Source organism: Lingula anatina, chromosome 4, assembly GCF_051362555.1.
Source record: "Lingula anatina isolate TDL-2025a chromosome 4, LinAna3.0, whole genome shotgun sequence".
Classification (NCBI taxonomy): Eukaryota; Metazoa; Brachiopoda; class Lingulata; order Lingulida; family Lingulidae; genus Lingula; species Lingula anatina.
The window spans coordinates 9,106,628-9,249,936 of NC_141770.1; the positions used below are offsets into that span (position 1 = coordinate 9,106,628).

Here is a 143,309-nt window from a genome sequence, read left to right on the forward strand (position 1 = left end):
CTGACAAAACCTCAATTCTTACTGGCTGTTGTCTTATTGGCCTACCAGAGCTGATCATGCATGTTTTTTTTTTGTTTTTTTTTTTTTTGCTGTGCTGCTGGATGATTTTGCAGAGAAGATCTGGAGCTATTTCAAAGCAAAGTCCATTTGCTTGTCTTTCACGGGCATTTTCGCATCAATACAACTATCCAAGTTCCATAGTAATATAAGACGACACATTTTTCACCCTTCAAATCTTCTGGACTATATTTAACATGCAAATGCAAGCCCCAGTGACTGGGACATAAATGTACATGTGGCTTTTTGGTTCACATTGACCAGTAAAAGATTAATAATATAATACCACTATGTATATATATTTATTGCTTACCTTTAAATTATTCAGTATCTTTTAATGGATGGTCACTTAAGATAAATCTAAATTATATATTTGAGCATGTGGTTCGGGTTCCACATTTTTGTTACAGACTCACCGAAACTCATCTTTGAATTTATTTTACAACCTTATATTACGGTACCTTTTTATTATCTTCTGTCCCCAAATTAGCACCGGAAAATTACTTTTGAGCCCCCAGAATAGTACCATTTTACCTAATACAAGCCCACAGTTCAAAGGTTATAAATTACACCAAATTATTAAAATAGCGGCATGCAACCAACACTTGGTTTTGATCAAAATAATGGCTAACAATTATCCTCATGCGGTCAAATATGTATTATTTTGCTTTAATGCAGCCATTTTGTTTGCTGACACTTGTTTTATAGATCGGGCAAAAGCAGTTTTGCACTAATTGGATTACTAATTGTACATATAAACTGCAGGCCCATGTGGCGACTGAATCCTATATTTATTTGGAGGCTTATAAAAGTTTCTATTTACATTTTATGAAACCGAAAATGCATTCTGCACCAGGAAATAATCAAAAATGACGTATGGCACGCTTATGAAGGTGTGATAGTTTCAAAATGGTGAATAACGCTCAATTTGAAAATGGCGTATGAGGGTCATCTTGGATTTGAGGCACAAATTTTATTAAACAAATAATGTATAAAACGAAAATAATATAAAACGACGTATTACTCATTTACAAAGATGTAATACATATAGTTTCAAAATAGCGAATTATGCCCAATTTCAAAATGGTTTTGGTGGCCATCTTGGATTTGAGGGATAAAACGGCCACCAATGGCCTCCATAATGGTAAAAATGTGTTTTTTTGCTCATAATATAGTCCAATACCGATGGTTTATAACAAAAAATTGCATTGAGAAATATTTGAATGCGGGTTATCAATATCCATGGTTTTGCAGCGTTCACACATATCTTGGTAGGCACTTAAAACACCCTCTTTGTTCCTTCAAATCACCTACTATCACCATAACAATATCAAATATGACTTTTGCACCCCCAAAATAGTAAGAATCAATATATATATATCAAGTATAGCATAAAATAGCAAAATTATGTCCACTTTCAAAATGGCAGGTGGCGGCCATCTTGGATTTGAGGCACAAAATGGCCACCAATTGCTTCTAAATGATCAAAAATGGGTTCCTTGTCCCTAATTTAGTCAGGTTTGATAATCTATACATGTTTCTAGGCCAAAAATTAATGGAAATATGAAATATTATATATTTTGGCACATAATTTGCATAATTTATGCTAATTAATGTATCGATAGAGGGCGTCTCTTTCGATAAAAAATTTTCTTTTGGCCCAAGGAACATTTATGCCAAGTTAGACATTTGTACTATAAAATGCAGCGTTTGACCTCTTAACAAGCCTACTATAGCTTACCTGTAGCTTTGCATTATACATTCCCGAACATGTATTTTAATCACTTGGATAATCATGCAAACAAGATGAACTTGTATCTTAGCAAAGTTTATTGAGAAAAAATTATTTTGACTGTGAGAAAAACAAGCATTAGCAATTTTATATTTATTTGAATGGTTCGTTAGACGTTAAGGAAACAGCTACTCTGATTTATCATTGATTAAGTTTACCTTCTATTTTAATGCACACGTGTGTGGACGATTTTTTTTTCGGTGCAGTTTCGAAAGATCTCTTGTTTGTTTCATTTATGTTATGTCGTGTCACTTTTGACAATAAAAATGTGCTAACTGATTAAGTAGAACTTTGAATATTCTATACACATAGAAAATCAATCGAGGCGACATGGGAGTTGATAATTTAAGGAAACTCGATCAGGACAAAGTTAAACGTGTTCAGCGAAAAGTCGATTTATAATACAGACTTGACATTTAATATGGAATATTTTTTCTAAACCATATTTTCCTACTTCGCTGACTGATAAATGAAAATAAAGATTGAAATAGTGTTTTAATAACTTTTTAATAATATCTTTGATGTCATGGTGACATCACCTAATTAATTGAATTCATACTTAATGAAAATAAAGAAAAAAGAATCTCAGCGGTGCGAGTTTTGTAATATTGCCAAAGAGACAATATATCATGTATTTTGGGAATGTCCATACGTACAAAATATCTGGACTTGCCTTATTAATGCTATAAGGGAAAGTATGAAGATGAATATAAGGGAAAGTATGAAGATGAATATAGAGAGGCATCCCAAAGTGTTCTTATTTGGTCTTGTACAACAATTCAAGATAGAAGGCCTGTATTTCCTTACATTGATAACTAAGAAATACATAAGCATATGCAGGTCCAGATCCGACCCCCCCACTTGGGTAGGGTTAATACAATATGTCAGATGCTATGGAAATATTACCAGGTTCTCATTATACATGTATCCTCAAGCGAAACGAACTAACGTACAACAGATTTGGCTAAATATTGATAAGATATTAGCGGAATAACAAAACAAAACTGTTTATAATATGTATTTTTATTTCTTGCTCAAAATAAGATCAGTATTTCAGTGACTGAGCATCTGTATTATAAGTATTTGTGTGCACTACAGTGTGCGTGCGCCTTCGGATGTGTGAGGCTGTATGTGAAAAATGTGTGTACGAATGTGCATATACACTATATTATATTAAGTCACACAATTTATAATATCTCTAGTTCTTATAGTGGTGCACAGTATCACCTTGCTTTGTTCACGTATTGTTCAGTTTGTAATGTACTCTGTAATGTACTGAAGAATTTTGTATATTGTATTGTACGTTCTACAATATTAAAATAATATTTCAGTGACTGTGCACCCATAAAAGTGTATGTATTGTATTAAGTTATAAAACTGTACTGATGTAGTGTATCGTTTTTGTATTTGTACTGAAATGTGATTTCAGATTCTGTGATGTATTGCATGTTCTTGTATGTTTGTCTTCTTTGTAATGTGCTGTATTGTGTTTATATATGTTTAATAAAAAAAAACATGAAATTAAAAAAAAAATTAATTGAATTCGCCAGTGAAGCAACCAAAAATACATTGCCTATTCTAAGTCATACGACAGCCATTGAAAGCGACATTTTGGATCTCCATATTTTAGCGTCTTTAAAAGAGTTACACGCCACACAAAGGACCTTCGTGTCAGTGTTTTGTCACAGCAACGGTCGCTGTTACGCCTGACCTCATCTGGCTGCTACCAGAGCTTTCAAGCGGCGAGGCATTCCTTGGGATAGGTCTTTAGAGTTTAATGTGGAATAAAATTCCAGGCAAAACTTGTCCAATTTGGTTCAGTTTTGTTGCAGGCCGTTGATTTGGCCAGTAATGACCTACCCAAATATTGCCTCTGTGGTTCAGAAATGGCGATTTTGATGAACAAGGTAGCTGCTCATTCCCTTTGTTACAATGTACGTAAGTTCTCTGTGTCTAAAAGTACTCTGTAAAAACTGGCAATCTCATCTCCAAATTGTTCCTAAGGTGCCCCCTATCAAATGTAACCAAGTAATTCCCAGATTATTCCTTTATTTGATCTGGTTCAGGTTTTTATCGATGACTACCATTGGTGTTTTGGCACCAACGTGGTACCCACTCCAAACACTGACGCTATTAATGACCCTTGTCACTTAAGAAGCGGCAGACGCTTCTTCGTGGGCCTATTCAGGATGCCTGTAAACTCTGTTTTGACTAGTTGAGCGGTACAGGTGAAAGCTGACATCAATAAAGAAAACCACGCGGTTTCAGTTAATTCATTAGAGAAATGTTTTGCTGTATATAGAAGCTTCGTCAGAGGCCGTCTGGAATCCTAACCTGCTATAACCAGTTTGGTGTTTGCTGAGAGCCTTGAAAACGCGTTTTGGAGGAAATTTGCCCTTTATTCTGAACGGACTGGGTGATTTTGTTAAGTTGCAGCAGCATATTCCGAAGAACAGTGAGTCCTGTACCCTGGTGGTAAGATTTCGATACATTGGGCGTGGCTTCTGTGTAGGTACATCAGTCTGGGCATAACTGTATAAAGCTGTGTGGACCGTTCCGTGTGACACAGCAATCTGTCTGGCAATGCCTGTCTTTTTTGCGCCATTCTGTACAGCTTAACAATTTTGTAAAACGCTTCTTAACTCATTTTACTCACTGCAAAACCGACCACTTGCATGCAAAATTTCAAATTCTTTGATGCAGTAGTTGTCGACAAATGGATACTTTTTTGACAGAACCGTGCTTCGCCAAAGTCAAGCTTTGGCCAGCCAAAAAAAGAGCACTACCTAATACCCAATGCAGAAGTGCAACAGACATGGGAGTTAGTTAATTGGCAGCGACACACCTGACTTCACATCTCTCTAGTCATATACCCTATATGAGATCTGAATGAAAAAAGAATGCATTTTTACCAAGGTATATATTTGAAACTGAAATATTCCATATTAAATGTCAAGTCTGTATTTACCGTCAGCGATCGAGTACATTCTGCAAATGTTTAGTGCGTCCAGATTTCCTCCCTCCCACGCGTTCTAAAATGTAATTTGTACATTTGCATCTCCTAACCCGTTGACTTGTCGCTTTTAACCCCTCCTCTTATGGCCAACAATTTATTTCATAAGAATTGCTACACAAAAGCAAATAAATATTCTTACGTTTATGACCTTCAAGACCTACAACCTTCCACGTCAGCAGCAAAAGTTAAAACCTGGCACCATAAATTATGTTACCGAGATTGATAACTGTTCATATATTCATCAGTTCTCTCTCCCTCTTAAACACACACACACACACACACACACACGCACACCCGCGCACACACAAACACTGAAACACCTCGCACTTCAAGAGCGTGTGTACGGCGCAATATGTCATATGTAAGGGTTATCTGTCAAACATTCGGTTACACTTGGACAATACGGAATGATGTGGGGGCCCATGTAAATGTCTATTGGGTGAAGAGCCATCCAAGGATATAGTTCAATAATCCACATTATTTTTCATCATATAGGACACATTTACCTATTTACCAAGTGATGTGGTTTTAAACATGTGGTCATATATGCACTAAGTTTGGAAATATTTAAGTTTTTACTGTTACCTTTCCTATTATTGGAAGATTTCTCAGGGACCAGACTTCGAAAATATTTTTCACTTTTTCAATATTTTATAAAAAGTTCTCTCATAATGTTTTTTCTTTCAACTCGTATTTTATAACAAGTTATGCAAGACTGACATTTGCACGACTTTTGGCCCCGATTTTGTCGTGGCAAGTCGTGTCATTTTGGGGCACGAAGTGGGAGGCTCCGCACGTATATTTCACGTATAGTTCACGACGACACTGTAGATTCTATACACAAGAAAATAACTTAGACTCTACCCCATTCATGTAGCAGTCGGCAATTGTATTATTGATCCCTGCTTGAAGTTATACAGAATCTTTCACTGTAGTAAAAGATTGTAAACGAGCTGTAAGGCTTCAATAGATCTAGTTAACTGCTGGATAGTTTTCATCAAAGTAAAAGCCGATGGAATTTTTTAACTGAAGATTTAAGATGAAGGTTGGAGATAACTTGTAGATAGTGAGACCCCATGATATAAATAGCAACATGTGCCTCAATGGAGACTATTCCTCTAGGGTAAAATTGAACATGCGCAGAATGCGTATGTACGTAAATAAGCCGTGGGGAAAGTTGTCGCCACAAAATGTCGTTTGACTACACCTTACTTTTCTTTATTTCCGTCACGCAAACCCAAACCTTAGGTATTGTACAGAGAAATCGACTGTCCTGATAACACGTAAAGGTGTCCCTAGGATTTCATAGAACTTTAAAAAAAAGCCGCAAACGGATCACGGATGCATAGTGGACATGTCCAAGGACATGGATTCAAACGTCCTCATGCTCGGACGAATTTTCTGCGAAATGTTTTTTCCTGATACAAAAAAAAAAAAGATCACAAAGTGTCACTCAAGAGGCATTTTATTTTCCTAAATTATCTTTGAATACAAAAGTTTATTAAACACGGTTTTGGTGACATGATTTTGATGTTATTTGTATCTGTTTGAACGGATGTTTTATTTGTAAAATGTGAATTAAAGCACATTGAAATTCAAATATATTTCGATTGCTTTCTGAAAGAAAACATTGTACATTTTCCACAAAAATGCTTCTCTACAAATCATTTAAAAAGTAAATTTCTAAATTATCATAAATAAAAAGCAGTATCCTTTCACTCAAAGACAACTCTTGAAGCTACAACATGTACCTTTTTAATTTAAGTTTCTTCCAGGGAAAGGTGTTAGATGTTAATTCCGTTTGTGAATTAACCATTGCGCGATGAAATTTGGACAATGTGTTTAGAGAGAGAGACAAGAACATTATATTCACCTAATTCTACGACCAGCCCTTCTTTAATGTGTCATTATTCCTATCCTTTCCTTAATCGTGGACGCATCGGTGTGTTTTCCATGCAGTAAGAGTTATAAAGCCATTAAAACGAAAATGCACTTCTTTATGGTGTGTGCTATTTCAAAATTTATACATAATTGTTTCGGCGAACCTCGCTGAATATGAAGAAGGCTTGTCATTACGCGGTTTTCCTTTTAAACGTATGAGGAAATTTATCTTCTCGGTCAAGTGAAATGATTGGTTAAGCCTTGACAGAAAGAGTATATAAAGACAGTCGCGAGTCAACAGCACACGATAACCAAAATATAAAGAAGAAATAACCAAGATAGAAATAGAGATGCAGACAATGAATGTGTTCGTGATTTTTGTTGCCGTATTCGCGATTGAGCAAGGTAAGACAATATGAATCTTAAAAAATAAGTTAGCCTGTCTTAACTCAATTGTTTTTATTGCAGTGATAAATACAGTTCACAGTGTTTATTTTGGACTTTTGGTAGATATATGCACTTACGCATGATTTTTATAGCAACTGACATATACTCTCTCCCATTCTCTTTCTCTCTCTCTCTCTCTCTCTCACTAAAAACAGCGATAAATCATAGATACTGTATCTAATCCAACACGCTAGCTGTAAAATGGAATAGGCCTATGCTTTCTTTCACAGCATCGGCGGCAGTAGATACAAATGAGCTTGCCAAAGCATTACACAATAAGCTATCCAGTATTCTGGAGCCCGAGCTTATGCTTGCCCCGGCACCGCCTGGGAGTAAAGTTCAACCCCAACCTGTGTCGACCAAGCTTGACTTTCTTCTTGTACTCGACAGCAGCGGGAGCATTACTGCCAAGTATTTTGAAGAGGCAAAGGATGTGTGCGAGGTATTTTTGTACACATGTACACATGTACACACAGGCGCGCGCGCACACACACATGCATACGCACATACACGTGTACACACACTCACGCACATGCACACACACACGCGTGTACACACACACACAAACATACGCATACACACACGTTAACAGGTATTTAATATTTTACTAAGAAATACCACACAGAGAAAAAAAAAATTGCCATGATATGAATTTTTAATATAATTAACGTAGATACTTAGACCAGCACTAAAAACACGTCTTTTACATTGTACCTTTAACTCGAGGTGGCTACATTTTCATGAAACAATTCCCCTCTTCTTTCTTCATCATCATTATTAATAGTAATATGTACTACGACAAATGTACTTATCATTCAGATTCTAGTAGACTACATTGATGGTAAGTCACCGATTGGCAAGTATGGATCACGTGCCGGACTCATCGAGTACTCTACCAAAAGCAAAACCCACGTTGAATTTTCTTTCGGCGACTACAACACTGTCAGTACTATAAAAATCAGGATCAATCAAACGGATTTTGATAACGGTAGGGCAGGTTTTAATTCTCTATAAATTAAGGTTTTAAATTGGAATTAATGTTCGAAATCATGGGACTATTTTTGCTGGCCTTGCAATAGTACTTGAAGAGTTTTCATAATTGCAGGCATTGCAGACCGTGTGTTGCGCTTTGGATAATCGTAACACGATTACTTTGGTTCCTAACTGATGCCACCATTTTTAAAGGTTAGAAATTCTGTATCACAACGGAATCTATTTCAGGCGGTGCCACAGCAACGGGCCCTGCACTACAGTTGGCTAAAAAGGAACTGGATGCCAAAAGTCGCCCAGGCAACGCGAGAGTGGTGTGGGTAATTACAGACGGCAAATCGAACTCTGGAGTGAAACCTAAAATACCCGCTGATGACCTTAAAGCAAATGGTAAAGAAACTAGCTTCATTTTGCTTAGATCGCATTCAGATCAACGGAATAACAAATCTGATAAATAGTGCAAATAACACATGGAAACGCTAATTTGGTAACTGCTAACTCATTTGTAGGCAAATGCACTACAGAAGAAGATTCCACGAAACACTAATACTGTAGCTAAAACAGCGACTTCTAAACTATCCTACTACCTAAGAGCACATTCAAAACAGCGGACTAACAGATCCGCGGATCAAATATGGCCGACCCACTTGAATGCTTGTTGCGTAATACTCGCGGGGAACCTATTTAGTTTCTTATTGGGAATTAAGCGGCAAGATTTTAAATGAGTCGCCACATTTGATCCGTGTCCCGTTTACTACGAGCTATAAGGAGGTTATTAACTTTCGTGTCTGCTCGGCTGGCAGCTATTTAGCGTGAACCCTCGGGGAGTTCACTCTAAATAGATCGATCTAATCTCTGGGAATGGTGTCTATGATGTATCTGGGAAAATAAATTTATATTACGTCAAGGCGTAAATGTCGGAGTCTGGAGTCACAATGTGTAAAAATAACTTCCACAATTTTGTTACAGGTGTTATGGTTTGTGTTGTTGGCGTTGGCAATTCCGTTAACAACGTGGAGCTCGATACGATCGGGGACAACGGGTGTGTATTCCGAGCAGACTCGTTCACGCAGTTGAAGACGGCAGCCAGAATGGCTTACAACCTGAGCCGACCCCGACTGAATTCGGGTTTCTTCAACAATCTTTCGTTCAAGCGTGTTTAATGAAAATGATTTGCAATTTCGATGCACTAATTAGCAAAGTCAATCGAAAAACACGTAGCTTAGCTTTGTGCTGTACATTCCCAAACATGTATTTTAACCACTTGGATAATCATTCAAGCAAGATAGATTTATCTTAGCAAAGTCTATTGAGAAAATATTATTTTGACTGTGAGAAAAACATAAGCATTAGTAATTTTATATTTATTTGGATGGTTCGTTAGACGTTTAGGAAACAATACTCTGATTTATCATTGATTAAGTTCATTTTTTTATTAATGCACACGTGTGTGTACGATTTTTTTTTTTCGATGTGGTTTCGAAAGTTCTCTTGTTTGTTTCATTCATCTTATGTCGTGTCTCTTTTGACAATAAAAATGTGCAAACTGATTTAGTAGAACTTTGAGTATTCTATACACATAGAAAATCAATCGAGGCGACATTGGTGTTGATAATTTAAGGAAACTCAGGACAAAGTTAAACGTGTTAAGCGAAAGGTCAATTTAGTATATTAACCGTCACGATTAAGTAAACTCCGCAAATGTTTAGTAGATCTAGATTTTCTCCCGTCTACGCATTCCAAAATATAATTTGTAAATTTCTATCTCCTAACCCGTTCACTTGTCCTTTTAACCCCCCCCCTTTTGTGGCGGACACGTTTAACCCAGTATGGTAATAACTTATTTCATAAGAGTTCACTACACAAAACCCTCAAAGCTGCTAACAAATATTTTTACGTTTATGACCCTTACGACCTATAGTCTCTCAAGTCTGCAGCAAAAGGTACAACCTAGCACCATAAAGTATGTGACCGAGATGAACAACTGTTCATATCTTCATCAGCTTTCTCACTCTCTGTCTCTCCCTCTCTCTCTTCAACACACACACACACACACGCACACCCGCGCACACACAAAAATTGATATATTCCTCATACATGTATCAAGCATATGCATACGAACACGTTCTCTCCCGTATTCATGAATGCTGACACGCGCATGCATATATATTCGAATTAGAGTACACACATTTGCACAAACTGACACGTGTTTCACACGCGTGCGCTCACACACAGTTTTTGTCCCTATCCTCTTTTTCATACAAATGGCATTGAAGTGCATCTAGTTCCTTTTATAACAAATCTACTTACAATTATCTATGAGGTAAAACCCGTCTATTCCCTGCAAGTAGATGGTGATTAAGAGGAAGCTGATCAAGTACATGTTGTCAGTACCGCTATGGACACAGTCAAATCCTTTGTTTAAATCCGTTCAGGAAAAGATATCTTCTGAATCAATGTGGTGAGACACTACTCTCCACCAAGAGGCACAACGGGAGATAATGCTGTCAATGTATATATGAAAAATTTCCAGTATTCCCTGAAAATCGCAAGGTTGAAGCCAAACAGACACGCCGCCCTGCCCGGTGAAGATCAACTTTCTGCTGTCCATTAAGGAAATGAGTACACCCTCAATGTATTAGCAATTTTACTTGATCGAAAGCCTTGCCTGTGACAAGTTAGAAATGGTCCCAAATCCAGCCAAACTGGCGTCAAAGACACGCTTAGGAAAATGATTAATCCCTGTTTTGCTCTACAAGTGACTTGAAAGTGAGTAAGAATGGATGGCACAGTCTGCTGCGTCTTACCTTCTCTTGTTTTCTGCAGCATTGGGTGCGGTCAGGAATTATTAGAAGTAAATAACTTCGCACCATATGGCGGGAGAAGATCGTATAAATGTCAGACTTGCGAGTAGCAGCTTGCAAGCACCTCAGTAACACGACCGATTATAATGTATTTAATACATTTCTGAGAACCTATAGCTACGAGCGTGCGTACATGAATTTTAATACCGCATTAACCTTTCTGTAGCTTATGTCAACTTAATCTTTCTTAAGCGAATCTCTCTCTGATTAACAAAGTTAATGGAAAACCAGTTCATCTTGTACTGATTTTTAAAATGCCCTTTTAACCGGCTAAAAACAATTGACGAAATCTCAGAATTTTCTTTTATTTTAATGAATGTGTTTTTCAAGTGTGAAGATCTGGATACTCGTGTCTCTGAAACGTAAGCAATTAAGACACAAGTAGCCGCAAATTATTATCTTACTACTTCTGCTTTTTTTTCTACAAAAAGAAAGAAAATGGACATTAATGTAAAAATATTTTGAAGGAAAGCTAAAAGAAGTATATCGTCGACAAATCCAGGATTTTAAAGCGACTCCCTGCGGAGACACAAACAAGTGTGAGTGCGCTCTTCATCAGAAATTGAATGGATTGAGCACATCAGTAAATTGAGTCATAATTATTACTTTACTGGGATTTGTACTAGCAGATAAGCTTGTGTGTGACTATTTTTAAAGTTTGTTTGAGACAATTGTCTTGTTAATTCTTTTAATAAATCTGGATTGCAGGTGTGACAGGAATGGTAGTCCTAGGAATGGGAGTCTGGGGGTCCCGTATGGTTATTACAGGTTAGGGTTAGTTGGAGTACATGTATATGGGACGAATGTCATCTGTACAAAGTATAGGGGAACGGACTATGGTGCCTAGCGGACTACCATTCCTGCCACACAGGCATGGTGAAAAGGAGGGGTTGGTCTGTCTGAAATAATGTTCGCTCAAATATTGATTAAATATAGACCCAAGTAAAAAAAAAGATATTCAATTTCCACATCCCTGTCGCACACCACGCATAATCTATTCTAAAAATGTTTTCTCCTTGGTAGAGGTAATAATAAGATATGCTATGATAAAGATGAGACGAATTTGTGTCGGATAATCCTAAGCGCCCTATATGTTACAGCTTGGGTTGCACATGTATTTTCCTAAGGGTTGTGAGAAAGAATTAGAATTGAAAAACGATCCATAATAACCAGGCATATATTACATAATGTGTTTGATGATTCATGGTATTTTTCTGTGTATATATTTAATATATAACATACATTGCGATGAAAGAAAGATATAAACCTTATATAATATTAGATCGGTGGGTGAATCAACTATTTTAGCTAGGAAAAGCAGGGTGGGGTCCACTACACTATGGATCCCGCACGAGGTTAACAATGTACAGTACAGTACAGAAGTAATAGGCAGCAGTTTGGTTGATCATTTACTGTACCTACACTTATGAACGTCACTGTATCAATTCACACTTGCGAGCACATCTACATCAATACCAGCAGATCAGATTATACTTGGAATCTTCACTGTATATGAACTTTCCTTGAAATGTATCCATATTTATGAGCATTACTGTATAACAGTAAGTCAGTTAATATATGTAAATGAACACCGGTATATTTTAACAATTCAATCTCATCCGAATATTTCCCAATTAGTGCTGATGCAGCTATGATCCGGTATTTCATTAATATCGATAAGAGTCTCAAATGCAGGTTGATCCACTTTGGACATTTTTACCTGTAAGGAAAAAAAATTAACACGTATATACGTAATTTTGGGAATTAAATAGGTCGGAAAACACACCATTGGCGGGAATGACGGAGCGAAGTTAGCTTTCAGCTGAAAATCGATTCTGATCAAAGTTTAAGCTCAGCATTAGGTCAGGTTAAAAAAAACAATTTAAGTTGAAAAATTGTTGAGAAAAGTTTTTTTCAACTGATTCCAGTCAGCCGCGCCGAAGACCAAATGGAGCACAAAATGGCAGGCGTACCTAGGTCGGCGGTGAGACTTTGCCCTAATTTTTTTATAGAGATTGCCTCTGAGTAGATGTATAATGAACTTTTTGGTCCAAAATAGGCAACACCAGAACAAACATCTCAAGGATAGTTACACAACCCCGCTGTAAGACATGGGGAGGTGCCCAAGTGGACGGTACCCAAGGGAAAACATCGTTGCTGCTCGTGACTCATTAATATTCATGTGATTAAGACGGCCTGACAGCCGTGGACATATTGGTTTGGACGAGTTTTACTTCTAACATAAACTTTTACTGCTTTTCATAGCAGTATGGAATAGTATGCATACTTTTCACTGCTTGCCACATACATGTACGTCATTTTCCGAAAAAAAAACAACCTCACATGCATTCTTGCTGTTGACAACCTTTAACTGTACCCTGTAGAACTCGTTGAAAAAAACAATAAGGTGCTTCTCTATTTAAACATAGAAACCCAGTCATTCTCACCTCCTCAACCTTTCTGAACACCCTAAGGAAGTTTTTCCCGGCCAGTTTTTCCAGCTCTTCCTCACTCCAACCACGTGACATCAACTCGTAGAGAATGTTGGGGAATTTCGAGACGTCTTCTAGACCAACAGGATACCTGTGAACACAATACGTATTATGAAACGGTACGTTTGCATTTGTATTATAAGTGTTGTTCAGACAAAATAAAAAATAGAAATACATGTACATGTACTGTGATTTTTCTGAGGGCGGGAATAAATTACGGGACTGATATTTTCTTATTTAAATCAAGGAATATTTATGAAAATAAAATATTTCTCTTTAACCTTCTTGTTTAAATACACATAATTCTAATGGTAAAGAAAATATTTCTTATTCAAATGATACATTAAACAAAGTTAGCCCATAGCGCGTTAATTGGTTTCGGTATTTTCCTCGTGCGTACAATTTCTATTGGTACACTTTGTATTAGCATATTTTCTCACCTGTCTATTCCATCAAAGTCGCTGCCTAGTCCAACGTGATCAACGCCGGTTATATTGCGTATGTGCTCTATGTGATCTGAAGTATACAATAGTATACAATAAGGAAAACGCTCACTGAATTTGACAGAAGTGGTTAATGATATACAGCAGTGTTTTTTCTTACAATTTCGTCTAATTTGGATAATAATAATAATAATAATAATTCTGAATTGCGGTTTCAGGTTACAAAGCGGGACTGAAACTTAATTTAATTGAAATAATTGAAGCATTTACAATTTGGTAGTAATGATCATAGTTTGACATTACAACATAAATATTTTGTATTTGTCTCCTGTCGAGCGACCAAAGCCGTATCTTAATTGTGACACTAGGTCATTTTAAGATATATAGCACTTACCTATGACTTGGTTGATATCCGCGGGTCTCCAGTCCTGTTCCCCTGTGTATGTGTTTTCAGCAGAACAGTTTATAAAATCATTGTAGAAGTTAACCATGACTATGCCGCCGTTTTCTTTCTGTAGAACAAAAAGAACAATACTGCTACCCTCTGTAGGTTGTTAAAACTACAAGACTCCGATATTTAATCTAAATTGTGTACAAATACATGTAAACTGATCAAAACCATAAATGGAGTACGGACGCTACTTTAAGCACAAGAAAATGCCTCTACTCAGATTAACCAAGTATATTTATGTTCAAAGAGCAATATGACATTGAAGAATAAGCACTTTATTCAAGGTCTGTCTCAAATGTTTCCTTCTCGCTTCCTTTTAGATAAATCCGAGTCTTTTAATTAAGAAATTATCAATTATGAAACTATTAAAAACGTGTGATGAATACCTATCTACATGCATATATTCATAAGTTTACTAAATCAAAGCTGCTGGTTTTTCAAAGAGACCTATAGTTTTACATACCACTCGTACGAGCACGTCATCCGGGACATTTCTGACATGAGGACAAAGCGCGAAAGCAGATGAGTGGCTGAAGATGACCGGTGCTTCAGACACGTTCAGGGCCGCATGCATAGTGTCCACGGCCACGTGCGACAGGTCTACCATCATTCCTAAGCGATTCATCTCCTTCACGACGATCTAGAAAAAAAGAAAACAAGAATCACATACTTTTTAAAATAAATATTGTTCATTTTGAGTGATACAGCGCCGCTTATAACCTCCGAGATCAAAATCGCCAAGGGCAAAATTATCCGTTATAAAGAGGTTCCCATTGGGGGGGGGGGGGGGGGTAGTGGGGGGGGGGGGTAGTGATCACAGTTCACGGGAAATAAAATCATCAATTCACAAATCACACTAAATTTAACTTTCTTTCAGATTTCACTGATAATGTGGGTCAAAAATTATGAAATTTACGAATACATCCGAATACACTGACTTCGTTTCACAAAGGGCAAAGAATAAAAAACCGTATTCACGAGACACGGGAATAAGGTGCTTCACAGATCACACTAAATAATATGAACGTTCGTGCATCTCGGTAATAAAAAGTGGCCTTCGCGGGTCACGAAATACGCAATGGGACCTTCTATAAAGAATAGACAGGTCTTTATTCTGTTATTTTAAATTTAAAAAGAGAGGGCATTCGAATGACGATTTCCTACCCCTCTGTATCAGCCACTGCCTTACCTTGCCGAAGTCCGTCAGACCGTGGTGGACAGGCTTTCGTTGCCTGGTAGCGACGTTGCAGTCAGCCCTGAAAATGACGTCACAATAAACGGCATTCTGTTTTTGAATTCTAAATAAAAATTTGAGTTGTACACTGTCGTGTTATGTTCTGAAATTCATATACATATAGGCCTATATATACTCAGTTTCAGCAAATATAGCTCACGGGCTGTGACAGCAAGTGACCACATCTCACACCTCTACCAGGGTCACAGATTGACTTTGCACAAATTATTCACAAATAATGTCTTCAGATAAATCAGTTGAATCTCTGTGGAAAATGTGCAGAGGGTATCACACTAGTCTGAAATAGGCCTACGTCCAGGTTGACTGTAAGCTAAAATTGTGAAAGATTTTCAGCTTGTGCTAGACAATTTTCATTATTTTTATAATAATAATAATAATAATAATAATAAGAAGAAGAATAATAATAATAACAGCTCACCACGGTGTATTACAGTTCCAGGTGAGGGTCATATAACGCTGTAATATTATTATTTTTATTATTATTATTATTACTCACCACGGTGTATTACAGTTCCAGGTGAGGGTCATATAACGCTGTAATATTATTATTTTTATTATTATTATTATTACTCACCACGGTGTATTACAGTTCCAGGTGAGGGTCATATAACGCTGTAATATTATTATTTTTATTATTACTCACCACGGTGTATTACAGTTCCAGGTGAGGGTCATATAACGCTGTATTAATATTATTATTATTATTATTATTATTACTCACCACGGTGTATTACAGTTCCAGGTGAGGGTCATATAACGCTGTAATATTATTATTTTTATTATTATTATTTTTATTATTACTCACCACGGTGTATTACAGTTCCAGGTGAGGGTCATATAACGCTGTAATATTATTATTATTATTATTATTATTACTCACCACGGTGTATTACAGTTCCAGGTGAGGGTCATATAACGCTGTAATATTATTATTATTATTATTATTATTACTCACCACGGTGTATTACAGTTCCAGGTGAGGGTCATATAACGCTGTATTAATATTATTATTATTATTATTATTATTACTCACCACGGTGTATTACAGTTCCAGGTGAGGGTCATATAACGCTGTAATATTATTATTTTTATTATTACTCACCACGGTGTATTACAGTTCCAGGTGAGGGTCATATAACGCTGTAATATTATTATTTTTATTATTATTATTATTATTATTACTCACCACGGTGTATTACAGTTCCAGGTGAGGGTCATATAACGCTGTAATATTATTATTATTATTATTATTATTACTCACCACGGTGTATTACAGTTCCAGGTGAGGGTCATATAACGCTGTAATATTATTATTTTTATTATTATTATTTTTATTATTACTCACCACGGTGTATTACAGTTCCAGGTGAGGGTCATATAACGCTGTAATATTATTATTATTATTATTATTATTACTCACCACGGTGTATTACAGTTCCAGGTGAGGGTCATATAACGCTGTAATATTATTATTATTATTATTATTATTACTCACCACGGTGTATTACAGTTCCAGGTGAGGGTCATATAACGCTGTATTAATATTATTATTATTATTATTATTATTACTCACCACGGTGTATTACAGTTCCAGGTGAGGGTCATATAACGCTGTAATATTATTATTTTTATTATTATTATTATTATTATTACTCACCACGGTGTATTACAGTTCCAGGTGAGGGTCATATAACGCTGTAATATTATTATTTTTATTATTATTATTATTATTACTCACCACGGTGCATTACAGTTCCAGGTGAGGGTCATATAACGCTGTAATATTATTATTTTTATTATTATTATTATTATTATTATTACTCACCACGGTGTATTACAGTTCCAGGTGAGGGTCATATAACGCTGTAATATTATTATTTTTATTATTATTATTATTATTACTCACCACGGTGCATTACAGTTCCAGGTGAGGGTCATATAACGCTGTAATATTATTATTTTTATTATTATTATTATTATTATTACTCACCACGGTGTATTACAGTTCCAGGTGAGGGTCATATAACGCTGTAATATTATTATTTTTATTATTATTATTACTCACCACGGTGCATTACAGTTCCAGGTGAGGGTCATATAACGCTGTAATATTATTATTTTTATTATTATTATTATTATTATTACTCACCACGGTGTATTACAGTTCCAGGTGAGGGTCATATAACGCTGTAATATTATTATTTTTATTATTATTATTATTATTACTCACCACGGTGCATTACAGTTCCAGGTGAGGGTCATATAACGCTGTAATATTATTATTTTTATTATTATTATTATTATTATTACTCACCACGGTGTATTACAGTTCCAGGTGAGGGTCATATAACGCTGTAATATTATTATTATTATTATTATTATTATTACTCACCACGGTGTATTACAGTTCCAGGTGAGGGTCATATAACGCTGTAATATTATTATTTTTATTATTATTATTATTATTATTACTCACCACGGTGTATTACAGTTCCAGGTGAGGGTCATATAACGCTGTATTAATATTATTATTATTATTATTATTATTACTCACCACGGTGTATTACAGTTCCAGGTGAGGGTCATATAACGCTGTAATATTATTATTTTTATTATTATTATTATTATTATTACTCACCACGGTGTATTACAGTTCCAGGTGAGGGTCATATAACGCTGTATTATTATTATTATTATTATTATTATTATTATTATTACTCACCACGGTGCATTACAGTTCCAGGTGAGGGTCATATAACGCTGTATTAATATTATTATTATTATTATTATTATTACTCACCACGGTGTATTACAGTTCCAGGTGAGGGTCATATAACGCTGTAATATTATTATTTTTATTATTATTATTATTATTATTACTCACCACGGTGTATTACAGTTCCAGGTGAGGGTCATATAACGCTGTATTAATATTATTATTATTATTATTATTATTACTCACCACGGTGTATTACAGTTCCAGGTGAGGGTCATATAACGCTGTATTAATATTATTATTATTATTATTATTATTACTCACCACGGTGTATTACAGTTCCAGGTAAGGGTCATATAACGCACTCCCAGTTCATAGAACATCCTCAGTACCCCCAGACTACTCCTGATGTGATGGCCGCCCTCCACAGCCAGGAGACTGGCCACTTTACCGCCCCTATGGGCAGATTCAATACCTGAAATTATATTTACCATTTTAGTTAAAGGGATAACAACTGTTCGTATGATATTTCAAAATAAATACGCTGTAAACAACTCATGGAAATATTATGAATTCTGTTTTACCTCCAAAACCGCAGTTAGCGCAATTATTTTAGACTGTGCTTGCCATCACATCACATGACCTCCATAGATGGTTACACTCTGCAATAATATCTTCAGGGAACATTACAAAAAAAAATTAAGAAAAAAACATAGACTAACTATGAATGTCGGAATGGAATAATTAACCATTGGTTGGTATGGGAAAATGTCCTTTTTTCCAGAAAATCTATTTTTGTCAAAAGTTGATATATTTATCCCTTTTAAGCATGCAGACGAAACCGAGAGTTTGCGTGTAGTGTGCGTGCATGTGTGTGCATGTGTGTGTGTTGGGTGTGTGTGTGTGCGTGCGTGTGTGTTATTCCATTTGGTTTTATAGGTTTTTATTCGAAATGTAAATTCTGATAATAATGAGAGAGAGAGAGAGAGAGAGAGAGAGAGAGAGAGATTTACCATCTGCTGTGGTGACAAATTCAAACACATCAGAATACTGCGCAATCATTCGTTTAATGAGGTCCAACTGCTCCAGGGCTTTCACTGTGGCGTCCTTGAACTGGGATTCACACGACGCAAATGACACCCAAAACTAAGGGGAAAACTGACAAGTTAATGAAGCCATGGCAACAAACTTGTTTTTATTGCCTCCTTGATCTAAGCTGATGTAAAAACTAGGATATGCCACAAGGATAAGCGCCTCATTAATTGCAGCAGGTGCGACATCACGCCTGCAGTTTGCATGTGGATCAGATAACATTCCTTAATGTATTAAGAACATTAATTCACATATATGCTTTGTACGTGTGTGCGTGTGATCTAGCAGGAACTTATAAGTTGGAGAAAACAGATGGTACATTTAACACAGAAAATATCATTAATGCTACTATTGATGAGTTAAATGAATATAATGCATTTCACTAAAAAAGGAAACAGAAAACGTTTATCTACTTCACCTGTGCGCCAAGGCGTCCCTTCTTTATTCTGGGTATGTCTGTTTGACTGGGATGGAACTTCGCCCTATATCTCAGCACCTTTCTCAAGTCTTGGCTCATATTTAAGCGTGCCAAGCTTCCATTGATAGCGGTGTCTAGCCGTATATGCCACGGGAAATCATTATGACTGAAACAGTACATATACAATTCAAAATCATTGATTGAAAAAGCGTTCAGGACGCGTGCGGAAATGAGTGATCTTTTTTTCACTGGCAGGTCCATTTTCAGACAAGGGAGGTTCGCTCATTTCGCTCGGTATACATGTATTTGCATGCATGAAATATCAGACAAGGGCAAAATCACTATATAATCTAGGAACGTGGATGGAATATTTGGTTGATTTTTCTTGATTTGCTGGTTATACTTTTTTGAGAAATAGATGTACTGTCGAAGCAGGGGAGAGAGGGGGATTGCGCGGAGGCTGTGCGCCCTCTGCCAACGATTTGTGAGACGCAAACAATCATTTAAACCCAATTGTAACCGACAGCATATGATCTTAAAACGTTGCCACATGTAACTCAGATAATTCTAGACGACGAGGCATTTAGTGATTTTGAACAAACAAACACGGTCAAACACGCACACCCACTCACAGAAAATGCAACATATGTAATTGAAAGGAGACGATCCAATCAGATAGTATTTGAATGAAATTATATAAAGTTTTCACACCCCGTGCCGGCTGATATTACAATATCAAACAAAAATACAAGGTCACGTAGGCGTACGTCAGACCGATTTGTTCCAGTAACTTTTTGCAATCAAACAATTTAAAGTCACTGACCCAATCCCCTCTAGAACCAGCTATCAATTACCCATCAACTAGTGGCACTCTATCCAGTATATCATTGACCGTCTGCATGCGAGCCTCTCTCGTGGTCCGAGTAGGCACCAGAGTCACTGCCAGAGAGACAGAAATAACTATAACCAGAATAACTGAAAGAGAAAATGTGCCAGAATTAGAGAAAACGCAGAGATAAATTAACGATCCAACGTATTTCACATGCAGGCGGTTGTAATCTTTGTTTGAAATCCTTTAAATTCAAAAACCTTTACGTCTGTATGAATAGAAACATTTGATCATATATACAGTATATAAAGGTATGAAACGAGTAATCAGCTTTTTATTCGACAAAGGTTTTCCATCTGCGACATTGATACAAAGAGGTGTCATATAAAAACAAATGATTTATGATAAGAATATAGCTTTATGAAGAAAAACATTTTCGGCCTGCTCTTTTATCTATGATCACAGACTGTTCCAATTATACAGGAAAATTGACGTCGGTGACAATTTTTGCTGATTTGGTGAACGAGTTTTTTTAATGCATTAAACCTCCATTACATTTGCCACCGCCGCCGTGAGATGAAATTCTCATACAGATTGCTGAGCCATTTTTTGACATCGTAAATGGCCTCCGCATAGAGGCAGTACGAAAAGAGATTGACGGAAAGTAGGCCTATACATGTAAGGTTATAGCATGGCAAATGTAATGTAATGTAGGCTTAAGAAAACACAATTACCTGCCACAACCAAGGCGACCTGAATCTTTCTGTTGAGCACTCTAGGTTTCTTCTGTTTGTCGTACTTTTCATACATTGTAACTTTGCTTGAGATTTCTATGAATAACAATAAAGCGCAAAATGAGGAGACTCCAACATTTGACTTTTCATAATCCACGTAATTCGATTCTCTCTTTAACTCATAGGTAAAAGTAATATAGCATGGTTCGGTTCCACTATGGGACCGTTGGGGGAGGGGGGTGCTTACGCCTTCACCAAGCATTCGTTGAATGTCAAACAAGCTGGTAAGGATAATTTAGGATCATGGCTCACACACACACACACACACACACACACCAAAAAAAAAAAAAATTAATAAAATAATAAATAATTAAATAAATAAATAAAAACAATGAACAGAGAAATCAAAGGAACATGTGGTTTTAATAGACTAAATATACCAGAAATATACTGCTTTTGTGGCTCTTGTTTACCCTCTGCTGTATGCTTGGGCGGCTATTTTGATTTTTTCAATAAAAGTTACTTGCTAGAATGGAGTAATTTATACTACTGTGTTCTCCCAACAGGGAATACACTGTACACTTGTGCCCAAAATAAAGGATATTTGTTGACTTATGGCTGTTTTTCTATTTTCCTTACAAATTGGCGGTCATATTGAAAATGCCCAATGTGTCGGAAGTAGCAACCAAGCTAATTTTACTTCTCTAGCCATGAGGAATGCATTTCTGTAAAAAAAATGTTCAGGACTGAACATTGCAGGATTCGACTATTGGGCTTATGGGAGTGGCAACTCTACTATAATGCTATTGCTGTAATGATTTAAACTATGACATTATTCTTAATATTTCGACAATTTTTCTTCTATTTTTATTAAATTAAAAAAACAACTTATATTCGAGACAACATTGATCGCGGCAATCACGGACAGTTACGAGAAGAAATATGTAATTGTGATCATGAGATTCAATGGTAATAGACTATATATTAAAATTTTAATATATATTAAAATATTTCAGTATATCTAGATTTCAAAATCTGACATACGCTTTTCTGGCTAAATCCATTAAAAGGATATGCTATCAAAATATCCTTAGATCTACTGTATATAAACAGTCTCACAAAAATCACCAAGGAAAAAAAAAGCCTCACGACAAAGGTACGGTTTTAGTCACATGTGACGTAGTAATATTAAATTGTGAAAGCGGAAGTGATTTTAAGCACAATCTGACTGGTATTTAAATATACCTTTGGTTATGTGAGTTTGTTACTCACAATTACATGTGATTTTCTGATTTTGGGGATTTACTTTGCTCATCTTTGTTGATATATTTAACGAAATGACTCAATTCACGTAACGTTCTATTTTTGTTGTCTACTGTAAAATCACCCACTCAATAAAAAACCCACAAGGGCTCTAGTATATTAAAAAGATGCTGAGTCAGGCAAAATACCATATGGCGTCATTCGTTTTTTTTTTACGTCGATCATCAATATTCTAGAAGTGAAAGTAAAATTCATGGAATTTAACTTTTAGAAAGCAAAATTCCGACATACAGCAGTGTCGGATTTAGAGGGAGGGGTCAGGGGGTCCTGACCCCCGCCCCCCCCCCCCTCCGGTTTCTGAAAAAAGTCACATTAATATTCCCCTCTTGCAAACAGAATTTTGACTAGCTGATTTGTAGCACAAAACCGTTCCATATAGCTACGTTCGCCCTCTAAAATAGCAAAAACGGGTGGGGGGTGGGGGGTCGGCTTCGCATCTGCGGACCGCCCCCTTCAAATAATCCGGGTCTGCCCCTGTACAGTGTACACTTGTATGAAGCAGTCAAATGGAGATTGATCGCAGGTTGAAAGAGACTATACGCAAACTTTTCTTCTATACAATTAAATAGAAATCTTTAATCTGGTTGTCTAAATATGATATCTTCCTTCAGTTTTTCTCAATCTGGCTAAAGTCAAATAGACCAAGTTGTCAAAAAATAAATGAATAAACATATTTCTCATTAAAAATCTTCAAGCAATTGAATTAAAAGCCTCGCGAGATAAAAATTGACTTCTCTTTCATACTCATCCATACAGTCTTTTAACAGAGGAATGCTATTTTTTTGGTATTCTATTCTAAGCGTTCATTATAAACCTCATATGCCACAGTTAAATTGTGTATGACATTGTAGGGCCACAATTATCTTTACAAACCTGCCCAATTCGCGTTGAATTGCTCAAAGCGGAATATAAATATATTGATCGAAGTGTCTTGCTCTGTGTGTAAAAAAATGCGACTGATATAAATTTCGACTGGAATATCAACAAAGTCTTCTGTCTGTTTTTCAGCTTTCATAAAAAATTATTTAGAATGTAACAGCATACATTTTGAGACTAATAATATCCAATGAAACTCCTTTGGGTAAGGGCGTAATAAACTTTTAAAAGAAAGTTTACTTTGTGCATGAACCCTTCACCTTTAATCAAGATAATATCAGATTCCATAATATGAATAGTGTCTATCTTGAGGCAAGATAGCACGTTTAAAAATGGTTAATTTCGTATGGGTAATCAAATCAATTACTTAACATAGGAAAAGGCTCCTAAGTCTAAAACAGTTAAAAGTTCTACACTAGTAGTTCGATCATGGGCTCGAACCAGGCTTTAGAAACCCCTATATTCAGTAATCAAGTACAATTTTTGTAGCTATGTCGGATTCAAGTGAAATCGGTGAGATGCTTAAATCCCCCCCGAGGTACTCGTATAGTTCTGCGTTTGCATACTCAAAACCCTAATAGGCCCCAGAGGAGCATGCGCACAAACTTCTCGTCTGCGTTTTTCCATGAAATGATTCAATTACAGACGCATTGGAAGACGATACACGTAAACTGAGTCACTGCATATAGCGACAAAAACATGTATCCTTACCGGGCTTAAAGGCACGCTTGTAACCGTCTGGTCCTCTAAACATCTGTGTCCCACTATCAACGCTGAGGTGGAAGTGTGATTAGTGCTTCTATCTGCCGGTCCTCAGAAAGTGAAGGATGATCCCGCAGCGTCTGAGAACGTCCCTCTTTCCAGTGTTGGCTTAAAGAGCCGACGATCGATGTGCAGTTGGACGATAGCAGAAGTGAGACAGTTATGCAGCTCCGCCAGATGTAACAACTTTGTGTGGTAATCGATTTACTGCGGAGTGTCATTTGGGGGCAAGGCTGCGCAGGTTTGACCTAGCTGCGACCGTGTTTACTTTATAAGCAGGTACATTCGTGTACTGTGCACAAATGAACGGTTTTTGTGCTGTCAAAAACAGGACGAGTTCAACGCAGTAGACTGAGGTGCGATAAAGAACCGCGGAGCCCGCATCAATAGTGGGATCGTAAAAGAAAGACTGTAATAAAGGGATCGTGAAGGGCCCGTTAAAACCAAATGGTATCGCAAGAGCATTTTGCTTTTTAAGCTGACTGAAACGAAAGTTTGGAATTTGTATGAGACTGTATATTTATTGATTCTCTTGTTTCCCCGTGGATTAACAGCAAAAGCCTGCATCTTTTGGTAAAAAGCAATTACATCCTGATTCATAGGAATTTTCCGCTTTCTATAAAGGTAAGTCAGCAGTCAACGTCTCCAGAATAAAAAAAAATGCGTTTATGAGTTTGAAAAATTCGCTGTAAACAATAAATATTACAACTGTAAACTAGTAATGGATTTAGACTGAAAATAAATGAATAATTATTAAATCAGTCCAATTTATACTTCGCCCCATATGAGCCCCAGTCGGGTGTACCATAAGGATACAGGTTCACTTTTGAGAAAATGAAAGTAAAAAAGAATGTCTTTACCTATATAATGAGAGATATTAGAGGGCTACTGGTGATACTGGAAATGTTTTCTTAAAGAATGTATATTGGACAATATCATTATGTACAGTATACCATACATCGGTATAATATAATAATATAATACTGTGTGTGCTTATATATTTCCAAGTGAAAATCAGCTAAATATGCCACAGATCTACCTTTGCGATATTCTCCTGCCGACAAAATGGATCCTTAATTGCCGTGTTTTTTTTTTTAATTAAAAGATATAACAATAGAAGCTTAATTGTTAGTTTATATATCCAAAATCGAGAAAGAAAGAATCATCCAAGAGGCATCACCGTGTCGCATACCTATAAATGTTGTGAAATTATCAGTTATATTTCATTTAAAAATAGCCATGTTCAAAACTTATTTGAACCTGAAATACATGCCTCGTGTAAAAAGTTCCACAGAGACGGGTAGGATTGTGGTTCATGAAGAAAGTAAAATTTCCTGATGATTTTATTCTTAACAAGGTAAAAAGCATATTCATGTTTGTATTTATTTTGTATACATGTTTTCTTACGTGAATATCTGTACTAGCACAGTTCACACCACTATTGGTGAAGGTGTGGCATCGCTCAGGATGTTACTTTCTCCACAAGTACAGTTGCAGATATATGGCTGATAAAATTGTAGGTAGGGGTCCTCCTTTACTCACTACAGCAGGCTTCTCTAACTGGTTCAAAATCCTTTGACGGACAATTTTGTAACAGGTAAAAAAGACTCCAGAAGAGAATAAGTCAGCCTCTCGTACTGTCTAACCCCAAAATGTGTTTTAATTCAACCAAAGCCATTTATGAAATCTTGAAATAAAACTGGTTTTTTATTCTCAATTTAAGGTTTTAATAATTCTACAATGGGTCATAATTTGAAGGTTGTAATTTATGTCTAATTTTATTTTTTATTAATTGCAATATGATTGTAACTTTAATGGGTTAGATGTTGGTAAATTTAAACCGAACGATGGTATTTCATTGTCCTGATGACATGTATCCGTACAATGTAAGTGTTGTGGCTTTTATTCACGTAGAAAATTGAATAATATTAGGCCACTGTGTGTTTAAAAAATCAATTGGCGATCACGCGATGTGACTCTTAAACATAAGGTAATTAATTTGTAATCTCGTGATTATTCTTCCAAGGTATGAGCTACTCCCACTCTTTCAGTTATACATGTAGTCATAGATTTATCATAAGTTTTAAGTTATATTGAGTAGTGGCACCAGCTGTTTTATTTTTCATTCTCATATACAGGTATAATGTCTATTTTCATTAATCATATAATATAGTCAGTAAGAATATCTCTTCGTCTACCAATTAGGGATATTAATTCACCATGATTTTCACAGAGCTTACACTCTAAATTATCGGAATCTGTTGAAAACCCAGAGAATATATCATTGTTTCACTTTCAAGTGTCAACAGCCCCTACATAGTTTAGTTTCTATAACAGTGATAGAAATACAACGTAACGCGTTGTTACTGACTTGCTGTATCGATTGACCTGAAAACTAATGGTGCTTTATATTGTCATATTAACTCCCGCGTCGGCTCCTTTTCTACATGAGTTAAGCACGTGCACATTGCTTGAATCAGATGGACTCATTTCTGTCCTGTTTTTTTTAATAGGTGGACTGGTTGTTAATATTTACTTGATAGCACTGAAATATCAATAATTGTGAACTCTTTACCTACATTTGTACATGGCCCTATGCATATTACAGACTGTTTACGTGAGTGCTATTTTATTTGTCATATTGGCTCAATTCATTTAATTTGTTTTTACTGAACCATCTCATTGTGCTTCTTTTCAGTTTCAATTTCTTTTTTTGCATATTTTATAGCTTCCAAAGACCTGATAGATACTAATAACTGTTAATGGGAGCAATAACTTAAATTGCTTCAATTTTTATTCAAAAAAATTCAATAGAACTGTACAGTTAGTGTTAACTGTGTATGAACATATACGGGATAAATAACAATCAGACCTTTTCCATAAAATCTGGTAAACAAATTAAAGCATTTCTTAAATTGAACTTAGAAACTTCTGGCATCTCTTCATTATAATGTTGTTGCAAGAGTGAGTTGTGCTACCTTGTGATGAAATCAGACAATACGTGTAGAGTACGTAACCTAGTGATGCTGGCGACACGCATATTGAATTTCGCAGCAAGTTGTATCTAAATCATGGAATTGAGAGACCATCCCAATGCAGTGCCAACATGTTTTTTTTTTATACAAACGTAAAGCAGTTCAAAGCAGTGCGGGACAACCACCCAGTTCTCCATATTTTATACCAAAATGAGGAACCAAGAAGGGAAAGCGTCTTCTGTTATATAATTGTTAAGGAGCTATTAAAACATCCAAAACGATATGTCACCAGGATGTCACTTCGTGTTTTTGCTTAATTTAAAAATCATGGGGTTCACTTGTCAATTATTATGCAAAACTGATTTCTGTTAAGGCTAAGCCTTTAGTATTTTTGATTAATCTGTATTGTTGTAGCCCGAACCACTTGTCTCTAGTTGCTGAGGCCTGCTACCGCTTCCAGCTAACTTGAAATGGTGGCATTAGCTTTAATTTAGTGAAGGTCTCCCACCCGATTCTAATTATTCAGCTGTGTTCATTTGTTGATAGAATCATATGCTCTTTAATCATAAAATACTTGGCAAGGTTGAAAGAACTGCTGCGGAGCGCGCGCATGCGTGTGTGTCTTGTAGTCCATCAATTTGTCTGCAATCCGTCCGGTGTGCTTGCCTCATCATTCAGGACATCCTTTAAAACAAAGAAAGAATGAATCCATGCAATAGCCTGCTTTCCGCTGTTTTAAAACCCCAAAGGACTTTTGTTTGAAAATAGCATATGCTTTATATTACAGTGCGCCCTTCTATTAGCCTCACCACAACAGGAATACATGCAGTCTGTGCTTTTCCATGGTGCCGTCGAATCACATTCTGGTCCAATGGCAGGCGTAGAACAAAAAGGTGGGTGCACATAAAAAACAAATGCACAATTGCATGTTAGTTACAGTATCATTTCAACAAAATTATTGAATTTACCGATACCATGTCTTCCCTAGACCCTGGAATATATATATGTATACCGGTATGTACTAATTTAATACTGCTTAATTTATTTTCTCATTTGCTTTTGCTAAACTGCATTTTTTATTTTTAATAATCCTCAACGACAATTAACGCAACGCACAACATCCAACATCAATTTATTTCCAATTGCAATGAGTCGATTTGTTTTTAACTGCGAACAGTTATTTCGACCTTCTGTACGCCTGGATCAGAATTATTAGTTTTGTTCACGTTTGTCTCATTTTAATATTCTGGTACACACATCGTACTTTAATCGAATTCATTTTGCGATTGTATTGTTTACGCTATTAAAACAAACGCAAATTGCGTCTAAAGACAAGTGATTTGTATCAGGCATTAAGTGGATAACTGAATGCCTGATATAAATCATTTGTCTGTACCGTAAGGCTCGTTTCTCCTTCTCACGTGATCTGTGAACTCAGGATGTTGACCCCCATGGTGTATTTGATGCCCTAACTCTTGGATTATGCATTTAAACTTCCCCTAATGCTCTCAAAGTGATGTCTATTTGTCGAGAAAAATATGTTGTTATTTTTGGCTATATACTCTAGTTCCATATATGAAAATAAATCTACAAATTCTTTCGTGCGTTTATATTTTTGTTCAGTATACTTTCACGTGACCCCCTCTTACTTTACGTCATCGTTGTCCTATTAAACGACAATGGCAATAAGTATATCGATACATAATGCACTAATATTTGCTAAACATGCTTTAAAATAGTCGCTTAATGCAACGAATTAGAGATTTTGTAAATATGTTCAATTTTCTTTCGAAATTCGATCGGCACAGCTTGCTCATGATCAACTGTTGTTATGTGCCCATGCAATGTGTAATGTTGTGATCGAATGTCACTGTTTGTAAATGTCACTATCCATGAGACTACAATACGCAGACCTTCGGCATACATACATACATTAATAAACATTCATACAGATATACATACTAGTATTTTCATTTCAGAGTATCCATGCCATGGCATTAACCATATGCCGACGGGTTATGTCGCCCGTGACGACCCAGAGAAGAAGGTGCTAGAGATTCTCGAGAGAGAGAAATCCGTTGGTATTGTGTCCTCCCAAGGTATTCACGGTCCAGGAGGTGTCGGTAAAACGTACCTAGCCCAGGCTGTGGCCTGGAAAATGCGCGGCAAAATGGAGGTAGTCTTTGTGGAAGTCGGCACAAACCCCAACATGCTCAGCATAATGAATAGTTCTTTTTACCCTTATCTTGAAAATGGCACTAAGGGCAATTTCACCGAATTGGAAGATGTTTGGATATGGTTAAGTAAGATTACAAAAAAGAAGAAAGTTCTCATTGTTTTAGATGACGTCTGGTCGGAAAAAACGACCATTCAGATTCTATGGCAGATGAGAGAGGCCCTATCTGACGGAAGTCAACTTCTATATACAACACGCACGAAAGATCTCTTGCTTAAAGTCAAAGCGACACCTTATGAGCTAGGGGTGGTTCCTGAAGCGGAGAGATGGGACTTCTTTGTGAACTGCGCGGCCTTGAATTTAGAAGATGAACAAGTAAAAGCCAACAAAGAACAAATAGGCAAAGCAATTATAGAAAACACAGACGGACTACCTATTATCTTAGACAACTATGCACAGCACCTAAAACAGGGTACAGAGGGGGTTAGTTTCCAACATCTGCTGAACCAAATTAAAGATGAAGTGACAGGAAGTGAACAGTGGTTAGAGCGTAGTTTCCATGCGTTGAAACCCAGTACAAATTTCATAGATTGCGATGTGCTCTCATTGCCAAAGTCGAATGATCTTAACCGCGTGCAGCAGTTGTTCTTGTGTCTCGGGGTCTTCAAGGACGATGAGCGTTTTCGATCATCAGTGCTGGAAACAATATATAAATTATCTGACGAAATCAACGCAAGCGAAGAGGATATCAAGAAAATTGTACACGAAGATCTAAACATCCTCGCCAATCACTCATTGATCAAATTCATACATGAGCAGAATGGTGATCTGATATACACCATGCACGACATTGTGCGAGAATATGCGTTGAAGAAGGGGGAACATACCTTTAGGTACAAGGAATCAGGCCGGTATGAAAGAGAGTTGCACAAGCTGCTGCTTATGGCATTCAGGGCGAAGCTTAATACTGAAGAGGATATCAAGCATGCGCCATGGTTTGAGACGGATACGAGTCAAAGCTATTTCTATGAAAATGCGGTATACCACTTCCACAAAGCCGGGTTTTCTCATGTCTATATGTCCTTGCTTACGAACTACGAATGGCTTAGACAAAAACTTCAGGTCTCGCCTGTGGCAAGCATTCTGTCTGACTTCACCATCGTGTCAAAGCATGCGGCAGAAGAAAGCATCCTTTTTCGGACTTTGTACGACTGTATGAACTTATCCAAAGATGCTTTGGCCATCGATTGTGACCAGCTGGCTTTCCATTTACTAAGTAGGCTAAAGGGCCACCCATCCCCAGATGTGGAAGAATTCATCAAGCAAATTCCACAAAATCACATGCCTATACTCCCCTTATCATCGTGTTTAGTGCCACCTGGTGGTGGTAGAAAAGAAGCCTTGAAACACCCGGGTACCGTATTGGGAATGGCCGTGCCAAACGACGGGAGCTGCCTTTACACGGGCTGCAATGATGGGTTTTTAAGGGTGTACAACTTTGAATCCGGTATCAAACGAAATGTTGGGAGAAGCAAGCATCAGCATTCGCGTTCTGTTTGGGCTGTGGGAGTTGATGCTAATAATAGATACCTGGTAACGGCATCGTTAGACCATACTGTTAAAGTCTGGTCAAATCAAGTCACTGATGACCAGGAAAACGCTGAACCATCTTTAAGAAAGCACGAAGATCAGGTTTACTCATTGGCAATGTTTCCGGATGGCAAACGCTTCGTTACAGGATCCGCAGATGCAACAATTAAGTTCTGGCGGATAAATGACCCAAGTGAAGATGGGGCTCCCATAACAAAACACCGAGGCACAGTTCGTGGTTTGTGTATATCGCCGGACGGCAAGAAGTTGATATCTGCTTCCGAAGATGGCACGGTGTGCGTTTGGGATTGCCAGAAACGAACTAAGTATCGTCAATTTAAACGCCCCCTAGTGAACGGAAATGTCGCCGCTAAAGCCCTATGTGTATGTGTTTCTCGACCAACCGGTGCTTCAATAATCTCTGGTTATGAGGACGGAATAGCGTGCGTGTGGCATGTGGAGAAGAATACATGTCGAGAGACTACGCGGGAACATATCAATGAAATATTTGCTGTTGCCTCAAGGTTTTATGAGGATGAAGAAGGAGAGAAGTCGGTTTTCTTTACCGCTGGAGATGACTGGAAAATCCTTATGTGGGACATAAAGAGCCTGCAAGTTTTAGCAACTGTCCGTGGTCACAGCGGCAGAATACGCACCATCCTCATAACCCCTGACGACAAGTTCATGATTACCTCGTCAGAGGACCAACATGCCATCAGGTGGGATCTCAGTAAAATTCAGGCAACAACATCAGCCCCACGAGAACAACACCAGCTATATGTAAGCTCCGTTGCTGTCTCAGATGATGGGAAGGTGGCGGTTACGGGTTCCTTCGATGGAACTCTAAAACTGTGGGATCCAGTGACTGGCAATTTTCAGATGAATTTGGGGAGTCCTCATGAGGGCAAAGTCACAAAGGTCCTTATTGATGACGATGCCAAGCAACAAGGCCAACTCTTGGTTGTGTCAGCATCAGCAGATCGAAGCATTAAGCTGTGGCTGGTATGTTTAGAGCAGGAGAGACCTGTCGTTAATTTGCACAGGCACCACCAGCTGAAAGGCCACAAGTTTGCCGTCATGGACGCGTGCTTCACCGCAGACAGGGGGCACATCATCTCGGGATCCTCGGGAGGAGAGATACTGAAATGGAACCTAGGTGATGGGACTCACGTTGGAATTGTCATTAGCCCTGCATTTTGTATCAGGAAGGTTCAGCTGAATGGAGAGAACGAAAGGAAGCTTTTGGTCGCAATGTATGAAACAGTTGCGTGCATCGACACTCAAAGAGCATTCGATTCCCTGCAAGCATGCCAACCAGGCGAATGTAACCACGCTGATCTGCGACCGGATGCGATGATCACAGCGCCTAGGAAAGCCAGCGTTCCTGTTTGTTCGTGGGAGAAGGGGTTCTATTTTCCACTATTAGAGAATGGCAAAGTGGCCACTGTCAATACTGACAACCACATTGAATGTTTTGGTGATACCGCCCACGGTAACGCACATCGGTTTTTAGTTACTGCTATGAAAAAGATAACCCATGAGGAAAAAGATTATTTCCTCTCTGGGACGGACAGTGGCGACATTCTTCTTTTGAAAAGAGAGGAAATGGCGTCAGCGCCTGTTGCTATGTCCAAACCAAAGGTGGATGGTATCGAAATTGAAGCCAAAGTCACGTCTCTTTCTTGGTGCGGACGCACCCTAATCTCTGCCCCGGTGTGTTGTGCGGGTTTTCAAAGTGGTGATGTCTGCATATGGCAAGACATAAGCATAAACGAAATGTCTATAAGTCCTAAAAGACGTAGCATTCAAGAGAGCATCACAGCTCGTCTTGTCAACAGCTTCGGGAATGAGGCTAATGTCTTGGTGGAGATTGTTCGACATGGAAATCAACAGCGCCAAGAAGGTGAATCCATAGCTGTGCTGTCGGTGTACATCCCGCTCGACACTGGTGCTGAACCTCACCTCATGATCCACAGTGTGTCCCTAAATACGCCTGGACAACCGCGGCAATTAAAAAGTGTTATTTTACATGACCATATACCCACATGTTTGCTGCAGTTACCTGGATCCAGGATTGTGGTCGGCAGCAGTGCCAGCACTTTTTTCATTTATGAATTTCATAAACTTGAACTGCAAAACCCACTAGAAATTTCTACAACTCACCGTAATGGCGTTCGCTCGATGGCAACGTTGGATGACAGTGAACCCTACGGGTGTATATTAGCCACGGCAGGTTTTGATAACCTTATTATAATTTGGGACAGGGAGACGTTGTTACAGTTAAAGATTATTACAGTTGATGACTTTGTGTCACCAAGGGAATTTGCCTTTTGCAACAATCACTTGACAGCACCGCGAGCTTTCTACGATTGTTACAATTTTGTCGATTTTGCCGTGGACATAGAAGCCGAGCATCCGACAGCCAAATGTACGAACAATATGTTTGGTATCAAACAAGACTTTTCACCAGTTATGGCCTTGACAGTAAATGGCTCCCGGGTTATATCGGAAGATATAAAACTCGGATTGAAGGCATGGGATGCTCAGACAGGTGAAGAGTGGTTTACTGTTCAGGACAAAAAAGTCAAACACAAAAAGAACTTGACGAGCATCGTCAACATGACTGACGACACCTTTGTGACAAGTTCGTACGACACTACCCTTAAACTCTGGAAGACGGACACTGATGCTGAAGGGGAGTGCAGGGCCGTTCTGTTAAAACAGGTACATCTTGACCATGCAGCTACTTCCATGTCCTTTTGCAAGACCACCAGCACCCTTGTTCTGGGATTGCATAGCGGAGAGGTAGCTTTCGTCCATGTCGCACCTGAGGTAATTTAACTGCAGCCAATTGCAGAGATGTGACAAAGGGGTTAATGTCTTCGAAAAGTAATTTTTGTGAAACGGGGTAAATTGTTGTTGGAAATACTACGTATTTTTCCACTATAAAACATATACAGGGTTGCTACTTAATATGGAATATTTTTATCATTGTTATTTTTGAGTGCTGATTGAATTTTTTTTTGGCTTGAATCATTAAAAAAGTATGTCACTGAGTGATAATAACATCCAGTCTTCTGTTGTGAGATATTTTGGTCAATAATATCAAATCTGACATTAGGTGCCATTCAAAAGAAAGGAACACCCCCAGAAAACCATATCAACAGTTTGATGTCAGTATAAACTTTAAGATAAGATATTAAAGAAAATGATAGCCTCCGGACAGTGATATGTTACACAGACAAAGAACTCACTACAGTAAATCATGAAAAGTCAGTAATTGCGAGTATGACCTCCAGCAGCCGCTTGCAGCGCCCTCATCCCACATGGCATACCCTGTGACACGTTTTTTAGAGTTTTGGTGGGGATTTCATTCCACACAGTGATATTTGCCTATCGCAGTTTATCACTATTTACCGGCCGAGGACCCTGGCTATTAATTCTGTGAGTTACATCCGCCCACAGATTTGCAATTGGGTTCATATCTGGACAGTTTGCAGGCCAGGGCAGTTGCTGAACACATTGGTTTTGAAGAAAAACAGTGATTCTGAGGCCTCGATGTGGGGTTGCGCAGTCGTCTCGGTACACAAAGTTGTTCCTGAAGATGACTCTTACCAATCGAAGCATTGTTTGCTGTATAATGTCTCTGTAGGAATCCTGGATGAGGTTGCCTCCTAGAAAAACCAACTGGTTCTGGGCACCGACATGAAATGCTCCCGAAACAGAGACGTTACCATCCCCTGCTTGCACCCTAGGCAGTACACAATCATTGTTTTATGCCCCTCGTACACGTCCGTGGACACGGATTCGATGATCAACCCTAAAAAATCCATATCTGGCCCCATCACTGAAAACGACGTGATTCCAGTGTTTTGGCTGCAAAAGCACGTGGTCCCCAGCCCATTGCAGACGTTGCTGTATATGACCTGCTGTTAACAGTGGTTTCTCTACTGGCCTTCGTGCAAAATAACCGGCTTGCAGAAATATCTTGTTCACGTGGGACCTTGAAACGGGCGTTTGAAAGACATTCTGCCTCTCTTTTCTGAGGACACTGGTTGTCTTTGTACGACCAGCACGGCGTCCTCTAAGGAGATGGCGATCCTGTCTTCTTGGTGTGATACGCGGATACCCTGGTCGAGGTATTGGAGTAGGTGTCCCTGTTGCAGCATTTCTTTGGAGGACATCACAAACGGTTCCTGATAAATGTTGAATTACCTGGCAATGGCTGTCCGTTTCTGGACATTTTCTCTGAGAGCAAGAATCCCATAGTAAGCTGCGTTGCTTAGCTGTCGAATCATATCTTCATTAAGGTACCTGTCAAGTTTCAGAGCGATCCCTTTGTTGCTTCTCTAAACACACCTCAAAGATTGACCAAACCCATGGGTTTTTATACAATGGCAGAAATTGCCGAAAAGACCACCCCTCACATTTCTGACCACAGAACATGCAACTGCATGCACCAATTGTTTCGAGAGTTGTGTGGTAATGAGGTAACACACCTGGCTACGCATGGAGTAACACCTCAGCTTTGGATTTAAAGTAGTTAGAGAGAAATTAAATATTTTGTAGAAAATTTACTCGCCAAAAAAGAATATTCCATATTTAGTGGTAACCCTGTATGTCATATTGTTTGAAGAACGAAGTCCATTTTATTACTGTCTATATATCACAGAGATAAGTAAAAATGTAAATATAAATTGATAAACGGGGATAATTTTTGTTATGTTTACTCTCGTGTTTTCTTTTTTTTTTTCAGTTGTTAAATGGCACTAGACCTGCTGTTTTTTAGCGTCTACACTTTCCTGGTATTGCCTCCATACAAGTATGATCAGTCGCTGTGATGCAGTTTGTACATGCCAGTCAAGGAAGGATCGAAATCTAATTAACGACCATCATGTTTATTATATATTACGTAGACATTGTCCGTTAAATTTTTTTTTTTTTTTTTTTTTTTTGTAACATATGTACATCCAGGGTGCTTTATTTAAAAATGGAAGACGTAGAATTGTTGTTTAGTATAGGTAGAGGCCTTTTTAAAGGTACGCGCATTTACGTCTATGTGGCTGAAATTGACTACATATTTTCCCTCAGAGTTCATTCTTGCAATGTTCCAATGCAGTATTTGATCCGAATAAGTAATACAGGTTAAATTAACGAATATTTACTACGGTGTTGTCGTTTAATACACATGGGAACACATGTACAGTGTGTAAATAATGCTTTGTTTAGACATATATTATTTTGTGTGTGCATAAAGTGTACGGCAGCATATAATGGATACCAGTATGAACCTCCGAGTTAAGCACTTTCGAACCTGGTGTGACGTCAAAGAAGTGGTATCACCCTAGGTACCGGTATATGGTCAGATTGACTGAACCCAATGGGGTGTTGACGTGTATGTGGGTGACAACTTCGGTATACGTCTTCAAACATGACTTTCATTAACTCTCTTGTTCTTTCTTAGTATTTAGAATAACATGGTTTGTTTGATCTTTTTGTCTAGGGGTAGGCTTTTTCAGACAAATTGGCCAAGCGGAGAGGCCGGAATTAGATAGCAATGAGACGAATACCTATACTAGTGCGTGTAGTTGAGAGCTCAACAATACCAAGATTGGATTGGCATTTTAACATGCGTAATTTTGATTGTTGTATTTTTGCTATTGACTTTTTTATACAAAGAAAGTCATAAAATGAGTTTTTATACAAAGTGCAATAATTTTAAATATACGTGTGCCATTTTCCGTGTTTTTTTTTTTTTTTTAAGTTTTGAGTCATAACTTTTGAGTCATAATAGTAATGGAAGTAAAGATTACAGAATCTCGCTATAGAAATTGAAAATGGGTTTATAGTTATTATTTTTTAACAGTTTTGAGCACAACTATCGGTCTTAACACGTACCCCTGTATTTGGTACATAGCCTAATGTTCAAATTTCCTGGCACTTTTTTTGGGCAAATGAAAGTTTAGCGGTCGTTGTGTGCCTTAAAGTATTTAGCAGCCTTGATCGTTTAAGGGATATGCAGTGCGATGAGAAATGTTTGTCGTTTTGTTCCTTATTTTACAAAAGTACTGGATATTTTTATTAGGCAAAGATTTTGTTATTATTTTGCCGAGAAAACAGAGAGTTTCATTGTGATATCCGATTCCGATCCTACATATTATGTTGACAAATGCCTTTCTCGATTTATTCAAGTTACATGTGTGCAAGGGAATTCGCTTGCTTAAAATAAAGTTGCATCAAAAACATGCAGTGCAAAATTGTATTTCCATTTGTTGACTATAAATTTTCTTGCAAAACTCTATTCAAAGAACATGTTACATCGCGATCTTAACTAATGGTCAAACATACAAGCTATTAAATAACAGTGACTATAATGTGGCATAACATCAGGCTAGATTTTTAATTTCATATTTCTTATTATCAAAATATGTATGTAGCCCTGCCTCGTTATTTTTCAATTAGTTACCAAAAAGACGCTTCAAGTGTATATTAAAATGAATTTTAAAATGGCGATGATTTTTTTTACAAATTTCAATGGCACTTTGAACTTATTTTTATTGTTTTTTTTTTAAATTTTTTATAGGTGGTAACTGAAACTGAAATCAACTATCGAAAATACGCTCAAAATATGTTTTCAATTTTTCGCCAATAATTTCTTCCTCTAAATTACAGGGTATTCTCTCCTACAGTCTGCTGATATGTATATTCTCCTCTACTGCACTTAATCTTCGTGATCAGTTCACCACGATAGCTATGCATTAATTATGGTTCTTATGATATCTATTAGGTACATTAATATCACGGGAACGATATTCCCTTTTTACTTTAACATTTTTCCTACAAAAGAGTCACTTCAAAAAGTTACGAAAGTGATCAACGTTTTATCACCGTTGTGCTACCTGTAAATTACTAACAATGGTGCGCTGCTCGTGTTTTTGGGAGTGTGACGTGTCTCAATGTACGCTACGCTTCCATCTGTAACAATGCAGTCTCTCTTACAATAAATGCTAATATCTTAGAACTGGAAGATACAAATCATCTGAGTACGACATAACTGGATTGAATCTCCGATTGTCTCATTCGCAAGATCTTAGGAAATAATACCTACTGCACGTACATGTATTTCTATCAAGACATTGTGGATGTCACCTTTAATTCTTCTCAGCCTTATTTCAATGCAAGATGGCTCCCGACAGTTTAAATCCACAGAAATACCCCAAATAACATGCAGCACGTACATATATAACTTTGCAAATTAAAAAAAAAAACATCAAAATTATAAACTACCTTGTATAACTGATGACTAGTAACACTTGTCTTGTTTTATGAAGTTTAATACGACCACAACATCCGGGCACTTCTTATATACAAATCCAATGAATAATAGAAAACAATCTGCCAACCGGATGACTGTATTAGGCATTTAAATCTTTGATGATTGTATACGATAGCTACATCTGAAACTGGAAGCATTCTTTTACTGCGTATCTAATAGAAGACGATCTAACAGACGATCTAAGAGGTGCACGCGTATGTTCTATCCACCTCATGGATAGACAATGTAATGTCTTAGTTTCAGCGGCTTCCTTCTTGGTGCTTCTCCTTCTTTCGGGCGAGATATTCTCGGTAAGTAAACGTTTGGAGAATCTCGAATTTGATAGTTTTTATTCTATTAAACGACATTCGGTGGTATTGTTGAAAGAGCATAGCAAATTTCTATCAGTAATGTACGTTTCGATAAACAACCACTGGTATTCTTTTACAAGTTATGTTTTGAAGCTATTTAAAAGTATATATAGGCCTATCACCCATCCTTGAAGTTTCTTTAAGTCGATTTTTATGCCGCTGACGGTTTTCAGGAAATCTAGAAACGATATTCTACGTTATCAATCTGCGCAAACACATATAGAACCATCGTTATTTTACATGTCCGTCGGTATAAAGGTCTCCCTGTTTTAAAAAATGTTAAATGAAGAATTATCGAACGTAATACAGATGCTCAGGCACCTCTTGCACATTTGGTTTACGCAATTTTCCTACACTAAAAGAAGAACCAGTGATGGGGAAAATGATTTTATTTGGCCGTGATAAGGCCTCGGAGTTAGGTAAAGGATAACACTCCCTAACGTTGAATAATGTATCATTTTACAGACAGATGGAGCTGTTGTCAAGATGGGCCAGACGAGCCGCTTGTCGGACAGAGAATGCAAGACCATAGCAGAGAGAGGAGGGAAAATAGTGCGACGTCAAATCGTGGGAAACGTTAGTACACATTCTGGTTAGAACTAGATTAGATTAAACTGATAAATTAAAATATTTAAAGCTACGTCGTATAGAACGTAGGCACGGCAGATGTGAAATATAACCACAGCACATAGCAAATGATTAACTCAAAGTCGGATAAACAGAAGCCGCCCGCATTGACTAAATAATAAATTGACTGATCTGAAGGCTGGTCGCCTTAGAAACACTGTCTAAGCGTAATATTAAACAAAAAGATGTATTTTTCTACGTCATTTCAGTAATTCCCTCCTTATGTCATGTGTCTGTGAGAAGTTAGTCATTTTATTGAGGTTATATCATGTGATTCATATTTGAGGATCTAAATTCAAAGGTGTGTTTATTTTTTAACTTAAGACGAAAAAAACTACAAAACGTATTGTTTGACTGCTTCTTTATTTGGTTGAGGGACAATGGCAATCAGAGGAATAAGCTTAAATTCCACTTATAGGAATCTTACTGGACATTTTTTGAATTATCAGAATGGAGTTTGACAATGTTGAGAGGGCGAGGGGGGGGGGGGGGGCACACGGTATGCTCTCGTACCAATTATTCACCATGCCTAACTCACATGTTTAATGCATATGATATATGCCTAAGCTATCAATATCCAGCAGTGCACATTGTGACATCTGTTTTAAAAAAGATATCTTAATCAAGGTAGAGTGCTAGGTACACACATGTACACTCCTTAGTAAAACATGGTAAAAATGCTTTTCACAACCTTTGATGGCACAATGTTTTATAATATAATGCTTGGAAGACCCACCGGAATTTGTTTCATCGACAAAACAGCAACAGATTTTTGCCATAGCAAGTTTTTCTAAGATTTAGAAAATGCCTTTCTACTATAAGCCTGTCGAATTTGTATACAACAGGAACAGTCCGCATGAATTTGAAACTAATTCTTGTAAAAAGTACATTTTTCATTTAAGTGCCTGTTCAAATCTTTATTTGTTTTCTGTTCGATACGGTTTGTCTTTCTAAACCATTGAAATGAAATGTGATAATGCTGATGTCGAAAGGTTACAATTTTATGAAAACTGATAACACGTTAAAGGGATAAAACTCTTCGTATGAGATCTATATTTCACAATAAAAACATTGTGAATAACTTATAGAGATATAACATATTCTCTTTTACGACAAAAACAGCAGTTATAGCTATTATTCTGATATCTGAGCTTGTCTGCAAATCACGTGGCCTCCATTGATGGCTATCCTCTTTTATAATCTCTGAGGGGATTTTAACAAAAAAAAACAAATTTTTTAGAAAAAAAAAACAGGGATAAACTTTGAATGTAAAAATGGATTCATTAACCATTGGTAAGTAAGAGAAAATTGTGGTTTACTCCTGGAAAATTGATTTTTTGCCAAAACGAAGAGTTATTATCCCTTTAACATGATTAAGGGCTGTATTTTTTTTCATTTACTCTGACAGCTTCTTTAATAGACAGTATATGAGCAATTTACTGAATTATGCTTTCCAATAACAATTGATTGCCTTTTTTCTCTTTCTCTCGCCGAGCAGATCTCGTGTAACGGATCTGAAGACTGCCCTGACGGATGCTGCCGTGACACCGCAGGAAACAATGTGGAGAACGGGCAGATCGTGTCGACACTTCTGGACGGTATACTCACAGGTAATGGGACAGCTAGTGTTGTTTAAATTACACAAAGGGACGTACTTAACAGGTTAGAGTAAGCAATGACATTTGCATGCATTAATTATCTCTATTCTACCGAGGCCTTGTAACTCAAAAGGATCGCGTATTGCGAATGGTGATATCAGATAGAGGCTACAATGTATTATATGGGGCGAGTGTGGGCGAGTTATGAAATCGAGACGCTTGCGTTCGGTCGCAATGCGCGATGCTTTCGAGTTACGGGGCCGGGTTGTCTCAAATGGTGGCAATCGCCGTTTTCACCAAATAAAACTGCTTTGACGAACGAATTAGGTAAAACAATTAGTTGGAATGAAAGCTATTATGACATGGATATTTAAATCTTGTAAACAGAAATATTTGTAGCCACACTGCGTTTATTTCGGGAACAACGAGATCATTATATAACAAATAATCACGTGCACTTGCTACCACGCAAGAGCGAACACCCAGATTTTTCAATATTTTCTTCACACAACGTAATCAATGCACTGTTCAAATGTAAACCTGATAGCTTGTTGATAAATTACAGGGAGAAATACAGATGGAGATCATATACAATTTGCTTTCAGAACCCATTGGTCAGCCAACGTGTGGAAACGTGTCTGTGGAGTGCGAGCCATGTAGTGATGACTGCAGCTGTGCTCCGGGTAGGATACGTTTACCCTATCATCATTTTTTTTTTGCATTGTAATGTCTAGACCTCATGGATGTTCTACATATACCAAAGAGTTAAAACTGTTGTGTGCCACAGCCAAAATCACGTAGTAAAACTACTGAACTGAAATGGGTTGCTTTTGAAAAATTGATTTTATTAGTTTGGACATTTCTCTATCCTGATGTTTATTTTGAACTATATAAATTAAAATGGTTAAGGGACCCCATGCACTGTAAATACTGGTACACACACTGTAAATAAGTGTCACAGGACATTAATGAGATTATAACTGCTATTTTGTACAGTACAAGAAATATATGAGTGATTATATTCATGCCGTATCAATAATACTTACTATATATGTGTGTTTTTATATATGACAAGCGCCCTTGTTACTGCAGGTTTGGTGTGCCAGGCCCCGTCATTCCCTTCTAACGTCTCCCTGATCTGTGTCTCTGACGCAGCCTACGATGAATATGAAGACATCTTAGATGGTGGCAACCTCTATGACCACACCAGTTTCCCGTGGAACAATACCGAAATCGAGGAAATCATCAACGGCACCAAGGAAAAAATGACGACACTGGAGGACATGTTCGAGGACATGATGAAGCTAGCCCCACAGACGAACTGCACCGAATGGGAGTGGGAGTTCACGTGGGACTGGGACGAGGGAGGTACCACACCCGCTGGGACAACCACCCCGGGGACGCTTAGGCGAAGACGCCGTTGTGTTAGCTCCATTGAGTCGCTGACTTTAACGACCACGGAGCTCCCAGATCCTGATTGGTCACAATTGAAAAGAGACACCGATGACGAGATCAAGAGCGTTCTTCTCTCGGCTCTTTACGAACGTCCAATCAGTATGAGGAGGAAACGGCGAGCGCGCCTTCGAAAGAAGCGGGACCTGCAGATGCGGGAATCTCGAGATGTAAGCAATTCTATTCCATTGACCTCAAGTAATACAGGCACAGGCACACTTCAGGTGGAACAGAATGTAGTGGAAGGACAAGCAGACGTGACAACACCCTTTACAAGCCAACAGATATATTCCAGTGCCGACAATGTTGGAGAACTACCCCAGCCTGGCACAATGTTCACTGACGTTGAAGAAGAGGGCCTAGGTGGTAATGCCATTGTAGCGGATGTCCCAGAAAAGAATACTGCATTAATTAACTCAAATGGTTTTATTGATGGTGCAGAGAACGACGTTTCAAATGGGCAAGCTATATTAGAAGACGACACCAAGACCAGCGATTTCAAAGAAACTGAGGGCACTGCTGAATTATTGTCTGAGGATTCAGAGGCTGGATCTCACTCAGCTAGGACCGACGCCAGTGGCCTGGACGGCTTATTGGTTGTAGAAGATGACACAACAACCACAGTCTTGCCTCTTCAAGCCACAACACCGATGAACAATGGTGAACTTTACTCCATCCTGGAGACAGAATCTCCAGAAATCCCTGATAAAGATCTGATGGAAATTTTCTTTGGGCATTGGGACCAGACGAAGGGGTCTTTGTACTCAGAGGTTGACGAAACAGATCCAGGAACGGATTCTCGAAATCAGGAAAAAGGAAGTATGATTATCGAGGATGATATGACAACTGCTTTACCATGGTACCAATATTCAACTCCCGGAGACGCTTACATGGCTTACTCAACCACTGGAGGTGCTGCGGGGGTAGCAACCCTGGACGATGATCCAATTCAAACCTCAAATGCTGGAGTAGCAACCTTGGATGATGATCCAATTCAAACCTCAAATGCTGGAGTAGCAACCTTGGATGATGATCCAATTCAAACCTCAAATGCTGGAGTAGCAACCCTGGATGATGATCCAATTCAAACCTCAAATGCTATAAAAGACGGCGAGGCGACAGTAGAGGACGATACACCACAGCTACCAGAAATGACCGAGAATGATATGGAAAGTGATAACACCATCCTGAAATTCCAGGCGCATGATCAAGAAAGTTCGGTCTTACCCAAATCTTCAGAGGAACTGCCTTTCCACGAGAAAAACTATGGCGGAGAGGCAATACTACAAGATAACCCAGTTAAGAGAGAAACTGAAAATGATTATGGTAGGACAAGCGGCGTTGCAGTGGTTCAAGATAACCAAATAACCCCTGAGCAAAAGGGCAGTCCTATGAACAGTTTTTCGTTTTCTGAGAATGGCGAGCCCAACGGACACGCTGTTCTAGAAGATGACATGGCGGAACCAATTTTACAAAAGGAGAGCCTACCAAGTGGAGAGCCTACATTGATCTCTGAAGGGCCGGCGGCACCTTTGGAAGAACCTCCTCTATACAAGGGGGCCTCGTTCATGGGAAATGTTGCTACACCACCACTTTTAATTCAGCAAGCTCCCTCATTGCTGTTTTCTATTTTCAAATTCCAATTTTCGCTTTTGAATCCATTGTATGCCAAGGTGGAAGTCTCATATTCCCAACCACACATTCAAAAAGAGCTGATAGAACCCAGTGGAAATGCTGGAATACCTTCTGATGAAGATAATTTGTCCAATGTTAGGGAGGGTGAGACCGCCGGCCAAGCAGTTATACAGGACGAGATAGCAATACCAGAGGAAAACCAACAAAGGGAACAAAGCGGGGAAGCTAATGTCTATTCCAATGAGGAAAATGTTGGCCCCGATTATCCTGCAGACAGTCAAAGAAATTTTGAACAACTGCCTGTGAGACAAAGGAGAGATGTTGATCTTGCAGCTCTACCTGGAGAAGTGTCTCCTCTGCTTGGAATGCTGCGGGATTTCAGTCAAGATTTCTCTAACTCTGATAATTCGATTCAAAACCGTGATTCAAGTGCATCCAGCAGCACTGCTGATGATGATGATGATGATGACGATGAAGCAACTTTACAAGATGAACCACATATGATTCAAGAGACTGCTCCCAAAGAGGACAGTTCTTTGCAGACTGTCTTGGCTCCAAATCTAAATAGACATGACACACAGTCTGAAGAACAGCCTGCTATTACAAATGTAGAATCAAGTGGAGAAGCAATCTTGGAAGACGACATAGCTCCCGAAAAGACAGACACCATGCTGAATGAAAACACTGCACAGATTACAAGTGAAGAAGAAACCTATCCTACTCTCTCCAATTGGGAAAATCCCAATACAGTTGGACAGGCAATACTTGAAGAAGAAGATATAGTACCCCCGGCTCGTCAACCAGATGTTCTGCCAGACAGATATGTTGCCCTCCTTTTCAGTAACCAAGATTCTGTCCAAGATCCTTCCCCTGGTGAAGCTATATTAGAAGAAGAAACGCCTCAAGCAGATTATCGCAATTTAGATGGACAAGCAATACTGGAAGAAGATACGGTGCCTCAAGCTCGCCAGCCAGATATTCTGCCAGACAGATATGCTGCCCTTCTTTTCAACCACCAAGACCCTGTCCCAGGACGTTTTCCCGTGGAAGTTATATTAGAAGAAGAAACGCCTCAAGCAGATTATCGCAATTCGATAGGGCAGGCAATACTGGAAGAAGATACAGTACCTACGGCTCGCCAGCCAGATGTTCTTCCAGAAAGATATGCTGCCATCCTTTTCGGTGATCAGGACCCTGTCTCCGAACCTTCCCCTGGTGAAGCTATATTAGAAGAACAAACGCCCCAAGCAGATTATCGCCATACGGAAGGACAGGCAATACTGGAAGAAGATACATTACCTCCGGCTCGCCAGCCAGATGTTTTGCCAGACAGATATGCTGCACAATTATCAAGTGACCAAGATTCTGTCTCAGGACCTTTCTCTGCTGGAGAAGCCATTTTAGAAGCGGAAGCAGCCCTGCCCAATCTTCCAGACGGTCCCTCTTCAATACTTGGTGAATATGACACCGAGCCTGTTTTGACATCACAAGTTAATGATAAAAGGTCTGGAGTGGCGGCCTTAGAAGGTGAAATAACAACACCAACACCTCTTCAACAAACCACTCCCAGTGATAACAACGTGCTTTCCATTGATAATGTTGCATACAATTACGATGATGGACACTTTGTCATAGAGGATGATAAGGAAATCCTGAACCCACAGCAAATTCTTCGAGATATTGCAGAAGTAATTCACGAGAATTCGGACATCCTATCAGATTTCAATGGAGAAATGTTTAGCCTGCAGGATGACACGATTACGTCATCTCCAAGTTTACAATCATTTATTCCGACTCAGCAAAGTGTAACTTCTGCCAGTGGACCGAATGAAGAAGACGCTCATCCTTACAGTGCCGTTGGCAGTGAAAATCCTTCTTACATTAACTCAGTAGATGCAAACAGTGAAGCATATCACTCAGATCACGTGCCTGTCGGTGACATGGATTTCAAAGGGATTGAGTTCACAAATCAAGAATCACCAGCACAATCGAAGACACCGTCAGGCAACTGGAAACCACAGTTCAATGTGGATCATGATTTTCGAGTTGTTGGAAATGACCAAGACGATTTAGGCCACCATGACTACCTTGACATGACTGAAAGAGTTGTAAACGAGGCCGACGATGCTCCATTATGGTCAAATGTTGCAAATCGATTTCCGATACTACAACACGACGATATTGACGGTAACATTGACTTGACGAAACGAGACGTAGACGATACCGCCACTGGACAAGATGGCTTCTTGACAGGGTCAGATTTCACGCCAGAGGAGGTCCACAATCAATATCCAGGTGTGGTAGACACTTATCTGCCCGATCCCTTGTCCAGTAGTGATGACATCATTGCCGACCAGAACGCAGTGAAAGACAACAACCGCGGGGTTTTGGTCGATACAAACTGGGATATCCCGCAGGTAGAAAACGACCAAACGAATACCAACGAAGGTAGTGGTGTGGACGAAGGAAATGCGCATGCGCGCTTTCAGCTTGGGGCATCAGGAAATATGGTCGCTGCAACTGACGACACTCTAAAATTCAGATCTCAAGGAGATGCTACTTCTGATAATAATAAGTTTGGAGAACTACAGAAAGAAAATATGAACCACGATGACCCAACTGCTTCATTGGCAAGTGGAATCCCAGGTACACCCTCTGATACCAATATAGCGGCAGAAGACGAGAACCATTTGCCAAAGGCTCAAACAGGCGAAGATACTACAGAGCGACCCTCAACCCCCAGTTTAATGTACATGTTGGGACTTGCACTTGATCACATAAAACAAGCAGAGAAGATCTACAAAGACAAGCCAGAATCTTCAGCACAACAATTTCTCGTCAGGAACAACAATCAGGAACAAGAATTCCTAACCGTACCGGCACACAGTGCTCGGAATAGTGTTAGCTTAGGAGCAGTGCTTCTCGTTTCTCTCAATGTTCTGTTCTATTTCTTTTGAATTCGTTATTAAGCCCTGAGACGATTTGCTTTTTGGGACCAACAGACTCAGAGCATATTTTCAATGTATGTGCTGTTTTGGAAACACCTCTCTCTTCAAAGTATTCCTTACCCAAAATAAAGGTATTATTATATATTCGAAACAGCAACCATTTGAAAAATAGCGCCATTCTAGTTCACTGGTGTCTTTGTGGTTATTTTATATAGCTATTGTGTGGATTGAAAAACTGAACAATATGACGACTTTAACAGATTGCATGTGCTTGCATCAATGTTTCAAAATGTTTCGGAGTTGGGTAATTTATTTGCATTTATTGTGGATGAATTATTGTCTGCACTAGTTATTCATTATTTAATATTATTTTGGTCTTAAATGATTTCACAAACCATTAGAATAATATGGATTTATTGGAATGATTTGGTGATTACAAAAGCAATAAAAAGTGAACGACATTTGGAACTGTACATTTTCATGGTTTATTAATTTATTAACAATATTTTCATATAACTTTATCAAATCCAATTTTTTTTATTTTAACCTCGTGTCTGTATTGCTACGAACTTCTACAATAGGCATGCGTGTAGCTTATTATATAAAAGCACGTGAACTGAACATACATACCCATTTTTTCAGAGATGAGGTGTAGATGTGAATTTGCTATTTTGAAGTACGAAGTGCAAAAAAAAATTGCTGACAAGGCTAAGTTTTCCATTGATACTTCATTATTTATCTTAGAGAAATACGAAACGGAATTTGGTTGAAAATTGAATGTCGATCTCCATAATTAATAGATACAAGTACAGTGTACTCCATGACACATTGTTAAGTTCCAGGGCGAGATTCTCAGACAATCTGCAATTTGTTCAGTGGTTAATTACTGACTCTTGTTGCTCTACGGGGCGTAGGCTGTTTCCATAGCCGCGCGGCCGCTGCCAGGAACAAGAAGTTGATTACCAGCGCCACCACCATTCCAAAAAAGAGATTTCTCGAACTTTGACAGTTGTGATTCTCTATAAAACAAGGCGTCGCTGAAAATGTCGACAATCGGCTGAAAGTTTTTTGAACGCACTAAACTGAAGACAAAAGCTCTACAAGCAATTACCCCTATAGAACGATTGGGTTAAAATTAAACAAATAAAAACAGAATGCAACTTTCAGGTATAAAAATTGTTGGCGACATCCCCTTCACGCCTGCACGCATTTTTTACACATACAAACTGTACGTGCGCACTCGCGCGCGTAAACACACACACACACACACACACACACACACACACACACACACACACAGACCAAGTACACAACGTCTAAATATAGTCATGATTGCACATAGCTACATAAATTAAAATTTTCAAGAAAACTGTATAATCTACGTACCTGGAAATGCTGCTCGAATGAAGTTATCAAACCTTGTGGCCAGTACGGAGCCGATTCCAATACTTGTCCATCCAAGTCCCAGCAATACTGCCTGCACTCCTCTGGGGGTCTCAAGGCATACTAATTCAGCCGCTGTGAAGAACATATACATATTTACAGGCACATGAACGTACATGTATAGTGGAGCCCAGAAAGAACTCTCCAGATTGTTATCTGTTTGTTTCCTTATGCTACCAAAAGTAACTCTCATGTTAATAGCAATAATTATTGGGTATTAGAGCCGACACCTCTGGGGATAACACCCCATGCTGCAATGAGTAACCAAACTATTGTCTGAAAATAACACAATGAGTAAACATGTATTGTGTTCATGTAACACATCCATTCATTAAATAAGGGCAGTGTTATAAAAAGTAAACAATTAAGTTGTTACAATTGTTACCTTTGGTATCAGATCAAATGTACATGTAAATAATCAGACTTAGTATCGTCGAGGTTACTGCCTGTACTGTATGTTCTCGCAGCTTTGAAAAACGTTAAGCAAATTAAGATGCCAGTTGAAAGTACAGTTCAGTTACAAAACAGTTTTCGTTGATGCCAAGAAGAAATATGCAAGCACGTTATTCAAAAGTACATTTTAAAAAGCAAAATAGAAATGACCTGAGATGAGTTTTGAGATGCATTGTCGCAATACCTGTTGAAAACAAAATAATCTCCCCTACAGCAGCAAGAATCCACTGAGGCAGTTGGTAGTAAACGGATATCGTCCTGGCACATGGATAGTCCATACGGATGATCTCTAGCACCAAGGCACACACTACGGATAGAACTATGATGGTGCCCCCGAAAGCTGAAAAACAAAAAGCCAAATCAGATGATAATCATATTCAAAGGGGATATACACACACTGGACAATAGAAGTGTCACCCCTACTGAACCAATACTATGGGAGAGATAAATGACTGTGGAATGATATGCTCCTGGTATCATTTTATTAACATCAAATTTCACAAAAAATCACAAAATGAGAACAAAATGTACATTCTACCAAAATATGCAGTTTCAAGTCCAAAATTAGTACTTAGTGGCATAGCCACGTGACATAATAATAGGTGCCAGTCTACGAGGCAAGGATTGATATAATTGTCTGATGCGTTCAGGGCTTATGCTGGTCCAAGCATGAAACACTGAATATAACAGAATTTCTCTGCTGGTTAGACGGGCATTTGTCAAAAGTTTTGACATCTCATTCCACACATTTTCTATTATGTTTGCATCCGGACTCTGGGCAGGCCACATCACCCTGCGAATGTCCTGTTGGTGAAACCAACCATCAACTGCTCTGGGCCTGTGACAAGGAGCATTGTCATCCTGGTGAACAAATGGATAATTCCTGTCACCAAACATGTTAGTAATAGATGGTAGCAAGCCTGACTCCAAAACAGCGATATATTTCTAGTGATTCATGTTTCCATCAACCACTATCAATTCGCCCACGCCATGGATGCTGATGCAGCCCCACACCATGATAAATATGCTGCCACGGGTTCGAAAATTCAGTGCATGTGGTTCAAATGCTTTACCAGCAGTTCGCCAGCATCGTACCCGTCTGTCATCAGAGGTCAGACCAAAGCGACACTCATCAGAAAAAATATATAGGACCAATTGTCATGGACTGTCCAGTTCCAGATCCTATTGTCCCTAGTTCACTCACCGTTGCCTGTTTTGTAACGATATAAGAGGTTTCAGTCTTGCTACCCTGCTGTACACTCTCTGAGCATGTAACCGACGCCTAGCAATTTTCACAGACACATTCTTATGTGTGAAATTGTTCCACTGTGTTGCCAATTGTCAAGCAATGTCGAACTTTGACAACCTGGACATCAAAATCAGTGGTCGGTCTTTACGGCCAGTAGTTTTTCTTGGACAACCCATCAGAGGCAATTTGTCTCTTGATCCAGTGTTTCTATACCGAGACCAGACCCCCTGCACGGTTCTGACTGAACAATTCAATTGTATCGATATTCTGACATTGCTTATATTCCGCCTCTTCAGGTTAATAACTTGACGCCTATAACCGTTAGATAATTGCCTGTATCTTGCCATATTGGAGGAAGACAGGAATAACATTTGCTGTACATGTGCAAGACCAACAATACAATTCCATGGTATAGCGGTTTTATACTCATTAGTCACATAATAAGTAAACCAGGCATTATAATTACCCAAGATCTGCCTACTCTTATTACTCTGATTTAGGGGGTGACACTTCTATTGTCCAGTGTGTGTACATGTAAATAAATTGCATATATTATATATGTAGCGTAATAGTTCCAATTTTTTAACTATGGCAAGGCAACTGATCTATAAATGCTAATTGTTCTCTTCTGTTCGGTATTGTATTGTTTTGTATTTTATTGGGTGGCTTTGTGCTGTATTGTATTGCATTACGTAATATTGCATTGTATTGTGTTATGCCATCCCATATCATACATTTAAATGGTATTAATGGGGTCTTGTTCACCGTTATCTTATCCATATTTCATATCCTCCCATACGCCGACACATTTCATTTGCTTCGTATGTTGGATTAAATTCTTTCTAAACCAAGAAATAATTTTACCTATGCGCAACATAGGAAAGTAGCCTCGACCCATCTTTCTCAACTTGGGAAGCACACAGTATATAATTATCGGGTTCAATATCAGGACCCCCGCGCACCACGTGATATTGGCAAGGTCAAAGGGCACTGTCGCAGGCCACCTGGCGGGAGGGATTAAGCACAATTGCTGTGCCGAATAACTTTCTGTTACCTAAATGTACAAACGGAAATTTGCAATTTACTCGGTACAAAGCTATTTACCCAAATGAAGTTTCAAAAACACTTGTGCAAATAAGTAGTAAAAATGAAAGGGAAGTTACTGTGGAGCGTATGCTGTCATATCTTGTATTGAACTTATTTTTTAAAAAATCGTTGACAAATATATTTGTATACGTATGTTTTAATGAAACCCGAATTATTACCCTGAACATCTTTAACTTCAATATATGCCATCTTCACGGCATTAAACTGATGTATACTTTTCTGAATAATTTATCTTGTCTGTGTGATGAATATCAGAGAGGGAAGAAATACATATAGAAGTCGGCAAATGCTGTTCACACAAGTTTAATAGAAAGTATATTTTGATTCAGCCAGTTGTACAGTTGTACGCAGTACAGGTGGCACCTCATATTCATATAATTCGTACAGGTACTAGTAATATACTTGCCTGCCTTGTCACTAGGGGAAACAACACAAACGTTGCCAGAAAAACCAGCATTCTCAGGAAAATATTGAAGAACCATTTCAATTCGCCGTGTATTATTTTTTCTGTTTCAGGAGTATCCATGCGCTTAGTACCATAACATATTAAATCATCAGAACGCTCTACAGTATGCTTCCTTGCGAACAAATTCCTAATCACCATGGAAAGTGAGCCATCTTAAAAAGGAATATATACAAATTACAATTCTTACAATGACGTTATACTTGCATGCAATTTCATAAATGTTCTCCAACGATGATAATACGACACAACAAAATTCTAATTTTAATTCTAATTCTAATTTTAATTCTAATTTTAATTCTAATAGTCTACTAGTACAAATTAAAAAGTAGTTTGATAAATGTTCGTTACACAGAATCTTTTATGGCATTTTGCAAAATGTTCTCAGAATTAAGGCACAGAAAATTGGCGCACCAAATGTTAAGTGGCTTAATTCCCCTCACCAGATTTCGCTGTGTCTATGAACAGGTGCCTTCCACACAAAAGAAGAGTCACAGCACACGCCGAAAGGAAGACCGGGACTCCCATCTTTAGTCCGTGTAGAACAGGCACTGTGTCCAAATCAGATACATCGTATCTGTACTCCAGTGTGTATGTCGCCATTACCAATGCCTGGGCTAAGGCGTAAATCATGAGCAACCTTAAAATAGATGATTTATGGAATGTTTCACTCTGTCTTAGGTGCAATTAATGGAACGTGGGTTTTTACATCTTTTTACTAAGAAGCTACTAGTTCGCATCATCACAACAAAGAAGCCTGATAGTGGACGTATGTTACGGCTCTGTCCTGGTCGTCGAATCAAATTTGGTCCATTTGTTCTAAATTGTTTCTGAGAGACTCTGTTCTGGTCCTTCACCTGTGAATGTCTATCATGACGTAAAATTTAGAACCAAGGGGCCGCATTTGATTTGAGGACCAGCGGTGCTAAAGCCGTAACATACGTACTAAGTCTTCGTACATAATAAACGGGGCATCAAACGTGGCATTCTGTTACGCACGGAAATTATTGTGTTATTTTTATCAACTCTTGATTTCCACAGAAATCTTACGTTCATTGTCTTATCTCACCAATATATGTTTGCCCTTCTCTTTCTCTCTCGGTCTCCCCCCTGCGCCACTCCAAAATTGATGACGACACTCCTCTGTAGACCAACGGACATGGCGGATATGCCCACCGCCATGTTGAAAAACACTCCTTGAGTCGCCACATTAATGGTCTGTGGGTAAAAAAAGAGAGAGAACGGCAGTCCAACAAACACAGAACGCTTTAATACGTTGTCATAACGTTTTTTGATCATATTTATTTACGGTGGCGTTATAATAGCGCTCTGTGTTCGCTGGGAGTAGGGTTTAATACATAACAAAGAAACAATTATACTATGCTCTGTATAGAAGTGGAGTAAATATAAGATTTTACCGTATATATTCCCCTACTGCCATGTGTAAAATTATATAAATGTATTAACCAATGCCTTAAATTCAACTTTTAGAAACACTTTTTTTCCTCACAAAACTGTGCTGGCTGTACAACCGACAAATAAACTGAGCTTAGTTAAAGAAACCAAAGTCATATCTTAGTGTTTTTGCAGAATATTCTGTCATTTTACCTTTTTCCTTCCCGCTCTCATTGAAACACTGTAGTTAAAAACAAGTATATAAAATCCAAGTTTCCTGTATTTTATGAAAAACCCTCTAAGTAAGAACTACATGTAGTAAAATCAAGATAAGTGTGATAAGAATACTTACGTCATTAGGGATGAATGCAATGACGTCAAAAATCAAGTGGCCTGTCATGGAAAGAGTAAATGATTTTATTAATTGAATGGTTGAATATAAATATATACATGACAATATCTTTTGTAACACAAGAATAAACCACACTTAAAGATTTGTAAATTAATTAGTTCAACGGAGCAATGGGATTTTAATTCAAATTATTCAATTGGTTCTAAATTTCAAATATACAAATCATATCTTGACGTCGAGGACACCGTTAATCTTACCTAGAGTTAGCATACAATTACATGCCAATATTAAATTGTAATTTCCAAAAACGCCGTCAGACAGAACACCTCCAAATATTGCTGGGAGTGTAGTGGCGGCTGAAAATAAATATAAAACAGTATCATACGCTTGAAAGAAGTTTGTATAATAGCATTGGGCAAAGTACTGTTAAGTAAGATGTATTATGTATAAAACACAAATTGGCCGGTCATCGCCATAACAAAAATATAGATACCTATTAAATAATACAAGTGAATGTCAAAAAGAAAAAATCGATTGTAAACATAACTTGAATTTCATTTAAACCAATGAACAAATATTTACAATCCGAAGGGAAATTCTAACACAACAACTGTATATTTTGTACTAGAATATTGGGAAACTTTACAACACGCATAAAAATGCAATTGATAAAAGGCCTCCTCCTAAATGGAAACAATTGTTATTTGTTCTTCAAAGATCAAGAGAAAGAATGTTCTATGGGCTTGTGTTTAGAGCCTTGGTGGATAGTATGATATTTAAGGACCATTCCCAGACCCGATCGTACTATCTGTGGATCGATCTATCTCCGATGGGTTTCTCGTTCAATTGCTTTCAGCTGAAGTGGCTTAGATGTCTGTCTCACCTACTGAATTTGCTAGAGGGTAATTACTTATCGCTTAGCAGCTTCAGTAAGTGTGTCAGACATCGAAGCCGTTGAAACTGAAAGCAATTTAGCGAAAAAAATGGATTGAAAAGATGGATTGATCCTGTTAAATCGATCTAGGTATGGGAACCCAGTCTTACAAACTCACCGATATAGACAGAAGTGCTGATGTCTCCGGCTACACCTATCGATTGGGCAAGTTTCTCCAGCCTCGCGCTTAGGAAAGTAAATGAGGCGTAGATACAAAAAAATATGACCGAATACAATATTGTAGCTTTGACTTGGTTTTTACGTCGTTTGGATAACCGTTGTGAGTACAAAAAATTTGTTGCTTCACTCTCCTTAATGTCTTCATCTTTATGCATTGGGCTCACTCTGTGAAAAAATGGGTCGCTTGTGGTCTCGAAACCGGTAAAACGAATTTTGGAAGTCTCTCCTTGCGAGATACTATGTTTTGTCGGTCCTTCATCACTCTCGGAATAACTTTCACTGGTTGAATCCGTGGCGTTTGTCTGGTAATACGTGCTATTGATCGACCGGCTGTTTTGCCCCATTGAAGATATGCACCAACTTTCAAGAACCGACGAGGTATCGTCACCTTCCCAAACAGAGCTGCGGTCATTTGCATACATGGAAGCTTCCGCTGTGTTTTTAGCTTTGGAGCTTAATTGGCTGCTGTTGGTCGACGTCTTTTTCTGCTTTGCATTTGATGTCTTGCTTGAACTTAAGTCAAAGCGATGATTTCGATCACTTGTTATTCTCATATTTTCTGACGACGGGCAATGCAGTTGTGGATCCATTTTCTCAAAACACGGAATAATGAGGTGATTCTAGAGCTTGAAATGGCAAAACACAGTATAAACTGTGGAGATGAATACGATTGGATGATTACGCGAATCGTATTAATCACAACAACAATGCATGTTAAATGTGTTGTGGCTGTGGTTTATGGTATATTATCATGTTATCATGTCTGATTTGTCATGAGATGAAAGATCTAAGATTATACATGTATAATGAGGTTACCGAATGCCCTCCATGGGGACAGCCAAAGTCCACTGTCTGTGAAAACATAGATACCCAAAATAAAAATGTATGAACTCTGTCATAAATCTAAAATACTAGTACTAATACAAAATGATAACAGCAGTTGATTTTAAAGTCTTTCTTGGTCCAAGAATGTGAGCAGTATTGGGCATTTTCCACGTCATCATTTTCAGATGCTTGCAGTATTACCATTGCAAATTTCCAGACTCACGTTTTGCAGCGTAATCAATGTGTCTGGCTTTTAAGTTCATATTGTTTTCGTGACATCATGTACATGTTGAGGGTTGTGTTATACATTTATGTTGGTGCTTTGTGGCACCAAAACTAAATGAGCCATACTACAGATTCTTTGAAGAACTTTTATTTAACCAACAAGTGAAGCACTTACAAGTGAAAAACTTATTTTCACTTACACTCGTTTTCAATTTGAGCGCGGGACGCAAGTGTCACTGAAACAACGTTGACTTAATTCTTAATTTGTAATAAATGTACCACCAGTATAGTAAGCACATGAATAGATCATTACTCAAGAGTTTAAAATCCAATACCTCAAATAGATTACAAAATATAAATAATGTTTGCATATCAGTGAGGTGATTTGATAACATAGTTATCAAATATGTAAAATACAGATGTTTTCAATAGTGGGCGCCGACCACTTAAATCACAAGAATCGTAATCACTGTACTGATAATGTTTTACAGTCAATATATCGACACACTGGGATGCACTGGGCGTTTGTCTGTCATTTAGCTACTAGTATCATGTCAACTGTGTCTTTATCTTCAAGAAAGTAGCACAGATAGTACCAATGTATTTCAATATATAAAAGCCCCCGCAATTTCACGAACATGGCAATACAGAAACTTAACACACTTTTTACAACCTAACCTTTCAGCACAGGTCCATTCATACTACCTGTACATAATTAACATCACGAGACTCATATCAAGACCTTCATCTGCACAATAAACCGATTCTTATGTCATATTTTGCCCCTTCCTAGTATTATTGTTATTATTTATGAGGCCGTCTTCGTTTGGGCAGAGGTTGTTTCCATATATAGGCGGCTGCTCCGAGGAAGATAAAATTCACAGCAAGAACAATAAACAGCCCAAGGAATACATCAGTAAAATTTCTGCAGTTTATACCATTAATGTGGCATGGGGTACCTGTGCGAAATAACAGAAATCATACAGATAGTAATCTCCCATTAAAAAAAATTATGAAACAATAATCATTGACCATAAAATTTGATGGTAAATTTTGCGACAGCTACAAAATGAAAAATTAAATCTACTGTTTTGTTAAGCTGTGAGCTGACGTAATTTCGAAAAAGAAAAATATTGGATCACCTTGTTGTCTACTAGGTACATGTGACGTATTTTAAGTGACATCGCAACAAAATTGTAAATTTTACATTATAATTAAGAGATTACATTAAGTGGTGATAGGACCCTCCCTCTGTATTTTAAAGTCCATGAGCAAAACATGATTCCATAACGAAATGTAGCACCCTACCTGGGAAAAGAGAAAATACGAAGTTGTCAAACTTGGTCCCCAACATAGTTGCTAAACCAAAGCTCGTCCAGCCCAACCCCAGCAACAAGCCTCTGACACCCTTTGGTGCCTCCAAGCAAGCTATTTCCATGGCTAAAAATAGAAATTAAGAAAAATTCAAAGGATTAAACGGGTCAGCTTGCATGTCGAATGTTGTAATTAAACATCATGGTGCAACAGTAATGGTTATCGAGAAAATGAAATGAAATTTATAAGAACAATGCATTAATTAAACAAACGTGAAAGAGGAAATTGAAAGACATATTGGTGCGTCATTTTTAAGAGAATGTCGTATCTTAACTAAGTTCTTCTGTATATTGAAAAATGATATTTCAAGGACTTACCCGTGACAATCCCAAACAACTGCCCTAAAGACAGAAAAAGCCACTGTGGTATTTGGTACAACACAGAAATAGAAACCACGCAGGCAAGAGCACGATATCGCTCCAAAAGTAGTGCAGACCCAACAGACATTGCCAGAAACAAGCCAGCTAAACCTGTAAACAAAGGACGAAAAAACATGCAGATACACACAAAAAAAAAGAAAAAATGGTGACGCTGTCGTGAACATCTTTATGTATATGTGGTGCACAAGTTACTTTAAGCTCTCCTTTCTTGGAGATTTTCTTCCACTCCTTTTCTCCGAACAGAGGTACTCGCGTTTAAATACTATTAACATAAAAACATTCAATGAAAAAAACATCTTACTTAGTCTAAATAAGGGATAGTGACCCTTTCCATTTTGTCGGAGTCTTGGAAACACTTTGAGTACGAGGAATGGCACCATGGTGAGCATGACGACATCCCACGTGTACGAGTGCAGGTTCAAAGGTTGATCAATGGACCAATTCCCGATATGCGTCATGCAAGATGCCTGCCAGAAAAAGCTCTCCATTGCCTTCCAAAACATAACATAAAATGAAAATTATATTTAAATACTTGACCACGGTTTTAAAAAACAGCATAATCAATGCACAAGCTGATAAAAATATTTATGAATTTTTTTCAGTGAAAGTATTAAGCATGCATATTCGTTCAATGCGAATGCGCAAAATGGAACATCGAAATATTTTGGAGTTCCTTTCTACTGGTACTCCTGATCTAAAAGAGTATTTCCAAGGCAGTCCTCCAAATGTAACAGCAATAAATAAAATCGTCAAGGACAGTTCAGGATCAAGCTTCTCGTAAACAGAAGGTATGCTACTGGTTATAGCAACCTACTGACAACCAAGAAGAGACCGATAGGCAACCTTTAGGATACTGATAATTTTCATCTTTAGTCGCACTGGTTGTCGGTGCACAAATATGTCCTTCATGTGTCAACGATCGCAGGCGACCTGTTAGCAACCTTATGCGACCACTTAAAAACCTATGGCAACCTCATTGCGACTGAGGTTGCAAAGAGGTTGCCAAAAGGTTGCAAGCGCAGTGTGACCCAGGCTGTAGGTCAGGCTAACCTCAACCATTATGACTAAATGGAAGGCGCGCTTTCTGTTACACGGACCCTCAGTTTCGTTGTACCGGGCCTTACCTGTTGGGCAGTCAGTGGGAAGAGAACGATGTTAGCCAGAAGTACCAGTATCTTGAACACGACCTTGATTTTCTCTCTCTGCTCCTCTCGTCTTTTTAGCAGCTGTTCTAGCTCTGTTGCGGTCATGGTTAGGCCGCTACGCTCGAAGGACTCTCGTGTGAGGTATCTGGTGAGAAGGCTCTTCATCAGCTGGATGAATGACTTATCTGGTGGGAAATGGTGATACATGGATGACCTTCAAAGGCGGATCCCGTGGGAGGATAATTTTGAATACAATACTAAGGCTCCGTTCACATGAAAAGTCTATTTTCTAGAAATCTATTTTCTATTCGCGGTATCTTGTGATCACGGTCTGTGCCCTGAATACCCCGCGGCGTAATTACTGGCAGCGCGAGCCAGTTACTTCCAAAGCTGTAATAAATTCTCGGCTGCGCTCGGAGTGATCACAAGATACCGCGAATAGAAAATAGATTTTTAGAAAATAGATTTTTCATGTGAACGGAGTCTAACTAAAGAGGTTTATCAACTTTGCATGTGTACTTAACAATAAGACAGTCTACAACAAGTAATGCAAATCTTAAAGGTAATATGGCGACCCCTACGCCTCCCCGTTTCTGCACATAAATATAGAAGATGTAAAAAATAACGAATTTTTTAAATCTTTTTTTTTACTCTTTGGCATACGATTTAGAATTTTCGAACTCTTTCATTAATCTTTCTTGATCAAGGTTACCAAACGTCATCTCTATTCATAAAAATATGTGAACCATACATGCACGTATACTTCTAATTACCGTCACAGATCAGAACAAAACCGTCGGAAAAGTACACCTATAACGCATAGTTTATAGACATTGTTAGAGTGTAGTGCTTTTCTTCCTTTTTTACCTTTTATGTGCTTGGCGAGGAAGATATCCTTTCCCCATATGATAATGATAAGTGAGACTAGAATAAAAACCAAAGCTGGCAACATATTCAGCCCGAGCACCAGGGACGAAGAGTTCCAGGCTTCTTTCGACAAATGCAACTGCAAGTCCATTGTGATAAGAACTAAAAGGTCCCCGGCGGCATACCCGAACTGGATCCTGTAAAATAAAACATAACAAAGAATAAATTTAAAGCGGTTTGCATTGGTTTATGGGGATTTGGGGGCCATTCCCAGACCCAGAACTAACTGTGGATCGATCTACCTCCTAGGAGATTCTTGCTAAATTGCAATCAACTAAAGCGGCGTACACGTAGATGTCTGTCACACCTACTGAAGCTGCTAGGGGGTAATTACTTAACGTTTAGCAGCTTCAGTAGGCGTGCCAGACATCTTTGCCACTTAAGCTGAAAGCAATTCATCGAGAAACCCCTCGGAGATGGATCGATCCTGTTAGATCGATCTTGGTATGGGAAACCTGTCTTACTTGAGATGTGACCTTGGACCTCGGCCGTTTCCATGGTTACTGTTCAATTACCCTTTACAAATCAAGCCACATTATTAACGGAAAGGCCTGAGTCTTTTTCGTTGAAACATTTGACACATTTGTTGCAAAGACAATACTAATGAAACTATTACTCACCAGTATATTGCAGCCCTTTGCTTATTCTGCATACGGCCGCACTGCGCCGCGGCAAAGCTAAGTAATACGCCTCTCTGCGTCCCATGAGCCACCGCACACACTCCAACCGCTATCACCGCGGCGAGAACTTTACCTTCCGAATCCAGGTGCTAATGGAATGAACGTGGATGCGTTTCATTAATGGCATAGATCCATAAAGCATTTTTCACTCATGTATTCAACTTGACAAGGTAATCAGTTTTATGTCAGAATAGGTTCGTCTGGCATCGTTAAATCTACGCGATTTCATTTTCAACTAAAATAGAACTGCGCAAGTATTTATCCTATATTTTACCTGTACTTCTACTCGTAACGGAAATCCACATTGAGATATAACCAAATCTAATTTGAATCAAACTTTTGTGACTCCTTAAAGTATTCGGTTAATCTTTGATAGATACCATGCACGCTCACTGAATCTTAAGTTGATGACAATTAAATTTCAGCTCAACAAACTTAAGATTATAAACATCTCATTAAATTACGCAAAATCTGAGCTTCTTGACATCGTACAAGTAGACCAGCGTTAAAAAGAATAGAGATGCATAAATGCAAATACTCAGGGGCGGATTTAGGCCATCTTCTTGGTCTTCCGGAAGACGGTGAGATTTTCAAGTATATATTGATGGGTATGTATTTTTTTCTGTCGGAAGACGGTCCAAAATGGAGGATGGATCGATAAAGATAATTCGAAACCTGTCAGAAAATATCTCTGGATCCGCCCCTGAATACTTGTCCCATGTACGTACTGTGTCTGGGATAAAGACAACCACATTGACCACCGAATGACCTGGTAAAGAGATGAAAATATCTATGCGTGATTATACAAGAGAGATTCCCATGCAATGCGAAATCAGTAAAATATTTGCCTTTAAACTAATTGGAAACTTCGACACAAAGACTGAAAAAAAGCTGACCAATTTTTACACTGTTTTTAGTGACAAATCACTGACACGGCGAATGAAATTGATAGTGCTTGTAAAATGCTAATAACATACATCACTGCCATTATACTAATTGTAAAGGTTATAGTGCAAATTGTGTCTTACCCACTAAAAGCGTGAGGAAACAGCTGAGAATAACGCTGTAGTTTCCAACGAACCCATCTGCCAGGGCACCACCAAATACGGCGGGAACAATTGCAGCGGCTGGAATTGATGGTGAACTTTGATTATTGGGGGTTAAAGTGTATTTTTCTGGTTCCTCGTGATATGATGTCCGCTAAATACTGTGGCATTGGAAGTTTAGGGCAATAATACTGTCTCCAAAACGGATGTTAAAATCTATACAGATCATTTTTATATGCAATCTTTATAATTTGAAACTCGTGTGTTCAATTCCTGATTTTTTTGTTTAGAAAATATTGAAAATACAGGACGCCGATGCAGTGACGACGATGAAAATTTGGAGAAAACTATGTAGTGCAAACTACAACTAAAACATGTGTAAGGGAAAATTAATGTACTTCATTTATAGCCCAGTATATAAAAACTACATGTATAGTGTGACATGTTGGCACTTGCGCTATACCATCTGCCAGCTGCAAATACAATGAGCATCATTGTCTTCACGTGTAAACTGCCACGTGCTAGATTCAACATTTCACTGATTACTGAGGTCCTTAAGATGCGTAGTGTTAGAGATATGGGCGTCTTCAAATAGCTAGTAACCATATGGAAGTGAAATTATCTTTTTCTGTTTGCTACCAGAAAACACTCTTATGGTGAAACTGAATGAATTTAATTGGAATGATTTTCTTATGAAATGAAATGATAAAATCTACGCAACATACAGTGGATCTTCTGAGAAAAAAAAAGAAAATCGTGTCTTGGTCTACCTCTCTAGCCATCCTACAATAAACCCCTGACTTCCGACTCATTTTAAGGGTGAATCTTTTTTCATACTTGAATAGTATTCATGAAATAATGTTAAGGAAAGAATGGCGTATAACTCTATTTGCAGAAGTAAAGTAAATCCAAGAATGAGAGTTAGTCAACGAACCCGCATAGAATTGCTGCACCACGTCGTCATTCAAGTCGAAGTACCTGCTGATTCTGTACAATTGATAGACGGAAACAGAGTTGGCTGTCCATATGAGGGCGTACGATATAATCACTAGGATCGTTGCCTTGGTTTGGTCCTTGGCTTTGTCGCGTCGATGTTGATGGTCGACAGAGCGGAGCAAACCTTGCCGCAAGATGGTGCCACCTGTCGCCAATTCGTCTTCTTCAGACGTTGAGCTTTCTTTCCGCGGAGGACGCTTCTGTTTGGTCGATTTAAACAGGTCGCTGTCCACAGACGCTATGTAGTCATTGACGCCATGGGTCGCGTTCGTTGAGTTGCGATCGCGGTAAAGGATGCTGCTCCTATGCCGATGACTTCCGAGCGATATTTCGTCAAAAGCTGCTGCTGTGTTTACTTCTTCTTCGTCAGAATCGTCTTCTTCTTCGTTTGCAGTGGTACGCAATCCGCTTGATCGGGTGTAAATAGTCCCGTACTGTAATATTGGCGTCCGTTCGTCAGCAGGAGATGGGTCAGTGTTTTCGGTTGGTGCAGTTCTTTCCGACTTTTCTTCAGTTTGTTTTTTTCCAGGCTCTGATATCATCGGCCATATGTGTGCTATATTCTTGGCTGTAGAATTATAAATCTGGTCGCTGTATTCACTTTCCATACTTGTATTGCTGGTTAGGCTATCAGATTCTATCATGGCGGCTGAAAGTTTGTGCGTTATTTCCTTTGGTTTCTCCGCCACTTCCGAATTTTCTCCCGGTCCGCTATCTTTTGTAAAGGAATCCATTGTGGAAAATCTTTTTAAAAAAGCGCTAGGTCCCGCCTGTGTATTTTACCGATAAGTTTCCAGAAAATCCATAATTTAAGCACAGTAAAATGCTCGGTCAGTACTACTATACACGGGTAGTATATTACATGAACACCGTATCATGATCAGCTGTATGTGTCATCACAGATAACTGACTTTCGAATTATCAGTATTTATCTACGATATAGCTGTGATTGTCCGCCAACCCATACATACACAAGGATTATCATTATTCTGATACGACAGAAATACCTGATATGGATACAGGGATCATCATACTGGAATGCCTATTTAAATTTTGGATTTTATTTATTTATTTGTTCGTTTGTTTGTTTATTTATTCATTAATTAACCATCATTGTCGTCGCCTTCATCATCACTTCATTATTATTATTATTATTATTATTCGTTTTGAAAATGCTATTCTGAGTAGGAGCTTGACAAAGAAATAGTAAATATTTTGCCATAGATCCTTAATTGTTTTAGAGAGGCTTGCGGGATTGTGCCGGAGGAGATTGCATTTGCACAACCTATGTCACATCAGCATATTAAAATGACACCCAGAACTCTATCGTGAATTATTCTATTTGTTTTCATAAGTAGTTAGCAATTTTAGACTTAAGCTCAATAAAAGTCTCAAATAAGACTGAATAAAATAAATAGCATTCATTTTCTGTATCCGGACACGTACAACACATTTGTTTGAATTAAATTAATACATATACCCTGGGGCAACGAAGAGTTAATCGCCGTTTCACTAACGCGGTCAACTTTGCAAATGGCACGTTTATTTCTCGCTTTATACGTTCCAATCTGACATACATATATAAGCATGCGTTTATTACATCGTATTAACCCTTATCATAAAGCATACAGTTTGTTTGGACTGTTGCCAGGCAACCTCGTTTGCTACCTGTCCAAGTAAGACTCAGGTATACTTTATTGTGTGTAAACAAGCCAGCCTGTCTATTCATGGGCATGGAAAGGGGTCGGGACTGTAGAATTAACTCCGGAACTAAACGAATTCGATAACAGCGGTGAGACGTAATTTATTCTGTGTCCAATTGTAGCGTGAGGTTCCTTGGCGTTGGAGCGGTAAATGTGTTGTATAGCGGAGAATGGGCACGGGTCAACATAGACCTCCCTGCGTTCAACAAAACATCAACCACATTTACCCGCGCTGTACTCAGTAGAAACCTCGGGGATATTTGCACAGTACGTGATTTTTGTCAGACAAGATCCGTACAGCGTATCGCGTTATGAGATAATCCTATGTACTAAGTTTTCGTCTTCAGTATATATTAACCTAGATTATTGACAATACAAAATAATACGCTCGGGCAAAGGTAGACCTGCATCACTGAAGAGGACGATTGCATACGCATTGTGATCTGTCAGAGTCAACGGGTGACAGTAGGCAAATAACAGACGCCTCTATAGGATTAAAGTGCCTACGGAGAGACGATGTCAGCTTCAGGAACAGGGGTCGTGACAAATCAATAACTTCGAAAGCTGCGTTGCGATTTAAAGGGCATTTCTAGGCTGTCTAATTAACTACATTTGGCGTGTGTTTAAGCTGAAATCTTTAAGCACATTTCAACTCACTCTGAATTTAGCGACGGAGTATTTCGATAATCAATTTTGATAACAAGCCATTGCGTGATCACTGAATAATCACAGCCAGTGCATCGATTAAGAGCATCGGCTGTAACGTAGGGGTGTTAAATCGTTTGCTGAAATCACCGAGTCCCGGTGACACCTCTCACGTCAATAATGCACGCGTTCTTCGTGCTGTCAACCCCGACTCGTTGTCGCGACACTTAAGGCGGCCCAAGCCATCCATTTAAGAAACGTGAACAACCGGAACGAGGTGAACAGCGGTAATCAATTAAACATTTACCTTGAGTGCGTTTACGCGTTACCACAGCAACCGGGACAGTTACAGCGCTGAAGTCAACATACATATCATGAAACCATAGAACTAATACAACAGCTCGCGGACTGAATTCTTCAAGGTTTATTTCTTTGTTGGCGCAAGGAATAGTTTGTACGCAAGACAACAATATGGACAGTAATAAAGCGACTTCGGCGGGCGGTGCTACGCCTGTGGTGCCTGTGCAATTATATGTGGTTCGTCTCTCTCCGCCTTGTAGAGCGGTATGGATTTATATGCTTCAGGTAAGGAATATTTTGTTGCGTTAACATGATAAATGTGGGGGGGGGGTGTTGGTTTTCATAAAACATGATGGTCCCTTAATATTTATTTAGAGAAACGTGGATCCTCTTAACTCCTATGTAATAATTCATTTATTTCGTCCAAAATAACAATTTTAATAAATCAGAGGATGTGTGTGTGTATGTGTGCGTGCGTGCGTGCATGCGTGCGTTCGTGTGTGTGTGTGTGTGTGTGTGTGTTTAAAACAACAGCTTCATGTATTTATAAATGGACTAATTCATATGGATAATTCAATTTTTATCTGCCGATATGCTTATTTGCCTCACTGAAACGTCGACTTATTTCATACATCAATATACATGTACATATAGTATATGACCGGCTTTATATATCTTCAGAACAAAATCAACCATGAATTGATAGATGTGGATTTTACCCAGGGAGAGGAGAGCACTCCCGAGTTTATAATCAAGAATCCCCATCAAGAGGTGCCCATTCTAGTCGATGACGATATCGTGGCGTTTGAAGGGTAAGTGTCAGCTCGTGTTTTATGGTCTGTAGATAAGGTTCTCACCTTCATTTTCGTTTTCTGGAACCACAAGGCTTTATAGGGCTAAATTGAAGCGTGTCTGTGTCTTTCTTTGAGAATGAATAGTGCAGGTGTGAGAAAAAATTAAGAAAAAAGGGAGAGAGAGAAAGGATGTGGAGTGAGAAGGAGGCCCGTGGGAGGGAAAAATTCACATAACCGCTAAGCACAGTTTTGTTCATTCCCGATCCATAATATAGTACGCTTTGCGACAAAGTCGCACGTCTCGTGTACAAGGCCGCAATCTGAGCCCGCAGGTGTTGCGTCAAATTGCCGACCCGTATCACGGCAATGGTTTCTGATAACATTCACATTTTTTGTCCATTTGTGATAATTCAGCTTTTTAATGTGCAATAGCTACAGTAAAGTTGATAGCATTTAGAACCGAAGACAAAGTCAACGAGCCCCACGAGGAGAAAGGCTAGATGATGAAAGCATTAACTGAGGCATCATTATTCGATGCCAAATACTAGTATTTTTATGTTAAAAAAAGGACCGAGAAAGCCATTCACTGTGCATTACAGTAGGCGTGCGACGCTGTAAGAGGGATGCGCAGTTGTTTTATTTAATCATGCACGTACACAAGTCAGAGAAAATTTTCATCAGCTGTAATATGAATAAAGTAATTTTTCTCCAATCAGCAGCGTAATATTGAAATAGGTTACCTCCAAAGTTTCGATATCTCCTGAATAGAGGCTATTCACTAGGATAGCCTCATTCCCTGGTGAAGATGTTCTGTTAAACATCGATATATTGGGGGTAAAATATTTCAATGTTAAGCAGTTGATTGAAGAAAAAACACATTATTCTTAACACGTACACACCTTGAGTAAAGAGACGTGTAGGCCTACATTACCCTCTACCAGGGCCACAGATGGATTTTTCATTTGATATTCAAAGATATATGGATAATCCATGGCATATCTCTCTGCCGCGTTGGAGAAAAGTGCACATAATAAATCTGCGTCCCTGGTGGAGGGCACTTGTACGTGTACTGTTAATGGTGATATTGTTAACATTTTGCACAACGGAAAAGATACCCAGGAAGTGTAATAGAGGAGGAATGCCCCCCCCCCCCCCTTTTTAGCTCTCTCATAAATTCACAATATTATTGAAGATGTCCAGCGATGCCAAAAATATACCGCCGATCATAATTCCGTCAAAATGAAGAATTATTAAAAGACAAGCATTAAATACTTAACGATTCTGTTGCGACACGATGTGACAGACGGCCGTCGTGGGCATGATTCTAAACTCTGGTGCTCAATATCTTTATAAAGTCAGTTTAAGTCTACTGTGGAAAGGGCTTATCTCTGTCTGAGAACGCTGACCAAGCAGACGACAGTAAGTCCTCTAAGACCCATTAAGGGACAGCCCATAGCAACCATCGACACAGCATTCATGGGCTCGCCGATCTGTGACGAATTTTCTCTGGGGAGGCAGAGCTAATCTAGCTGTACTTTATTTCTGGAAGTATCCTGGCACGCCCACCACAACAGATAAATATATTATTATTATTATTGTTGTTGTTGTTGTTTTCCTTTTCTTGTGGCCGCAGAGAGACAAGTTATCATTTGTCAGTCCGTTTTATTATCGTCTTACAGTTGCAACCATTTGGAAAAGTGGCAGCTATGGAGAGAGAGAGAGAGAGAGAGAGAGAGAGAGAGAGAGAGAGAGAGAGAGAGAGAGAGAGAGAGAGAGTACACAGTGAAAACCCTAAGAACACCTGTAGGCGACCAAGGTTAACAACACCGTTAAATACGATCATGCATAAACCCCTTCTTTACGCCTACCACCCTATTGCAATGACAACCCTACGCGTGACAAGAGGTCCTTCAGGCACCTACGACATTACTTATTCACAGCTAGCTTTGAGCGAACGGTTTTATTGCAATGTACAAACATAAGATAAAACTCGAAAAGACCGGCACAGACTGAAGAACAAACAAACCATTCTTGACTTTATGACGGTTAAGCAAACTTAGATTTGAGGAGAGCGCTGCTCTTGGCTCACGGTATCCTTACCCTACAGTCTACAGTGTTGTATTACGGGTAGGCCCGTACCCTGAGTTTCAGACTACTGGTATTCTATCATCATACATGTACAACCCGTGCTGTTTCCTTTGCAAAAATGACGGAGAGCACGCTTCTTTTAGATTAATCAGCATCAACGCATTGAGGCTATGGGTGAATTACAGTTGTCACAGAATTATGAGTGCAAACACCGCCCGCGTGATTGTTCTGCGACAAAAAATATAAGTTATACATTTATAATTAGATTATAATGGTAAAATTGGATTCTTGGGTCAGTGGGAATTCTAGCTGTCAACTTCGATCAGTTTGATAATATAATATAATATAACTGATGGTGTTCAATCCACATAGCGTTATGGTTAATAGGCTGTTGCTCAGGAACACAAACGGAGTCGAAATACAAAAGCGGGTTGTCTTTTAATATGAAATGCACAGAAAACCGAGTAGCCTACATAGTGTCTTCTAATCACGGTGGCCTGTGTCTTTTTCCATATTATGAAGAAGAATTATAGAAAAATAAGCAATTATTATACTGGGAAGCACGAGTTGACTGCACACTGTACAGAGATTATGAGCGTATTCAGAATAGCGAGCTGACAAATCCGCGGATCAAATATGGCCGACCCACTTGAATGCTTGTTGTGTAATTCCCGCGGGGAATCTATTGACTGCGTAATCGGGAATTAAGCGGCAAGCTTTTTAGTGGGTCGCCATAATTGGTCCGCGGATCTGTTAGTCCGCTTTTCTGAGTGTGCTCTATGTTCGTCTAGGGCTGTTCGTGTGTGATTGGAGATGTCTTTACTGATCAGAAATAATTTCAACATTTGGTCGCTCACACTTATAAGCATCCTTTAAGATGTCTTTACCGACTAGAAATAAGTTCAGCGTTGGTTCGCTCATTATTATAAGAATCTCCATCGACATCTCTTTTTTTTTTAAATAAAATGCGATAAGATATCATCAGAAAACACTTATAAAGGATGTAGTGTACGTTGATTGCTGGGTCAAGAATCTACCAAATTACAATGCACACACTTTTTATTTACTCTATCATTTTGGTTTATGGGATTTTGATTATGATGAAATAAAGGGCATTTTACGGTGCTTCTATGGACCTCAGACGAGAATATGCCATTTAGTTAGAGAAATGGTGGAAGTGGCCCTTCACTCCCCTATTTATTATGTCTGTTCTAGTTTATTTTCGTACTCTAGCACCCACGTTCGCAATCCGCGCTTTAGAAATCAACACAACTGCGAGGTGCTCAATAATAAATTCCATTCAAGTTTGTAGTCAACACATTTTGTTTGCATGACCCGCCTACAACATTGGACGTAACCCCTAACGGTCACATCTTTGCTGGTCCTTAATATTGTTATTGTGGCAAATCATTGTTCAGGCCCTTAGCCGGGAGGGGGGGGAGGGGGGGGGAGGGGGGATTTGGGGGAGGGGGGATCGAAAGGACCGCCTCTTTTGCTGGGAAAATGCCCGCTCTGGGTAAAATTTGATCTTAGTACATAAAGTTTTCATGGTGAAAGGTCCTCTTTTTCAGACCCCCCTTTGGAATTTCTGGCTACGAGCTTGTTGTTTTTCTGTTGTGGCATTCTGCATACTAACCGTGCGGTCCATTGTACGTGCATTGTGGCCGTACCAGTGACCCTGTGATAAGGTGACCGGGCACAAAAAGGGTAAAGAAAAAGGGTATAAAAGGAGAGCGTAATAAGTTGTAAGAGCGGAACGTAATGTTTTCTTATTGAATAGGTGAAGCTGAATGTGCCTGCGATAATTACATCAAGTAGGGGCGCACGGTTATAATACTCCACACGTGTGTCCGTAAAAAGTGAATAAGGATGAATGAAGCAAAGGTTTTGTTTGTTTTCGTTATTTTTATGCAAACCTAGTTACGCAAATGCAACTGGGTGCGTTTCTCTAGGTGCGTCTTTGTAAATGTTGTTATTACATGCCTGTCTATTTATACCCTGTCTGATATAATTCAGTATTACTGTTGATATTATATTGTTTGCAAATGGCTACACTAAAAAAGCATTGTTTTATTGCTTCCCAGTGTCATGTGCGAGAAAGCCCCACCTATGATTTTAGTATATTTCATTTAAAGATATAAGAATATTAGTATATTCATATGCTGTGATTGTTAATATTACTTTCTGACATGCACTATATGTTTTCATGCGTTTTTGTGAAACTGTGCATTTAATGAGACGTGCACATCTCTAACAGTTGTAAAAGTAGTCTCCAAACTCAAGAGTATTTCTGTCATCTCTTCATTCCTGCAAATCTTAGTCCCTATCTTAACAAACAGAGTAAAAAAAAACCTTTTAAATTATTTTATTCTATTAACTAAAATTTTTATTTATTTGTTATTCAGTCAAGCAATCCTACGCTACCTGGCCACGACGTATACCAATTTTGCTGGCTACGGCAATACCGCCCGAGAGCGCGCATTGTGTGAGTCCATCATTAGCTGGGCAAGCAGCGAGCTCCACAGGTGAGACCATCGTGTTCTTAATACTCTATGATTGATATGACGTAGTGGCGGATTTGGGGGGGGGGGGGGGTCAGGGGGTCCTGCCTCCCCCCTTCGATTTCTGAAAAAAATCACACCAATTTTGTATAGCTGAATCATAGTTCTAAACCGTACCAAATGGCACTATGCGCCCTCTAAAATACTAAAATGTTATGGGGCCATTCACCGAGCCCGGAACCTACGCCAAGTGGGGGGAGAGGGGAGGGGCTCTGCTTCGCATCTGCGGACCCCCCCCCCTCAAATGTCCTGGATCCGCCCTTGTGACGTTTAACCAGGGGTAAAATCATCGCTTTTATTGAAAAAACAATACACCAAGATTATTCCGGTTACTCTGTTTTCAAAACGTCTATTGCTGATATTGAAACTATTGTATCGCTTTAAATAGTAATAGCGTAATCACGATGGCAGAAAAATTGATTTGTTATTCTAAGTAGAATCTGTATGTGTATTATGTCATGCGGTGAATCTCTGCAAGACAAAATTTGCGTTAGACCTTTATAATGTATAGTAAAATCATGATTTTAATGATACTGATGATAGAAATAAAGTAGCAGATTATCCTTTATGCCAAGTTATACTTTATAAAATTTATTGATATAATCATTATCTATAAACTAGTTTTCGAGTTCTGAATTATTTTATTTACACCGTCTTGGGTGCAATTCGCCAGTCTGTGCAGCTGTACCCCTGTATCTTCATTAAGAGTGACTCAAAATCTAGGAAATTAGAACTAATAAGCAAGCATTTTTTCATCAGAAGTTTTGAATACATGTAGTACACACTAGTAGTGAAGGCTACCTTGGGAATAAAGGGGAAAAGTGTTGAAATTTCTCTGAATATTTAAGTTTGTACACAAAGGTCTAACGCTGGTGTGTGTCTTTAAATTTATTGTTAAAAAAGCTAAACAAATAAAAAAATGGACTGTAACATTTTTAAAGTGAAAAACTGACTTGCATTAAATATAAAAATCAAGTTTACATTATTTTACTTTATTTCATTTTATTTTATTTTATTTTATTTTATTTTAACAGAGTGGTTGGATACTATTACACATATCCACAATTCCTGGATCGCTTCCGGTTGCCGTCTGACTCTGCAAACGAGGCTCTCATCGAAGCCGGGATAAAAGGGATGACAAAACACCTGGAGACTTTAGAGAAACGCTATCTCCAGAAATCACCGTACCTTGTCGGTGACGAAATCACAGTGGCAGACACCGTGGTTGCCACCATTTTATGCCAGGCCGAGTGGGTGGGCTTTAAATTCAAAATATGGCCCAGAGTGAACCAATGGCTTGATAACGTAAAACAGCAAGAATTCTGGGACCGTGTCCACGACGCACATTACCAGTTTCTGAGAGAACTGGAGCAAGAAGTCACACAGTTCGACTAGGGTGCTAATCAGAGAGGCTTAGCTTTATGTGTAGAACTGTTTATTACGTGTTTATTGTTTCGTCGCTTTTGTCTTGCATAATACGTTGTTTCAGTTTTAACCTGCGGCGCAGGTCTGCAGGTCGGATATAATAGTGTTTTAACATTTTTCCAAATCGAGGCTATTTCCGCCAAAGGCTCCCTTAGGTCGGACCTTGAGTTTTTCCTTTAGTTTACTGGCAGAAACACGGAACGGACACTGCGCTTTCATCCTCAACGACTTTGTATCACACATAAATTAATTGTATGAATATTGTCATAATCAAATTAAGCATTCAGGTACATTAACTGATTGCCCAGAAAGCTTGGCCAACATACATGTACAAGGAAAGTTGACTCTGTACTTTCTGTCAGGCTTATTCATGTAGATGTAACTTGCTTGGACTATTGCATTAAAAGTCCCGAGCATTATCATGTTTATATAAAATATTCATATTCAAATCTATACATTCGACTTCTGGTGCAATATTTAAAGCTTAAGCGGCATGCACGACCCACCAACCTTGTAGGCAACATTTACTTTTTTCACAACTAGGACCCAAAATATAGATTATATATATTATCTTCTATCCTGGTTCACAACTATAACAGTTTGCGGTCACGCAAGAAATAGACTCATTGTGAAGTTATTAAATCGGCAACATATAAATCCCCGGCCGCTGCATCTGTTTGGCGCAGAGCATAAAACGATGATGTTTTTTTTCCTTTGGTCTCTAAGTATCTCCTTCAGAGCGTGAAAAATTGTTATTCTCATCAACTCAAGAAGCAAAAAAAAAAAAAAAAAAAAAAAATGAAACCCACCTTTCCACGGTCTTCAATAATTCATAGAAATGATTTTGTAACATAAATTTACTACGTTTTTTTTTATGTTCGTGCTTCAGTTTGCTAACATAAATGTGAGTGAATCAAGTATGTTCAGCAAAAAACAACAAAAATACAAAATAAAAAACTACAACAAAAAAATTAGTCTAATTTTATCTTGGAAATTCCTACCAAGTTCTCAATGTAGATTGAATTGCAGCAGTTGAGACAGAGAGCGGCAATTGCTTGGGCATCATGGCGGCTTTGGATATCTTACCCGGGGTGGAAACGCGCTACTTATATGATTATGACGAGCCTGACCGTCAGTACCGGATATAGGTTTGTGACCTTGAGGGGCAATTAGGCTTGGTCTTTGCGGCACGCATGAACAGTAGTCGGTCTACCACACCTGGGTCTTTTGTTTTTGACAACTGTTCACTCGTCAGCGAGGTGCTTGTTCAAGACTGCAGACTGATATCTACTAGTACTACCAGTGGCTTCATTAGTAACGTTCCCACAACACATGGTTTTCTGTCTGTGCGTACATACCCTGAATTTGGTTAGCCTCACTGACGAGAACAATGGGCGTTTCTCACCCCTCTCTAGGATTACCCCTGATCTTACCAGGGAGTGGAAACGCGCATGGACAAAATTTCGTTATTATGTCCAAGAAACGCGTTACTTTTATGCTTAAGACGGACCTAACCGTCAGTACTGACCTTCTGGGGCAACCAGGACTTGGCCTGTGCGGCACGCATGAACAGCAGTCGATCCACCACACCTGGGTCCTTTGTTTTTTGACAACTGTTCATTTGTCATTGAAGTTCTTGTTCAAGACGTCAGACTGACATCTACAGGTACTCCCTGTGGCTTCATTAAGCCTAGGTCCCAATTCTTCCTTTTGGACGCACGTTTTTTTAGGTTCCTTGCGTCCAGCTAGGACGTAACTAGATTGCAGGGAAGGAATCAAGTAATTGGTGATTGCAAAGAGTTGATCCTGTCGAAAAGTATCTACGTGCTGTTTACGTCCTCCAAAAGTCGCACGATGAACGTGCTCCTTACGCACGAACTCCCACGTTTTCCCCATTTTTTTGGGCCGTAGACCACACGTAGCAGCCCGTATGTTCGGTTGGGACCTAGGCTTTAGTAACACTAGCGCTTCCACAATTCACGGTTTTCTTTCTGTCAGTGTGCGTACATACCCTGAAAAATGGTTAGCCTATCTGCCGAGAACAATGGCCGTTTCTCACCCCTCTTTAGGATTACCCCTGATCTTACAGAATTTGGTTATCAAAGACGCTCTATAACATTTGTTCAATCGGCGCAATCATTACTTCAAACATTAGAAGGGGACTGCTCCGAAGCTAGGGTGAGGGGCTGGCATATACATTTACATATGTACATATTAGGTTCCTAGAAAAATACTTGACGAATTCTACGAGCACCCATCCCCCTCCCCCCCCCCCCCCAAAAAAAAAATAGCCACAATAAATGTATAAAGTTTTACTCATTTCTTCTTCATTGCGTAGGCAAACACATAAAAATATTGCCTACGTAGTTATTGATATAGCCATTTGGTATTCAATACAAAAATCCGATGTCCAAATATGCATCCAATGCAGGTGTGACAGAAATGGTAGTCTGCTAGGAACCGTGGTCTGTTCCCCATTACTTTGTACAGGTTACATTTGTCCCATATACCAGCCCCAATACGTAACCCTAACCTGTAGTAGTAGTAGTACTAACCATATGGGACCCCGGACCTCAATGCCTAGGACTACCATTGCTGCCACACCGATTTTAGTCTTTGATTGTGAACCATTTACGTCATACTAGTAGTTACATTTATGAATTTAATGGATGGCGGACTATTTGTTTCCTTATATAAGGATTACGCGCTTTGAAATTTCCAGGATTATGACCAGATCATTGCGCCATCTATCCAGTTTATAATTGCATTTTGAAATCACTAAGGTACAATCTTCTGTCCCATTACGGCCACTTGAGAATATTTTGAATAATTTGTGCTCTCAATTCATGAGAAACATTGACCGCATTTAAGACAGTGTTTGTTAGCCAAAGCCAAAAGACTGGAGCCAGTCCAACGGAGAAATATATAGTGGCGCGAACATCTCGGAAGGTCAATAAAAGTCTAGGAAGATAAATTTCTAGACGAAGTTAGGACGTGTATCATGATAAGAAAATAATAACTGTGAGTATGCAGAAGAAAACTAGACCCATTATATATATATATATATAGAGAGAGAGAGAGAGAGAGAATTTCATTTCGGCATTATGTTTATATGAAAATTGAAACGTCTGCTACATAGACAAAACTTTTGTGCCAGAGGCAACATATTGAAGCAGTATGAAGTGAAAATTTCATTGGATTGACACGGATAAATGACTAGTTATTGAAATAAAAGGAACATGGCCTTTATTTAATCCTCTCGATACATATCGTTATTACTTGTAAATTGTGATTGCATGCTTTTCAGACTAAAAGTCAACAAAAAGAACGATTTTTTAAGTAGGCTTAGATGGAAATGACTCCATTCAGTGTCTCAAGTCAACTTAACCATTGTGAGAGTTTTTTTTTTTTTTTTTTTTTTTTGTTAATTTGCACAGTGTCTTTGAGAATCCAGACTTTTTTCATCAACGTCATTATTTCCAAGCGTACATGATAGATCCTACACAGCAGAACTCGATGCTATCCGGAAAATTAAACAAATCGGCATAGCGTCGAATTCCGCTGTGTAGGATCTTTCATGTACGCTTTGGAAATAATGATGTTGATGCATATTTGGTTTCCTGTGAAAAAAAAGTCGAGAGACACTGAATGGAGGCATTTCCATCTAAGAGTACTTAAAGAAATATCGGTACTCAATGATGCACATTGCATACGTAGGAATTTCCGCAAAATGATAAAGAATAATAATTTATCGACTTTTCTTTGGTAAAAGGGCATTCTTTCCGATTAACCAACTTCTGATATTTTTTTCTGACACGGGTCATTACTCTGCTACAATCTGAGAAAAATAAAAAATCCTAAACTTACGCTTAATCGATATACCTTTTCCACCATACCTAAGAGCTCAATTCCAGCTTGTTCGCAATTATTAATCCGTGATAAGACGGGCAACGAGGTTCCTCAGAAGTTAGTAAATTTCAATTTTTAAAGACGTTTATCTCTTAAAATACGATCAGATAGTATCCCTTAATTGTCCTTGGGGAAGTTCAACAATAAGAAATTCATTTATTAAAAACCCTGCACTCTATCACATTAAAAAAGATGCAGAGGAAGACATTTCGATGTTTTGTATTTCATTAAATGATCAAAAGGAAAGAAAAGAAAAAAATACTATTGCAACGACTTTTAATCACCAATGGGGCAGCGATGCATCGAGATCAAAAGTGATTACTTCACATTATATTATTCTCAAAAACTAATCCAAGCTGGGAAATCGCTCACGCAACGTCATACAATTTTTGAATGCCTCGACTGTGATATTCACGAGGCAATGGGGAAAAGAAGTTGTACATGTGAATTATAAGCCCCATGCCCATACCTAGACTGATCTAACAGGATCGACCCATCTCCGAGGGGTTTCTCGCTAAATTGCTTTCAGCTGAAGTGGCTTAGAAGTCTGGAACGCCTACTGAAGCTGCTAAACGATAGTTAATTACCCTCTAACAGCTTCAGTAAGCGTGTCAAACATCAGGCTCGGAGATAGGTCGATCCTGCTAGATCAATCTAGGTATGGGACTAGAATCAGAACTTGACAAAAGGGTTGAAAGCTGCACTGATTTTTCTATGTAGACCTCTGAGCCCTGGCTTTCGAGTGTCTTTTTTCAATGATTATTTTTCTTGTTTGCTACATGATTCTACAGTATATGAACTACCGATAAAGTTTTTTTTACGATAAGGTCATTTAATTATTGTACCATTCTTGTTCCAGATATGTCCCCGGTGTTAAACAACCACCTCTGTGGATGCGATTTTTTAACTTGTTTATTTTCACATTCCCCTATCAGGGGAAACCTTGCTGGTTGATGTCAATTACGTCAATCACCCATCGATTCCACGTGAATTCTGGCACCGCTTTTCGTGTTTCTGGCACCTAAACAAAATTATTCGGAAGATGGATTACATGAGATCCTGCCAATTTTCCTTCAATGTCACGACAATTCTGTTATCATCCCTGATGTAAAGTGCGTGCGAATAAACTCTTCTTCAGATAGATCACATGGGACGCCATCTATTTTTCTATGTAGATCTCTGAGCCCAGGCCTTCGAGTGTATTTTTTCAATGATTATTAATTTTTTTCTTGTTCGCTACATGATTCTACAGTACATGAACTACATGTGTATCGATAAAGTATTTTTTGCTTACGATAAGGTATTTTAATTATCGTAGAGTCTACCATTCTTGTTCCAGATATGTTAAAAAAAACCACCTCTGTGGATACGTTTTTTTTTATCTTGTTTTCTTTTCACATTCCCATATCACTGAATACTTTGCTGGGATATGTCAAAAACGTCATTTAACCATCGACTCCATGTAAGTTCTGGCACCGAAGCAAAATTATCCTGAAGATGGATTACATGCCCTGCCAATTTTTCTTCAATGTCACGACAGTTCTGATACCATCCCTAATGTAAAGTGCGTGAGAATAAATTCTTCTTCAGATAGGTCACATGGGACCCAATCTATTTGCCTTAAATTACTTGATAATTTTGACACCATCCCTGACGTTAAGGGCACTGTGTTTACGAAACATATGGAAGTGCAGGGCAACGAAAGTAAAATCTTTATTTCTCAATGTCATTCAACGAAATGTCGCTCAGTACCATCGTATGCCATTTACTTTGAAATTTGTATATGAATGACATTAGTATCAACACAGTGGGGATTGGTATAAATGTTAATCACATTTTACATCTGTCTGTCTGTCCTCTACTAACTTTTACACTGAAAAAAACATCGCATATTCACCAATATACACGCCCAGAACTCTAACGAGAAAATGTCCCTCTTCAAAACATTCCGAATTGCGGTCTTTCGGCGACAATCAGGTATTCTCGTTCTATGCATTTAAAAGGAGTCCAAAATCTGGTAAACCTAATTATCCTTCACTCATTTGGTCCGGAGGGACAAAGGGTGTCTTACTGCGAGTCCGAAAACGAAATTCCCATTGATTTTTTTCAGTTATGATTGTACATAATCTAGGTTCAAGGCCCTGTGAGAAATCATGGACAATGATTCCTTCCTAAATCTTGTGTTAAGGTGCAAATAAATAAATAAAATAAAATAAAGTGGCAACAAATGCAGGGTATGTACATGTACAGGATTTCATGGTACGCATGGGCGCAATCAGGGGTCAAGGTTTAGATTTAAAAAGACGCATTTGAGAGTTAAAAATCAAATCCATTTTGAGGAGGGGGGGCGCATATGAGTTGTACCTTCCAAACACGCATCCCTCTTCACCGCAAATAGACGCTCTCATTCTACCCGATACACGTTGCTATAGTAACTCGGCATAACCGCAATTCTCTCGTTCCATGACGAATTATTATGTCATTCACTTGCCGCGTCTGGTGTACAGGTAGTCGATAGCGCTGATCTATACCGCACTACGAAACCATCCTTGCTATTCCCTATATGATGTATATGAATTATGCAGGTGTAACGAAACTGAGGGTCCGTGTAACACGAAGTCCGCCCTCCGTGAATACGTAGTTATAATGGTTAAGGTTAGTTTGACCTAAGTGGGTCAAAATCTAGGGCGAGGCTCACCTGTACAAATGAATGGGAAGCGGACTCTCTTTTATGGGGTACTCTCTGTCACGTTACACCGGTGACATGTACGAGAGAACCACCTGTGATACAGGGACCGGTGTGACAGAGAGTCCCCCCGGATAGAGAGTCCTCTTCCCATTCGTTTGTACAGGTGAGCCTCGTCCTACATTTTGACCCACTCGATTCAGGCTAACCCTAACCATTATAACTAAATGAAGGACGGACTTTCTGTTACATAAACCCCTCAGTTTTGTTACACCGGTTCCCACAGATTGGTATAGAGCTCCATATGTATCTCATTGGTACACGAATATCCAGTCTAAGATAGTGACCAACTTACGTCACGTTTGCCCTAACCTACATGAATTTAATGGGAAGCGGTCTGGTTGTTGCACGAACCCCCTAGTTTTGTCTGGCTGATTACTGCAATTCTATTTATACACGTCCATTTTAGTACCATTTCATTATTTTGGTGTAAGATAACTTTGCGATGGATACATCTATTGATGGATATATTCTTTCATGTCAATATCTAATGTATTTTCAATTGGTCTAATGTACAGACATTGCTTAAAATAAAAGCACAGGAAACCATTTTATAAATTACTTTGATGATATGTCAAAAAAATCAACCACAGATAGCATTGAGAAGACATGGTAGGTGATTAATCACCATCAGCGTCACCAAATGCCTTAAAGGCGATAACAAAAGTCCACTTCGCAACAATATACAGGATGTTAGCTTGAAAAAGCGTTTATCTTCTGTACTTCAATTAGATAGAAATATAGGAAATTGCTGTCTAAGCTCGAAAATACGCATTCGTGTGCAAGACAAGTTTTGTTCCAGATAGCACAACGCCATCAGATACCACCGTCGACCGTCATCTCTATACGTCAATGCCGTCAATAATAACGGTCACGTGTCATCACGTGTCAACACGTGACCAGTCGTCTGTCAGTAGATGGAAAGTGCTTGGCCAATCAAAAGGAGGGTTCTATTCTGTCTTCCAAAACTCCTGGATAGGTTCTGAATGACGAATAGAAAAGAGGACCATACAATTGTGTCTTTTTTGGCGGGATTGGGGGGGGGGGGGGGCTGGGGGTAAAGACATTTCAATTTAACACTTTCTACAAACACTTTCTACAAAACCAACACCACGTCTGATTGTAACAGATTCGATTTTTATTTTGTACGTTGTCCCCATACAATTCTGCCTGCTCTTACCAGCACTCAGAAGAGATGGGGTGATTTACAAAATGGATTCAATCAGGTTGTGCAACAGAGCACCGAGATGCTTCCGAAGCCAGATAAGTCTCTTCTTTTGACTCACCGGTAATTGGTCTGTGAAAGAAACCGAAGCAAACAGCAGAAAAACATTAGAGAGAAGTATTAATTACCAATACTTGAACACACAGAAAACAGAAGCAGATGTTGATAATAGATCATGACAGGAGGTTATCTGACATTTCCTAGTTGGTGTGATAGGGTATAATATGTCAATTAGCGAATATTACGGATTGCCCATGTTGATCAGATGATCTTTCACTTACATAGAACAGTACCTTTAAGGGAAAACACGGGGGGTTTTTTGGCGCAATGCGTACAATTACTGACGTTTCCTCTGACGTCTCATTTTTCAGATAGTCGTAACATTTTCTTTCTTATCACTTATTATCAATATCACTGCAAGGCAGTCTTTGTGTATTTATATTTTATGTGGTAAATTTCAATAGTGGCAAAACCTTATCATTTGTTTCCTTATATAAAATCTTGACATTAAACGTGGAATATTTCAGTTTAAAAGGTATTCTAGAGGTAAAATGTCACTCAGATACCGGTACGTAGATGACACCGAAATAATTTGTGAGGGATTTTTATTGCCGCCGTGCTGTACTCACACTCTGAGACCGTTGACAAAACTTATATCAAGACAACGAAGTTATTTCCGCATAATCATTGAACCTTTCTGATAGAACCTATAAGCTTCTGGGATAGGCCCCTATTGACTGATTTCTGAATACATCCCCACGGCATTTTATCAAAAAGACCATTATAACTGGTAATCACCGTGTATATTACATGTAGCTCCAATGGGGGCATAATCATAATGATTAAAAAAAAAACGAAACTAGGCAGTATTTGTGCAATTGTAGAATTTGGTCTGCACACCACTTCTCATAATCGTCTCTTTTCAATTTTGGATTGATGGCTTTCTTTACTCGCAAAAAGCAATTACTTAAACGAAAACCACGTGCCATACACGCGTACAGTGAAACCCACACATAGCGATACATCCATCTTGGTTTCAAACCAACATTTACTTTATTTTGGTGGACTGGCACGGATGTGTTTTGAACTTAGTAGTTCAAAATTTTGGTCTAAAAATAAGTGCCAATTTTCGGGTGTAATTTATCTTGCAAAAACTTCCCTACACCTATTTCAGATCAAAATCAGAAAAGAATTACACAACAGTCGAACAAATATACATTCGCATGTTCAGTTCCTTCCATTTTAGAAAGCAGGGGCATTAAAGGTCGATCATTTCACATCGGACTGAACAAGTTTTAGAGAAACGTTCCTTTCTCTCAGCACAATATCACTGCGCGTGGTGTTATTAGTAGACTGGCGCTGTAGACCGCGTCTCAAACGACACTGTTTGATCCTTCGGAATCCCCGTCTGAAATCCGTGGACACAAAGTTGTATATGATGGGATTGGCGCAGGAGTTCGAGAAGGCCAAAAGTTGGGCAATAACGCCGGCAACGTAGACAGTCAGTGGATCGACGCGGTCTCCAATGGGAAGCGCATTGTAGAGAGTGATGGAAAGAAACGGTGCCCAACACACAAAGAAGACAACCGCCACAGACACCACCAGAATCACCACTTTACGAGTACTCCGTCTACAACTTTCCAACTTTTCCAAAGTTTCGTAGTCCATCTTTTTGAAAACTTTCTGATTTCGGCGCAGCGAGACGGTAATAATGCCTGTGCCTACGAAACACGCCGTAATAGGTAGTAGGAAGTCCACGCCAACAGCAATAGCTACTATGGTGTCCTTATCATCATACTTTGAGGTACACGACCCGCTGGCCTCACTGTAGTATAAAGCTATGGGGGAGTTGAGAAGAAGCATGGCGAGCCATATCAGCCCGCTGGCTATGAGGGAGTATCTCTTCGTCAGTATCCGCGAGGCTTGTAAGGGCATTGCGACGGCAATGCAGCGAAACACGCATATTATCATCAGAGAATACGCACTAACCGACATGGTGACGAATATGGTGTACTTGAACAGTTTACACAGGCCCTCGCCGAGGATGAGGTCGTACTTACTTATGTAATAGGCGGCTTGAAGGGGGACACAGAACAACAAGAACAGAAGATCTGCCACAGCCAGATTCAGGAACAGCATATTAGGGCACGTCCGCAGAAACTTGTTGGCCAGGATGGCGTATATCACCATACCGTTACCGAGAATCCCCAAAAGCAGGATGCTGCCAAATATGGCGGGGCACACGGTGGAGAAGGTGTTGATGAGGTTGTAGTAACTCTGAATCCGTGCCCAGTCCTCCTCTGAGCGATTGGTGGAATCCGATAAGGTCCAAGACGTGATGTTCTCATCTAATGACAACGTGTTCATTTTTTGGTATGATTACAATACCAGTTCAAAGCAATTCTTTCAACGTAAGGAAGCCGACACTTTGTTATGAGTTCCACTTTCTGATCCTTACAGTTGTTTCACAAGAAAATTTCAAGACAGTGAGAGTTCAAATGTGGATGCCAACTCTCCCAAGCTTGTCACACCTGTTGGTATATGTGGGTCCAGGTACCTGCAAAACAATGGCAAACACTTTAAAACAAATATCACTTTTTAAACTCAAACCACCTCGCTGTACAGCAAAAATACAAATCTGAAATACAGATAACCGTTCGGATGATATTTAAATTACAAACTCGCTTATTGATTTTGCTGCCATGGAAATCATTTCTGTGAAGCAATGTGAAACAATGGCCTGTGCCTCCTCAAAGACGCTCGCGTCGTTTTCGATCAGACTCGGTGATCACCCAGGAGACAATAGATAGTTCTTGTTTTTATACTGGAATGAACGGAGCTGATATATCTCTTGGCGAAAGATTCGAATTATGCTGGAAAGTACGATTAGATAACCATTTGACACGCCGAGATACAAAAACCCAACAAAACGTGCTTTAGATTAAGGCTAGACGCACATTTGAATATAAAGATACAAGAACGAAAATGACATAATCATACAGGCGATCGTTTAAAGATAATATATAAATATATTATTTGTCTTAGTCACCACTGAAAAGAAAAGCCACTTGTTGCATGACGGTTACATTGGTGAGGCAAATCCGCGTGAGTCTGTGATAATTGCATGCGTGACGAGGTGAAAAAATAATGAGATCCCCTCGGCAAACTGCAGTCAGAAGTGACTTACTTACTAGCAAAGACTCGGTCATATATGAACGAACCAGTTTACAGATATGGCACTTGTTTTCAAATCGCTACCATTGAGCAACTTGCGTAGCCTTCAGATTTGCATATTTCAAATTTTGTGAAACTTTTTGCTCGCTATTTTTAACGCAAAAACACAAAAACTAGACATTTTTTGTTTAACATTTACCACATTAAGCACCCCAAAACCATTTTAACTATTCACTTAATGTGAATTTAATATTTGGACAATTTTATTCAAGTATATACAGATTTCGCCTTTAACTTAAACTTTAAAATGCGACATGTAAGCAAAGACAATACTTTCGTTATTCTAACAGATTACAACATGAGCTTCAGACGAAAAACACAGGATCTCTCAGTAAGTAAAAAATGAAAGGTTGGTTACAAAGCCCTTAGCAAAATATCAGGCCGCTGCAAACTCCTTCTTGCAAATTTGCAGCAAATTTGCTGCAAATTAGCAGCAATATTTTTTTTCTTGCAAACTTCTGCCAACTCGTTGCAAACTAAAGGTTTGCATCAATATTTCATCAATATTGCTGCAAGGGAACCCACAAAAGTACAGGTACCTTTTTTAGTTCGCTTTCACAAAACGATCTCTGTGTTGACATGCTGGGATGAATCCCAGAAGATCTAACAATGAAAATGGAGCTCCCCGGTAGGACTTCTGTGGCTGAGCACAAGGCTTCAGACGAGACACAACTGAGTATCTAATAAATCGACAATGGCCTATGACAACGGCACTGGGAACGTAAGATTAACAAGTGGATGCTATCTAAATGGAAAGTTCCCCAGTGGAAGGCATTTGCAGATACTCTGGTGACCAATTTCAACCCTACATTTCCTGCCCATTTAGGTAAGATTGAGTCATATAATGTCAATGAACGACAAAATGTGCTTAAACAACAATAATAAACCATCTCATTTATCAAGTTGATATTTTTAATTGTGACTGATAATGACATCTTGCCTGACGAAACTGGCGGGAGCACGCCGAACGTGGTGTGTTCCTAATGAACCCGTTAATTACAAAACGTTATCTTTAACGACCAAACAGAACATTTGCAGTTTCTACGTCTGTCTTAGTATGTGATAATGTGAAGTAATACCCGTTTAAGATAAGACTATTAAAAAGAAATAATAATATTTTTAAAATTATCATAAGTATAATTTTTATCATAATTTTTTTTATTTTTCATTTGTTTATATAGCAATTAATTTATTTATTTTTGTGGTATCCCGACCATGTTTATTTTTCTCCAAGTTTATCCTTGTAGCATGTAATAAAACCACGGTTAAGACATGAAAGTGTAAAAAGCTGCTTCGTTCAAATGACAAAATAGGCATACGAGACAGATATTTTAGTCACTGACATAAGTGTTATTAGGAATTCCCACAGGTTCTTCACTCGATCCTTATCAGGCAATTTGTTACGTAACGCCAAAGGAATTTGAGGAGACAACAGACGATTCAATTGATGAAACTGAATACAACCGGATCATTATTACTATAGAGGCGTTTTTCTTCTTTCTTTTGCAGGAAACAAAGCGAGTAATGCGATTGATTTTCAAACAAGGGTTATTTATCTTGTAAAAAGCTACAAAAGTTGATACCCATGCAACGATACGGAGACAATCATTCGGGCCAAAACTGTATTAACTTTTGTTTTAACTTGACCCTTGGACGCAATCTGTGTCACTGGGAAAGCGAAATAATCGAGATTGGAAATTAAACGCAAACACGATTATATACATGTATGTTGTAGGTGCAATTTTCAGCGAGACATGGAACTGTACAGCATTGGTCAAAAAGGTTGTCCCACCCCCATTTCCATGTACTTTTATTTACAAATGATCACCTCACAGCTGTGAACTGTTAGAAATAGTGCTTTTTATTACGGATACCGTGTCTAACATGATTAATGGTTAAAAAAAATACAAAATAGTGGTGAAAATATACATATTTTATACCATTTAGTAAAATTTATAAGAGGTATCCCCTCAAATCGACTGTTTCACTGTGACTTCTAAAGATGTAAAGAAATGACTATAAAATTGAAAAGAAGCCATCAAATGTCACCAAATTCACACACAATTAGCATTAAAATGTGTATATTTTCACCACTATTTTGTATTTTTTTAACCATTAATCATGTTAGACACGGTATCCGTAATAAAAAGCACTATTTCTAACAGTTCACAGCTGTGAGGTGATCATTTGTAAATAAAAGTACATGGAAATGGGGGTGGGACAACCTTTTTGACCAATGCTGTATACTTGCTTTTACGCATCGCCGTAAAAACTCTGTCACTACTCAAAACATTTTATCTCCATCCTGGAATGAGAACGTACACCAATATAACCTGCGTACTCGAGACGTATACGACGTAATTGTAACAAATTCCTTTCGTTTCTGTGTATGGGCAAATTTTTTCAGACGTTAAGGATCATTCTCAGACCCTACTGTGGATCGATCTATCTCCGAGGGGATATAATTGCAATTAACTTAAGCTGCTTAAATGTCTGTCACGCCTACTGAAATTGCTAGGGGGTAATTAATTATAACTTAGCAACTGCAGTAGGCGTGCCAGGCATCTAGACCGCTTAAGCTGAAAGCAATTTAGCGACAAACCCCTCGTAGAGGGATCGATCCTGTTGGATTGATCTAGGTATGGGAACCCAGTCTTGGTGTTATACGCTCTGTGTGACAGAGCCTTAATGGACCTCTAATGAATATCAGATTGAAGAGATCATGCAGCGGCGAAGGTTGAAAACCATCCCACGTATGGATGACGCCTGTATATAGTGATAATGTTAAGCAATAGGGGACATTTTGAATTAGTCGTGTATCCACATTCGCCAAGGAACCCTAGTGAGAGTATTATCTCGATTTTTCTAAGAAGGGCAGAAGTCGTCATTTTCTTTTGAAAAAGAAGCTGTCGCCTCTCTCCCCTTCTCTCTTCAATCCGATACCGATGTCGATGATTAATTTTCCACAGGAAATGATGTGCTATACAACTGATCAATAATACAGATACAGATAGGAACTTGTGAAATTTGCAACGGAAGAAATAATCTGGACGCAATATCCCCGGATCTCTGACAGTTTGGAGTGCTAATCATTCATCACTCCGCTGTTCTGCAACTCCCAAATTATAACTGATATATATGTTTTACGGATGATCTTGATTCCAGCAGAAAGAAACTGCACGATTTTGACAGAAGAAGTGATTTCATGGCGTGCGTATCATTTCACGTTAAAAAGACATTTGAAATTATTTAATATCATACTGGCATGATAACAGAACCATCATGCGATATGCCTCGAAAAAAAAGGTTCCCGTTAGAAATGCAGTTTACAAATACACGTACAATGGTTTTTACCGTGAATCCAGATAAGTATAAAAACTCTTTCGTTTTTGTATTAAACATATTGATTCAAGTCTCCATAACGAACACAGTAGAACAAAGGATTTATTTTTTTGTCTTCAGTCATACCTTAAGGGAAAATGAAAATAAATCTCAATGAAAGCTGACATTCTGTGCTGACTTTCAAAGGGATGCAACTTTAAGACCACCAAAGTTAATTAGATGCCATCAAAGCCATCAAGGTCATCAAGGTCACCTTTCACTCCAGGATTTTAGGAAAACCATGGGACTTGCGGTAAAAATCAAGTTCAAATAAGAATACATTTATTGTATCGGGATATATTTAAGCTGACGTTTCGTCAGTGGTAGCCAAGCACACACTGTGTTGAAAACCAGTCTGTTGTTGTTCCGAGAAATTTGTTGCAAAATGAGCTGTGACTTGTGACCTAACGTCCTGGCGCCCTGGGACGAGGCAGACGCAATGTTACAGGCTAGACACTGATCCTGAAGAGAAGCTTATAAAGTAACTTTTATTTCCTAGGCAATCTAAGCTCGGTTGGACACGGGGTTACGGTAGACAACAGTATGACGGTTTATTTCAGGGTGGTCGTCCCATAAAACCGTTGGGCCGTGACATTGATAGAGGGCGGTTAAGTCAGTGAAAGGTGTGAAAAATGGCCATTTTAGCCTTGTCAATATTTGATTGGTTATTACGTTAATTCACAGGCGACTTAAATCCCAAAAATTTATGAATCAAACAAAAATATTACTTTCAATAAGATAATTGATTTTGAAGATTAAGGAACAAACAATCATTTCAAAATCATAAATGAAACATATGATAGTCTACTTTTTAATACTATCGCGGCAAATTTACTATGTTCTTGGTCTTTGTGCGATAATATTTTCCTTTATATTGCACTGAGAATAAGACAATTTTCACTGTCTATTAAAAGGTATATTTCTTTTTGTCATATGAAGTCAAACTTGCATTACTCCAATAAATGCCGTCATGTTGCACTTCAAACACCACAAATAACAATTTTGGACCATCAAGCCCCAATATTTTCTCTTACAAAAACCAGCTGAGGCCAACGCTACTCGTAATCGAATCGTTTACTTTAGAACGTCATTCGGTCCACTTTTTTCCAGGTTCGACATTTTCGCCTAATTATAATGGACAACGAATCTATTACTTTTTGCCCCACAATCGCTCTGTTACACCACAGAAACGCATTTCCTGGGGAATACTTCTGTATTATTTACAAAGACGTACAAATAATATATATTTGTATGCCGTAAGGTCTATTTTCAGGCACACTCGCACCATTCTAACTACTACTACATTTGTACGTACTGTTCCTCTTTGATCATATATATTTTGTCTCCATTCGTTCATCATTTTTGCATATAAATATTCTTGCGCTTTTCACCAGATGTACCTCTTTTTAATTTCATATTGTTTTTCGCGATGTGCAGTCTTTTTCTTTTTGTTTGCACGTGCATTTAATACCATGAAAGCTATTCAAGGATTTGTTCCATAACACATTTAACTTCGTAGTATTTTCACGCCTTCAGTCGAAGACAGCCATTAGGGCTTTTGTCTGTAAGTAGTATCTCTCTCTCTCTCTCTCTCTCTTTCTCTCTCTCTCTAAGCGTTCTGTCTTCTTTTCCTTCCCCGTTTTCTTACTCGACACTTACCTTCTGTCTCCAACGCCAGTTTTTATCACCGTGAAAATCTCAAAGATGATTACGCAAACTGTCGTCTTCAGCACATTGTGAACACGCTGCGCCTCCCTGCTGTCACCAATAAAATACCGTGTTTTCGGTTCCTCGCAGACACCGACTGTAATTAGCTGCATTAATTTTCCAGTTAGGTCACAGCTGCAGCGCTGGTGTAAAGAAAAGTCTCAGCGCTCTAGTCTGCGGTGCTGTTCTACTTCGTGCAGGAGCAGCACGCGCTCTGGCTCCTGCTTTGCTCTTCGACTCTCTATGAATACACATTCAAAGTCATTCACTCTATGAATATACATTTAGAGTCTACGTCACGGCGGAGCCAGGCCGTGTTACTGGCTAATTACAAGCCATGTTCTTGCTCATTGGTCAGAAATATACGTTTTGATACATAGATACAGCCGTGTGGCATCAACGATACTTCAAAATGTGGTGGCAACAGGAAGACCCCACGAACGATTTGTACTTTTTTAAAGTGTATACCGCCAACAGTCGAAAATGACCCGTGGTACCTGCTGTTGTATTTTGCATGTATTAACAATAATCTATGTTCTTACATGAATCAAAAGCAGTTTATCGATTTTTTCTCTATTTCCGCTTTTTTTTTACAAGTGCCCACTTTTTTTACAACGGCTTTCCCTTTATTAATGACAAAGAAACTATTAGACCTTTACCCGTCACGCTAAGTATTGCCTTTCCAGCGTAGGATTTCAGAACGAACATGCCTTTTGTCAATAGCTCATCTGTTTCCCATGACAAAAGGTTGTTAGTGTTCGTGCTGCAAGTTGCTAACTATTCCATGATGAATACCATTGGTAATATTAATAATGATAATAATATAATTATTATTATTATTATTATTGTAGTTTTTGCAATGTCTAAAATATATGTTGAATGCGTATATAAAAATATAGTATTAAAATGGAATTAAATTCAAATAAACCTTTACAATTAGTATTAAAGAAAATAGTAGAAATAAAACATAGTGTTCGTCATTGTTTTAAAGGCTTTAAGTTCATGAATAGACACAGTTCATTGATATGTGTCTACATGTTGGAAGTATTGTGCAAAACAGCTATTCCACAACAAGGGTTCTAATTCCGAAAGAAAATACCCATTTTAAGCAATAAAAGTGTATAAAATATTGTTCTATTTAGTGTTTTATAGCAAAATAAAGGATGACTACAACTAGTTTGTGCTTTTTTTGGAAGACAATTTATTCGCAATACGTTATTAACTTGTGGCAAGACGGCATAAAGTAAAATCCTTATATTCTTGCACATGAAAACATGTTAAGTGCACTATAAAAGATGTCAAACTACCCCCTCTAAATCTGGGTACGTATAGCCACCACCTTCATTTCACTTGTAATGTTCGAGTCTTCCGTTTTGTTCGAAAGTAGAGGTAATGTTTGTTAGAAAGAAAAGCTTTACTGTGCCGCTGTTCCTTGTAGTGAAGTTTGACATTTACATCAAATACACAATTTTGGGAAATCAATAACGTATCACTCTTTTTCCATCAAAATTGACTTTTGTGTTCGTCTATATATGCATCAAAACTGTATTCATCACGAAAAAACGTATTTGAATGGTTAAATATTTGTGTGACCTTCTAAGACGTTTTCTTAAGCATTTTAATTTGTTTGAGAAGCACGAAAATTCGTTGGAAATGTCAGCGTGATAAACCTCCATGAGAAATATCTTAATATTTTTCATTTTTAATTGTTTTTATCTTTCTTCATTCATTTACAGGGGCGGATCCAGATATATTTTCTGACAGTCTTCCAAATTATCTTTCTTGATCCATGCTCTATTTTTGACCGTCTTCCGACAGAAAAAAAATAGATACCCGTCAAGGTAAACTTTCAATGTCTCAATCCCCCCTGATTTGTGACTGCCCCGAGGAAGTCAAAATATTTCACCACAGCACATTTAAGACTGACTAAAGACTTTTAATGCTAATAGAACATGTGCTTGATTGTGATACATACAAAACTCACCCATTTTCTCATTAATGTGTATATCAATTCGTGCGACGACCCGCATCTCAACCAGATACTGGCATTGCGTGGTAACTGTTTTCCCATAATCGGAGGAAGTGTTAGTCTTGTCAGCTTCGAATACATGCTATATTTAGTATCGCATCCTTGTAACGAAAAAGCGATACGCGATCTTAACACCAAAAACATTATGTTGGAAAATCAATTATATAGTTGCGTGCGAGTGTGGTTAAAAAATAGATTCTCCAATGACACGTGGCGGCTAAGCTTGTTTGTAAATTACACGCAGTTCTGCCCGCCCGACCTCGTGCCCCCTACAGAACGACAAACTTATTGTAGAGGGTTCTATCACAAGGTCAACGTGTCAACGTCCCTCAAAAACGTCGTTAAACGTATTTGTCCTTTGGAATAATTGTATTTTCTTATTTCTTTCCATGTCCAGTTACACTAAGGTTTCAAAGTTCTGTTCAGTTCTGGCAAAATAATTTTGCAAAGCACGAGTGACATGCTGACACAATTTGTAATTTTCAATTGCATGTCAATTTACAATGCAAAGGGGGCATGCCACAGTTCGTTTGGCGTAAGCCGCAATGGCATGACTGTAATGGCCTCTGTATGACTCTGATAAGTGGTAATCCGTGAGTAAAGACCACATCAAAAAAAGATCAGAGTTGTGTGGCAAAAGAAAGTCATGAGGAAATTGAAGACTTCCCATTGCCCATGACTGATACAGCCCTGCTTAGAAGCACCGTGTCTTCTCTATCGGAAACGATGCTGCTGATAATGATGATGATGTGTACGTCCCACTTCCGAAATAATTCAAAGGTAATGATAGGTGCATTTAACTTGACCAGGAGGCAATGGAATTCAATTTTCCACCAATCCTCTCATATTCTTAGCCACATTAAGCGGTCCATCAAGTTCCTCTGCAAGGCTCGCAAACCATTGTGGATGCTGACGAAGTCATCAAGGCGCTATGTTCTACATTACCAAGCGTTATTAAACCTACCATGTTGTTGCAAATTAAAAGACGAACCCAGGGGGGAAAGAAGTTAAAAGGATAATTGTTCTTGTTGGTTTCCAATGATAAGAAGTCCATAACATTAAGCAATTAAGCAAACATCGATGAACATGCAGGTCCGGCTAGAACATGTATATGTCAAAGGCCCGGATCAAATCCAGTCCTATGCATAAAAAGACCAGACCCCATGTTTATTACGCCCTGGCTGGGCCCATTATTTATGGTGTCTTTGCATTGCTAACAGCATAATGGACAAGTTAAATGACCAAGTTAATTGGCCAAGCTGCTGGTTTGTTTGTATGGCATGTGCAGGGGATGTCTTAGATCAAGGCACATATTATGATACTAACAGGTGTGGCAAATGAAAATACATCAGAGGATGATACTTTTAAAGATGTTTAATGTTTAAAGAAAAGACATGTAGATTGATTAAATAACATTTACTAAAGAAATGTTAAATTAAAGGTGGGCTTCATTTGTGCCTTGATCTAAGACATCCCCTGCACATACACAAACAAACTGGCAGCTTGACCAATTAACTTGATCAATTAACTTGGTCATTTAACTTGCCCATTATGCTGTTAACAATGCAAAGACACCATAAAGAATGGGCCCAGCCAGGGTTTAATAGACATGGGGTCTGGGCTTTTTATGCATGGGACTAGATTTGGTCCGGGCCTTTGACGTATGTCATATATGTATGTAAATGTTACATTTGTGAATACGTATAACATGTGTAGGCCTATTCCATTACCGGTACGCACCAGTAATACTCTGATCGTGATAGGGTACAAATACTGATTTCACTTCGATGGGCCTAATATTCATTTTCGTTGTGGGACATTTTGCAAAGAATTGTCTTTGGGGCATTTACGGTATGTACATGTATGTCTTGAAGCTGAATAGTCGACTGTCAATTTTGTCACTTAAGAGCAGCTCGGGAGCAGGTGTTAAAAATGGAAACAAAATCGAAATATGGTTGAAATAAGCTCCATGCAATGCATGGATCCGTGCTGATTGGATGTAATTGTAGCCGTAGTAACTGCAAGGCGAAGGTTGTTTGGATATTATGAAATATAGGGAAAAGTGCGTTAATAAAGAAACTTGTTCCCTTTAAAACCGCCTTTGAACGCTTGTTTTTGGTGTTTATTCATATCCTGTTAAGCATTTTATATTTCCCGATTCTGACTGTAAAGACGATAAAACCCTTTGAGAAGAAGTTTATCTAAGACTGCATTCACATCAGCAGACGAACTAGCCCACGGATCAAATATGGCGAGGTACTTAAAGACTTGCCGTCTAAACCCTTAATAGACACTGGGGATTATGCGACACGCATCCAAGTAGGTCAGCCATATTTGATCCGCGGACTAGTTAGTCCACTCTTGTGAATGCGGCCTAAAGCGTACATGCACAATTTTAATTATCTTTTCACCATCCTCATGTAGGCCTAACCATATAAAAGAGAGCAATGTCTGCTTTATACACGACACAGGGCCGCGATACAAAACACGGTGCCATTTTCTTGTGTTGTGAAGTGAAACTTAGGCTGGGTTCCCATAAACCAATCGTACTAGCAGGGTCGATCTAACTTCGAGGGGATTCTCGCTAAATTGCATTCAGTTTAAGCAGCTAAAATGTCTGTCACGCCCACTGAAGCTGAAGGGGGGTAATTAACTTTTGTGCACGCTTAAACTGAATGCAACTAAGGGAGAATCCCCTCGTAGATAGATCGATCCTGCTAGTACGATAGGGTTATGGGAATGGTCCCTTAGCCATGCCCGGTGAAGGTCAGGGAAGGCAGATGTCTTTATGAACGAGTGCCTAGTCATTTAGAACTAAATTAATTTAAATGAAAAACAGAATGGACATGGAACCCAAGTTTAAGGACGGGGATAAGGAGTGATTTGTGAGTTGGAGAAAATTGTGCTTCACCCGAGAAAAATGCTTTTGACGGGTCAATCCTGAGGTGAGCATCTTTAAACATGACAGACCATGTATTTGGACGTTATATAGATCTCAGTTCGAGGTTATGCGAATAGTCACTTATATAATTCATGTACACAATTTCCAGTGGACCAAACAACTTTGAAATCGAATCCCGGTGAACCTTTTTTTAGCAACAGCTTTTTGAATGCATTAATAAAACAACATGTAGGCTTTTCAGGAACAGTGGAAGACGCGATCTAAATTAAGTTTACGGCGCATTTCGCGCCAAGTGATCTACACATAATTCTTTAATGTCAATAGCTCGAAGCACACGTTACACAGAACATAATGTGCTAGAGTTAATTTTCAAGTGTCTTGGATTTCAGTGCGTGACTGGCAAAAATATCTCTTAGTTTATTTCCCGCAGAGAGATGCTGGCGTGCAATCCGTTACGTAATTAAAAGAATAGACCAGAGACACGTTTTTGAATTCGTCGCAAAAAAAACATGTTTGTATTTTCTACCGTTGTGTGTCAATAAAGGAGTGTTTGGCTGTACTTTCGTGGTTACTTTTCTGCCCCATTGATATACAGCTGTCTTTGTTTTTAGTTCTAAAATAAATGTATAACAATTACCGGAACGCCTTCTTCCCAGTGAGATGCCATCTTAAGCTCAAACCGATCCCAGAATGCCGTGTTCCTCGGCAGTATTTGGCGTGTACTCACCATCAAGCCGGTGTGACAGGAATGGTTGCCCCAGGAATGGAAGTTGGAGGATTGGGGGTTAGTACATGGGACGTATACCACCTGTACAAAGTAATAAGAAACGAACTACATTTCCTAGCGGACTACCATTCCTGTTACACCTGAGTGTCACGTGTTGGCCCACGGTACGCTGCACGAATTTATACGCAGGGCAAAGCATTTAGAGGCTAAATTATTTTTTATCAAAATCCCAATGCCAGAAAATTTTTAGAAAAAGAGGGGAGGAGTGTCTCGTAGGAGATTGTCCAGGTAAATAATGCGGTTTCTCCCGGCGCATCGATCTTTCTTTTGATGAGATAACACGAGGGGAAGTGCCGTACTGTACATGTACATAACACTTCTTTCACACCTGGACAAAGACTAGGACTTACTTTGTTATAATTATTTCAGCTTGTTCTTCTTAAGGATATTGTCACCCTTCGCCCAAAACACCTTATTTACTGCCTTTCATACATTCCTTTGGATAATAGATAAATCTTCAGTGTTCAGTGATTAAATTAATTAACATTTACACATATATCATCTTACGGGTCACGTCATAATTGCGATTTCAGGGTAAAAACTAAAATAATCGATTTTTCAAATTTCGCTTTTACCTAAGTACCCATGATCACTGTTTCAACGGCGATTTAATGACACCATTTAGTACTCCATAACCCTGCCAGCGATTTTTCTTAAAAGTATTAGTTCAGATTTTATCGTTGATAATACAAAATAATGCCTTTGTTTAATGAAAATCTGTAATTAGGGACTCATAACTCCACAACAAAAACATTTAAACCAAATTGATGGCTAGAGATTGTAGCCTACACACTCGCAGTCAACTTTGCCAATTTTCGTGATAAAATCTTGTTCAGGGATGAAGTTATGCCCCATAGCGATTGCTATCTCACCTCAAAATAGAAAGATTTTAAATTGGAGATTAAAGCCTTCAGTTGCCTATGCTTATGCATTGCAACGAGAAATATAAACGCCGATATCTGATATTTTTGAGGGTTTTTTATTGCTTTAAATCAACGGAAAGGTAGATGCATTATTAAATAATTAGATGCAGGAAAAATTTCATTTTCGGTATCTGGATGATAATGAAGGGTTAAAATATCCTTAAACTGACATTCAAGCCGAAGCACAGCTTTACACTTCAACAGAATAGACACGTTTCACGACTTTGGTACCCTGAGTGTCAGAGCAACGTAAAAGCTAGCTTGTTAAATATATACCTTGTGATGGAGTCGGTATTGTTGATATGGGTTATATATGAAATCAAGATCGAGCTGACAATACCGGAATCTAGAACCTAGGGTAGACTTTGGTGGCTAATTGGTGCCTTGTTAGAGATGGTACAGTTATATGATGCGCATTTTCCCTGCACAAAGGTACCTTGGGGAAGTGTTGTAAACGAAGTGGATTTCACACGTGATAAAGACTTGCCTTGGTTATTGTACAGGTAGTATGTATTGACATGGTGCAAGTGCCGACTGCTCAGACTACCGACCTTAAGCTAGTGCTTAGTCGACTCGAACGCTGAAAAATCCAACTCCAAGACAACCGCATTTTAAAATTCGGTCACTGTTTAATATGATGTACGTCAATTTAGATTTGGCAATTGTCAGTCACATTTGGATATTTGTACAGCAACCGAAGTCTTTCACAATAAGCCGCAGTTTTTCCATTCCCGATAGGCACTATAGTATTGAAGCGGTTCACAACACCCTGAAGAGTTTAACACCCCATTTCCATAGATTTTTAGATCGATCTATCCCTGTGGGGAGTCTCACTAGATTACTGTCAGCTTGGCCGGCTTAAGCGTCTGTCCCGCCTACTAAAAGCTGTAGGGGGGTAATTAACTATGGTGTCCGCTCGGCTGACTGCAATGTAGCCTGAACCTCCAGGGAGTTAGGTCGATCTAAAACTTAATCTTAAGATCGATCTAAATCTCTGGGAAAGCACCCTAAAACTGCATTCACAACCAAAGTTGATCCGCGGGCTAACTGATCCACGGATCAAATTTGGCCCACCCACTTGAAAGCTTGCCGCGCAACCAAGGAGGGGAATTCATTAAGTCATCACGCGGAAAGCTTTCAAGAGGGTCGGCCATATTTGGTCCACTGATCAATTAGTCTGTGGATCAACTTCGTTCAGAACAGATCCTAATATGCGACAAACCATTGTCAAGTCCCACTGCATTCTTGAATATTTCAACTCCCCTAAGGACAAAGCCCACAGGTAATTACTCCTGGGCTTCATGGTAATGTAAATTGCTAGTAGGTGAAAATTTATTATGCACTTTTAGCAAAAAGGATTGCCTCATTAAATGTTAACTGTCATGTAGAAGACAGTCTTTGTTTGGCTGAACTGCCACTTCAGCGTTTCATCTAGACGGCCTCTCTCTCTCTCTCTCTCTCTCTCTTCACCCGCTTTAATTCCATATAATTGCTGTTCAGCTATCTTCTAGTGATAAATTCGTTTCACAACTACGCCATCATGCAAATACATTCTATTCGATTACAATGCACTCTTCGCTGCACTGCCTTGTCTTCGATACCCATTTAATCGCCTTGCGGTTAGAATGCATTTTTAAATGGAACGTAAATTGCCAATAGGCTGAAAGCTCTAAGTCATCACTAAGTAATTCAAAATTCGAAGAACTGGTGCATATCCTCTTCTTTCACGCTGCAGATGTTTATTTCAGATTTTATCTTAAAAGTACATATGAAACGAGCACCGGTGGAGCGTGGATTCCCAGTAACACATATAAACCACTTCTACTAGTTTCTTATATGACTCAAATGAATTCAACATGCTATGGTGTAAACTGAATAAATCACTTTATCAGCCATAAAAGAGCTTTAGACTGCTCCTTTCTTTAAATTTTGGTCAGAAATTTAACCTACTTTCGTGACCTACTTTTCTGTCCCATTGGTATACAGCATAGAATGCTAGCAGAAAAATCCGTCCAAATATCATTTTTTGGGTAAAATTAAACAATGCCTTTTGGTAACTCTCTTAGTTATACTACTTGAAACTATATGCTGGCATTTGGTTGCCTTTTGTGGCAAAAAAATTGACTTCATATGCATCTTTAAGTCTCCGTGTTGGTAACCTAGTGTAATAGGTTACTAAATTAATTGCATTGCCTATAAGAAAAATCTTTAAGTCTCCGTGTTGGTAACCTAGTGTAATAGGTTATTACAAAGCTATAATGTGTACTTAGCAATAAGCTAGCTACCTGCAATTGTGTTTTACATGTACAATACCGGAGAAAACAGCACGTGCATGCGTGAGTGTGTGCGTAAGTGCACGCTCGTGAAGTGCGTGTAAGAGAGTGCACGTTTACGCGTATTTGTTTAAGTATTTCAATTTGAAAACTTTTGACAGAACCACTAAATTAATTTCATTACCTATAAGAAAAATATTCACCATATTCCCCCAAAAAAAGGGAAGAGCCATACACAATCACAAATACAATTACCGCTGAGGAAGGAAAACAACAGCGCGTAGTATGTCCATCAATAGAATTTCCAAGAAAAAACTTGAATGCACCCGCAATGAAGTCATTACAATCTTTGATAATCAATTACTAAAAGACTGAATTGCTAATATTGCCTCTTAGGGCTTAAAGGAGAACATTCACCAATACATGTAATATTCATATATGTGCATATTTCACGTTTTGTGTATACTTTATCTAGTCTTTAAGTTCACACCTATTTTCCCGGACTGAAATAAAATTGTAGGACTAAATAGGTCTTTAACCGAATATCACACAAAGCTGTGTTAGTGTCGTATATTATTTTTCACAAACAAAAATTAACTTACCATGCAGTCTCATGCAAGGTGGTCAACAAACATTCCCGACGCTCCCGGTATCCATTTGTTTCTGTCAGTTTCTTTTTCCCAATATAGATTTACACTTTACTTAATGTCTGGATGCGACTAGAACCCATCCAACTGAAGCCGGAATAATGTGACTGACGTCACTAAGGAGAGATCTACAGTTTTACAAAGTCTTTATTAATGAACGGTTGTCGTTACAGTTTCTTCCGCTAGGTAATATTTTATTTATTCCGAATTGTGAGCAGAAGCAGGAGAAATTAAGAAAACATTTTTCCTTTTCCATAATATCAGCGAGTCAAACAGTCAACATTGAATAAGAGAGAGAGATAAACATATTTACAGACATCGCTATTTTATTTGTTTGCTCAAAAAGCTGTGACTGATCTGAACGCCAGGTAAGTAAATTTCTCACTCAAGCCTGCCGTGAGCAGACAGTCGTACGGAACATGTTCCACGTCACAAACATGCATGTAACTGTACATGTGCATGTGCACATTTGACATTAAGATCGAATTGTAAGAGCACCAATCCGTAATCAGAACGCCATTAGACAACATTGACCTTGTTAGTATGACACTTTTTTTCCCTGAATGGGAAATTCCTCTTCTTCTGTTGACGTCACCTAGTTAATTATTCCTGTTTGATCTGGACCAGGGTTGAATGCACCTTTGTTTTCATTTAACAAATTAGACAAATGGCCGAGGGAAATCACTAGTGAGAAACTGGTACCAAAAGTCTTTGCTCTTCTATACGCATGAGATAATATTTCCCAAGGGGGCTGCGTGTTATAGGAATCGCTTGCTGCTACTTTCCTTTTTTTATTTCAACGATCTTTGACTGCGGCTGAATGCCTCAAAGGGAAAACAGTCACGAAACATGGAATAGCTTTCAGGTTGTATAGTATGGTTTAAGCTGGGTGTCGATTTTCTAATTTGTTTGAAGTGATGGCACATGTGCGACTTAAGACCCGCAGTCAAGGGAGATGGCGATTTGATTTGTCCCTATCGTAGTGACTTTTTTAAAATAGTCTGATTAAATTCGTATTTGACCTTAAATTCAATTATGTAATCAAAACCACCCGGTAGATATGAGCATAGTGCGCTTTGGGATTACTAAAACCATTAATACTACACCATGTAATATTAGATTTGGTGGAAGCTCGCTGCTCCAAAATGTAGAGGGGTGGCTGTCGTTTCTTTTCTTTTTATTTTATCTGTCTGTTTTAATCCTTTTTTTTTTACAATTATTACGAAATTTATAACCTCCGTGAAAAAAATAACATTATAAAAGATACTTAATACGGCCAAGGACAAGTACTAGTGGAATCGGTCAAGGACAAGTGCGCCAAGTGTCTGCCTTCAGAAGTTCCAGGCCAATTTTCCTTTTTGTGATGTCAGATTTTATGCTAAAGTGTCTTTTAACACAGTTTCACTCAAACATATAACATTTTATTATCATTATAATGTTCTTAACATTCTATGTACAACTTCAATTCACTGGGTTGAAATCTTAATAAATCATTATTATTATACTATAGATAATCTTTGCTTCACTTCAAGTGGTGACAATGGTCATGGCTTAACAAGTTAATCTGGCATAGCCCTCAGCCGTGATCGTTTACTTATTTTAGGAGTGCGTGTTTAGAAATGTCAGAATCACTGTCAGAATTCTTCAGAATCACCAAGTCTTCCCTTGAGTTTCACATTTAAACAGCCTTTAAATGGACTAAGGCCACAGAAAGATCTTTTTCACCAGATATTGACAGATATTTATTTGGCTAATCAGAGACCTATGGTACAATTATGCGTAATGATGATTCCAACAATACTGAAGTCAACTTTAATTTGCCAAATGCGCAAAACTAACATTGATGCGAGAACTATCGTTATTCTGATATCAGGATCGATACTTGACATTTTTGGCGATGTTTTTATTACTAAGGATGACAAATGCTGATTTTGTTTCTGTCTTTAAAATCAGACAAATAGAAATCAACAAAATGCTTTAAAAATTGTACTTTTTTCACGTCTACAGAGTTACAGCGGGATGCAAGATCGGTTAGAAAAGGCTACTGACAGCAAAAGGTTAAAACTCCATAACAAAGATAACTCGATACAAAAAAAATCATATTGGAAAACCGACACTTCGTAAATAAGCCGATTCATATTATGTTGTTTCTTGGAAAATATATTTTATCGATCCTTTGGTCTCGGATCAGTCTCTCATACCACAATAAGTAAAAACCACAAGACGTGGTATCTTCCAGTTGTAACATTTTCACAGCATCTTCACATTCTGATCTCACTTTACTTGCGTAAAATCGTTGTAATTCAGCACCGTGACCAAAACCATCCTCCTTTTCAGGGCCGGTGTAACGAAACTGAGGGTCTGCGTAACAGAAAGTCCGCACTCCATTTAGTTAGAATGGTTAGGGTTAGCCTTACCTGGGAGGGTCAAAATCTAGGGCGAGGCTTACCTTTACAAATGAATGCGAAGCGGACTCTATCATGGGGGCTCTCTATGGGCGCATTCCCATAGATTTTAGATCGATCTATCCCCGTGGGGAGTCTCACTAGATTACTGTCAGATAATCCAGCTTAAATGTCCGTCCCGCCTACTAAAAGCTGTAAGGGGGTAATTAACTTTCGTGCCCGCTCGGCTGACAGCTATTTAGCGTGAACCCCCAGGGAGTTAGGGCGACTTAGTTGGATCGATCTAACCTCTGGGAATGGGGTCTATCACGTTACACCGGAATATTATGAGGGGTTCAAGATTGGAGATCAAATTAATATCTGAGGATCGTTGAGACTACTCACATTTGCGTGTTCAGGGTTTCGAAGTTTACTGTCATCTTTGTTATCAGCATACTTTTCCCGTTTCCATTAATTGTTCAAAAAGGTTATTCTGCTAAAATGGTTTATACAACTGTACCAGATTAATCTGTCCCAACCTCAATAGAAACGCGCCTCACGAGAAACCTCTATAATTGAATTAGAAAATTTGAAGATAAAAAGTATTCTCTTTTGCTGTTTTGAATCAAAGCAAATATCTAAACCTTTCTATTGATTAATATCCTGCGTTATTAAACAAGCCAATCTCATATGCGCCTGGACAGTTGTATTATGTTTGGGGTCAAATCGCGGAAATTGGATGTCTTACATGTAATCCTTAAAGGACATCAATTAGATTCTTGGATTAAAGAAGCCCACTGATGGCCTGACCTATAGTCCAGTACGGGATTAAATAGAAGTCAAATACCTTCTAGGATATTAACTGATTTCATAGTTTAAAGAACCTACCTTTTATGAAACCTTCTGACTTGACCAAAGGTACACCATACACAGCAAGCATTTTGCGGAAGGCGCACATTGTATATATTTTCCTCTTCTGTCAAAATTGCTTTTTTTATCATAAATGCAGTTTGTTCACTGCAAAGTAAGTGCAGATTTGAATAGCACGAAAACTTCACCATTTGTCGCTTTATGGTCCAATAGATAAACCAGAATAGGTTTAAAATGGCTAGGAACCCTGTCCACCCTGTATAGCAGATCTTAGTAGCACGCTATATGGCAGTGCTGAAGAACGAAGCATTGGCTGAATACCTCTAAAATTCAGGGTGCCCGATGTGCGTAGATAACAAATCACCGCTCTCTTTTTTCGTTACTGCTTACGTTAGCTGATATCTTGTCAACGAAATGTATAGTCCATGAGAAATTATAGCATTCTTAATGACCTTTTCGCGGCCAAAAGCATTTCGTGAAATTGGGATACTCCGTTAACGAAATCTGCTCTGACAAAATGCAACCATTAACAAAGTAAGTTCGACTATGGAAGTATATTACTTTGGCTAGTTATGCACTGTAAGAGTGCTCTAATACTGTGGTGATACGCATTGCTTTTTGTAGCGCAACTACCGCAATGCCACCCAGTCTCACCTGCGGTGCTTCACAGCAGACCTATTGGTCGAAGAATTAATCTTCTTCCTCTTATTTCTTCTTCTTCTTCTTCTTCTTCTTCTCCTTCTTCTGCAAATGAGCAATTTCATAATCATGTATTATTACGTGCGGGCCTAATTATTTCACCATATGTGTTATCTTCGCTTGTATATTGCAATCTTTAAGACTCAAATCCCAAACAGTGCAAAGACATATTGTTGTATTTATGCCTTTTTTGATTTAAGTGTTCGCACTCCATTTTTTCTCACAGCTGTCAAATTAATTTGCGACACTGATGACTGGACACTTTCTGAAAGATATACTTTTATCAACAAATACACGTAGTTGTATGATGAAAACCCAGTAAACGAACTGAGTAAATATTGGGCGTTGACCTCGAGAAGCTAATCTTTAGATGAGCAATTGACAAGATCTGGGTCGCACGAAACTGAATAAGATGGAGGACAGGTGTCAGATCCATCTGCTCCACTTGATGTACTTTTAGTGTGCTGTTAAATAGGACCATATATGCATTTTAGAAACTTAATTATTTTAATTTAAATACTTCATTATTTTTGAATGCATTTTAAATTTCCTTCATCATTTAAAATCTATTTAAACACTTGAATTAACTGTCATTTACTTCTATGTAATGAAATAATTTTATGAATTTATATTGTATTGTCCAGCTTTTTTAAAGCTACAAATGAGCAAATATAGTCAAGATTGTGACCTACACCAGATTTTCAATCATAGGGAGACATCATATTTCTTCCGGATTTAATCTTGAGTTTGGGCATTTTCTAGGCTCAAAAAAGGGAGGGGGTGGGTGGCCTCAATCCAACCACAGCAACGAATGAAGTCAATGCTGAGTGAAAAATGAAAGAAGAAATCAAGACAACGCGCTTTTTATTGAAAGTTTGATGATATAAAGGCGAGCGGTCGGTTAAATACAGACACGTAGCCGGGGGAGGGGGGGGTAGAGAGGGGGTGTACAGGGGGTTCCAATGATCCCCCTCTTTTTGCTGGGAAAAAGTCCCCTCAGGGTTAAACTCTATCTAGGTACATGAAGGTTTCATTTTAAAAGGTCAACTTTTTCAGAAAAAGACCCCCCCTTTTGAAATTGCTGGCTGCAGGCCTGAAATGATTGCTTTAGTTGCGCCTTCCTATCACGTCAGCATGTCTTAATGCATTTACAGTACCATAACATAGGAATTAGAAAGCGCATTAAATTCATATCCGACTATATGTAATTGCATGCCATATAACTATACATTATTTATAGCCATGTGCGATTTATGCATAAATGATAGTGTTCAGATATAATCAAACTGTATCCGTTTTTATTTCACATGTACAGATCGTGAGAGTTTCGTTCAACGCGAAGAAACAAACAGTGACAGTGAGTCAAGTTTTTCTTTTTTCTCCTCATTCCATTTTTTATCTTCAATATCATTTTCCTTTCTTTTTTTCTTTTAAGCGTAGGTTGGGGTGGGTCTCAGATCGTAATTGAGAGGGCCCTGTAGGAAAAGCACATGAATAATATGCTGGAATTTTGATAACGTTGTTTTCCCAGTCCGACCCTTTTAAAGAGTTTTTAATTTACACTACGTTTTTCTTTAGTGACAGCGTGCATCAGATTCTGGATATTTTTATTATCGCATTTGGTCGTAATTAATTGGCAGATTGTGTAATCCAGCAATCGGTTGGTCGATTGGTTGGTTTGTTGGTTGACTGAATGACTAACTAGATAAGATATTGATTGATTGATTGATTGATTGATTGACTGACTGACCGACTGGTTGATTGATTGATTGATTGATTGATTGATTGGGGACAAAATCTGGTTTCTCTTCTCGATCGATCATTATTTGAACCTTTGTTTCGATGTTTAATGATCAATTTCAAGTAGTGTCCCTGTTTAAAGTATATAGAACATTCATGAAAACCAGAGTCAAGTGATATGCCAGATGCTGTGTCTGTTATAGTGTCAGTATCCACACAGAAGTCTCGTTTTCACAAGCAGTGCATTGCGTACTCTAACATTGTATGCAAATTGAGACCGATGCTAAGATGAGAGCCTGATAATCTAATTTCTGCATTGTATTTGGAGGGTGAACTGATAGCAAAACAGAACGCTCTTAACCTCGTTACTGTTGATAATTCGAGCTTCACCACCTGCTGCGAACAATAGGCTAATTTAATCAGATGGTAACATGTGTCAAAGGTTGTTGGCAACAACAGCTACAGCATAACTAAAGGCATTTATATTTTATCTGGGCGCGTAATAAAGAAGGCTATTTTAAAATATCAAATATTTCACGACCGAGTCATATCAGGAATTTGGATAGGACAAAGCTCTGGCATATATTTTGCCTATACATGGACACGTGCATTCTCCAAAATAGTAACCTACCAACGATACAACGCCAAATTTCCGAATATTTGCTCAAATGAACTCATTAATTGTCATTTTTAGCAGAAAAGAGGTCCTTTACTTACGCTAAATAGTATCCAATTTTCAAATCTATCAGTTACCTATGAACGAATAAGATCTATGGCATATTTAGATGATGTAGGCCCACACATAATTTATTTTCTCTTATAGGTATAATTCCAGGTTGATTCAAAAGTTTGAAATACCAGACCACTGTGAAAATTTCCTTACTGCGGACATGACTTACCAGTGACACCAATATTGGTCTATCAGCTGAGAACGTCATATCGCATGTTCAGACAGATTTCTAGTCAAATTGTGATGGATTTATAATCAATAACTTATTACATCCTCACTGGCAAATCTAGGATTTTGTTAAGATATGGGGGTGGAGGGTGTACAAATATTGTTAAATCCTCCTACCGGTATGTAAAGCAGTAAACGACAACAGTTTCACTATGATAAGTTACGCACATGACGGAAAAGACGGATATGTATCGTTTTGCCTCAGTTTTTTTATCTATTTATTTATTTATTTATTTATTTTTATTTTTATTTATTTATTTATTTATTTTTATTTATTTATTTATTTATTATTATTTTGTTTTTATTTATTTATTTATTTTTTTTTTTTTGAAGGTAGGAAGGGGTGCCCCCGGACCAATAATTGTGGATCGAATACTAAGAAGCTCATAGAGATTACTGTTATTTCCTTCTCCTGGCTTTGGAGGACGTTTGAAAACTTCAATGTCAATATACAACCAGGTGGTATTTAACAGTGAAATAGCACACAATCCCCTCTCTCGTTACGAGAATAAAGAACTATTATTCTGCAGACCTGAAATGCGAGTATTCTTTTAAACTTTAAAGGGGATTTCCCCTGTTATTGCTTCATGGAAGAGAATGTGATATGCCACAATGGAAAATACTGGCAGTTCGGTCTATGAACACTGGCACAAGCCCGGCACAGGATTTCAGTATCTTTTATTATTTTTGTTCTTGCTTCGTGGAAGAGAATGTGATATACCACAGCATTTTGACAGTACTTTTTTTTTTGGTGTGACTTCCGCCTTTGTCGCACGCTGACGCTACGGTGTAAGCGAGTGTCAGGTATGTCGTGCACGAAGGGAATTTTGTCGCTAAAAATAGCCTGGCCTGGAATGCGGCAGTAGTAATAGAAACGGGTAATACTTTCTATCGCCATGTGCATGTGGATGTGAATGAAGATCATAATCATAATCATAATTGAATAATATTTTTGGCACAATTCAAAAATGCAGCTGAATCGATTTTAAGAAGTGAAACTAGTGCTTTTAACTTTCCAAAAGGCCATAAAACACATAAGCATAGACCGTCATGTGAATCTAAATTGAAAATTGAAACTTCCTTAAGCTTGTTAAGTGTAAGTATATAAGGTCTACCTATTGTTCTAAACAGAAAGTTAAACCTATGTAGAACAGTGGTTCGGTTTTCTGTTATATAGTGAAAATGGAAGCATGTGTCATCGCCTGCATCATCATTCAATCATTGAATAGCTTTCAAGTTTACTAGCTTGGCTGGTATAACGAGGTTTCAAATGGGCATACGGGCGTGTATTTGATGTCTCTCAATGTTTTCGGTCAAAGTAGACTTAAATTTTTCGTTATTCATTTGTGGCAAATTCACCTAAATCACGTTATTTATTTAGGATGTAACAAGGAAGTAGATCGGGCTTTCTTGGGTGAAAAAACCTAAATGACGTCGCGTTATTAATCGGATCAACCTTCGGCTTAAGTTCCTTTCTCAGCTATAGTTAATTTTGACTAAGGTAATGTGTAAGTCACCCACGCCACGTCTACGTGTACGTCTATACTGTGTCATTCTTTAAATGCACTCTGGTCACAGATTTTCCGAATCTTACAGTGAATGAAAAAAGAAATCCATCCTCATCTTTTAAAAAGTTTTCTCTGCAGGCTACGAATAATACTATATATACTTTTACTAAGTGTACTTGAATATCTATCTGCTTTAATACTTTGCTTCGATTCGCTTCAGATCAGTTAAAATCTATATCTGTGCAAGTGGTCAACAAACATACACGTGTGACAATAATATAGACTTTAATGTGCACGGTCCACGTCAAAATCCAGACAAACAAATATTTCACACCCACAAAGGGGGCGTGTGCTGTGTGACGTCTCAACACTAACCTTCTAATACCCCCCAAATATCTCCCCAATATCTCCAAAAGTACACGAAACACGTGGCTATATCGCAGGGTGATATATTGAGCACGTGGGTGGACCCCCAGGCTTATCTGTGTAATGTCCAGGGTGAAAAAAATTATTCAATGAAGAGGAAGAGGATGAATCATCCGAATATCACTCACTGTGCAAATATGGAAGTGAGAAGAAGTTAATTGTGGTTCATAAATCAGAAGAATGCAAGTGACGATCCTCATTTACAGCTCACCCTGCATATAAGTGATAGTGCTTAAGAGAGCTAAGTGGGGTAGAAATAAGGCACAATAGATCATTGTTAATGATATTATACGAAACGTTCAAATATGACGTTGACCGCGCTGTGTTGATACGACGCGCGGTAACAGTGCCATAATTGGTTTTAGCGTGTTTGTCATACTGAGATTACAATATCCGTGATTTCTTTTGCAATGTCAAGTGCTATATTTTGTTTCGTGGTGTGAGATGAGGAGAGGAGATGGGGGGCTTAACAGTCTGCTGGCAGGCTGAGAGAGAGAGAGAGAGAGAGAGAGAGAGAGAGAGAGAGAGTGTGTGTATGTGTGTGTGTCTGTGAGTGAGAGAGAGAGAGAGAGAGAGAGAGAGAGAGGAAACCTGTTGGGAGTAATAGATCGATTCTTTTTAAATCATTCTCGATTCAACACTGGAGGCCCGTTTCATTATCAGTTAGAACTTGTTCTGAGAAAAAAAGATTTCATCAATATTTGAGGTTTAAAAGATTCGCATTGTAATATTATTACCTGTGCTGAAAATTGTGATAAAACGCTTTAATCAGAAAGGTCCGCCAACTACTTCCCCTTTCGGTTTGTTTTTTTTTTTTTTTTTTAACCAAAAACCAGGAAGACTGCATTAGAGATAAAAGGAGAGGATCAGGAAGTCATTTTTTATTATCCCTTGTTTCTTGTACATTTAGGAGAGCCAACAAGCCGTGAATGACTTGAAGGAGCGTTTGCAAGTTAGGCCCACTGTACATGTTTATTGAGAAGTGTGTATTTGTGTTCGTGAGTCGCGAAACAGGCTCAACGACTTGCAACCAAAATCCGGAAACCTGATCATTGGACCGGAGTTCGTCAATTTCAATAGCACAAAAAAGAAAAAAAAAGAAAATAAAAGCTGGGATGATGAAACGAAGTCTCTCAGTGCTTGAGAATACAGACCTATGATACCACGGTCTAATTGGCGTTTATTTGTATAGAATACAGTTTATTTATTTAGAGCACTATCTTATGTGGAGCTGTTATCTTTTAGCAAACAGGCGCTCCTTCCTGCTCCCGTCTTTTACAGTGTGGTTGGCAAATCTGGATGTGCCGTGCGTGCTTGCTACGTATTGAATAATAATAATAATAATAACAATGAAAAAATTTACGTGTTTCAATTAAGGGCCGTGCTGTCCGGGATTACATTCAATCGTATTAGCGCGCGCGCACACACACACACACACACACACACACACGAAGTAATAAATACTGGTATATATATATACCACGAATATTTGCTCCCATCCCTCCTGTCAGTGTCCTTCCTCGCCTTCTTTCAGCCATTCTTTTCACACCCAAACCGTATATAGAGGCGCATTTCACATACTGAAATATCAAAAATATAAAATCGAGTGAATTCAAAGTTGTATTCAATATTTTAAAACATGTGGATAGAACAAAAATTCACGGCTGTCTCAATTTTACATCTACTTTTGATTTTTACCGTGCCTTTACATTAATTAAGGAACCTAAATAGTAACGTATGTTCTGGGTAATATAATTTTAATTTTTATATCGCGTTCCGATATATTTTGTAGCGATTCAGTCATTTGACGTAAGGATGTTTTGTTTTATAAATATTTAAACTGTAACTCAGGAAGCTTTGCGTCGTGGCTAATACTACGTGACATATGTTCCCCAGAAAAATTCTCAGAAAATTTCATCTTGCCCAAGCACTTGGTGCAATAGCAAACAGGGTTTTCTGTTGCTGACTGAAAAATATATTGTAATTCAGTGACTGTTTGACGTTTCTGATATAATATTTGGACATGAATGGAAATAGATAGATGCTTATTTTACTGTCAGTAGGGTGCATTTTTCCCCTTTTTTTAATATTCAGTGACAAGCAAAATAAAGTCGCTCAAAAAAATTAACTGAAGAGAAGACCATCATAATTTTTTACAACGTTATACTTGTAGGAGATTACTTAAAGAACATGATTGAATTGATGATTTAATTGTCAAAGTAAGTAAAACGTTTCCACAGCTGGTCGTTTTGCATTTGTGACAGTAACGTGTATTCCTTTTTGGGGTTAGACGATGAGTTTTTTATTATTAATGGTTCGTGGAGAGTGAAACAAACTTCTTCATGTGGAACCCTAAAATAATCAAACACAGTTTGTAATCTGTGCACTAAATATTTTAAGAGCATGTCTGTGACCTCGATATTGGGTTTGGGTATTCATTGCAGTCTTTCAACCCAGCTCTTCAACCCCCCTCCCCCCCCCCCTCCACACACACGCCTCTCTCTCTCTCTCTCTCTCTCTCTCTCTCTCTCTCTCTCTCTCTCTTGGGCAGATCAAACCAGCAGGCCTCCCGTGCCCCCTACCCCAACCCTTCTTACACTCTCCATCCCAGTCGTCCATTTCACCCTGCTTCTTCCCTTCCCATCCCCCACTTATCAGAGAGGAGCGTAAAGCCGGTAGAGCCACCGCAAAAGTTTCTGGGCACCGGCTTGTAGCGCTTCCCTCGTCCCACTGTGCTATATGAAACGATGAACAAGCCGAACAAACAGTCCTTTTCTCTGCTCGCCATCGTATACATGTTGTGTAAAGAAGTGACCCACACTGGCGGCAAAACGGCAGCTATAATAATTCCTGAGTCAATGCATTATTTACGGCGGTGCGTCAGCCGGCTATGTTATAATACACCGGGAACAGTCAGATCAATTGTGTGTGATCAATACGGTCTCGTGTGCTGATTTTTCCTTACAGTGAAACCAGCAATGGTTTAAAACGATGATGTCGATATAATGTTATCAGCTGTAAGCGTTTAGTACTTAAACACATGAGGAAGTGACTGACAGTTTTCGTCTCGGGCGCAATATTTATATTTAAAAAAATAGGATCTTGTTTGACTCTAAACGTAGTCCCTGTCATAAAAAATCACACTGGGTCTAACAGCAGGGTCCCTTCAGTAATTAACCAAGCACAGATGAACCTTAGAGCACTAGAAATTGCATTGTTTGAGATCTTGATAAACCCAACGCATAAAATAAAACAATGACATGCCATTATTTAACAGGTTGCCGGTTAACCCCCCCCCCCCCCTCTTTAATGATCCCATACCGACACATTATACTACCTTTTCCGATGTGGCACAGGTAAATATTGACTAGGCAGGGTCGGTCACATACCATAGTAAGTACGTGTGATAATACTGTCATTGTAGTTATGACCTTATATGTAATATTGTCATCAGGCCCTTTCTTACTCATTACACAGATCTAGCAGTATGACAGCCACGATGACTTATCGGGCCTGATCAAACAAGGCTCTGCCCTAGTTAGGTATGACCATATTTGGCAGGCGCTACTAGTCAGCTATTGGCTGACTAATTGTAGTCATTGCCATATATGGAAACCGGTGTCCGTAGTTCTTGGAAGAGCTTGACACGCGGTCAATAAAACCCAGACCACGAGAAGCATTGACACAGTTATTCTCGTACAGCAGTCCAGTGTACACAGTCCACGCTCAACTCCTTTTTGTGTTTTTTCCCTGTATACCAGTAACTTATCAACATGTGTGACGACGATGTTGCCGCTTTGGTTGTGGACAACGGGTCCGGTATGTGCAAGGCTGGGTTCGCCGGTGACGACGCACCAAGAGCCGTCTTCCCATCCATCGTAGGACGCCCCAGACATCAGGTTAGTTAAAGTGCCGGTAGACTATTACACGAAACAGGTGGTTGATCTCGGTATTTGGGAACGGCTGTAGTATACAGCATGGTAGTAAAGTACATGTGGTGCAGGTTAATTTTTGGGTTAAACTTTTTATCGCCAACACAGGTGACAACTCCCCATGCGTTAGCTGTTAATGTGATGAGTCATGGGCGGGAAATCGATCTAATTAACTCGAGAAGCCGGCAACAGAGGAGGGGGGCGTTTTCATACGTTTCAAGGCTTTAAACTTCTGCTTGGAAGTAAAAATGAAGGAAAGAGAAACACATGCATTAAAACATATTCTTTTAGAATTAACATGTCCCACCCATTTAGATTTGGAGCGTTTGCCGGGTGGTTAAGAAGCAGGGTGGGCGTGGTAGGCTCTCTCGCGTGTTAGAATAGTTGTAGTCCAAGCTGCGTCGAGACATCGCCCGATTCTAGTCTGTACATATTAAATAGTGCATGTAAAATGCCAGAGGTGTTCGGCCCATTCGGTTCAACATCTGGCGGGAAAGTGATGTCTGTTTCACCAGCGGCCACCTGTTGTTTAGCTGCCAGCTCACATTTGGCTTTACGCACGCCTGCGAAACAGGCGTGGGAAAATCGACTTCTTTCATTGGGAAAAATATTAATCGGACGGAATACTTGCAGCAATATAGGAAGTTTTATTTCAAAAGGTCGTGAGAAAGTAGTGGACATTTTGAACTGTCAGCTTTGTTCTTATCGGCTGTTAACGGCTGCACGTGAGAATTATGCAAGCGACATCTACAAATACCATATAAGGTAGTGCATGACCATATATGGAGAGCGTGACCCCGGGTCATAGAACAGGGTGTTCCATAAACATGCCAGTGGTTGCGCTTATCAAGACCACTGGCCATAAGTGGTGACGCCATTCCTTTTATAGAAATGCCGCCTTTTGTGTGCCTAACGATCAGCAGTATAAGCGAGGGTTCTTACTTGGGCGTGACTGCCAATTTAGTGTTTAGTCGACAAACAAAGCACGCCTGGCCGCCATGTTTGTCATCGCTATCGCATTTGAGTTGTCATTGTGATTTAACACATGCTTTAAGTGGGCGTGGCCATCACCTTTCATACTAGGAAGTGGAAATTGTTGAATGAAATTTAAAGTCATATTTTTAGTTTGAGAAATAAAATCTTACGTAAACATTACCATATGAATTTTGATTTAAATGTATATTAATCTATTTTAGGGTGTCATGGTTGGCATGGGTCAGAAAGACAGCTACGTCGGTGATGAGGCCCAGAGCAAGAGAGGTATCCTCACCCTGAAGTACCCCATTGAACACGGTATCGTCACCAACTGGGACGATATGGAAAAGATCTGGCATCACACCTTCTACAACGAGCTCCGTGTGGCCCCAGAGGAGCATCCAGTCCTGTTGACAGAGGCTCCCCTGAACCCCAAGGCCAACAGAGAAAAGATGACCCAGATCATGTTTGAGACCTTCAATGCTCCAGCCATGTACGTCGCCATCCAGGCCGTGCTGTCTCTGTACGCCTCTGGTCGTACCACCGGTATTGTGCTCGACTCCGGCGATGGTGTCACCCACACAGTACCCATCTACGAGGGTTACGCCCTCCCCCACGCCATTCTCCGTTTGGACTTGGCTGGTCGTGATCTCACAGATTACCTCATGAAGATCCTCACCGAGCGTGGCTACTCCTTCACCACCACAGCCGAGAGAGAAATCGTCCGTGATATCAAAGAAAAGCTGTGCTACGTTGCCTTGGACTTCGAGCAGGAGATGGCCACCGCTGCTTCCTCCTCCTCCCTGGAGAAGAGCTACGAGTTGCCCGACGGTCAGGTGATCACCATCGGCAACGAGCGTTTCAGGTGCCCGGAGGCTCTACTCCAGCCATCTTTCTTGGGTATGGAGTGCGCCGGTATCCACGAGACCACCTACAACTCCATCATGAAGTGTGACGTTGATATCCGTAAAGACTTGTACGCTAACACCGTGCTGTCCGGAGGCACCACCATGTTCCCCGGTATCGCTGACCGTATGCAGAAGGAGATCACAGCCCTTGCCCCAAGCACAATGAAGATCAAGATCATCGCTCCACCAGAGAGGAAATACTCCGTATGGATCGGTGGCTCCATCTTGGCCTCTCTGTCCACCTTCCAACAGATGTGGATCAGCAAACAAGAATACGACGAGTCTGGCCCAAGCATTGTCCATCGCAAGTGCTTCTAAACTTAACTCTGTACCGACTTGTTAATGAACAGTGGACTGCTGTGACGTCATCATTCCTCCTTGTGATCCTACAAACTGTTTTTGTGTTATCATCAGGATGAACAAAAAATAAACTTCTTAAAGAAAAAAGACGCTCAGAAACAACCGTAAGCCATTTTTTTACATTAAAAAAAAATTAAAAATGCGGCTTATTTTGGGACTGCTATCTCTAGAAACCGCGTCCTTTGCCAAAGAGCGAAACCTGGAAACAATCGTCTGATTAACTCGCTACTTTCTCACGGACTCGTTATACGTTCCAAGTTTTGAAAAACAAAAAATATATTCTTGGTTCGCTTAAACAATCAAGGTAACTAAGGGACCAAAGTGTCCGAATTCGCACCATGAAAAGTTAGTGACTCTCTTTTTGAGCTCAAGTGGTGGTGCTCGGTTCACTTTGTTACTTTTATTGCAATATACTTTTTGTTAATTTTTCATATTTACATGTGATTTAATTTGTTATGCAGTATTATAATAACACCAATCGTAAACAAAAATAAAAATACATAAGTTAAGAAAGCAGTTTGTCTTGATGCATTGACTCCTTTCTTTCCCTCTATCCTCTTATCTTATATACTCTATATATATTATTCTAAATTCTCGAGGATGTCCTTCAGTTGATAAAGACTGAGATTTGAAACGTCTCACTAAATAGCACTTTGAGGATTCATGTTGATTCACCGTATAGATCTTGGTAATAATAGAACTATAAATATTTTGATGCATCTAGAAAGATCTACATAATAGTTGTTGAATACAGTCCGAGCTTTCGGCCCCTGGGCCTTCTTCAGGGAATATGAACAAAAAGTGACTTTTTGTTCATATTCCCTGAAGAAGGCCCAGGGGCCGAAAGCTCGGACTGTATTCAACAACTATTATGTAGATCTTTCTAGATGCATCAAAATATTTATAGTTCTACTAAATAGCACTAATACGTTTGCATTCACTGTAAAGAAAACGAACTTTAACATAAGTTCACCCCCCCCCCTCATATTTAAAACTGAAGCCATGTTCTGATGGAAATTCATCTGTGTAGTCGTAGGATATGATATGATACTTGAATCATATGAAGCCAAGCACGAATCTCGCATTAGCGGGCGGCATATTAAGTCAAATAAGTTCTGAATCGATTAGGGAATGAAATCGTTACACCTTTCGTTATGCACGACCACAGCGCACGCTGAACTAATCCCATTTTTTCTCGCCTTCCACACAGAATTTGTATTTTTCAAGTAATACACATATTTTATGTCTATAAACATTGTAACAACATGGTTCAACCCTTGCAAAGAGGCTTTGGGAATTTCATCTCGGCAATAGACAGTCTAATCAAAATTGTTCAAGCTGTGCGCAAGAGAGAAATCTCGAATTTAAACTAAGTCCGCCAAAGCCAACATCAAAAATATCGTTGGCATAATGCGAATATCAATTATCCTTATTATATCATTTTAATAGTGAATGACGCAATGGAAAACGTTTGGTGAATATCAGAAGAATACGCTGTTGTGCACAGAAAAGGTGATGTTTAAAAAACGATAAAATTAGATAACAGAAAAAGCCACAAAAACGATTCCATGGTTGTTTGTCCTCACATTGGATATACGATTTCGTTCTCCAGGCGGTAAGTTATTCTAAATATGGACTATATGCAGCAGTTGAGTTGTTTGTGCTTATATACAACGCACTGTTTCGTAATAAGAGGGCTAAGAAAATATTTTAATGACCTTCTATCGTGATACCGGGCGAGGGTACACGATAAACGGTGTGGCGTTAGACCTGTTGGTCAACAAATACTAGATCTCTAGCGCTGTGAGCGAAACCAAGAAGTTATAATGAGACTCTCATTATAACTTCTTGGCGAAACTGAACATTATTTTGAATTTGCATCCCCATCTTTCTCCCAGTCTTCGTATGACTAGTTGCCCTGATGATATTGTATTCCCACCTCTAATAAAATGTATTATCAAATCATAGGCGTAAGGGAGGTTAGATTAAGTGAAAGATTGACATCTTCGCTTTATAACTTTCTAGAATAGACATAGATAACTAAGTCTGACGGAATTTACTGGATTCTTCAGTTTTGTCATTTTTTACGTAGGCGATATCCCCTCTTTATGTAAGCGTTATCAGACAAGAAAAAGTAAATGCTAAAAAATTTTTTTTTGATTGTGCAAGTCCCATTGTAATAACATAAAACACTATTATCCATTTTACCCTTTTTTTAATTACTTCTATTAAAGATCAAATTTCAACAAGAAACTTGGTTTTCCAGAAACCCTCTTTATTGTATCATCTTAAGTTTACAGCTATAATATCATTTCACAACACCGAGGAATGTTAGAAGTTAGTACAGACACATTACCGCAATGATAACAGTCACATTTCGTGGTCCCTTCAACAGTTTCAACCAAAATATGACGAAATCTGTCAAGCGATTGTGTTGGGTGTGACAGAGCTCACCTAACGCAATGAAGCTAAACCCTTCTGTGGTAATACACACGAACGTGATAGATAACCGTCACCGTTCATCAAGTATATACTCGTGGAGAACATACTAATGATGTACAATACAGACATTTGCTTATAAAAACTGGAACAGAAATACCCTGTAGTCTCCTAGCAAATAGCAAAATTTGAAAAGTACACAGGCATTATATAAAGCAGACAAATGGTTTCTATTCACTTTTATACCTGTAACTATACTGAAATATATATGCATTTCTTAGCCAGGCTTCAGTTCTACCTCAGCGCAACTAAAAAGTATCTTCAGCTAATGATAATAAGATAGTAACAATAAGAGATAGATGCTGCTAGTAGAGATTCAGTCTTTGCCATTGCTTTTTAATATAGTCGACAGCATTATCACAGAAAAAAAGAAATACCCTGGAATGGTAGGTCACCTCTATAAGCACATTTATATAGGATAATTACTAGATCTTTTCAATGGGGAAAAATTCTGAATTTTACAGATACCGAGTTTTTTAGTCATATTTTTTTTTAGATTTACAACATTCCTATTGAGTGGTAGCAGCAGAATTAAAAACAGGCTACTGTACAGTTAAATTCTATGCAGTAAAAGCACCACAAATGTTATATATAAAATAATTTTCGTGATTTATAAAATTATGTATCTGAAAGTTTGTTGATTTTTGCCCATTGAAAAATTCTACTCATTACCGTATTCATATTTTAAAGGGACACACCATCTCATCCCTAGCCTCTTTTGTCATCAGAATGAGAATTAAGCAAATTCCCATTTCCTAGTCACTTGACAGTGGAGACCTCTATTGACTAGAAGTAAAACCTCAGAGTAGTTTTGCATGTTGCAAATGGACAAGCACATGTCTATCATATAAGTTTGACTTACAATATAAGGATGTTTTCCAAATGCCTCTTGCCACACTGTACACAAATATTGCTACCTTATGCATAATAAACACCCACCTCTTTGATATATAGTACGACAGTAAGAAAAAAAAAACATGGCAATAAAGAACCTTTTTCATCAACATCACTACTAAACCTGAAGAAAAAATAATAATAAATAAAATAAAATAAAATAAAATAAAATAAAATAAAATAAATGAAATGAAATGAAAGCCCTGTGCAAAAACCACCTTCCAGACCTATTTACCAGTATAGCTTTTAAACTGAACATTATTTCCACCTATCTTATCTTAAAACCCAAATGGGATAGCTGAGAGCATGTTTTGGAAGGCTAACACTTTGAGGAGACTTTCCAATTTACAAAATATATCTTTGGTCCAGACAAAACTGATAAGATAATGATTAATGAGTGCAACTGACCCTTATCTAAAGAAATCAAATTATTATGCACATACTTTTTCTTTTTTGCATGTAGAAAAAATTGCACTAGGTATGTGTTTGGTTAGTGGGAGAAATTTACAACTGACAGCACTTCTTTTAAGCTGCTATGCTCATTAAAAGCATCTTGGGTTTAAAAAACAAATCTAAATTTGTCTACTAAACCAGCTTACAAAACGTTGCCATTTGTTAACTAGCTTATCAATTATGTCTGGCATTTGCAGGCAAATTTTCAATAACAGCTGATGTTAAACAATCTGTTTTGCCTTTCAATTGTTCAGCAACCCTTAATCTGACTAGATATTACTGGCTAGTAAGTAACATCAAGTAAAAAAGGTCTATAAAAAAGTAGTTTTTTGGGGGGGAAACACTTTTATGCCATAAACAAAATCACTCAACAAAGTTTGCCTTTAAAGCTCTAGCAATTAAAGCTCTAGCAAAATAGAGTTACTGAGATATTTTGACTGCGTAAACTAGGGACAGTCACAGGATGCAATGTTAGCTATCACATAATTATCGCTTAACAATTAGCAGCTGTTGCCTTGGAGACAATAAACATGTAAACAAAAGTAAGCAACCAAGAGGGAAGTCAGCACTATACCTTTTAGTACTAAAAACAGGGCTCCTAACAGCCACATGTGATTAAGCATTAGAAGCAAGTGGAAACAGTAACAATGCTGATAACTGCATGTGATAGTCATGGAGCTTTGAAAAAGAACTTTGAAAGTACCTACAAACTTAACTATGAAATTTTCTAAAAACTTAAAAAGGTGACAGATTCTGAAAACAAAAAGCTGTTTGTTTATGTTAACAAACAACCAAACAAATAAACAGAAACATAGTAAATGCCTTGTTACTCATAACTACCAAAATGGCACAACTATAAACAAACAAATCATGCTAATATTAACTTAACAATAAAAATCTAACACAAAAGCTGGTTTTTCTTCGGGAAAGGTCTACACGCACAAAAAAAAATTATGCTCTGACTTAATCAACAAAAATAAACACACTTCCTTTGTATAATATTTCCACAGTACACATTACAAATCCCAGAAAAATATCTGAATGCCAACCAAATCTTCCCTCCATAATCTTCATTTATTCCTGTCCTCAGTCATGATGCTGCCAGAGCTTCATTCTGAACACAAAGTGTGAAATGTTCAAACTGCCTTTTGCACTCAAAGGGTGCCTCCAAGAACCAAAATGCCCAACTGACTATCAGTGCAAGTCCATCCTCAACCCAACTGGTGTGCAACTGACTAGAGAACTGTCAAATACTTTCTTTCCAATATCCTGCCCCCCCTCCCCCCCCCCCCCAAAAAAAAAAAGGAAAGAAAGAAAATAAAAATCCAACCCAATCTCCTTCCACAATCTGTTGTTCCCAGCAGCCAAAGAGTTCATTAAGCCGAAGGGTTTGTCCTCATAAGGGCCATGTCTGCATCCATCATGTCCCGAACAAGACTCTGAAGATGGGAATAAGGCATATAGTAAATATATTGGTACGGATGCATAGATGTAAAATATCTGACAACATTAACTGCATTTACAAAGGAATATGTTCAAGCAACTGCATTGTCCAACAGTGCAATATTGGAAGAGAGACAATTTCGGGCCTAAAATAACAAAGTGTGAACAGTTTTTTATTTTTTTTTTTTTTTGAAGAGACTTCAAATGCCATGAATACATAAGTGCTGTCTGACCTAAACCTACTGAAGTTGGCATTAATTATAACACAGAAAATGTAGAACAGTTTAAATTCAAATTGCACATTAAGTCAGTTGAGTGCACCTGGTTATCAAGTGATTCTTGGTTGCTCAAGATTAGTTTTTTTTTCTTTTTTTTTTAAAGATGTCATATTATTAAGGTACATATGTAGAATAAAGAAAGAAATAGAATTTCAAATTTGATAACACTGCCCAACATGGCATTTTAAGGTAATTATTCACAACTTTTAAACATCAATTTTCCTCAAACTTTTAACCACTTCAAGATGATTAATTTTCATGTTATAGTTTAAAGTAAAAAACAGAAAGAAAACTCATCTGAATCAAGATCATCTTTCACTACTTTCAAACCAACTTCTTTGAAATTACTCTTGGGTTGCAAAATTAATGAATAAATTTCTCCAAATTTAATGAGAAATGACCGCAGTTCTTAACATTTCAAGGGTGTGCATAATACATGTACAGTTACAATAAACATGCATCAGAGCCAAAATATAATATAAAAAAAAGCAATACCATTCTAAAGCTTTTTAAAGTTAAAAACCCACGATGCCTTATTTCTCTGTCATTTGGTTATATTTACTAATCTATATCTCTAATATAGCTTTCTGCAGCATTTCCTTGGACCTTTTTTCTCATGCATAATTTACAAGAGCATTCAGGCTAAATGCCAAGTTAACAAAGCTCTCACTCTCAACCAAATGATCTACATCAACTTTGACAAAACAAACAAATAAATAAATAAATACCCCATCAATAATTAGCAGCCAAAGCAAAAATATCATTCCATGATTATTTTAAAGTACGTATGGTAATAAAAATTCAACTGGAAAAGTACTCGGAGAGTGCAAGCCTCCACCAAGGCAGCTCAATTTTCATAATTACTTTTTCTTAATAAAATAATGGAATATCACTAAAAATAATTTATTCTAAGTCAGCCAACTTCTGACCCACCCTGAAAATTTCAGCAAAATCCATCCAAAACTTTTTGAGTTAGGCTGTAAACAATCAAAATAACAAAGGGGAAAAAAAACCTTCGCAAAGACAACTAGCAACTAACTAATATATTTCTAGTTCTACTCTGACTATCTGATCCAGTGTTCATAAAATAAAAAAAAAATGATTTTCATGTTTCATCAATGTGCTAGCTGTAAACATGCATTTATTCTGTACTCATTGATACCAAAAGAGATTCTCAAAGCAAGGGTGTGTGGAGAATTTCAGTAAATTCAGTAAATTTCAGTAAATTAGAATTTCAGAATTTCAGTAAATTAAACAGTCTCATAAAAATCAGCTTTTTTAGAAGGGTTAGTAATAAAATACTGCTAGGGATGACTCTGCTTTGTACAGTGACATAACAAAATACGATGATCATGCTCTGTCAGTTATATGGAATTGTGCTTCATTCTATTGCCACTAGAGGGTGATAAATCAAGACAAACCCTTTAGAAAATTAATTTTAATTTCTGTACAATCTTTGCTAATTATTACTGCAACTAGGGAAAGATATCAAGGATAACCAAGAAAAAGCTCTGGTTAAAAAGCCAAACCAGAAAATATGCAGGGATAATTGAATTTCTATACTATAAATAGACATTTCAAGCATGTATTATCTGCAAAAGATTTGCAATATCCCATCACAGAGGAAAAACAAGGCATGCAGCTGACATGCTGCTCAGAAGACAAAGACACACCCACCATCAAAAACTATTAAGCTGTTGGATTGGTCCTCATCAGAGCTACGTCTGAATCGACCATTTCTTTCACAAGACCCTGAAATAAAGTTTAGTGGCAAAAGCATGCTATTAGAAAAATGTAATAGAAACACTTATTGATCTCTATTATAGGCCTCTGTTCTATGTAAGAAAAAGTACAAAGGATTAGAGAAAAAAATAACAATTACTCTTCTTGAATGAAGAAACAGAGCAATGCATTGTAAGGCTTAATATGAAATGATGATAAACTGTCCCATAGTAGGTTTTCATTCCTCACCACAGATAGCAAGCTAGCTGCTTATAATTTTCATCTTCTTCAAATATCATTAGTAAAACTAAAATTCAACATCATTTGAAGCAAATAGTTAAGTGTTGAGTCCTAGGTCAAATTAAAAAAATAAATGAATATTTTTTAATAAAATAAATAAATAAATATATAAATAAATAAATAAACTTGTTATTTAGCCCTTTCCTTGTCCAACTAAAGAACCACTGACTAACACTTGAAATGTGTCACTTACAGAACAAGTGCAACAATTTGCTCCATGACAATAATTAAACATTGGTTTGCTTGATTTTCATTTGGAATAAAAGGTCACATTTTATTTATTATATTAACTTACTGAGTTAAATGTTGCAGTAGTGTTTTTTTTTTTTTTTTTTTTGACAAGTTAAAGGCTTGCAGTATCATGTTAACATTTAAAAATTGTTGAATGCAAATAACTTAGTTATGTATGAATAATATAGGCTATAATACAAAAAGAACTAGAGGATCAGAGAGGCGATACCGCCTCCGAATATTGTACCACCAGCTGGAGCAAGCGCATTCGTATAGACCCCCACATACACAAAATAAGGGACACAGCCACCAGTCTTATGCTTGACAAGCTATAAAAATGCAATCAACAAGAATTTTCAAAATACGCAAAAAATATATATAACTTAAAATGGTACAATCAAAGTTAAGTTCATCGTAAGGTAGGTCAAAGGTCAATTTCAAGGTCACAGTAAATTGCCAGTATATGACTTCCTATTCAACTTCAATAGTAACTATGGACCTATCTCTGCCAGTTTTGGAGATAAAAGATAAAAATTTGCAAAGTTCAATTCATGATAAAAAGTAGGTCAAAGGTCAATTTCAAGGTCACATTTAGATTGCCAGTATATGACTTCCTATTCAACTTCAATAGTAACTATGGACCTATCTCTGCCAGTTTTGGAGATAAAAGGGAACCAAAATTAGCAGAGTTCAGTTCATGATTATAAGTAGGTCAAAGGTCAATTTCAAGGTCACAGAAAGATTGCCAGTATATGACTTCCTATTCAAGTTCAATAGTAACTATGGACCTATCTCTGCCAGTTTTGGAGATAAAAGATAAAAATTTGCAAAGTTCAATTCATGATAAAAAGTAGGTCAAAGGTCAATTTCAAGGTCACATTTAGATTGCCAGTATATGACTTCCTATTCAACTTCAATAGTAACTATGGACCTATCTCTGCCAGTTTTGGAGATAAAAGGGAACCAAAATTTGCAAAGTTCAGTTCATGGTAAAAAGTAGGTCAAAGGTCAATTTTAAGGTCACATTTAGATTGCCAGTATATGACTTCCTATTCAACTTCAATAGTAACTATGAACCTATCTCTGCTAGTTTTGGAGATAAAAGGGAAGCAAAATTTGCAAAGTTCAGTTCATGGTGAAAAGTAGGTCAAAGGTCAATTTCAAGGTCACATTTAGATTGCCAGTATATGACTTCATATTCAAGTTCAATAGAAAGTATGGACCTATCTCTGCCAGTTTTGGAGATAAAAGGGAGGCAAAATTTGCAAAGTTCAGTTCATGGTGAAAAGTAGGTCAAAGGTCAATTTCAAGGTCACAGTAAGATTGCCAGTACATGACTTCCTATTCAACTTCAATAGTAACTATGGACTTATCTCTGCCAGTTTTGGAGATATAAGGGACTAAATGTTATAATTTTGGAGTTACCATAATGTGCCATAAATTTCCTATGGAAAAAATTAATTAAAATAAAGAAAAGGTCATTTTGGTAAAAATTCTTGAAATGGGAGGTGCTCTGAAGTTCCAGATGTTCAAATTTGATGAAATAATGTCATTTTCGACCACAAGTTGCCTACTTTGCCAAGCCTTATGTTTTATTTTTCCGGAGTTCAAAATTTATTATCCATAACCGTACTGCACATTTTGCTTTAACCACCAAAATGTACTTTTTGATACAGCGTAACTTTGGAGATAAAAGGGAAGCAAAATTTGCAAAGTTCAGTTCATGATGAAAAGTAGGTCAAAGGTCAATTTCAAGGTCACAGTAAGATTGCCAGTATATGACTTCCTATTCAAGTTCAATAGTAACTATGGATTTATCTCTGCCAGTTTTGGAGATAAAAGGGAACCAAAATTTGCAAAGTTCAATTCATAATAAAAAGTAGGTCAAAGGTCAATTTCAAGGTCACATTTAGATTGCCAGTATATGACTTCCTATTCAACTTCAACAGTAACTATGGACCTATCTCTGCCAGGTTTGGAGTTAAAAGAGAAAGAAATTAGCAGAGTTCAGTTCATGGTGAAAAGTAGGTCAAAGGTCAATTTTAAGGTCACATTTAGATTGCCAGTATATGACTTCCTATTCAACTTCAATAGTAACTATGGACCTATCTCTGCTAGTTTTGGAGATAAAAGGGAAGCAAAATTTGCAAAGTTCAGTTCATGGTGAAAAGTAGGTCAAAGGTCAATTTTAAGGTCACATTTAGATTGCCAGTATATGACTTCATATTCAAGTTCAATAGAAACTATGGACCTATCTCTGCCAGTTTTGGAGATAAAAGGGAGGCAAAATTTGCAAAGTTCAGTTCATGGTGAAAAGTAGGTCAAAGGTCAATTTTAAGGTCACATTTACATTGCCAGTATATGACTTCCTATTCAACTTCAATAGTAACTATGGACCTATCTCTGCCAGTTTTGGAGATAAAAGGGAAGCAAAATTTGCAAAGTTCAATTTATGGTGAAAAGTAGGTCAAAGGTCAATTTCAAGGTCACAGTAAGATTGCCAGTATATAACTTCCTATTCAACTTCAATAGTAACTATGGACCTATCTCTGCCAGTTTTGGAGATATAAGGGACTAAATGTTATAATTTCGGAGTTACCTTAATGTGCCATAAATTTCCTACAGAAAAAATTAATTAAAATAAAGAAAAGGTCATTTTGGTCAAAATTCTTGAAATGGGAGGTGCTCTGAAGTTCCAGAAGTTCAAATTTGATGAAATAATGTCATTTTTGACCACAAGTTGTCTGCTTTGCCAAGCCTTATGTTTTATTTTTCCAGAGTTCAAAATTTATTATCCATTACCGTACTGCACATTTTGCTTTCACCACCAATATGTACTTTTTGATACAGCGTAACTCGAAAACCGTATGGAATACAAAAAAACGGAGACCACCTCCAGAGTTGGGCTTTACATGCTCTACAAAATGCAAAAAAGAATGGGTCTCTAGCATTAACGGTTCCCGAATTAGAGACAGTTTTCAGTTTCGGTATCTTATGGCCGCTACACCCGTGAAAATGCACCGATTGACCCCAAATTCACAGAGATGAAAGATGATCTGAAGGATAACATTTTCCAATAATATTATTGGTTAAGTCTGTGTGGTGTCTGAATAACAGCGCAAATAAATTTTTTTTCGTAAAAAAATTCATTTTTTTGAAAATTTTTGCCCGTTTGACCTTGAAATAAAGGTCAAAGGTCAAATCCAAGGGCATATTTGAAATCTACACATATGACTTTTGGAAAGCCGTCAGTAGAAATTTTTCCCATAATTCCTTCCGTAGGGTAGATAATTAGCATTTAATTTTGCCATTTTTGGACAAGGGTGCATTGCAATGAGTGCCACACCTAGACCCCAATACCGACAAAGCCCAAATTTTACGTGGAACGAGTTGAGATTATAGGTGACCTAAATCCAAGAGATGGGTATGGGGGCCCTTACCGTCTAGGAGGAGAAGCGGTAACGGTAACATGGCGGCGGAGCCGGCGGAGCCGCAGGAGCCGGCGGAGCCGGCGGAGCCGGCGGAGCCGGCGGAACGGACCGGACGGGACTAAAACCATGTGTACCGCCAGCGCTAACGCTGGTGGTACAAAATATGCAAAATAATGGTTAAATTGAGAAAGAAAGAAAGAAAACCTTCAGTTCAACTTTGTCAATGAATCAGCTAAACTAAATTTATCAGAAAATCCCCAAATTCCCCATATTATATTAATTAATGAGTAATGTGACACTGTACTTGTCAATTATCAATTATTCTGTGGTCTGGAAAATTAGAAAATTATGTTGTAAATCCAGGGCATAAAGAAATGGGGGTTAATTTTTTTGTCCTTTGGAAAGAGGGGAGAGTGAGCTTACCCCCATCCCTTACTTTGCTGCAAAAAATTATGAAGAGTTGCTGGATATGGAATTATTTTGTGGCACTGAATAAAAATACATGTCTGGTGTGTGATTTCTTTCCCTTTTATGAAGGAATTAAGGCTGGAGCTGAATATTTTTCTGAAATAAATTGGTTGGGTGGGTGGGTGGGGGGGGGGGGGGGGGGGGGCAGAGAGAGAGAGAAGAGAGAGGAGTGAATTCACTGTGTATTAGTGTGACCTAGTTAGATTTCCATGAGGATCCTTTCCACTATTTCCTCTATCCTTTCACCCTTTTTTCCTCAAGTTGGAGGGGGAGTGCAACAACTTTACCTAACCACTACCATACCATTACCATAGGCAACACCAATACTTACATCTAGATCATACTTAGGTCTCCAGTTGAGCAATTTCCTAGCTTTTGTACTGTCTCCTAATAGCTCGTCCTGAAAACAAGAGACATCTATAGTTCAGACACAGTAATGAAAACCAATACCTTTTGCTTATTCCAAAATATGATACATCAACTAACAGAAATAAACATACCAATGTCAATCTAAGTAAATGGGAAAATAAAATATACTTTCACACAATATGTGACTAAAGAAAATGATAAAGATTTGATAAAATTCAATCACTAAATATTTTAATTAAAAATTTCACTTCACATAGGTTATACTCAAATCCAAAACTACTGTACCCAAACACTTATAACTGGCTGAGTTTACAGAAAGTGACTGGTAAATCACAGTGAAACCTGTCATTAACACAAGTGCCAGCTGAATTTAGCCACATACCATCTCAGCAGACAAGAGACAAACTCATCCCTGTACATCCCAGTATACTTACAACTTCTGTTGGCCTGTAGTACTTGGGGTTCACTCTGACCCTCACTATGCCTGTGGCTTTGTCTCTGCCTATTTCATTCTCTCCTTTGCCTTCCCATCTACAAAGTATGACAATTCATTCATTCTAACCCTCGCAGTATTTTTTTAACCAGTGAATATGTTAACTGATCTCAATTGCATTAAGCTAAAAAAAATTGGGAAGTTTTTGTATGGGAAAGAGAAAGCAGGCAAATCACTCATATAAGATATTAACCAATTTTTGATATCTTAATACAACTGTTTTATGATGTTTTAATTATGGCATGTTTCTGCCACCATGATGCTTGTCCATCACAAAATCCACTGCAGCATCATGATTAAATGTCTACTTCATTCTTAAGATTTATATCTTTCTGAAAATTTTCTGCTTCCCTACAGCATGGTACTCACACTATTTCCACACCAACATGTCTAAATGACGCCTCCACAAAAGCACGTACACTGGTCGTCTGTCCCGTGGCTATGACAAAATCCTCGGGGGTGTCGTGCTGGAGCATCAGATACATGGCCTGCAACACATAATTATCATTCAATGTTATCTAGACTAAAAAACAGCATAAATAACATTATCACATACCAGGTCCCCAGCCAGTGATTTCAAAGGGGATTTCTTTTTCTGAAAAAGTGGACCTTTTACCATGAAACCTGTGTGTACTTAGGGCAGACCTTTTCCAAGCAAAAGGGTGATTCTTTCCAACCCTCTAAGACCCCCCCCCCCTGGGGCCTGTATGCTAAGCTTAAAATAGTCTCATATTTCTGTGATTTCAAGGTTTGTAAAATTCAATAGTGCCCTCAATATAGACATTATCACCAAACACACTATAAACCCATCACAGAATCCATGGTTTTTGACCAATCAGAGTGAAGGAAACAAATTTTTACTCAGAGGACTGACCAATCAGAGTAAAAGATACATATCATCTGCACCTAGACACATACATTGTCAGTATATAAAAATGATATAAAATATTACCTCCACATAATCTTTAGCATGTCCCCAATCTCTGGTGGCATTCAGATTACCCAGCTCTAGGATTTCTTGCTGTCCCAACATTATCTTGGCCACAGCGCGGGTGATCTTCCTTGTCACGAATGTCTCACCTGCAAAAATGTGATCACAATGAGCTCAATTGCTGTTAACATCCTTAAACTCACTTTCAGGAATAATGTATGACATGAATTCAAGCCAGTTTTCAAGAGACTTAAGGTCAAAAATAAGAAAAAAAAATATTTAAATATTCACAAACTATTATGTTTCACCCTAAAAATTGAAATATGTTTTGCATGTTTCATAATGCAAAAATATAAAATGAACCACGTTCTGTTTACAAATCTGACAACAAAACAGCTAATTTAATAGTCTAAACTTAAAGGCTCAAATAAAATGAATACACTATTAAAAACATTAAAGGGATAATAACTCTTCGTTTCGGCCAAAAAATGAATTTTCCTGGAGTAAACAACAATTTTCCCATACTAACCAATGGTTATTTAATCCATTTTTACATTCAAAGTTAGTCCCTGGTTTTTTTCTAAAAAGTTTGGTTTTTTGTTAAAATCTCTTAAGAGATTTTAACAGAGTATAGCCATCAATGGAGGTCACGTGGTCTAAAGACAAGCCCAGATATCAGAATAATAGCTATAACTCCCGTTTTTTTTGTGGTAAAACAGAATATATTATATTTCTACGAGTTATTCACAATGTTTTTATTGCAAAATATAGATCTCATACAAAGAGTTATTATCCCTTTAATTCTTTTATGTCAGGGCTACTTTTTTCAGTATGTTGCAATTCTCATCTAAAATTAATTCAATGACCCTTATTTGAACAACAAAGATCAATAGCAGTCTTTGCTTTAACTATTTCACAGATAAGTCCTGCTAAATAATGAAAATGTCAAATTTGTTTAGCTTGCAAACTAACATGAGAGACAGCTTCCACTAAATAATAGTGAAGTTACAGATATACAGAGAAAAAATGTGTCAGGACAAACAGTTTTCCAAATATACATTTCAATTATTTTCAATAAGAAATTAGAGTAGCGTATATTTTACACTCTCCATGTCTGAAATAAAGACTGGATTTTCCCTTTCATACATTTACACAAATGCCTGTCATGCAAACTGAAATTAAAAATAGAAAGTTCTGAAGGATATAGAAGGGTGCCAGTTTACAGTGACAGGTAATATTAGCACACCTCTCCTCTGATTGTGGCTTTGTCAAATTGTTACTGCCATATTTATATCCTTTTCTTAGCAATAATCTACTAATCTGTTCCAAACTTGGGGAGTGGGGAAAGAAAATTATTTTCATCCTGGTCTTTGATGAAAATAAGACTGAATTCCCACAGATTTTAGATCGATCTATCCCCGTGGGGAGTCTCACTATATTACTGTCAGCTTAGCCGGCTTAAACGTCTGTTCTGCCTACTAAAAGCCGTAAGGGGGTAATTAACTTCCCTTCGCGCTCAGCTGATAGCAATTTAGCGTGAACCCCCAGGGAGTTAGGTCGATCCAGATGGATCGATCTAAATCTGTGGGAATGCAGTGTAAGATATTAATCTCACCTCTCCTTGGACTCTCATGATTAAACAGAATTCCATTGCAAGCAAACATGTTATATGCCTCCCTGTAGTTCACAATGATCCAGTATGCATAGAGTTTGGCACACCCTGTAATATAAATATAATACTTTGTTTTATATTGAGAAAGGTTTGGAACATCTTTGAATATCAACACAACACTATGCCATGTGATAATGCTCTATTTTACTTGTTTTTTTTTAATTTGACCTTTATCACTTTCAAAACTACTTCTAAAACTATAACAAGGTACTAGTAATTGTTATTAAATGTGTTATTCCCATTGTTAAATTATATCTCAGTGTAGACTGTATCTCCTACTCAAATCATCTGGCTGTAAAGAGATATTGTAGATGTACAAGATTACCATTAATTACAACAGCTCTAACCAATTCCTGTTACAGAGACCAGCATATATATCTTAGACATTACCATAAGGAGACCTTGGATAAAATGGTGTTGTTTCCTTCTGGGGCACTTCCTGTACTTTGCCATACATTTCACTAGTGGAAGCTTGGTAAAAACGCACAGTGTCGGTCAGCCCGCATGTGCGTATGGCGTCCAACATGCGCAGTGTTCCTACAGCATCTACATTGGCAGTATACTCAGCCAGATCAAAGGAAACCTGCAAATTAGGCCAAAGGTCATATTAAACATCATTTAGGGTACACAATTTGATTTTTTTAAAAGCCTGACCAACACAGAAAAGAAGTTTGTGACCAAACATGTATTTCAAAACTTGTTCGTTTTTTCACCTCAACCCCATACATTTCATTTTACCTTTACATGACTCTGAGCTCCTAGGTTATAGATTTCACACACACACACACACACCCCCCCCCCCCACACACACCCCTTACCTTTACATGACTCTGAGCTCCTAGGTTATAGATTTCACCCCCCCCCCCCCCACACACACACACACACCTTACCTTTACATGGCTCTGTCTGAGCTCCTAGGTTATAGATTTCACCCCCCCCCCACACACACACACACACACACCCCTTACCTTTACATGGCTCTGTCTGAGCTCCTAGGTTATAGATTTCACACACACCCCCCACACACACACACATACCCCTTACCTTAACATGGCTCTGAGCTCCTATGTTATAGATTTCACACACCCCCCCCCCCACACACACAAATACCCCCTTACCCCTTTACATGGCTCTGTCTGAGCTCCTAGGTTATAGATTTCACCCCCCCCCCCCCCCCACACACACACACACACACCCCCCTTACCTTTACATGGCTCTGTCTGAGCTCCTAGGTTATAGATTTCACACACACCCCCCACACACACACACATACCCCTTACCTTAACATGGCTCTGAGCTCCTATGTTATAGATCTCACCCCCCCCCCCCACACACACACACACACATACCCCTTACCTTTACATGGCTCTAAGCTCCTATGTAATAGATCTCACCCCCCCCCCCACACACACACACACACACACCCCTTACCTTCACATGACTTTGAGCTCCTAAGTTATAGATCTCTGTGGGTTGTATTTCACTGATAATCTTCACCAAACATGTGCTGTCTGTAAGGTCACCATAGTGGAGCTTCATGGCTGGAAAAACATGATCCAGTTGTAATATCATTTGTAGAAAGTTGCAAACACTGACATCAATGTCCTTTTAAAATTTTTAAATTAAAATGTGCAACTCTCACATATACATAATTTTAAAAATCATCTGACATGTGGTATTTTTCAAGGCTTATTAGTAATTATTGCCAGGAAGTATATCCTCGGCTTTAAAAAAATTGCCTGCTCCAGGGTTGATATCACTTTTCTCAGGTTTGCAAAATAACATTCACCTCAGCCATTTTTTATTATAATGACATTGATTTTATACTGCGTATTCCCCATTAATATAACAGCACTGTAGAAAATCAATGCATGCTTATAAAATATGTTAAAATAAAATCATGAAGTGTCTCGCCACTTCAAATACTTCTGCAGGTACTATAACAAAAATTCATCTGCCACCATGTACTTATACACATTAGCATCAAATATTAAACCAACAATTATGTAAAGGTATAAACTAAACATTTTGATGGAACTTAATAGGATTTTTGCATGAGCCATTTTATAGTATTTTTCCTCTATGAAATATATTTAACCCTCTGTATATTCTAATTAAACCAATTTAAAATTCCACTAATTAAGGTCTAGTGTGTCTAGCAGTAGGGGTTATAGCAAATTTATAACTCTTTTTCATGGAATATGAAAAAAGGGCAGAAATATTCTGAAAATATAAGATGCACTGGTTATTGTAGCATTTTCATTCTTCAATAATTTTTCAAAAGTCTGTTTTAGAACTGCTGCTGTGCAAGGCATTGTTAGACCGTTAGCGCAGAAGATTCACAAAAAATAAAGAATAACATCAAAAATCAAACAAAGTAGCTCTATAAAATTTTGAAAAATCACAAGTTACAGAAACCGACATGGCACAGAGTAATATATCACAGTTGAATATAAATAATAAATATATGCTTTAAGTAAATATGAATGTCATCTTTTATGTTTGCAAGTGCTTGTAATATCTGAAGTTGATTAAATATTCTAAAATTCCAAAAAGTTTTTGAAACTTATCAGAAATTAATCTTAACAAAGTCCTATTTTCTCTAAACTGCATAAATTTTTTTGAAAATTCTTCTTCATGGCTTTATTGTGTCTACTCAAATCCAATTTGTTTTTTAGCCAGACACCCATGGTAATAAAAATTTAAAATTCATCATTCCCGCCGGCAGTAAAACATAAAACCAACACTCTCTGCATATCCAGGTTAAGCTACTAGTATAATAATTTCTGTACTATCTACACAGCATGTTTTGATACAAAATATGAATTTAATTCAGTAAACACTGCATTATCAATAAAAAAAGTGAAGGCACATCATCTATGCCAATGAAAAAAGAATAGTGTAGGTCAAGTCAATGTTTGTAATAGTAATTAAATTTTATAAACCAGCCAAGAGGATTTTAAATGTAACTATCTCAGTGTAATAGTAATTAAATTTTATAAACCAGCCAAGAGGATTTTAAATGTAACTATCTCAGTGCAACAGAAAACAATCTATTGATAAATAAAGTACTTTACAGTATGTCATTCACAAAGATAAAGTTATAACCTCACAGATCTATCTGCAACAGATTTTACACTCTGCCAGAAATATATCACTAATTTATTAATTATCTAATACACAAATGCAAAGAAACTGCTGTCCAAGTGGATAAATATAAATTATTAAATTATAGTCTCACATATCTGCTGGGATAGTCTAATACCGATTTAAGCTGTTAGAAAGAGTCTGTACTAGTAGCTGTTACTTTTTATCATACTTACACCCCTCCCTGTGTGATTTTGGGTCATCATATAAATGTTCGATACGCCCGGTGTTAAATGAACTAGATCGTCGAATGATGCCATGGACCTGAAAGTATAATACAAAAAGATATACATCTAATGCCCAGGATTTTAAAAAATGTGTGGAAAGGGCAAACGCCAAGGGTAAAATGTTGTGCATCAGAATTAAAAGTAAACTCATTTATATGCATGAATAAAGTACATTATAAATTCAAAAAGCCCCCAAACATTACTAGTACATGAGCTATCAACACTGATTTACCCGAAGCAAAGTTCTTTGTGTGAATTTCTCTTTAGCTGAATAATGCCCCTTTGAGGCCTTCTTTTTTAAATAAATGAAACAACTGTTGCAAAAAAACATTTGTAATTTGTGGAATTTCATTCTTTATTATGATATAACTGTGTGACCCTTTTCTAATGCAAAAACTGGTACTACAATAAAACCCCAACCACAAAATTCCAGTCTTGTAAAATTTTTTGATGATCATACTGAATACTAGACAGGCTGTAAATAATACACCATTCTTCCACAGTTTAAGTATCATGACCAGCATATAATCAATGCTGTGGTTTCTATCTTACAAATACATTAAAAAATAAGAATAACCCACATCCATCTGTTAGAAGTCTGACTCAGTCATAAATTTGAATTGTGCATAATATGACAACTTGGCGATCAATATAACTGTTCAGTACCTTTCACTTCATTCATTAATAATGTATAATATTACAAAGATGACAAATATGTTTTATAGACTTCAGGCACATAATGTGTAGTACATATACGATGTGTGTAACTTTTGGTATGTCAGCTCCTTTGCCTCACTGTGTTTTGTATGGTATTTGTTGGTGAATAAAACATCAAATGTCACTGTTAAAAAAACTAGTCCTCTTTTTTTTTTCTTTTATCATTTGACTATAAAAAGTGCTTTTAGTTTTATTCTAAAAGCATAAATTTGAAGCACCACTGTATGTTACAGATACAGAAGGTAACTTGAATATGAAGGACTAATTTTTTTTTTTTTTTTTTTTTTTGGGGGGGGGGGGGGGTCCACCTAATAAAGACATGTTTTTGAAAAGTTACAGAAAGAAACAGGCTATTAGTATTAGTATGACCCCACAAAATTTAATCTGGGTAGTGAAGTGATACTGCCTGACTTTGTGACTTACCTCATACCCTTTCTCAAGAAGTAGTTCTGCTAAGTATGACCCATCCTACAAAAGAAAGAAAAATAGAAAATATGTTCAAAAATGATGAAATAATTTGTGAGTGTCACTTGTGCTTACATGAAATTAAAGTCACAATAATGAGGGCTATATACATACGGAGATTTCACTTGGAAAGTTTCCATCTAAACATTATATAATTTCATTGTTTAATCTATGCTGCTACAAGGACCACACCCGAGTTAAGTGTCGGATAAATTCTCTCAGTTTGTTGTTACATTTAAATAACAAACAAGGGCGCGTCACTCTAATCAAGACCCCAAGTTGTCGAAATTTTGTGACTTCGATTTTGAAAAAATAAAAACAATCAATAAAAAGCTGCTGCTTGCACAGGGTTTTTAGATGGTATGCAGCGTGGTTACATTTGTGAGTAAGTCCACGGCTAAGTTTATAACTTAGGGCAAATTGGAAGCCATAGCTTGCATAATAAATTAAGATTTTTGATCCATTTAATTTGAGTGCATGGGCACGACACGAATGCAAAATGAACCCTCGATCAAACAATCGTAAGAGAAAAAACGCCGATTCTGTGAACAATGATGATTATCGAAACCTATTGCTTTCAGCGTTATTTCGAATTTTGTAGTCGGTCTACAGTAGCGTGGTCCCTGAATAAAGCAAGGTAAGAGATGAGGGGGGTATGTGGGCCTACCACATAGTACTACGGTAGCAGCACAGCCCATCTCCCTCATCTCATCAATATTTCATAACACTTTTAGCACCTCCGCATCTTTAAACCGATGAAGATCAACCTCAAGTCGCGTTCATCAAAGTTCGAGTAAATTACCTGTCCTGTGATTCCCGTCAGCAGAGCCACTTTTCGACCTCTTTTAGGCATCTTCGCTTTTGGTGGTGAACAATTCTCGCTCGCCATTTTTACCGGCTTGGGCTAGCAGACACGCGTCACGTGGTGAACTACCCCGGAGTGTGATTGGCTGAGGTTGACCTGAACTTGGATTGCCTGACGTCACGGTGTAAACAAATAAAATGTGCTCTGGGCAGCGTGCGTTGGAGCTGCCTGCCCGGGCAAGATGGGCTGACGCATTCCCTGACATTGGATAATCCCCGTAAATGAAAACGCTGCAGCCAATCACAAACCAACCCTGGGGTGTCGTCATGAATATCAAATGAGCATTTCGGGCATGTTGAGGCCACTCTAGCGTCACTCACTGTATATAAATATATAGCATCCGTAGTAAGATATGCTCCATCATTATAATTTTACTTCGCGACACCAACATCACTATGAACTATGATGGTGTTAGGAATTTTCTACGGAGTTTGGATCTGTCACAGTATTTTGAGATGTTCAAGACGAAGGGATATGAACGGGAGTCCGATCTGGTCGATCTAGATGAGAAGGATTTGGATGATCTGTTGATTACCAACCCAGAGCATAGGAGATTGGTGCTAGTTGCGTGTAAGTTAATTTCACTTTTCTCAGTACACATGGCCCACATTTATATATATAACTATATACCGGCAAGTTAGCTTTAGGATGATTTCAAATACTAATATGTCACTCAGGACGTTGACTGTATAAAGAGACGATAAGTGCATGATCCATACTCGGCAACTTCCGCATTTTTACATATTTTTCTCACATCCCCCTCAACTTTGACTATGTAGCTTTCTTCTGTCTAAAACATTTTTTTCGTCTGTTAAACAGGATTTTGGTTGATAGGACTTATATTTTTGACACAAACAGTCAATTCGATGTACACACGGAAAAAGAGCAATTCATCACAATCATTTTACTTGCCAAATTGCAGCAGAAATTCTAATACGGGAGTGATAAACGCGCACGCGATAATTGAATTTTATGGATAAATAAATTTTTTGTCTATTGTAATAATTTGAGCTCAATTCAGGCCCTAGATTTCGACTCAATCTTCTACTATCCATTGTGAGGGCTAATCCACTATTTTAAAAATTCATTAAAAAAAAAAAATTTTTTTCGTTGTTTTACTATACATGAAATAGAACAACCTGAGGCACCCCCGCTCTTATCTCTAAAATCTAACTTTTACCAATGATATCTCTCTCCGAAGTTTAAAGATTCAAAGATAAAACCAATTGAAAAAAATTGTCTTGAAATATAGGCCTAATAGGCACGAAAATCATCCAGCGCTAAAATATCGACGTTTTTTTTTTTCCTTGCCAGAGCTTGTTTAGAAATTTTAGTAAAATTCGCTTAGTAGGCCTGCTAAAATTGTATCAGTAGGCTCAGATGTTGTATGATTTTTATAAAAAAAACACAGTGGTGTCTTTTCAATCTAGCCTATAAAAACAAAATTATATATTATATTATATTACTGGTATTATAGATAACAAAACAATGCTTTGAAATTCTCCCTGATTCGACATATCTTTAACGCATTAGAGTGTAAGCGTGCACGGGCATACATGTACAAATATTTTGATCACGTGCACATTCTTTACTTATCTACTACATAACAGGTTAATATTTGACTTACCATTTTAAACAAGTATAAATTATAACCAGTTATTCCCTCTTGTGGTCATCAAAGTATACACATATTTTCAATTTTCTCAAATTCCCACTCCAGCTCAAGGTCTTGAAATTTCACCCGAGGGAGCTTTACTGGACTTTCTGGTGGCCAATGGGTTAGAGCATTACTACGAGAACTTTCTCCACGAGCACCGTGACATGGACATGATTGAGAATATAGACACCACACAGGCGAGGTCCTTCCAAGAACTAGAGATCACACTGCCGGGACATAGAAAGCGTCTCCACAGGGCAGGTAGGCCCGGGAAGGGGAATGAAAGGGCGGGGGAGGGGCGGTTTAGAGAGAGGAGGTTGAGTCCCAAACTAGCCCAGCTTTAAATATTGAATATACATGATATAACCCAATTTTATTTAAGAAATAGACGAATACACTTTTACTGAAACCCAGGCTATATAAGTAATATTACACAAGATATTTTTGGTTGCTAGGGAGATTTTGGACATTGATAACAAACTAATGTTGAACAAAATCTAAAACCTCATTTAATAAATGTACGTTATTTTGTTTTTGTATAGAACAGGTGTTTTGAATTTGGTGTTGGAGCTCACAGCCTTGCAAAAATTATATTTCACACACCAAAGCGTCATGCATCATTTTGAAATCTGTCATAATTCTAAAAAAATTATATTTACATATATATTTCAAAAATGCTTTATTTTCTTCAGTATATTTTCTATGCGTGTTTTATTTTGCCTCTCCCGTATCAGTATGGAATACCCTGAATGAGAAAATATACTATTCACCATTCTATAAATTATAACACAATGCGGATAAGATAGCTGGAATTGGAATTATGCCATTCGCATAAATGCATAAATGAATATAGTCTGAGACCTTGGGAAATTATTACCAAGAATGCAGACTCGGTAGTATTGACGTGTGACTCATTATGCATGGGTCAGGTTTGCAGAGAAGTTTCACCAATCTCTGTCCGTAGAAAAAAGGAGTCATAGGTAAAAATGACTCAGTCATGACTGTTCCGATTACGTCAGCGATAATGTATGTTTAGCCAGCAAGGAGTTTCAATACATTGCACATATTGTGTATATATTGTATACATATTTAATATACTGTCATTTGGTTGAAGAGACAGATTAGCAAATATTAAAAGATTTCGCTTCATATATGCACAGTAGCAATTTAGATAGTTGAAAAACTAACCAATTAATTAATTAACCAATCAATTGATAAGTTAGTATAATTTCCCAATGTCATTTATCTGTCCCCATCTTTAACAATAACTTTTTAAATTTATTTGCTACTTGTGATAGCAATTGAAAATCAGTTACTGTATGCACGTTTTTACACATCTACAATATTTCTTTTTTTAATCAAATTCCTTTAGTGACACAGCTGCGAAAGCGGCGGAAACTAAGCGCGGAGGCAGAAGACCCCGTGGCCACTGGGTACTGGGGTAAACCGCGACCCCTAGCGGACGCCAAGAACGACTTTCTTTGCATTCACGCTGCTATTAAAGGGGTTGGTGATGCAGACTACGAACAGATGCTTGGTACGTTGGATTTTTTCGTCATTTAATGTAATTTAAAAATCTTATGCTGTAGCTGACCTGTCTTTTACTTTTTCACTTTTCTTACGTTTGTTAAACCGAGACCCGTAGCTGTGTTTTACATGAAAGCCGTTCACATGCATATTTAAACGGCTGAAAATTACCATGTATTTAGCAGGCATTTTCATCAGTTAATTTTAAAGTGAATTTTCCCCATAATCACCATGAGTATATAATTGTCGCGGTTAAATTTAATAATGGATTTCAAACAGTGACATATTTCATGAAACGGGCCACAAAATAAATACCATATTTTTTCACTAACTTTCTCATTTCGCAGAGTTTATGGTGGATTCCGGAAGTGACGTCGTAACGGTGGAAGAGAGCACGCTGTCACAGCTACGGCTGGAGCACCTGGGCACGGTAAAGAGCCATGGTGTACACGCCACGAAGGAGAAACAACTCTACAGGGCCATGCTAAGGATAGGACGGGAAGAGATTGAGATAGAGGTATATAAAATTATTATTATTATTTTTTTTTTATTTTTTTTTTTTTTTGACAATGATATTGATTCCAAAAAATTCCTATGTCTTCAAAACAAATGGGTGAAATAAGATATCACTTTCGCAAATGCTTGGATATGTTGTTTGTTTGAGGCTTGCGAAAAGCGGATATACACTGATGCTCATAAGTTAAGCAACACCCCGATTTTTTCAAAAGTTTCTTCTATCATGATCATTATTTCATTTGTTGGTGGGATTATGCATATTTCTTTCATATTTTATAAATAACTTATTCAAGTTGAATATTCCGGATAAAGAAATACACCACACAGCTTATTGTAATAATCAAAATGACTTTATTAACCAAACGGTACTAAAATATGCCAAACCATATGTGTCAAAAAAGTATGCGCACACAGCAAAAAGTACGTGCTGATTAAAACATGTGGGATACCGCGCTGTTGCAGAGCGTCTTGCACGGACCATGCTTTCTGGATGGACGCATAGTCCTGCACCAAAATGATTTTTCTTTCTGGATTTGCTTGAATGTGTGATTGTATGCACCCCAATGGTATTTCGTCTCTGTATTGTTGACCAGGGCGCCTCCCTTGAATGACGTACGGTGCCATTTTTCATTGTTTGGCTGAAATGAACTGGTCCTGTTGGCATAATCGAACTAGATATCCTTATCTCTTGCGTCGGTTAATATTGGTCTACCAGAAAGAGGCTTGTCCAATACATGATGAGTTTGGCGCCATTTTGCTACCAGCTTGGACACTTGATTTGGTGCTGCTTTTTTGTTGCCTTGCAATCTGTCTCTTTGGCACCCCAGCACGATGGCTTCCCATTTTTTGCCATCTGATTACCTCGTTGAGTCCTCTTCTAACCATTTGTTGGTCCAAAATAACAAATTGTGCCCATGAAACTAGCCAAACTGGAAGCTCCTCATGGCATGGCCAAACTGTGTTTTTCGCAAGTGGCACCCCCATTGCATATTCTATCGTGTCCAACAGTAAATAGTACTCTAATGTCACGGTCCAGTAAGTCACAGTAAAAACAACAGAAATATCTAGCTATTGTACAAATTTTGCCTCAATAAAAATTTTGGTTGCAGAGAAAATCGAGAAATAAGAAAGTGTTGCTTAACTTATGAGCATCAGTGTATATAAATCCGAAACTGAAATAATCTAAAACTAGTTTACAAATTATTATACTCAATGAGCTCAAATTCGGATATATTTCGTACAATTTAAGGTTTCATATCTCCGGTCTTAGATTTTTCGAACAAAAAAAGTAGTTTCCAACAAAAGTTCTGTGTAACAAAATTTTTAATGGCTTTCAGGTAATGGGAGAGACTTACAACTCCTTAGGAAGCCAAGTAATCCGCCATTTCAGACACTATATCAACGGCAATAGACACATTTGGCTGAAAGGGACAAGGGACGATCCAATTGCCGCCAAACCACCGCCATTATTGTCTTCCTCATCATCAACGTCATCAACATCTCCTTCATCATCACCGCCTGCGGGTGTTACGTCACCATCCTCAACTCTGACGTCACCATCCAAATCAACATAAACTTCTTTTAGATAAGATCACAAAGTTTCAATGTTTAACCCATTACAAGCATTGTGCAAGTTCAAATAAGATTCATATTTTTATATTTAGGAAAATCCACTAAGGCTTTTGCCATTATGGTCAAGATTTCGGTGCTTGAACCTGCAGTGCTATTTGCGATCAATTTTAGTCGTTATTGACTGAGTAAAAATCCTGTGATCTTAGAATCCAACCGTCAAAAAATCTTCAAGGAAAAATGTTTAGTGGCACATTATTGTCTTCCGAAAAAATTTTAATAGGTATTTCACAAAAATGAAATCACACCAAAAAGTATGTTATTTTAATTGACACTTTTGTGACTATGCAATACTCTGTATCCAAGAGATACGGATTATTTATGGATATTATCCTTGATAGCGACTGCTAGTGGAAATGTGGTTTTTAGGAAGAACACATACCAAAATATGTTCTTAGTTAAAGACAGGATTGATGCTTTTATTTTTATATGGTCACACCAAATTTAGTGTGAATTATCGATCATTCTTTTTTTGTCGAACAGTCGTATTGAAAGATCAACCCTCCTCCGCCTTCAACAAAAAAACCATAAAATAAACATGTGATATATATTGTGAGGTTTCCTTTGAAATTCACAAAGACAATTATCCGTATCTAACAAAATAGGGGGCTGTTGCGTCAGATGGGGTGAGGAATGGGGGGGGGGGGTAAACCGTCAGAATTTGACTGCTTCAGGCCAGTAGCCCCCTCTCCCCCAAAACAAGCAGGCTCCCAATTAAATCCTTTACAGTTCTTTTATTAAAATATGCTTTATTTAACTTTTCTTAATGATCTCATTTAGGTAATATTTATAATATATATATTTTAGTCGCACAAGTAAATGTGTAAAGTTGAAAATATCGTGAAACTGTATATTGTGTCAGTTGAAGAGACATAAATGGTAGAAAAGTGGAATCGCAAAGTTGGCGCAATGCTTTTGTCCTTTTTACTGGCTTTTTGCTAGCTTTATATTACTAGCTTATAATGCTATTGCCAGTTAGAAACAAGACCATTCAATGTTGATTTTAAAAGATTCAATAAAGACATTCTATGCCATTTTAGTTGTCATTTCTTGCTTTTTTTTCAGTTTACCTTGGAATATGACCTTTTTACCTACTTTGCCGCCCTTCAAATTCCCTGCTCTCTCAACTGGCATACTTCTGATACTTGCATGTTTACAACAATTAAACTGGTTTGTGTTGCGCGTATTAAATTTTTCACTTCCAGTTGTACTATGACATCACAAGTTGAAAACGTCCGTCACGTTGTCAATAGCAGCGATGTAGCTAATCGATTTCTTGTGTAAACAAAAACTCTTCTTTGAATAATGACAAGTCGCGGTAAAGATGTAAGGGGACCTCGATCAGATGACCACGATCGCATAACCAAGCAAAAACCTCTACAGGACGCACATAGCCTAAAAAGGGACGATAAAGCACCAGGATTTAAGAAAGTTTTACACAGTGAAGATACACCAAGAGATGAACTTCCCAGTACGTCTCAAGACGCCCCCTCACAATGTTTCCAGGAAAATGCTGAAAATGAAGGGACTGCAAATGAAACGCCATCTGGCGGCGATGGAGATTCACATCAGCGCCACAATGATGGTTTTCCGTTTAATTCATTCGAGGAGATGTTAGACTTCATCTTGAATGGAATCTAACCTTTAGATACTCTATTTTTCGAAATCTCGAAGTAATACATCTACATACTTCCAAGGAACTGTTTATAAGATTGTATATAAACTGCATTGTATGTGTGTCTTTCAAATTTATTTCTGTATTAAATCATTGTAAATATTAAAATTAGAATTAAGTTTATTGGTCTACTGACATATGCGTATCTGCTTTTAAACAACATACTTTACATCAGCTTCACCGAAGACCCTTAAATAAATATAACAGTAAATATATCAACTCTTGTTTCGTCTTTTTTCCCCTTGGCTGCTGTAACATTTACGCAGTAGATCCCTGGTACTGTACATAGCGACATAGGCCCAATACGCCGAGGACAGGTTTACATTAATTGTCGATTTATCACTCGCGTAGGCCTAAACTCTTCCTTGGGAAAGTCCTTTTTCAATTTCAACTTGAATAATTTTACCCTTGTCCTAGACCCCTAGACTTTTCAGTAACAATAAATCAATTATAATTGAAACAAGGTGCCTCTTGCTTATGAAAATTTGTCTTTATGACGTCACCCCTCACATCCAAAATAGTTTCTAGATTCCTGTATGACGTCATAATGCTTACGCTGTCACAGCGTTACTTGGATACAAGCAGTTGCCGCGCAGGCAGATGATCTCTGCTACTCTTCCATGATAAAGCAAATGTAAAATGACTGAGGAGAGCATAGAAACACCGCGGAAACAAATACAAAGCACGGACGACGAGAACTTTTTGTCTGCGGTCTCCGTGGCAAATGCAACAGAAGGCGGTAAGGAAACTGATATCTTGAGAGACGATGGGAACCCGTCGGATGCGTATGGTGAAAGCAGCGATTGCGTAGAATTGGACACCCCAGACTTAAAGAAACAAACCAGTGGGGAGAATGAAGAGATCGGTAATTTGGAAAATGTTGGAGAGGAGACGAAAGACCTGACCGCTATTTCCTCTGGAACACCGTCTCCAGTCCATATGTCAGAGCTTGACATAACAGCCACAGAAAGTGAGGGATCGCCCAATATTCCAACGGTAAACAGTCCCCATTTGATGAATGAACTTTCATCCGAGGCAATTCAGTCTGGTGGCTCAAGTTCGTTTATCGATGATTCTGAGGAAAGAGCGTCGACTTTACACATGGACGACCTGAAATCGGAGACTTTTCAGCCAGCAAACGAAGATGGGATAAAGGTCGGTGATCCAGTTGCAACAAGTACCCCAGTATCTGCCAAACCTCAAAATCTGGAAGATGAAAATGAAGGAGAATCCCCTGTAAGTGCTGCGATTCCGACGTTGCACGCAAGCGACTTGAATGATGAATTCGCCACTGATGTTGATCGCTCTGACGGCTCAAGCTCTTTTCCAGCGACTCCTAATCTAACTTCGGACAAATTATCCGACAGTTCTGTAGAAGGGATAAATGTCGGTCCCCCAGTTGCAACAAGTACCCCAGTGGCTGCCAAACTTAAAAGTCTGGAAGACGAAAATGAAGTAAAATCCCCTTTAAGTACCTCCATTCCAACGATGCACGCTAGCGACTTGAATGATGAATTTGCCACTGATGATGATCGTTCTGACGGTTCAAGCTCCTTTCCAGCGACTCCTAATCCGACACCAGACAAATTATCCGATGGTTCTGGAGAAAGCGTTTCTACTTTACACACGGACGATCTAAAGTTGGAGACACCTCAGTCATCGGCCTTTGGTGAGATAAATATTGGCCCTCCCGTTGCCATGAGCACGCCCGTAGCTAAACGACCTGATCGTGAGACGGAAACGCGCTCTCCTTCTGAAGTGATGGGCAAAGTCCAGAGAGTGCTGGAGTCTTTGACCGACGACACGCCAATTCCTTCAGTCGCTGATGTGCACATTGATGAGAAGAAAACGACAACAGATCAAGACACTCCACTTGATAAAAGCGACCATTCACAAGGGCATGCGCAGCTCAACAACTTGCCTGAAAATATCCCAGAATCATCTAATTTTGCTCAGGGTGAATTGGAATGCTTGCCCCTAGAAGAGTCCATTGAATACCCCACAAATGCGTTGGTTATGAAAGACCATGACGAACAGAAAAATATTTCAGTGGAAAACCTTGCTGCGTCTGCCAGCAATTTAACACCACCATTTCATGAAATACCCGAATTCATGAAAACAAACAGCAGCCACGAGAATGAAAGGAACGCAAAAAATCAGGAACACGAACGCGTTAAAGATGAAAATTCTCAGATTTGCAGGGAAAGCTACCCTGAATTCCTGAAAAGAGAAAACGCTCGCCTTCAAGCAGAAAACAAAGCTTTAGCTGAACAAATTGAGCTGAGAAAGAAGAATGCTGGGCTAAAAGCAGCCACCTTAGTCCTACAAATAATGGAATGCTTTAACAGTGATACTGATACCGGTGAGTTAGCATAATAATTTTCTGTGAAAGAAAATCCCTCCAGATAAAGCTTTGCCGAGCATGGTTTCCACTCAAAACTGTCCAACATCTAAAGCATTTATTAAAACAGAATTCATTACAAAAAGCAGTATCGTATCTAGTGCCATGTGTGTATAATTCGTTAATTTTTCCCGTTTCTGATATCGATATAGATACCATAAATGAACTGCACAAAAGCAACTTCGAATCCTTCATTATTCGTCGTAAAACCAGCGTGACAGGAATGGTAGTCCGCTAGGAACTGTAGTCCATTCTCCATTACTTGCTGCAGGTGACATTTGTTCCATATACTAACCCTATTACTCCGGCTAACCCTAACCTGAACTTAACATTTGGGACCCGGGCTTCCATGCCTAGGCCCACCATTCCTGCCACACAGTCATAATGTATGACTCACAAAATATAATTAATGCACCTTACAGTTGACAAGGCAGTGTTCCCTGGAATGCGACAGAAGGTTCGTGACATAATTCCTCTCTCAGAGCCAAACCAGCTCTTCCTCCAGAGCGTCAGAGGCAGAACTAGGGATCTCAGCAAAGGAGGGTGTGATGAGTACTTGGGCAGCTTTCACGCATGTACAGGTAAAAATCCTTTTACTTTACCTGTCTTTTTATCCTTTTCAATTGATGGTATTACATGAGCACATTTCGAGTTCCAAATTGAAGCATCTATTGGTTTTGATTGATTGATTGATTTGCAGAGCAAATGGAGATCCACCGTTTCTCTTTTTTCTAAAGATATAAGATATTAAGATTAAAATATAAAACCTAAAGAAATAGCTGACATTTTTTTTACAACATTTAAAATCAAATTTTTCCAAAACGCTACCCACAAATTACACGCAGGAATGATGAATCAGTACTAATACATCAACAGCACTTATGCAGAACTGATTTTTTATTGAAGGGTTTCAATTTTATTATTTCAGAGTCAATAACCAAAGCAGGGACTCCTCTTTTCA

At 38.2% G+C, this 143,309-nt stretch overlaps 14 protein-coding genes across 15 annotated transcripts in view; 8 read left to right on the forward strand and 6 right to left on the reverse strand.

Moving 5' to 3' along the window:
• Positions 1-9, forward strand: part of LOC106181593 (cuticlin-6-like) — a 6,423-nt gene extending 6,414 nt beyond the window's left edge. The window contains exon 5 of the mRNA XM_013566029.3: positions 1-9. This exon is cut by the window's left edge and continues 2,149 nt beyond it. The gene's annotated coding sequence lies outside the window, so the exon portion shown is untranslated.
• A 7,009-nt stretch (positions 10-7,018) lies between these two features.
• Positions 7,019-9,733, forward strand: LOC106181626 (von Willebrand factor A domain-containing protein 1-like). The gene is made up of 5 exons (XM_013566080.2): positions 7,019-7,151; positions 7,424-7,635; positions 8,013-8,181; positions 8,415-8,573; positions 9,153-9,733. The coding sequence occupies exons 1-5, from the start codon at positions 7,097-7,099 to the stop codon at positions 9,344-9,346; spliced, it is 789 nt and encodes a 262-aa protein (XP_013421534.2). The 5' UTR covers positions 7,019-7,096; the 3' UTR covers positions 9,347-9,733.
• Positions 9,734-12,233: 2,500 nt separating this feature from the next.
• Positions 12,234-24,553, reverse strand: LOC106166898 (dipeptidase 1-like). Its single transcript, XM_087011578.1, has 12 exons — positions 24,388-24,553; positions 21,478-21,573; positions 20,769-20,889; positions 19,915-20,080; positions 19,418-19,550; positions 18,729-18,879; positions 15,623-15,689; positions 14,897-15,073; positions 14,377-14,494; positions 13,980-14,055; positions 13,495-13,630; positions 12,234-12,767 (listed from the first exon to the last, which is right to left on the reverse strand). The coding sequence occupies exons 1-12, from the start codon at positions 24,428-24,430 to the stop codon at positions 12,663-12,665; spliced, it is 1,389 nt and encodes a 462-aa protein (XP_086867704.1). The 5' UTR covers positions 24,431-24,553; the 3' UTR covers positions 12,234-12,662.
• Positions 24,554-24,825: 272 nt separating this feature from the next.
• LOC147762247 (uncharacterized) lies at positions 24,826-37,439 on the forward strand. The gene is made up of 4 exons (XM_087011577.1): positions 24,826-25,062; positions 28,201-28,306; positions 29,393-34,011; positions 35,936-37,439. The coding sequence occupies exons 2-4, from the start codon at positions 28,237-28,239 to the stop codon at positions 35,966-35,968; spliced, it is 4,722 nt and encodes a 1,573-aa protein (XP_086867703.1). The 5' UTR covers positions 24,826-25,062; positions 28,201-28,236; the 3' UTR covers positions 35,969-37,439.
• A 1,174-nt stretch (positions 37,440-38,613) lies between these two features.
• Positions 38,614-47,598, forward strand: LOC106159416 (uncharacterized). Its single transcript, XM_013535694.2, has 5 exons — positions 38,614-38,805; positions 39,331-39,441; positions 40,991-41,102; positions 41,696-41,773; positions 42,183-47,598. The coding sequence occupies exons 1-5, from the start codon at positions 38,728-38,730 to the stop codon at positions 47,132-47,134; spliced, it is 5,331 nt and encodes a 1,776-aa protein (XP_013391148.2). The 5' UTR covers positions 38,614-38,727; the 3' UTR covers positions 47,135-47,598.
• On the reverse strand, positions 47,431-51,320 carry LOC106159437 (uncharacterized). Its single transcript, XM_013535723.2, has 4 exons — positions 51,135-51,320; positions 49,206-49,361; positions 48,512-48,643; positions 47,431-48,162 (listed from the first exon to the last, which is right to left on the reverse strand). The coding sequence occupies exons 1-4, from the start codon at positions 51,166-51,168 to the stop codon at positions 48,005-48,007; spliced, it is 480 nt and encodes a 159-aa protein (XP_013391177.2). The 5' UTR covers positions 51,169-51,320; the 3' UTR covers positions 47,431-48,004.
• A 231-nt stretch (positions 51,321-51,551) lies between these two features.
• On the reverse strand, positions 51,552-55,777 carry LOC106159414 (uncharacterized). Its single transcript, XM_013535693.2, has 6 exons — positions 54,640-55,777; positions 53,845-53,943; positions 53,588-53,628; positions 52,910-53,058; positions 52,284-52,480; positions 51,552-51,995 (listed from the first exon to the last, which is right to left on the reverse strand). Exons 1-6 carry the CDS (start codon positions 55,289-55,291, stop codon positions 51,748-51,750), a joined length of 1,386 nt encoding a protein of 461 aa, XP_013391147.2. The 5' UTR covers positions 55,292-55,777; the 3' UTR covers positions 51,552-51,747.
• A 106-nt stretch (positions 55,778-55,883) lies between these two features.
• Positions 55,884-63,188, reverse strand: LOC106159399 (uncharacterized). The gene is made up of 10 exons (XM_013535678.3): positions 62,238-63,188; positions 61,286-61,384; positions 60,986-61,026; positions 60,198-60,346; positions 59,518-59,714; positions 58,630-58,835; positions 57,807-57,996; positions 57,443-57,595; positions 57,060-57,191; positions 55,884-56,710 (listed from the first exon to the last, which is right to left on the reverse strand). The coding sequence occupies exons 1-10, from the start codon at positions 63,031-63,033 to the stop codon at positions 56,556-56,558; spliced, it is 2,118 nt and encodes a 705-aa protein (XP_013391132.2). The 5' UTR covers positions 63,034-63,188; the 3' UTR covers positions 55,884-56,555.
• An 810-nt stretch (positions 63,189-63,998) lies between these two features.
• LOC106159400 (glutathione S-transferase theta-1) lies at positions 63,999-72,268 on the forward strand. Its single transcript, XM_013535680.2, has 4 exons — positions 63,999-65,232; positions 65,629-65,759; positions 70,235-70,354; positions 71,425-72,268. The coding sequence occupies exons 1-4, from the start codon at positions 65,119-65,121 to the stop codon at positions 71,783-71,785; spliced, it is 726 nt and encodes a 241-aa protein (XP_013391134.2). The 5' UTR covers positions 63,999-65,118; the 3' UTR covers positions 71,786-72,268.
• A 7,319-nt stretch (positions 72,269-79,587) lies between these two features.
• LOC106159412 (allatostatin-A receptor-like) lies at positions 79,588-83,048 on the reverse strand. Its single transcript, XM_087012139.1, has one exon. It carries the CDS (start codon positions 82,060-82,062, stop codon positions 80,965-80,967), a length of 1,098 nt encoding a protein of 365 aa, XP_086868265.1. The 5' UTR covers positions 82,063-83,048; the 3' UTR covers positions 79,588-80,964.
• A 26,783-nt stretch (positions 83,049-109,831) lies between these two features.
• On the forward strand, positions 109,832-112,851 carry LOC106159426 (actin, adductor muscle). The gene is made up of 2 exons (XM_013535706.2): positions 109,832-110,062; positions 111,292-112,851. Exons 1-2 carry the CDS (start codon positions 109,937-109,939, stop codon positions 112,294-112,296), a joined length of 1,131 nt encoding a protein of 376 aa, XP_013391160.1. The 5' UTR covers positions 109,832-109,936; the 3' UTR covers positions 112,297-112,851.
• Positions 112,852-114,592: 1,741 nt separating this feature from the next.
• Positions 114,593-133,064, reverse strand: LOC106159429 (GDP-mannose 4,6 dehydratase). Of its 2 annotated transcripts, XM_087010838.1 has the most exons (12): positions 132,881-133,064; positions 132,037-132,081; positions 130,846-130,933; positions 128,954-129,063; positions 127,913-128,105; positions 127,466-127,570; positions 125,872-125,999; positions 125,289-125,407; positions 124,861-124,957; positions 124,389-124,457; positions 119,583-119,657; positions 114,593-117,623 (listed from the first exon to the last, which is right to left on the reverse strand). In XM_087010838.1, exons 1-11 carry the CDS (start codon positions 132,965-132,967, stop codon positions 119,595-119,597), a joined length of 1,104 nt encoding a protein of 367 aa, XP_086866964.1. In that variant the 5' UTR covers positions 132,968-133,064; the 3' UTR covers positions 114,593-117,623; positions 119,583-119,594. The 2 variants fall into 2 exon arrangements, with proteins under 2 accessions (XP_086866964.1, XP_086866963.1); XM_087010837.1 differs by lacking the exon at positions 119,583-119,657 and having other exon boundaries at positions 132,881-133,063.
• Positions 133,065-133,249: 185 nt separating this feature from the next.
• Positions 133,250-139,306, forward strand: LOC106159430 (uncharacterized). The gene is made up of 5 exons (XM_013535718.3): positions 133,250-133,513; positions 134,664-134,861; positions 135,973-136,137; positions 136,475-136,644; positions 137,981-139,306. The coding sequence occupies exons 1-5, from the start codon at positions 133,339-133,341 to the stop codon at positions 138,215-138,217; spliced, it is 945 nt and encodes a 314-aa protein (XP_013391172.2). The 5' UTR covers positions 133,250-133,338; the 3' UTR covers positions 138,218-139,306.
• A 174-nt stretch (positions 139,307-139,480) lies between these two features.
• Positions 139,481-143,309, forward strand: part of LOC147762248 (uncharacterized) — a 4,694-nt gene continuing 865 nt past the window's right edge. Inside the window, exons 1-3 of the mRNA XM_087010836.1 lie at positions 139,481-142,309; positions 142,771-142,929; positions 143,277-143,309. The exon at positions 143,277-143,309 is cut by the window's right edge and continues 865 nt beyond it. Coding sequence (XP_086866962.1) covers positions 140,587-142,309; positions 142,771-142,929; positions 143,277-143,309 — 1,915 coding nt within the window. The 5' untranslated portion in view covers positions 139,481-140,586. The remainder of the gene's footprint in view (positions 142,310-142,770; positions 142,930-143,276) is intronic.

Excerpts from the sequence above, each read along its gene's own strand:
- LOC106181626 (XM_013566080.2), top strand. The coding sequence starts at position 7,097 with ATGCAGACAATGAATGTGTTCGTGATTTTTGTTGCCGTATTCGCGATT. Across the intron at positions 7,636-8,012 it reads AGGCAAAGGATGTGTGCGAG|ATTCTAGTAGACTACATTGA; the intron begins GTATTTTTGTAC and ends CTTATCATTCAG. Across the intron at positions 8,182-8,414 it reads TCAAACGGATTTTGATAACG|GCGGTGCCACAGCAACGGGC; the intron begins GTAGGGCAGGTT and ends AATCTATTTCAG.
- LOC106166898 (XM_087011578.1), bottom strand. The coding sequence starts at position 24,430 with ATGTTTAGAGGACCAGACGGTTACAAGCGTGCCTTTAAGCCCG. Across the intron at positions 15,074-15,622 it reads GTCTGACGGACTTCGGCAAG|ATCGTCGTGAAGGAGATGAA; the intron begins GTAAGGCAGTGG and ends CTTTTTTTCTAG. Across the intron at positions 14,495-14,896 it reads ATGACGTGCTCGTACGAGTG|AAAGAAAACGGCGGCATAGT; the intron begins GTATGTAAAACT and ends TTTGTTCTACAG.
- LOC147762247 (XM_087011577.1), top strand. The coding sequence starts at position 28,237 with ATGCAGTCTGTGCTTTTCCATGGTGCCGTCGAATCACATTCTGGTCCA. Across the intron at positions 28,307-29,392 it reads GGCAGGCGTAGAACAAAAAG|AGTATCCATGCCATGGCATT; the intron begins GTGGGTGCACAT and ends TTTTCATTTCAG. Across the intron at positions 34,012-35,935 it reads TCGTCCATGTCGCACCTGAG|TTGTTAAATGGCACTAGACC; the intron begins GTAATTTAACTG and ends TTTTTTTTTCAG.
- LOC106159416 (XM_013535694.2), top strand. The coding sequence starts at position 38,728 with ATGGATAGACAATGTAATGTCTTAGTTTCAGCGGCTTCCTTCTTGGTG. Across the intron at positions 41,103-41,695 it reads TCTGGACGGTATACTCACAG|AACCCATTGGTCAGCCAACG; the intron begins GTAATGGGACAG and ends ATTTGCTTTCAG. Across the intron at positions 41,774-42,182 it reads TGACTGCAGCTGTGCTCCGG|GTTTGGTGTGCCAGGCCCCG; the intron begins GTAGGATACGTT and ends TTGTTACTGCAG.
- LOC106159437 (XM_013535723.2), bottom strand. The coding sequence starts at position 51,168 with ATGGGTCGAGGCTACTTTCCTATGTTGCGCATAG. Across the intron at positions 49,362-51,134 it reads CTTTCCTATGTTGCGCATAG|CTTTCGGGGGCACCATCATA; the intron begins GTAAAATTATTT and ends TTTGTTTTTCAG. Across the intron at positions 48,163-48,511 it reads CATTCGAGCAGCATTTCCAG|CGACGCCTTGTTTTATAGAG; the intron begins GTACGTAGATTA and ends CGACATTTTCAG.
- LOC106159414 (XM_013535693.2), bottom strand. The coding sequence starts at position 55,291 with ATGGATCCACAACTGCATTGCCCGTCGTCAGAAAATATGAGAATAACA. Across the intron at positions 53,059-53,587 it reads TTGCATTCATCCCTAATGAC|ACCATTAATGTGGCGACTCA; the intron begins GTAAGTATTCTT and ends TTTTACCCACAG. Across the intron at positions 52,481-52,909 it reads AGAAGGGCAAACATATATTG|GTTGCTCATGATTTACGCCT; the intron begins GTGAGATAAGAC and ends ATCTATTTTAAG.
- LOC106159399 (XM_013535678.3), bottom strand. The coding sequence starts at position 63,033 with ATGGATTCCTTTACAAAAGATAGCGGACCGGGAGAAAATTCGGAAGTG. Across the intron at positions 61,027-61,285 it reads TTTCCTCACGCTTTTAGTGG|GTCATTCGGTGGTCAATGTG; the intron begins GTAAGACACAAT and ends TCTCTTTACCAG. Across the intron at positions 57,192-57,442 it reads GTTGTTTGGGATTGTCACGG|CCATGGAAATAGCTTGCTTG; the intron begins GTAAGTCCTTGA and ends TTCTATTTTTAG.
- LOC106159400 (XM_013535680.2), top strand. The coding sequence starts at position 65,119 with ATGGACAGTAATAAAGCGACTTCGGCGGGCGGTGCTACGCCTGTGGTG. Across the intron at positions 65,760-70,234 it reads GATATCGTGGCGTTTGAAGG|TCAAGCAATCCTACGCTACC; the intron begins GTAAGTGTCAGC and ends TTTGTTATTCAG. Across the intron at positions 70,355-71,424 it reads GCAAGCAGCGAGCTCCACAG|AGTGGTTGGATACTATTACA; the intron begins GTGAGACCATCG and ends TTATTTTAACAG.
- LOC106159412 (XM_087012139.1), bottom strand. The coding sequence starts at position 82,062 with ATGAACACGTTGTCATTAGATGAGAACATCACGTCTTGGACCTTATCG.
- LOC106159426 (XM_013535706.2), top strand. The coding sequence starts at position 109,937 with ATGTGTGACGACGATGTTGCCGCTTTGGTTGTGGACAACGGGTCCGGT. Across the intron at positions 110,063-111,291 it reads TAGGACGCCCCAGACATCAG|GGTGTCATGGTTGGCATGGG; the intron begins GTTAGTTAAAGT and ends AATCTATTTTAG.
- LOC106159429 (XM_087010838.1), bottom strand. The coding sequence starts at position 132,967 with ATGGCGAGCGAGAATTGTTCACCACCAAAAGCGAAGATGCCTAAAAGA. Across the intron at positions 126,000-127,465 it reads TCATGAGAGTCCAAGGAGAG|GTGAGACATTCGTGACAAGG; the intron begins GTGAGATTAATA and ends ACATTTTTGCAG. Across the intron at positions 119,658-124,388 it reads GACCTAAGTATGATCTAGAT|GGTCTTGTGAAAGAAATGGT; the intron begins GTAAGTATTGGT and ends ACTTTATTTCAG.
- LOC106159430 (XM_013535718.3), top strand. The coding sequence starts at position 133,339 with ATGAACTATGATGGTGTTAGGAATTTTCTACGGAGTTTGGATCTGTCA. Across the intron at positions 133,514-134,663 it reads GAGATTGGTGCTAGTTGCGT|CTCAAGGTCTTGAAATTTCA; the intron begins GTAAGTTAATTT and ends TTCCCACTCCAG. Across the intron at positions 136,645-137,980 it reads GGGAAGAGATTGAGATAGAG|GTAATGGGAGAGACTTACAA; the intron begins GTATATAAAATT and ends AATGGCTTTCAG.